The sequence below is a fragment of the Salvelinus fontinalis genome, chromosome 7, assembly GCF_029448725.1.
Source record: "Salvelinus fontinalis isolate EN_2023a chromosome 7, ASM2944872v1, whole genome shotgun sequence".
In the NCBI taxonomy this organism is placed as follows: Eukaryota; Metazoa; Chordata; class Actinopteri; order Salmoniformes; family Salmonidae; genus Salvelinus; species Salvelinus fontinalis.
The window spans coordinates 50,344,804-50,488,982 of NC_074671.1; the positions used below are offsets into that span (position 1 = coordinate 50,344,804).

Sequence of the window (144,179 nt, forward strand, 5' to 3'; positions counted from 1 at the left end):
CCATGGACGTCCGGTGCCAGTCAGAGGTCAGTGCTGGGGCTGGTTACAGTAAATGGAAAGAGAGGGGGCTCATAGGTAGGTGTCAGTAAGAGCTGGGAGAGGTGACATTAACTGGAGAGAGAGAGAGAGAAGATAGACAGGGAGAAAGAGAGGGAGGGAGGGGTTGCCCAGACTGTTTTCACACTCTTGGTTTGACCACCACGTGACAGAAAGAGAAGGAAAACAGTTATGAGCTGAACATAACAGTATGCCAGTGGAAGAGAGGACAGTAGCAGGTGACCCAACTGTGGTTTGTGACTACTATGAATTCCCCTTGCAGCCAATTCAGTTTGTCATACTGTTCCTGTTTTTTGTCATTCTGTCTGTTACTGATTTAGTAACAGAATGACGTGTTTGAATCACTTAATAAATCATAAACCAAATTGATGTCAGTAAAACACTACAGCTAATTGATAGGTATACCTTTAAATGTTAATTCTGTGAGCTTTCATTCTCCTCCGTCCTCATCAGGGAGAGAAATGATCAAATATCTTAAAGATATGTGGGGTTTTTGGTAACAGAATGACAAGACACTAGGCAATATTTCTTAAACAAGACTAATAATTTCTGCAAAACTAATTATGAATGTTGATATTACTTGGCAGGGGCCTTTACTTCAACAGTATTGTGTTGTGATGCATTTCTAATAGCTTAAGACCTTCTGATAGATGTTTTCTAAAACCCCCTGTTCATCTGTTTGACTAGAAACCAAAGCCTTTGCTTATTCCAATTTTTTTTGGAAGGAGATTAGTTTAAAAGCGTAGATGCGCCTTCATTTCTCAAAATATAGACTATGAGTTTCATTTGACACCAAATTTGATGTGCTCATGGGGCTTTTTACATGGAAGTGCCCTATACTGTCTGGAACAAACCATGGCGCTTTCAAAAATCCCCAGAAATGAATTCATGCTGTATCTTGCAGCATAACGCCAGAAGCTTGTCTTCCAACACATTTCTGTGAAGGTGTTTATTTGACATTCTAAACTGGATGGTTCGAGCCCCGAATGCAGATTGGCTGAATGCTCCATCTTGCATAAGAACAGCCCTTAGCCGTGGTATATTGGCATTCATTGGCTATATACAACACCTCCTCTGGCCTTATTAGGTAACACACCACATGGCGAGACAAGGTGTTCTTTACCTGCATGTGACTTTCTCACCAAATCCCCAAATTGCCGCTACGCACTTGCGTAGATCTGAGAGAATAGGAAAATAATAAGCAATTGTGACAATTTCACCCATTATTAGAGAGCAAAGAGGAGCTATTATCTTATTGACAGCTGTACCTATCCAGGGTTAGGCGGTAGGGGCTATGGGTTGATTTAGGATTGGGTGTTTTAACAAAGGGCTGCAATTGACACATATACACACACAAAGGGAGGGATACCCAATTCCCAACACCAGGTGTTCACAGGTGTCCAGTAATTAAGATGTCAGGACTGTTAAAGGTGGCTGAACAGACATGCCTGGGACCAGTCTGTAGTCGATTGTCAGCTGGTATCTGGGGCTACTGAACCAGAGTGCCAGGCCAGGTGTCCTGGGACTGGTGGTGTTGAGGTAGCCTGGAGAAGGGCTATCAGACAGGGCTGCAAGGCTCCATCACCTTGCCTCTCACATGTCTGTCTCTCTGAACACACACCAGACCCTGACACTCCTCAATCCTAAACCCAAATCATTCCACAATGGCAATTTGTGGTCATATGGACACTGAATTGATTAAGACGTGCGAGTCAATCTGCATATTGTAGTTTATCATGTCCGAAACATAAAATAACAGTCAAATTATGAAAAGATGAGTCAATATAGTCCAATGTGTGTATGATTCTTTGTGCTGTATGATGTAGCCAAGTTGACTTTTGAGAGACAATATTGATTCAAATAAAAGCTCGTGTTGATCCTCTCACCACTCATCAATAGGTGTGCAGTGGGATCAGTTCACCGCAGGAATTATGGCTGTGCACTGTTACAAAATATTGAGAAATATTCCAATTAGACATTAAGAATACAATATCACTGGCGTTTTCAGTTCGATGGGAACCTATATTTTTGTTGTAGCTGAAATAGGCACACATTGTTTTGAACATATTATTATGATGTAGGCAACTTTGTAATTCACGCTATATTTCGGATAGAAGCCAGTGACAATGTTTTAACCATTCCGCATGCCCCCTTTTCCATGGCACAGTTTGAAACCCATTGTGATCTCTATATAAGCGTCCCTCTCATCACAACCCTCTGTTTGAAATACCCATGGCATCGTTGATTGCTCTGTCTGATACAAATATGGTCAAATGCCTTACCTGAGCTAATCAAACGCTCTTAATTCCGGCGAACATCGACATTTCTTCAGGTTCAGATCCGAAATGCAAAGACTAAACGGAATGCATGCTTTCGCGCCATCTTCAAATAAAGAAGCAAGTTGCAATCGAACGTTATTCAGTGCTCCTCGACAAGGCACACTGTAGGATGTGTAATGTGGCGTTGTGGTTCTTTCAATTGATGTATAAAAGAGCCGTCCTTCCTCGATAATTGTTTTGGGGGGGTGAGAGGGTAGGGGGGGGGTAAGAGAGTAGGGTGGGCGGGGCATAAGTGAATGTACTGTGTGCCAGGCCGAGCAGTTTACTTGGCATGATGTGGATTTGAACTGCTAATTAAGTCATGATGTGGAATTGAGCTGCTAATTAAGGAAACAAAATATCGAAACAAAGTTGCTATTTTACTTCTGTGTAGACTATATTTACACCATGCCTAGTTTATCTAATCTTGCAGACAGATCAGAATCACAGTCTAAAGCTTCCACATCAAATACAGCCCTACCCAATACAGCCTGCCACCATAGCAAATAATAGCAAATATGTTGGTCTACTCTTCTATCTGAGTCAGATAACATAATGTCATTTGTATAGAGATGTGTATAGGGATAGGGGCGATTCTTTGATGCATTGCACACCATAATTGTCACGAGATCATATCCTTGGCAGGCAAATTCTCTACAGTGACACTAGTCATTTGCAGCATACACACTGAGTCTGTTGCTCTAACTGTCAGCTAATCATGTTCAATTGCCTTGCACAGCCTCAGCTCTCCATGGAAAAGCAACACAGAGTAGCGCAGATGTACGACATGAGATACTAAAAAGAAACACCCCAGGATTTCTACAATACTGCAGTGCATAAGTGTAGGCTACAGAAAAATCAGAATCGACCCTGGGTTTATACTGCCCCTATTAGCGGTGCTTGCTGAAATCAAGAACAACTAGCCCACTAAAATGAAAACAAAATGTCTTCTTATTAACCGCCTTATGCTGGAACTTGTAGTGCCAAAACCGTAAAAGCTACCGACTTTAAAACGTGCAAGCTGACTGTCTTCAGGTTGCTTGAAAAAATATTTTGATACTGTTATACTTTTCATACTACAACCATGTAGGTATTAATCCCAATGCATTTCAAGGAACGTAGACTTGAAAGAAAAATATTTTTTTTAAATCAGGTATTCAACTGTTTAAGATACAAACACCAAGCCAACTTTAAAATGTACAGACTGACTCAGCGTAGATGGCTTGTCAATAGAGATTTGATACTGTTTATTATTTTTCAACTGTAGCCATTTAAAATGTGCATTAAGGCTCCATAAACTACAATGGGTCGTTCCTGGATTCACCACTGCTCTTGAATTGTTTAAACAACAAATACGGAACCAATGTTAAAATGTGCAGGCTGACTTTTGCTTGTCAAAAGATTGCTGAACATATTTATACTTTTGAACTAAAAGCCTATCACATTTGCATACAAGATCCATGGGCTATAATAGTCGATTTTAGCATTTCCCACTGAACTTAACCATTTGAGCTACAAACACCAAACCAAATTTGAAATGTGCAGACTTTCTCATCTTAGATTGCTTCAAAACAGTAGTTTGCTCCTATTTTTACTTTTAAAACCATAAAGCTTTCTGTACCCCCATTTATTTAAATGGTGTAATGCAGACTCAAACATTCTACATTGAAATCACTGGTACAGAACGTTCAAAAATATAAGCATAACATGCAACAATGTCAATGATTTTACTGAATTAAAGTTCATATAAGGAAATTAGTCAATTGAAATAAATAAATTAAGCCCTAATCTATGGATTTCACATGACCTGGGAGGGGCTTTATTACAGACATAAATAATCCTCAATTTCATCAGCTGTCCTGGTGCCTTGTCTCAGACGATTCCACAGGCAAAGAAGCTGTATGTGGAGGTCCTGGGCTGGCATGGTTACACGTGGTCTACGGTTGTGACGCCGGTTGGACAGACTGCCAAATTTTCTAAAACAATGTGGGAGGTGGCTTATGGTAGAGAAATGAATATTACATTCTCTGGCAACAGCTCTGATGGACATTCCTCCAGTCAGCATGCCAATTGCACACTCCCTCAAAACTTGAGACATCTGTGGCATTGTGTTGTGACAAAACTGCTCATTTTAGAGTGGCCTTTTATTGTCCCCAGCACAAATCAAATCAAACGTTATTAGTCACATGCACCAAATACAGCAGGTGTAGACCTTACAGTGAAATGCTTAATTACGAGCCGCTAAACAACAATGGAGTTTTAAAAAATACGGCTAAGAATAAGAAAAAAAGTATCAAGTAATTAAAGAGCAGCAATAAGATAACAATAGCGAGACTATATACAGGGGGGTACCGGTACAGAGTCAATGTGCGGGGGCACTGGTTAGTTGAGGTAATATGTACATGTAGGTAGTGACTATTCAAGTGACCATGCATAGATGATAACAACATAGAGAAGCAGCGGTGTAAAGGGGGGGGAAATGCAAATAGTCTGGGTAGCCATTTGATTAGATGTTCAGGAGTCTTATGGTTTGTGGGTAGAAGATGTTTAGTAGCCACTTGGACCTAGACTTGGCGCTCCGGTACCGCTTGCCGTGCGGTAGCAGAGAGAATAGTCTATGACTAGGGTGGTTGGAGTCTTTGACAATTTTTAGGGCCTTCCTCCGACACTGCCTGGTATAGAGGTCCTGGATGGCAGGGAGCTTGGCTGCAGTGATGTACTGGGCCGTTCGCACTACCCTCTGTAGTGCCTTGTGGTCGGAGGCCGAGCAGTTGCCATACCAGGCAGTGATACATCCAGGCAAGATGCTCTCGATGGTGTAGCTGTAGACCCTTTTGAGGATCTGAGGACCTATGCCAAATCTTTTCAGTCTCCTGGGGGTGAATATGTTTTGTCATGCCCTCTTCACGACTGTCTTGGTGTGGTTGGACCATGGTAGTTTGTTGGTGATGTGGACACCAAGGAACTTGATGCTCTCAACCTGCTCCACTGCAGCCCCGTCGATGAGAATGGAGGTGTGCTCGGTCCTATTTTTCCTGTAGTCCACAATCATCTCTTTTGTCTTGATCACGTTGAGGGAGAGGTTGTTGTCCTGGCACCACATGGCCAGGTCTCTGACCTCCTCCCTGTAAGATGTCTCGTCGTTGTCGGTGATCAGGCCTACCACTGTTGTGTCATCGGCAAACTTAATGATGGTGTTGGAGTCGTGCCTGGCTGTCCAGTCATGAGTGAACAGGGAGTACAGGAGGGGACTGAGCACGTACCCCTGAGGGGCCACTGTGTTGAGGATCAGTGTGGCGGAGTGTTGTTATCCTACCCTTACCACCTGGGGGTGGCCTGTCAGGAAGTCCAGGATCCAGTTGCAGAGTGAGGTGTTTAGTCCCAGGGTCCTTAGCTTATTGATGATCTTTGAGGGCGCTATGGTGAGCTGCGTTCAATGAATAGCATTCTCACATAGGGGTTCCTTTTGTCCAGGTGGGAAAGGGCAATGTGGAGTGCAATAGAGATTGCATCATCTGTGGATCTGTTGGGGCAGTATGCAAATTGGAGTGGGTCCAGGGTTTCTGGGATAATGGTGTTGATGTGAGCCATGACCAGCCTTTCAAAGCACTTCATGGCTACAGACGTGAGTGCTACGGGTTGGTAGTCATTTAGGCAGGTTACCTTAGTGTTCTTGGGCACATGCGTTCAGCTTAAAACATGTTGGTATTACAGACTCAAACAGGGAGAGGTTGAAAATGTCAGTGAAGGCACTTGCCAGTTGGTCAGCGCATGCTCACAGTACACGTCCTGGTAATCCATCTATCCCTGCAGCCTTGTGAATGTTGACCTGTTTAAAGGTCTTACTCACATCGGGTGCAGAGAGCGTTCCGGAACAGCTGGTGCTCTCCTGCATGTTTCAGTGTTATTTGCCTCAAAGTGAGCATAGAAGTAGTTTAGCTCATCTGGTAGGCTCATGTCACTGTGCAGCTCTCAGCTGTGCTTCCCTTTGTAGTCTGTAATGGTTTGCAAGCCCTGCCACATCCGACGAGCGCCAGAGCCGGTGTAGTACGATTCGATCTTAGTCCTGTATTGTCGTTTTGATGGTTCATCGGAGGGCATAGCGTAATTTCTTAGAAGGTTCCGGGTTAGAGTCCTGCTCCTTGAAAGCTGTAGCTCTAGCCTTTAGCTCAGTGTGGATGTTGCCTGTAATCCATGGCTTCTGGTTGGGGTATGTACGTACGGTCACTGTGGGGACGATGTCATCGATGCACTTATTGATGAAGCCAATGACTGATGTGGTGTACTCCTCAATGCCATCGGAGGTAGGTGCTAGCAAAACAGTCCTGTAGTTGAGCATCTGCTTCATCTGACCACCTTTTATTGATCTAGTCACTGATGCTTCCTGCTTTAATTTTTGCTTGTAAGCAGGAATCAGGAGGATAGAATTATGGTCAGATTTGCCAAATGGAGGGCGAGGGAGCACTTTGTATGCATCTCTGTGTGTGGAGTAACCAGAGTTTTTTGTTCTCTGGTTGCACATTAAACATGCTGATATAAATTTGGTAAAACGGATTTAAGTTTCTCTGCATTAAAGTCCCCGGCTACTAGGAGCACCGCCTCTGGGTGAGCGTTTTCTTGTTTGCTTATGGTGGAGTACAGCTCATTCAATGCTGTCTTTGTGCCAGCTCCTGATTGTGGTGGTATGTAAACAGCTACAAAAAATACAGATTAAAACTCTCTAGGTATATAGTGTGGTCTACAGCTTATCATGAGATACTCTACCTCAGGCGAGCAATAGCTCAAGACTTCCTTAGATATCATGCACCAGCTGTTATTTACAAAAATACATAGTCCGCCGCTCCTTGTCTTACCAGACGCCGCTGTTCTATCCTGCCGGTGCAGCGTATAACCAGTATGTCGATAGTGTCGTCGTTCAGCCACGACTCCGTGAAGCATAAGATATTACAGTTTTGAATTATTGTCCAAAGATTGCACGTTTGCTAGCAGAATGGAAGGAAGTGGGGGTTTATTCGATCGCCTACGCATTCTCAGAAGGCAGCCCCCCCTCCGGCCCCTTTTTCTCCGCCTCCTCTTCACGCAAATCGCGGGGATCTGGGCCTGTTCCCGAGAAACCTGTATATCGTTTGCGCCGGGCTCGTCAGACTATGGGGAAAAATGATTCTGCCAGTTCGTGATGAGTAATCGCAGTCCTGATGTCCAGAAGTTATTTTCGGTCATAAGAGACGGCAGTGGCAACATTATGTACAAAATAGAAGTTACAAACAACACAAATAAACAGACAAACAAAAACACGATCGGTTGGGGGCACGTAAAACGTCTGCTTTCTTCTCCGGCGCCATTTGTGTGCACCTGTGTAATGATCATGCTGTTTAATCAGCTTCTTGATATGCCACACCTGTCAGGTGGATGGATTATCTTGGAAAAGAAGAAATGCTCACTAACAGGGATGGATGTAAACAAAATTTGAGCGAAAATAGCTTTTTGTGCGTATGGAACATTTCTGGGATCTTTTATTTCAGCTCATGAAACATATAACGAACACTTTACATGTTGCGTTTATTTATTGGTTCAGTATACTTTTCTACTTGCCTTTGCCAAAACACACTCTCCTGCTGCCGGTAATCCGCAGTTGAATTCAAAGGCTGTTTACAACCCTCCCAAAACAGCCTTCTATCAAGTGCTTAGCAGTGGGGCAGGCAGATGAAAACCAGTTTTAACCGGTAGACTGTCAGTCAGTCTCTAACTCAAATCCCTTCCTCTCTACCCAGCCCTGTGGGTCATGGGTTCATAAGAAGCTGCTGAGCTCTGTATAAAAATGAGACGAGGGGAAGACTTTGTGGGATAGGGATGGTGTAATATGCTTTCTGCCCCATCAGTCAAAATAACAGCACTGACAACCTGTTATTTCCCTTGGTTTATGGTTCTGGATCAGCATGTGAACAGGTGTTATGTACTATTATTTCCACTCTATGCTGTATGGTTGGATTCAGAAGAATATGATCTAATATCTGTACATGCCAGACTTCCTAACAATGTTTTGGGTTGACATAACTAGCTGTTGCTGTCTCAGAGGAGCTAGGGGACATTTCATGTGCTAATACAGTCCCCAGACAGAACCCCAATGCTTTCTTTAGTTCAAACCCCTATGTGCCAAATCAAATCTAATCAAAATGTATTTGTCACTTGCGCCGAATACAACAGATACCGTGAAATGCTTACTTACAAGGCCTTAATCAACAATGCAGTTCAAGAAATAGAGTTAAGAAAATATTTACTAAATAAACTAAAGTAAAAACAAAAATAAAAAATAATAAAAAGTAACAATAAAATAACCGGTACCGCGTTCATGTGCGGGGGCACAGGTTATGTGCGGGGGCACAGGTTATGTGCGGGGGCACAGGTTATGGTTATGTGCGGGGGCACAGGTTATGTACGAGGGCACAGGTTATGGTTATGTGCGGGGGCACAGGTTATGTACGGGGGCACAGGTTATGTACGGGGGCACAGGTTATGTACGGGGGCACAGGTTATGTACGGGGCACAGGTTATGTGCGGGGGCACAGGTTATGTGCGGGGCCCAGGTTATGTGCGGGGGCACAGGTTATGTGCGGGGGCACAGGTTATGTGCAGGGGCACAGGTTATGGTTATGTGCGGGGGCACAGGTTATGTACGAGGGCACAGGTTATGTGCGGGGGCACAGGTTATGTGCGGGGGCACAGGTTATGTGCGGGGCACAGGTTATGTACGGGGGCACAGGTTATGTGCGGGGGCACAGGTTATTTTCGGGTGCACAGGTTATGTGCGGGGGCACAGGTTATGTGCGGGGGCACAGGTTATGGTTATGTGCGGGGGCACAGGTTATGTACGGGGGCACAGGTTATGTGCGGAGCCACAGGTTATGTGCGGGGGCACAGGTAGTCGAGGTAATTTGTACATGTAGGTAGGGGTAAAGTGACTATGCACAGATAATAAACAGTGAGTAGCAGCAGTGTAAAAACAAAGGGGCTTCACCTGAACTTTAAATAGTCCTGGTGGCCATTTGATTAATTGTTCAGCAGTCTTATGGCTTGGGGGTAGAAGCTGTTAAGGATTCTTTTGGTCCTAGACTTGGCGCTCCGGTACTGCTTGCTGTGCGGTAGCAGAGAGAATAGTCTATGACTTGGGTGACTGGAGTCTTTCACAATTTCTTGGGCCCTTCCACACAGGCCCAGTGCCAGCCAGAACTAGGTTGTTTCCACGACAACTTTGGTAATGAGTGGGTGTGTGTGTCCACTGGCCCTATGTGCTGATTTCCTTGCCTGGAATTTGAATGAGATTGCTGTACAGTAATCAGCAATACTCTTACCCTCAAGGCTGGGCGCTAGGCGCTCTACTGCTCCTCTCCTCTGAAATATCACATTTGGTTTCATCCGCTAAGAAGCCAATACTAACCCTTATGGAGAAACCACATGAAGTTCACACTTTTTCATGTGATCTTATGTGAAGTTAATGTGATAACATGTGACAACGTGTAAAGCAACGTGAGAACACGACACTACACGTGAAAACATGATCGCATGGGTAGTGTTCCAAAAACACGTTTTCTAATAATATAATAGATGCCATTTTACATATGGGCGGCCCCACACTGGCAGTGCAAGCACCATGCTCTACCAACTGAGCCATACAGGACCTAATTAAGTTTAATGTGAAATCATGTGATTTTCCACATGTGAAATCGTGTGGTTTTTCTGTAAAGAAAGTGTCCTTTTCAGAGACGTCACACTGTATATATGAATGGAATCTTAATTAGATATCATGTGTTTAATGTTAAACAGTGATACAACGTTCGTTGGTAGCACATGATTGTATTTCTGAGTGCGTGTGTGCATGATTGGCGGGGTCATTACAAATCCTGTATTAGATAAATGGCATCATGTTTTTTCAAAGTTTGTGTGCATGAAAGAAATAACGTCAAGACAACATTGCGTCTACCCGTTTAGCCCCAGCGGGGACATCAACATGCATTCCGTTTTAGAGATGTGTGTTCATGAAGCTGTCATTGTTTGGATTGACCAGATAGCATGCCTACTACGGTATATCCTCCTTCCCCTTGAACAAGCCTCATGAATGCGGTAATAGCGGGATTGTTTTTGGCAGACTTAAAACGTGTCTCATGAATATGAGGAGTTGGAGAAGGATGCATTTATATTGAATGAAGCTTGAGGAGAATAACATGTAAGCCTACAGTTCCAGATGATACGGCCTGATATGGAGTCCCACTTCCCCAGTGGTTATTAAATAGCTATGGAGGTGGTATTCTGTTGAGCAACAATGATATAAATGAAAGCTTCAGATATTGGTATCGTTGTGTTATGAATGTGTCTTGGTTGAATTACAATTTTCTAGCCTAGGCATCACATAGCAGCCATCTAATGCATCCGTAGGCTCAAATAAACAGAATGGCCACAGCATCTCCGTGAGGTAGGCCATTGTGGTGGGTGTTGCAGCAGGCAGCCAAGGAGATTGCGTTTTCTGCCAAGGTGATTTCATTTTATTTTTGTAGAGTGGGGAATAAATATGCACTTACGTTCTTCGAATAATATTTACAAAATTAAAACCAGACATTTCCTAAAAAAAATATGTGCGCTTGCAAGTCTTGAAGTATTTATGGTTGCAGTGGTGTAAAATACTTACAGTTGAAGTCGGAAGTTTACATACACTTAGGTTGGAGTCATTAAAACTCGTTTTTCAAACACTCCACAAATTTCTTGTTAACAAACTATAGTTTTGGCAAGTCGGTTAGGACATCTACTTTGTGCATGGCATAATTATTGGTTACAGACTTTGTGCATGGCCAACAATTGGTTACAGACAGATTATTTCTGTCTGTAACTTATAATTCACTGTATCACAATTCCAGTGGGTCAGACGTTTACATACACTAAGTTTACTGTGCCTTTAAACAGCTTGGGAAATTCCAGAAAATTATTTCATGGCTTCAGAAGCTTCTGATAGGCTAATTGACATCATTTGAGTCAATTGGAGGTGTACCTGTGGATGTATTTCAAGGCCTACCTTCAAACTTAGTGCCTCTTTGCTTGACATCAGTGGAAATCAAAAGAAATCAGCCAAGACCTCAGAAAAAAATTGTAGACCTCCACAAGTCTGGTTCATCCTTTGGAGCAATTTCCAAACGCCTGAAGGTACCACGTTCATCTGTACAAACAATAGTACGCAAGTATAAACACCATGGGTCCACGCAGCCGTCATACCACTCAGGAAGGAGATGCGTTCTGTCTCCTATAGATGAACGTACTTTGGTGCGAAAAGTGCAAATCAATCCCAGAACAACAACAAAGGCCTTTGTGAAGATGCTAGAGGAAACCGGTAGAAAGGTATCTATATCCACAGTAAAAGGACCTGAAAGGCCGCTCAGAAAGGAAGAAGCCACTGCTCCAAAACTGCCATAAAAAAGCCAGACTACGGTTTGCAACTGCACATGGGGACAAAGATCATACTTTTTGGAGAAATGTCCTCTGGTCTGATGAAACAAAAATAGAACTGTTTGGCCATTATGACCATTGTTATGTTTGGAGGAAAAAGGGGGAGGCTTGCAAGCCAAAGAACACCATTCCAACCGTGAAGCACAGGGGTGGCAGCATCATGTTGTGGGGGTGCTTTGCTGCAGGAGGGACTGGTGCACTTCACAAAATAGATGGCATCATGAGGGAAGGAAAATGATGTGGATATATTGAAGCAACATCTCAAGACATCAGTCAGGAAGTTAATGCTTGGTCGCAAATGGGACTTCCAAATGGACAATGACCCCAGGCATACTTTCAAAGTTGTGGCAAAATGGTTAAAGGACAACAAAGTCAAGGTATTGGAGTGGCCATCACAAAGCCTTGACCTCAACCCTATAGAAAATTTGTGGGCAAAACTGAAAAAGTGTGTGTGAGCAAGGAGGCCTACAAACCTGACTCAGTTACACCAGCTCTGTCAGGAGTAATGGGCCAAAATTCATCCAACTTATTGTTGGAAGCTTGTGGAAGGCTACCCGAAGCGTTTGACCCAATTTAAACAATTTAAAGGCAATGCTACCAAATACTAATTGAGTGTATGCAAACTTCTGACCCACTGGGAATGTGATGAAAGAAATAAAAGCTGAAATAAATAATTCTCTCTACTATTATTCTGACATTTCACATTCTTAAAATAAAGTGGTGATCCTAACTGACCAAAGACAGGACATTTTTACTAGGATTAAAGGTCAAGAATTGTGAAAAACTGAGTTTAAATGTATTTGGTATATGTAAACTTCCAACTTAAACTGTAAGTAAAAAATTCTTTAAAGTACTACTTAAGTAGTTTTTTGGGGTATCTGTACTTTACTTTTTATATTTTTGACAACTTTTACTTTTACTGTTATTAGAAAATAATGTACTTTTTACTGAATACATTTTCTCTGACACCCAAAAGTACTCGTTACATTTTGAATGCTTAGCAGGACAGGAAAATTATCAAATTCATGCACTTATCCAGAGAAAATCCCTAGTCATCCCTACTGCCTCTGATCTGGCAGACTCAATAAACACAAATCCTGAATTTTGTCTGAGTGTTGAACTGTGCCCCTGGCTATCCATAAATTTAAAAAACAAGAACATCGTGTTGTCTGGTTTGCTTAAAATAAGACATTTTTAATGACTTATACTTTTACTTTTGATACTTAAGTACATTTAAAACCAAATGCTTTTGGTAGTATTTTACTGGGTGACTTTCAGTTTTACTTGAGTCATTTTCTTTTAAGGTATCTTTACTTTTACTCAAGTATGAATATCAGGTACTTTTTCCACCACTGTAAGGTTGTTAAATAGTTGTGGTAGTGGTAGTGACAGCAGTAGTAACGGTAGTACTAGTAATGGTAGTAATAGGGTTGTCAAAGGCTATGGGTTAGTTAAAGTGAGTTATTTTGGGGTTTGTAAGTGTGGAGTTATTATAGTAGGATATAGTGCGCTAGTATTGTAGGCTAGAGTATTATAGTAGGATATAGTGCACTAGTATAGTAGACTAGATTATTGTAGTAGGATATAGTGGGCTAGTATAGTAGGCTAGATTATTATAGTAGGATATAGTCTGCTAGTATAGTAGGCTAGATTGTTATAGTAGGATATAGGTGGCTAGTATAGTAGACAAGAGTATAATAGTAGGATATAGTGGGCTAGTATAGTAGGCTAGATTATTATAGTAGGATATAGTGGGCTAGTATAGTAGACTAGATTATTATAGTGGGATATAGTGGGCTAGTATAGTAGGCTAGATTATTATAGTAGGATATAGTGGGCTAGTATAGTAGGCTAGAGTATTATAGTAGGATATAGTGGGCTAGTATAGTAGGCTAGATTATTATAGTGGGATATAGTGGGCTAGTATAGTAGGCTAGAGTATCACAGTAGGATATAGTGGGCTAGTATAGTAGGCTAGATTATTATAGTAGGATATAGTGGGCTAGTATAGTAGGCTAGAGTATCACAGTAGGATATAGTGGGCTAGTATAGTAGGCTAGAGTATTATGGTAGGATATAGTGCGCTAGTATTGTAGGCTAGTGTATTATAGTAGGATATAGTGGGCTAGTATAGTAGGCTAGAGTATTACAGTAGGATATAGTGGGCTAGTATAGTAGACTAGATTATTATAGTGTCACGACTTCCAATAAAGTCGATTCCTCTCCTTGTTCGGGCGGCGTTCGGCGGTCGGCGTCACCGGTCTTCTAGCCATCGTCGATCCACTTTTAATTTTCCATTTGTTTTGTCTTGTTTTCCTACACACCTGGTTCTCATTTCCCTCATTAAGTGTTGTGTATTTAACCCTCTGTTCCCCCCATGTCTTTGTGTGGAATTGTTTGTTGTAAGTGCTTGTGCACATGTTTACTGGTGCGCGTCAGGTTTTGTACCCATGTTGGTTATTTCTTTATTCCGTTGGTTTTGAAATTAAACTGCTCTGGCTATTACCTAGTTCTGTTCTCCTGCGTCTGACTTCACTGCCACCAGTTACGCACCCCTTACATATAGTAGGATATAGTGGGATAGTATAGTAGGCTAGATTATTATAGTAGGATATAGTGGGCTAGTATAGTAGGCTAGAGTATTATAGTAGGATATAGTGGGCTAGTATTATAGGATCATAAACCGTAGGATGTGTTTTTAAACTCTCAAAATGGTTTAGTTTAGTGGTCACATGACCAGTTTTACAGCTCCAGGCAAGAACACCATCTAGACCAGGTATGGAGGTTGCTGGTCACATGACCAGTTTCACAGCTCCAGGCAAGAACACCATCTAGGCCAGGTATGGAGATCGCATTACCTAGGAAATACAAATGCAAGGAGAAAGACACTATGGGGTGAAATGGTTCCTCTTGCATCCTCATGAGGATCAGTTGAATGAGAAATGCCTCATTACAATATGTCTCATCTAAATTTCAGAGCAGGGAATTTCAATGTGGGATTTGAAAGGATGAGTGAGTTTTGTTGAGGTAAGAGAGAAAAAATATGCTATTCACGTTGTAACTAAGCACAGTCTGCACACTTGTGTTCGCCAAGCAGCTTGCAGGCGAGGAGAGAGCAGCCGCCCAGTTCACAAAATATAGAACTTGGAAATGAGATGACTGGCTCAGAGACAGTTCAGTCAGGATCACTTTGACACGCTACGTTCAAGATACAAGATGGCGCTGTACTGTATGGCTGCCGTCTTGAGAGCTCCGACGCATATTTGCTACTTTATTATTGCCATGCATCAAGGCTCAGACAAACTAAACCGCTTCTATCCTCTGGCCATAAGACTGTTAAATGGTTAACAACTACTGCTCTCTCTCTCTCCCACAGACTATCCACACTGACACTATGCCTATCCACAGGTATCTACCCAATCTGACACAACCTACGCTGCTGCAAAAATCATTACTCCAATTATTAGATTTATTACTCAATTACACTGCTGTCTATTGATTAATGATTGCATTTACCATTAGCATTTATCTATTGATCCTGCTATTGGTAACTATTATCTCTCTTTACTATATTATCTTTGCCTGCTCTAACCACTAGGTAGCCTAGTGGTTAGAGAATTGGCCTGGTAGCCCAGTGGTTAGAGCGTAACCGAAAGGTTGCAAGATCGAATCCCCAAGCTGACAAGATAGAAATCTGCTGTTCTGCCCCTGAACAAGGCAGTTAACCCACTAGGCCGTCATTGAAAATAAGAATTTGTTCTTAACTGACTTGCCTAGTTAAATAAATAAATAACCATTATATACCGAGTGTACAAAACATTAAGAACACCTGCTCTTTCCCTGACTGTAACGGTAGTCCTCCTCCTCTTCATCCGAGGAGGAGTAGTGATTCGACCAAGGCGCAGCGGGTTGTGAATACATAATTTAATAAAGACACAACAAAACAATGAAGACAGAAAACGACCTATACTTGAATAAACTACAAAATAACAAAACCGAAATGAATAGACAGACCTGAACAATACGAACTTACAAATAACACGAAGAACGCATGAACAGGGAAAAATAGACTACACAAAAGAACGATGAACAAAACAAACCGAACAGTCCCGTATGGTGCGACAAACACTGCCACAGGAGACAACCACCCACAACGAACACTGTGAAACAACCTACCTAAATATGACTCTCAATTAGAGGAACGCCAAACACCTGCCTCTAATTGAGAGCCATACCAGGCAACCCTTAAACCAACATAGAAACAGACAACATAGAATGCCCACCCAAACTCACGTCCTGACCAACTAACACATACAACAAACTAACAGAAATAGGTCAGGAACGTGACACTGACATAGACTGACCAGTTTAATCCAGGTGAAAGCTATGATCCCTTATTGATGTCACTTTTATTTATTTGTATGCTGCTGCTACTTGCTGTTTGTCTTTGCATAGCCACTTTACCCCTACATACAGTTGAAGTCGGAAGTTTACATACACCTAAGCCAAATACATTTAAACTCAGTTTTTCACAATTCCTGACATTTATTCCCAGTAGAAATTCCCTGTCTTAGGTCAGTTAGGATCACCACTTTATTTTAAGAATGTGAAATGTCAGAATAATAGTAGAGAGAATGATTGGATATAAGGCAGGAACCAGGCCCCTATTTCTGTATTTTCCATCTTTCTATCTCCCCCTCTCTCAGATGTGGTTTTATGAATGATCTCAGTTATCTCAGAGGCACAGAGGAAACATCCACAGCTGTTGTTTGGCTTCCCTTGTCTATCTCAGCCATGCTGTTTCTGTTTTCGCCTACACCTTGAAATTACCGTCAGGATCTAGATGGATTGTTTTTATGTGGAGAGGATCTGGGTATACAGTACATGTACATATTACCTCAATTATTTTGACTAACCTGTACCCCCGCACATTGAGTCGGTACCCACCCCCTCTTTATAGCCTCGCTATTTTTTCACTTTTTTATTGTTTATTTTATATTTTGAGTAAATACTTTTTTTACTCTTATTTTTCTTAACTGCATTGCTGGTTAAGGGCTTGTAAGTAAGCCCTTAAGTAAGTAAGTTTATTCGGTGCATACAATTTGACTTGTTCAATCCATTTCAAATCAGTGTAGATGGAGGGAAAGAGACAGGTTAAAGAATGATTTTTAAGCCTTGAGACAATTGAGACATGGATTGCGTGTGTGTTCCTAATGTTTAATATAAGTGTATATTCCTGCTACCAGCCACTTTCCAGCCCTGTTTACATGTACTGTACCAGTCAAAAGTTTGAACACACCTACTCATTCAAGGGTTTCTTTATTTGTACAATTTTCTACATTGTAGAATAATAGTGAAGACATCAAAACTATGAAGTAACACATATGGAATCATGTAGTAACCAAAACAAAGTGTTAAACAAATCAAAATATATTTTTGATTTTACCTACCCTTTGCTTTGATGAAAGCTTTGCACAGTCTTGGCATTATCTTAACCAGCTTCACCTGGAATGCTTTTCCAACAGTATTGAAGGAGTTCCCACTGTCAAGACTCAGGAGAAGACCCAGATGCAGACAGTTTCGAAGTAACAAAAGTTTATTACAAAGACACGGGGCCAGGCAAATGACAGGTCAAGGGCAGACAGAGGTCAGTAATTCAGAGCAGAGTCCGAAAGGTACAGAATGGCAGGCAGGCAGGCAGGCAGGATGGTCAAAACCGGGAAAACAGGAACTACAGAAAGACAGGAGCACAGGAAAAACGCTGGTAGGCTTGATGAAACAAACCAAACTGGCAACAGACAAACAGAGAACACAGGTGTAAATACACTGGGGATAATGGGGAAGATGGGCGACACCAGTAGGTGGGTGGAGACAAGCACAAAGACAGGTGAAACATCAGGGTGTGACAGTACCCCCCCCCAGGGGCAGGAGACAAAGGGCTGTGAGACATAGGTTTAATCCTTGACACATGATAAGTGGGATGGGGCCGGAGGGGCAGATCTCGGATGGACAACCATACTCTATGCCAGAGACGATACCGGGTAGACGGTGTCCGGTGGCGGTCAACTTGTCGCCGATACCTGGAGGTAGTCTTGAGAAGAGCCAACTGGGCTCTCTTCCAGTTACAGCGACAGCGGCGGACAAACATCTGGGCCTTGGGTATGCCGTCCTCTTCTTTATGCTCCGGGAAGAGCGCGGGCTGATAACCCAGGGAACACTCAAAAGGCGAGAGCCCGGTGGCAGAGCAGGGGAGCGTTGCGTGCATATTCAACCCACACAAGTTGCTGGCTCCAGGTGGTGGGGTTGGCGAAAAGGCAGCGAAGAGCCATCTCTAGGTCTTGATTGGCTCGCAAATTGGCTATTTGACCGAGAAGGAGAGTGATGGAGTGCTGCATCAGATGACCTGGCCTCCACAATCACCCGACCACAACCCAATTAAGATGGTTTGGGCTGAGTTGCCCCACAGAGTGAAGGAAAAGCAGCCAACAAGTGCTCACCATATGTGGGGAACTCCTTCCAGACTGTTGGAACAGCATTCCAGGTGAAACTCGTTCAGAGAATGCCAAGATTGTGCAAAGGTTGGCTACTTTGAAGAATCTCAAATATAAATTTTTTTTTGAATTGTTTAACACTTTTGTGGTTAATACATGATTCCATATGTGTTATTTCATGTCTTCGCCATTATTGTACAACGTAGAATAGTAAAAAAAAAAAAGAACAAGTCTTGAATGAATAGGTATGTCCAAACCTTTGACTTATACTGTTAATATAAAATGATATTCATTTCGGTAGATTAATTTATTTCTACTGGATGCCTTTTATGAAGATTCTTGATTGTGTTTTTATTAGTGCTGTCAGAGTTAATCAGTTAACTCGAGTTAACCTTTTATAATTTTTGTGCACATTTTTTCTCACTAATAATTTGCCTTGTCTGAAAGCTCTCAACATGCACTGACAACGTCAAAATACATAATCTATACAGCTAAATACAACAATGCTGTCACGCCCTGACCTTAGAGAGCCTTTTTACTTCTCTATTTGGTTAGGTCCGGGTGTGATTTGGGTGGGCATTCTATGTTTTCTATTTCTTTGTTTTGGCCGAGTGTGGTTCCCAATCAGAGGCAGCTGTCTATCGTTGTCTCTGATTGGAGATCATATATAAGTTGTCATTTTCCGTTTGGGTTTTTGTGGGATCTTGTTTTCTGTATAGTTTCTTTTTTCCTTACAGAACTGTGCGCTTTCGTTTTTTTGTCGTTGTTATTTTGCTTTCGGTGTCATCAATAAAAATACGATGTACGCCTACCACGCTGCACCTTGGTCCGGTCATTCCACAAACGAGAGCCGTTACAAATGCGCTGTCTAAACAAGTTGACATTGAGATTATAGAAAGTATGCTTTATATATTTACCAGATTTTGCTTACTGTTACTTTGGACAGAATCAAGACTTCAATATTCTTGTAAAGCCTGGAGAAATGTAACCACTATCAAATTATAGACAGAGCTATGGAGTCAAGTACTGACCATCCATAAGCATGTTTTGAGGCCATACAGTGTTTGTTTAAATGGACTTGTTTAGAAACATTGGAGTAAAAATAAGCTTATATTTTGGGTTCTGATGGGCTACAGTTGAACTAAGCTCATGAGGCATTGATATGAGTCAATGGGTACATATCATTAATTTATCATTCTTAAAATGGATGTAGAATCTGCGGATTGTCCCTTTATAAATTACAGTTCAATTTGAGCAATTTCTGAACTTGCGATTAATCATGATTAATCTCAGCAAATCCTGAGATTAACTCGATTACATTTGACAGAATTGTTGACAGCACTAGTTTTTATTTTTGTGCGTTTTGCGCTTGAAGAGCAAGTCTAAATGGAAGTGGTCCCACTTTCCCATCGTGTATCATTCAGATATGAAAAACCTTTCCACCCTTCATCATGATTCTGAAGGATGGTAGTCAGATGCATAAGCCTTCTGTTTGGCTGGTGGGCCGAATCCAGAGCCCATTCCTCACTCAGGAGGGTGTACCATGCCAATGTGTCATGTAGTAAGCTGTCATCATCCCTCATCTACCCCCTCCAACTATTTTCATATTTTCATGTAGCTCTGCTCTCTGCCGCATTCTCTCTCCTCTTTCATCTTCTTTAAGAGTCTCTCTCTCTCTCATCGTTGAATAACCTTGCAGCGGCTCAGTTCGAGCCATCCTTCCATCTCCTCTTTGCTTTTGGAGGCAGAAAATTACAGCCTTCAGCTCTCCAGTCTACTCTGCCAATTACCTGTGACCCGTATTCATCTGTCACTCCAGGGCGCCCAGCCGTCCTCCTCCAAATGGGTCAGAACTGAGCTTAGCATGGAGCCCAGTACTCTCCAGCTGTCTCTCACCCACAACAAGGGTTGCGGAAGAGAAGTTTCTCTCTCCATCGCAGTCTGATAGCTCTCTGGGCCCATTAGTTTAGTGGGTGGGAGCTGTGTGCTACTTTTGTGTGTGTGCGTGTGTGTGTGTGCGTGTGTGTGCTAGCCTACTTTTGTACTACTTCTCCAGATTTATTTTAAACCCTGCTACTATGGTAATGGCTTCTCATCTCCCGCTGTCTCTCAGAGAGCCCTTGTAAGTGACATATTGTTGTCTGTCAGCACACAAATTCCAGGAAAAAAAGCTCCTGTGAATAAAAAGGGGGACTATTGTTTCTTTATCCACCTGTCAAATGAAAGAAAGCTGCAGGACTGGCTGGCGACTAATAAATCGGTCCAATGATTAGATCATGTTGACAACAAAGACTCAAATGTGCTGTTTCATCAGGTGGAAACATTTGATTCAGTAAGACACCAGTCTTCTCTCTCAAACACACACCCTCACACACTCTCCACCAACTCAAATGGGGCATGTCATTCGTTCAAACGTATTCGATGCTCAGTCTGCTGACTGAGGTGTGGCTGCTGCTGTATTGTTAGGTGAAGCAATTATGCAGTCATAACGTGCATGAGCGTGTGCACATACATTATATACAAATATCTTTTATGCAAAAACTCACTGCAGAGAACACCAGAAGAAGAATTATCACTGTATTATCACATTGAATTATTGTAATGTTTTTTTTATGTCAATTAATCCCATAAGGGACGGGTTGCCAACTGGCGACTTGTCATTCCTTCATGCATTCATTAATTCGTCCAGAAATGCAATTCACACACACACTCACACACACACACACACATTGCCCTCTATACACAGTACTGTCTGTCTTGCATGCTGCTGACACACAAACATCACAGCAAGTCATGGTTTACTTACTACGCAACACTCAAATTGATGACATCCTCTTTGCTAACAGAAGACACGGATGTCAAACAGAACAACTCCTCCCCTCAAACACGTCAGCCTATCTTCCCAACACACACAGCCTATCTTCCCAACACACACATGGTGACGACAAAGTCTAATCCTTTGTCTTTCCCTTCTGCAGCATAGATTTACAAACTGGAGATCAACAAAGAAAAATTGGCTGCGGATTATTTTTCTTCCCGTTTTAATACGATGTTTATTCCACCGTGCAAACTGTACAGTGCAGTACGCACGGATATGCAGGGACAGATTGCAGTCAGTCCCTGTCTCTGTGACAAGACAGGAAGTGGCAGCTGGTGGGATTGTTGAAGAGGAGAGGCGGTTCAGTAGGAATGAACTGAGTCAGGCTGTGTGACTGACTGAGCATCTGGAATTAACAGGAAGCATGTAAATCACAGTAGGAGCCGAAAAGTAAACTAGGCTACCCTGAGACGTTAGCTCAGTCACGAACCCTCTGGGTGCACTGATCCTCACAAAATGGACTGTGGCCATATTACTATATCTCAATGGGTTTGTTAACCTACAGTGGATGGGCAGAGCAAAGCAAGTTCTACTTTACAATATCTTACTCTATGCTCTGATAGTCACCTGTATTCTGCCGTAGATAAGAGCTATACAGAGTCTGAATGTACAGAGCAAGCTGGAGGAGGAAGGGTTTAAGGGGACTGGTAAATATGTAGTCTCAGATGTCCCAGACCTCGGAGCATTGTGAGCTAGGCAATGGCCAGAACTTTGGAATATTGAGGGAGGCAACCTGTCCGTCTCTAGAGAGACTAGTAAACACGTGTAAAAGGAGTGAACCGTTGCGCCAATGGAGACACGGTAGGAACTGATTTCCTGCCAAACACCTGCCATCTTGTTTGGAGGACAGAGATATGCATTACTCAATATTGAACCAACGTCTTCTCTGTAGGAGATCAGACTAGCCTGGCAAGCTTATATAGGGAAACAACCTGTTTGTGTCTCCACGTCCTTCTCTTTGTACTTCAGAGCGGTGATGATGGCAGAATGTAAATTGATTGATTACAGTCCGCCTCTTGGTCACAATAAGGATATTTATGAGAGATGTAAGACAAAAGTCACATCAAAAAGCTTTCACGCTGAGTACCCGGGTAGGAATAGACAACTGGCACAAAGAAAAAAGATCCAGATGACATGTGTTTACTCTGGGTAGATGCATTACAGTGTGGTCTGTGTGACAACCATTCCACACGTTTTCCTGTGATTCCTCTGCATGTCCAGGGGGTGAAGATCAACATGAGAATAATAGATCTGATTAGATGGCTTTGATGTGACCTCCAGGAAGTAGAGTGGTTATTCCCAGAATCTCAGGCCGGGAGGAAAGGGGTGAGGGAGGAGATTGGGAGGGGGAGTGGATAAAGGAAAGGGGTTGGTGATAGACTGTAGAGTACTCTGCATGTAACCCTGTCTGTGTTGCAGATTGATATCATAGTTTGGATTCCATGAACAAAAGGAAGTTAGGGTAATTATTATTACTCCTATACAGTGTTGGTGTGTACTACATGTAGTTTAACTAGTAATTGAAGTACATTTTACAAAAGCTTGGTGGTGTTTTAGTAGTTGCTAACTTTTTTCTTGCCATGTAGCGGTGTAGCTAATTAATGGAACAGCGCAACTTTTCTTTGCTAAAATAATATTTTTTAGAAATTATTAAATTGGCAAGAATTTCCTTTCTTTTTCGGCAGCAGACCCGCCTAATTCTCAATTTAAATATATTTTGTGTTTAATAGGCTACGTTACACATTCTGAGTGCAGAGCAATCTGTTTTCTTGCAATTTGTAGTCTATGAAGTTTCAGATTTAGATATTTAAAAAATTCACGAAGAAGTTTTGTATATTCTTCTTAAGGGTAGCTTTGGTGTAGCTTAACTTCTTCCAGTGCGAAGTAATTGGTAGCTTGATAAACTATGTTTTCAGAGCCGGTTCCCCAACACTGTTCCTAGGCTAGAACCTACTAACTGCTTATTATCGGAAACTGACAACAGGCTCCTCCTTCTCCTCCTAGCTCACTAGTGAAGTGAGGAAATGGTGATTGTGTAATAACACAGGGCTGAGGGCCTTCTCAGAGTATGTAAGTGGCCAAGAAGCCCTGCTGTGTCTTCCAACCGGCTGGTGTCAGAGTGCCAGACGGACTGATAGTAGCTGCCAACCTCAAATGAACGCAATATATCGACCGTCAGAGACTGAGATTATAAATGGCTTCTATTGATTTACAGTCTGAGATCACGTCTGTGTGGTTTTGAGAGACAGAAGGGGGAGATGAGAGACAGGAAGAGAGTGAGAGATGCTTCATCTGTGTCTCGGTATTGGAACCGGAGAGATGGAGAAAGCAACTTCTAATGTATCTCTCAGTATTGGGAGGGGGTAGAAGGCGAGAGAGAGAGTGACAGTATCGAGTGACACATAGATCCCTCTATAAACACTTTCTCTCTCTGTCAGCCAGGCCTCGACGGGGGTGTTTGGCACTGAAGGTCAGACACCATGCCAGTAGTATAGCTTCAGACAGAAGAGTAGCCACTCAGAACCACAGAAAAAAATAACTAATTTCTCCCGCAAAAGGATACGTTTCAGTAGTTTCACAGCAAAGTAATTGGGAGATTGTGATTTAATATCTCTGCTCTGTTGAGCTAACAGCTTGAGTTGAGATGAGCTGGTGGATGAACATGAAATAACACAGAAGCGTGACATAGGACAGTCAGAAACACACTCTCCAGAATAGGACTACCATCTTAGATATTGAGAAATACGTATCTAAACGAATGGACTTTATGTTCAAGTGGACCATCTCCCAGCACCACAACCATACCCAGGAAGGATGGTTGTAGCCTATCCACCAAAGTTGGGGTCAATTCCATTCCCTGTCGGATGGAACATGGAACTCTTCAATGAGAGAATAATCTAATTCTGACCGAATTAACTTCAGACTGATAGAGTTGACACTCACTCTGTCGTTCACTTCAAACACACATGGGTAAAGGATTCCATAGGAATTTTGGAGAAAAGAGATGTCCTTTATACACTGCTCAAAAAAATAAAGGGAACACTTAAACAACACAATGTAACTCCGAGTCAATCACACTTCTGTGAAATCAAACTGTCCACTTAGGAAGCAACACTGATTGACATGCTGTTGTGCAAATGGAATAGACAACAGGTGGAAATTATAGGCAATTGGCAAGACACCCCCAATAAAGGAGTGGTTCTGCAGGTGGTGACCACAGACCACTTCTCAGTTCCTATGCTTCCTGGCTGATGTTTCGGTCACTTTTGAATGCTGGCGGTGCTTTCCCTCTAGTGGTAGCATGAGACGGAGTCTACAACCCACACAAGTGGCTCAGGTAGTGCAGCTCATCCAGGATGGCACATCAATGCGAGCTGTGACAAGAAGGTTTGCTGTGTCTGTCAGCGTAGTGTCCAGAGCACGGAGGCGCTACCAGGAGACAGGCCAGTACATCAGGAGACGTGGAGGAGGCCGTAGGAGGGCAACAACCCAGCAGCAGGACCGCTACCTCCGCCTTTGTGCAAGGAGGAGCAGGAGGAGCACTGCCAGAGCCCTGCAAAATGACCTCCAGCAGGCCACAAATGTGCATGTGTCTGCTCAAACGGTCAGAAACAGACTCCATTAGGGTGGTATGAGGGCCCGACGTCCACAGGTGGGGGTTGTGCTTACAGCCCAACACCGTGCAGGACGTTTGGCTTTTGCCAGAGAACACCAAGATTGGCAAATTCGCCACTGGCGCCCTGTGCTCTTCACAGATGAAAGTAGGTTCACACTGAGCACATGTGACAGACGTGACAGAGTCTGGAGACGCCGTGGAGAACGTTCTGCTGCCTGCAACATCCTCCAGCAAGACCGGTTTGGTGGTGGGTCAGTCATGGTGTGGGGTGGCATTTCTTTGTGGGGCCGCACAGCCCTCCATGTGCTCGCCAGAGGTAGCCTGACTGCCATTAAGTACCGAGATGAGATCCTCAGACCCCTTGTGAGACCATATGCTGGTGCGGTTGGCCCTGGGTTCCTCCTAATGCAAGACAATGCTAGACCTCATGTGGCTGGAGTGTGTCAGCAGTTCCTGCAAGAGGAAGGCATTGATGCTATGGACTGGCCCGCCCGTTCCCCAGACCTGAATCCAATTGAGCACATCTGGGACATCATGTCTCGCTCCATCCACCAATGCCACGTTGCACCACAGACTGTCCAGGAGTTGGCGGATGCTTTAGTCCAGGTCTGGGAGGAGATCCCTCAGGAGACCATCCGCCACCTCATCAGGAGCATGCCCAGGCGTTGTTGGGAGGTCATACAGGCACGTGGAGGCCACACACACTACTGAGCCTCATTTTGACTTGTTTTAAGGACATTACATCAAAGTTGGATCAGCCTGTAGTGTGGTTTTCCACTTTGAGTGTGACTCCAAATCCAGACCTCCATGGGTTGATAAACTTGATTTCCATTGATAATTTGTGTGTGATTTTGTTGTCAGCACATTCAAAGGGTACTGAAGATAGGGTACTGAAGATAGACCTATTTGGTAAAGACCAAATCCATATTATGGCAAGAACAGCTCAGATTAGCAAAGATAATCCATCATTACTTTAAGACATGAAGGTTAGTCAATACGGAAAATGTTAAGAAATGTGAAAGTTTCTTCAACTGCAGTCGCAAAAAAACATCAAGCGCTATGATGAAACACCAGAACAGGAATGGAAGACCTAGAGTTACCTCTGCTGCAGAGGATAAGTTCACTACAGTTACCAGCCTCAGAAATTGCAGCCCAAATAAATGCTTCACAGAGTTCAAGTAACAGACACATCTCAACATCAACAGTTCAGAGGAGACTGTGTGAATCAGGCCTTCATTGTCAGATTGCTGCAAATAAACCACTACTTAAGGACACCAATAATCAGAAGAGACTTGCTTTGGCCAAGAAACATGAGCAATGAACATTAGACCGGTGGAAATTTGTGGAACTCCGCATGTGTATTTCCCAACGTAAAGCATGGAGGAGGTGTTATGGTGTGGGAGTGCTTTGCTGGTGACACTGTCTGTGATTTATTTAGAATTCAAGGCGCACTTAACCAGCATGGCTACCACAACATTCTGCAGCGATACGCCATCCCATCGAGTTCGGGCTTAGTGGGACTATCATTTGTTTTTCAACAGGACAATGACCCAACACACCTCCAGGCTGTGTAAGGGGTATTTTGACCAAGAAGGAGAGTGATGGAGTGCTGCATCGGATGACCTGGCCTCCATAATCCCCCGACCTCAACCAAATTGAGATGGTTTGGGATAAGTCGGACCGCAGAGTGAAGGAAAAGCAGCCAACAAGTGCTCAGCATATGTGGGAACTCCTTCAAGGCTGTTGGAAAAGCATTCCAGGTGAAGCTGGTGGAGAGAATGCCAAGAGTTTGCAAAACTGTCATCAAGGCAAAGTGTGGTTATTTTAAGAAATTAAAATATTAAATCTATGTTGATTTGTTTAACCCTTTTTTTGGGGTTACTACATGATTCCATATGTGTTATTTCATCATTTTGATGTCTTCTCTATTATTCTACAATGTAGAAAATAGTACAAATAAAGAAAAACCCTTGAATGAGTAGGTGTTCTAAAATGTTTGACCGGTAGTGTATATACAGTATATAATAATCCAATTAACGAAGACAGCTAGTGTAACTACACATCGTCATGAAAGGCCCACAAAACTGGCGGACGAACAAGGATATGGCACAATCAGATTATTGTACATTTGAATTGCATTCATTTAGCACTCTAAGCCACAGTCCAGGAACAAGTCTAGGACCAAAAGGCTCGTCCACAGCTTCTACCCCCAAGCCATAAAACTGCTGAACAATTAATAAAATCGCCACCGGACAATTTACATTGACACCCACCTACATGTACACTCCCCCCCCCCCAGCAACATGTACAAATTACCTTAACTAACCTGTACCCCTGCACACTGACTCGGTACCGGTGCCCCCTGTATATAGCCTCGTTATTGTTATTCTTATTGTGTTACTTTTTATTATTACTTTTTTATTTTAGGTTAAGGGCTTGTAAGTAAGCACTTCACGGTAAAGTCTACACTTGTTTTATTTCGGCGCATGTGACCAATAAAGTTTGATTTGATTAAAGACGTGAACAACAGCACAGACAGAAACGAGCCTCCGAAGGGAACGGCTTCGAAGTACTGTGGCAAGTGGGAGAAAACAATTACAGTGCTGAAAATAGAATCAAATCAAGTCCAGAATTCAATCTCCACAACACAAACCTCAAGGCGCCTTAAACGTTGGTAACACAATATATTGTGTTCCTATATGAGATAGAAATACACTCTTAGCTCAGCGATTCACTCTCCTGTTTCACATACTGTAGTACTACGACGTGGCTTCATCAGTTTGGAACTGTAATGTGCTTGAACATTAAATATAATGGAAAGCATCCATTTCCTGCTACCTCTCTCCTCACGTCTGCTTCCCCCCCTCTGAATTCAAAGCACTGTGCCTTCCAATTCCCTCACGGGAACTAAATCACTCCATTTCATCTGCAAATTGAGCATTGACCACTTAAAGAGGTGCGAATGATGTACCCGTTTTCTCCAAGCACTGCATATAGATATCGGACAGGCACATTCGTTCCAGCCCCCTCCTCTCCTCTGAGTCTATCTATAGGACTTGGAAGGACGTGGAAGAATCGTCTGATCAAGGTATCGGAAGGGTTAAACAGAGGGAGATTGTCCTCTAGGGTGGTGCTTGGTAATGAGAGAGAGAGAGAGATAAACTAGAGAGAGAGAGAGATAAACTAGAGAGAGAGAGAACAAGAGGGATGGTGGGATACCGTGATTACCCATTACATGGATTATTGCGAGACAGAGAGGAAAACGAGTTGTGTAAAGATTGGGAGGAAGAATCTCACTATGTTGTTAACCCTTTCACTTCATGTTGGTTTCTCAGGCTACTCTATGTGGTGGGATTGAGATACAGATTATATTTCTATACTTCAATAAACCATGCTAGACAATAAACCATGCTAGACAATTGTAGAGCCAAACACAAAATATGCAGATATGGTGTTATCCTGAGTGCAACATCTTTAACATGTTTACTGTGACAATACTTCAATTTGAAAGCTGCATGTTTGTAATATGTCTGAAACCTTGGCAAGCTGAGTTGTTGATTACCCCAGTGAACGGTTACAGGGTCGACCCCAGAGAGGCTGGTTGGGGTCGAGACTAGGAGCTCTGACTGTGGGAACAGATGAGGAGAAGAATGACGTCATCACATGTGCTCTCTCTTCCTGGAGACAGACTTTCCAGTGGGGGACAGGGAATAGCCAGGTTATAGTGTCAGCACTCTCTCTCGCTCTCTCACACACACACACACACACACACACACACACACACACACACACACACACAGAGAGAGGACTGGCTAGTGGCTGAAACACAGGAGCAGTAATTAAAGTTAAAATCTGCCTCTCTGAGATCGACTGTACTCTGCAGTCAGGATGCTCCTGTCCTAGACACGTGTTTGCTCATAATGATAGTTGATTCAGCAGGAACGTGTTTGGCATGGCAGAATGATCATCTGTGTATGGAACACACAGAACTCCTAGTGCCCATCTATTAGGGGTACTTGAGTCATGCAGCATTACCATAATTACACCAAACATCACCCGCTCTCTCTGTTCTGTACATCCTATGTGGTGACTCATACTAGTAGATGCTGAGTGACCAGGCTTCTCCACCAGGACTCAATTGTCTCAAGGGTGCTTCGACCTAACATGTGTTTTGTATGAAAGGCACATTCAGTACATTCATTTGACTATCTGAACATGCACATATTGCTCCATTGTAAATATTTTGGAATCCAAAACACAGAAATGTAAAATTATATTTTACTTGACCTTGTCACACTAACATTGATTTGCACCTTTAGACTACAAAAAAAATGCTGTTTTCAGCTTTTTGTTAACCAATAATGTCACTGGCATAATTCCCTGCCTAAGCTGTAATAGCTGTGTCTGTTGAATTGACATCAGCAGCATTTATCTTTATCCATTGAATTCTTCACAGGGATTCTATCACCAGGGCTTTGTGTATCCTGCCATATAAATCCTGCCCTACTTTTGTGGATCAGATTTAGACAGAGACACTACATGCTGAGTTGCATGAAAGTGCTTTAACTCTTTTCACTACTGACAAAGGCTGTGAGGAATATGGACTCACTCCAAGCATTGGGCCTGCCTTGATCCTCTCCAATGTAACCATTCTTTGATGCGGTCCCTTTTTTCTCTATAAGCCCCGTATAATTCCACACACATTGTGAAAGGCAACATCAGCTGTGGTTGGAGTCTAACATTCTAACTGTTTATGGACATGTTACACTATCAATAGTCTATCCTACTTTCGTGCAACAACACATTTATGTAGCTTTTCAGACTGTTATTGAGATGAAAGCTGATGATGATGATGATGATGATTGTGTCTGTGTGTGTGTGTAATGAGGTGGCTTCAGAATCTCTCTCAAACCCACTGAAAGCTCCACAACCACAGTAGAAGCCACTGGAGAGCACATTAGGCACGCCCCATTAGGCCTGCGGTTTGATCACTAAACACGCTCGTCTCCTAACGCAATCAGGTGATATGACCGCAATGATCTCTCCCCCTTTTAAAAGCCACAGATCCTCGGCTACACCGTGTACCAGTCGACACACAGGGTACTGTAACAGAAACAAGTCAATAAGTAACCTATAATCGGGGGTTTCACCCCAGTGTAATACACGCTGACTGATAATAGTTGAGGGATCGTGAGGCAAGTTAAAACTCAAAATACTTTTTACTGGGAGAAAACAGAAAAAAAAAGTCCAATCTTCTTGTGTGTAGACTACAAATTGACATTGTAGTAGACAGAAAACATCCTTCAGCTATTTTGAAAAATATTGTGGTTCTTCAGGCCTGAAGGTCCTGGCAGAGAGAGGAAGGAAGTGTTTTGTTGAAAGGAGCTGCAGCCACACAGTCAGATAACCACTAACAGGGAGAGGCTAGGGGGGATTACTGGAGACGACAGTGAGTAGGGGCATAATTTGGTTTTCCGGCCATGCAGGGTAACTGCTGGGAGTTCCATGACAAGAAGTAATTGGAGAAACACACACATACACACAGACACAGACACACACATAGAGTTAATGAGAAGTAACTCGAGATCCCTACTGATAGATTAGATGATGGCTCTGTTATTTTAAAAGAGCTAGTTATAGGGTAAGTCTGAGTTCATACCTGTTTTGACATGGTAGTGGCTGGTGGTAATGTTGTAATTTATGACTGGCCAACTAGATCAGACTTCAGGACTAGAGCTTAAAGGCGCCTTGTGGCTTGGACCAATTCTATAACTCAGTTTACAGATTGACTGGTGGTGGTTAGAAAACCTGATCCAGAAGCCTGCAGGCAGGTTTTAATTGCTGTGGTGATGGGTCACACTCAAGACAGTATGGGAGTCAGGCTGTTTGCATGCAATAGTACTTGCATGTTACAACAGAAAGGCATCTTACCTGCCATACACCCTAATCAGAACGCACAACCACTCGTAACATCTCTGGAAAATATGGCAGTGCTTTTTGCTCACTCTGAGACAGGAAGGTACCCACATGAAAGAATACTACAGTTTACTATAGAATATTACAGAACTTACTCTAGAATTCTATAGTAAACTGTAGTATGCTGTAGAATACTATACTACACACTGTATTTATCCCTCAATCATGTGTAGTACTTACTATAGAATGTTGTAACATACTGTATAATACTATAGTAAATACTACTGTATGATCCACAAAAAACACTGTAGCAAATACTACAATAATGTCTCCAAAAACACTACACTTTTTTAACTACAGAAAATACTACAGTATTGAATTTGCATTTTCCCTGCCCATTCCTCTCCCTATATCGCAATTTGTGCATACCGTAAGTGAGAAATCTACATGCCAAGTAAAGACCATATATATTGTGTTCACTACATGTTATAGAAAAGAGCAGAAGCTCTGAACTATCTGTTCAGACTCCAGTCCATCCTTCCTTCTTTCCTACCTACAGGTTATGAAAAATTAGCTATTTTGGCCTCCTGGGTGGCGCAGTGGTCTAGGGCACTGCATCGCAGCGCTAGCTGCGCCACCAGAGTCTCTGGGTTCGCGCCCAGGCTCTGTCGCAGCCGGCCGCGACCGGGAGGTCCGTGGGGCGACGCACAATTGGCCTAGTGTCGTCCGGGTTAGGGAGGGTTTGGCCGGTAGGGATTTCCTTGTCTCATCGCGCTCCAGCGACTCCTGTGGCGGGCCGGGCGCAGTGCGCGCTAACCAAGGGGGCCAGGTGCACGGTGTTTCCTCCGACACATTGGTGCGGCTGGCTTCCGGGTTGGAGGCGCGCTGTGTTAAGAAGCAGTGCGGCTTGGTTGGGTTGTGCTTCGGAGGAAGCGTGGCTTTCGACCTTCGTCTCTCCCGAGCCCGTACGGGAGTTGTAGCGATGAGACAAGATAGTAATTACTAGCGATTGGATACCACAAAAATTGGGGAGAAAAGGGGGTAATATTTTTAAAAATAAATAAAAATGAGCTATTTTGAGATTTCTTGAGTAGGTTTCCTGAAGGAGAAAGCCTCCACTTCTATTTTTTTACCTTTATTTAACTAGGCAAGTTAAAAAGGGAAACCCAGACGCGAACTACCCAGTGACGCGAGCCTACCAGACGAGCTAAATGCCTTTTATGCTCGCTTCGAGGAAAGCATTACTGAAGCATGCACGAGAGCACCAGCTGTTCTGGATTACTGTGTGATAACGCTCTCGGTAGCCGATGTGAACAAAACCTTTAAAACAGGTCAACATTCACAAAGCCGCTGGGCCAGACGGATTACCAGGACGTGTTCTCAAAGCATGCGCGGACCAACTGGCAAGTGTCTTCACTGACATTATCAACCTCTCCCTGACCGAGTCTGTAATACCTACATGTTTCAAGCAGACCACCTGCCTAAAGGATTACCGTCCCGTGGCACTCACGGCGATAGCCATGAAGTGCTTTGAAAGGCTGGTCATAGCTCACAACAGCGTCCTCCCAGACACACTAGCCCCACTCCAATTCACATACCGCCCCAACAGATCTACAGATGATGGAATCTCTATTTAACTCCACACGGTCCTTTCTCACCTGGACAAAAGGAACACCTATGTGAGAATGCGGTTCATTGACTACAGCTCAGCGTTCAACACCATAGTGCTCACGAAGCTCATCACTAAGCTAAGGACTGTGCGACTAAACAACTCCCTCTGCAACTGGATCACCTAAATTAGAGACTGTTTTCTCTGCTACCGCATGGCAAGCGGTACCGGAGCGCCAAGTCTAAGACCAAATGGCTCCTCAACAACTAATACCCCCAAGCCATAAGACTGCTGAACAATTCATCAAATCAATTTACATTGAACCCCCTCCTCCCTTTTGTATACTGCTGCTACTCGCTGTTTGTTTGTTACCTATGCATAGTCACTTCACCCCCACCTACACTTACTCGGTACCGGTGCCCCCTGGATATAGCCTCATTATCGTTGTTGTGTTACTTTTTATTTTAGTCTATTTGGTCAATATTTTCTTCTTCTTGAACTGCACTGTTGGTTAATTAAGAGCTTATATGTAAGCATTTCACGGTAAAGTCTACACTTGTTGTATTCGGCGCATGTGACAAATAAAGTTTGATTTTAAGTCAGTTAAGAACAAATACTCGTTTTCAATGACGGCCTACCCCGGCCTACCCGGACAACGCTGGACAATTGTGCGCCTATGTCAAAGATAATAAAACAAAAACACTATAATACTACAGTAATCTCTGCAAAAACACTTGAATAAATAATACAGTATAGTCCACAAAAACACAACAGTAATTACTATAGTAAATACTACAATTTTCTTTAACTACAGTATTTTTACTATAGTGAACTGTAAATCCTACAGTAAATATTACACTTTAGTACTTTAGTATGCAAAAACACTATAGTGAATAGTATTTATATATTTGTTTTATTTGAGTAGGTGTCTGTAGGTCTACCTCCTATGCTAGGAACCATACCATATAGTGGTATAAATATTTTTTTATATATATTTTTTGTACCTTTATTTATCTAGACAAGTCAGTTAAGAACACATTCTTATTTACAATGACGGCCTACCAAAAGGCAAAAGGCCTCCTGTGGTGATTAGGGCCAGGGATAAAAAATAAATACAATATAAATATAGGACAAAACACACATCACAACAAGAGAGACAACACAACACTACATAAAGAGACAACATAGCAAGGCAGCAACACATGACAACACAGCATGGTAGCAACACACAATGGTAGCAGCACAAAACATGGTACAAATATTATTGGGCACAGACAACAGCACAAAGGGCAAGAAGGTAGAGACAACAATACATCACACAAAGCAGCCACAACTGTCAGTAAAAGTGTCCATGATTGAGTCTTTGAATGAAGAGATTGAGATAAAACTGTCCAGTTTGAGTGTTTGTTGCAGCTCGTTCCAGTTGCTAGCTCAGCGAACTGAAAAGAGGAGCGACCCAGGGATGTAAAAGTAAATGGATGTGTGTATTTTGGGGACCTTTAACAGAATGTGACTGGCAGAACTGGTGTTGTATGTGGAGGATGTGGAGGATGAGGCCTGCAGTATATATCTCAGATAGTGGGGAGTGAGGCCTAAGAGGGTTTTATAAATAAGCATCAACCAGTGGGTCTTGCGGCGGGTATACAGAGATTACCAGTGGGTCTTGCGGCGGGTATACAGAGATGACCAGTTTACAGAGGGGAATAGAGGGCAGTAATGTGTCCTATAACGAGCATTGGTGGCAAATCTGATGGCCGAATGGTAAAGAACATCTAGCTGCTCGAGAGCACCCTTACCTGCCAATCTATAAATTATGTCTCCGTAATCTAGCATGGGTAGGATGGTCATCTGAACCAGGGTTAGGTTTGCAGCTGGGGTGAAAGAGGAGCGATTACGATAGAGGAAACCAAGTCTAGATTTAACTTTAGCCTGCAGCTTTGATATGTGCTGAGAGAAGGACAGTGCACCGTCTAGCCATACTCTCAAGTACTTGTATGAGGTGACTACCTCAAGCTCTAAACCCTCAGAGGTAGTAATAACACCTGTGGGAGGAGGGGCATTCTTCTTTCCAAACCACATGACCTTTGTTTTGGAGGTGTTCAGAACAAGGTTAAGGGTAGAGAAAGCTTGTTGGACACTAAGAAAGCTTTGTTGTAGAGCATTTAACACAAAATCCGGGGAGGGGGCAGCTGAGTATAAGACTGTATTATCTACATATAAATGGATGAGAGAGCTTCCTACTGCCTGAGCTATGTTGTTGATGTAAATTGAGAAGTGTGTGGGGCCTAGGATCAAGCCTTGGGGTACTCCCTTGGTGACAAACAATGGCTGAGACAGCAGATTTTTTGACTTTATACACTCTTTGAGAGAGATAGTTAGCAAACCAGCCCAAAGACCCCTCAGAGACACCAATACACCGTAGCCGGCCCACAAGAATGGAATGGTCTACCGTATCAAAAGCTTTGGCCAAGTCAGTAAAAATAGCAGCACAATATTGCTTAGAATCAAGGGCAATGGTGACATCATTGAGGACCTTTAAGGTTGCAGTGACACATCCATAACCTGAGCGGGAAACCAGATTGCATACCCAAGAGAATACTATAGACATCAAGAAAGCTAGTCAGTTTATTATTGACAAGTTTTTCCAACAAGTTTGATAAACAGGTCATTTCACTGAGCAGCCATTACGAACACAGGCTGTAAAACAGTGATTACTAAGGTCATTAGAGAAAACACCTATCAGAATTATTTTTGAGGATAACGTTGAGGAAAGTAGCCTTTTCTGGGTGTTTGGAGTCATACCTTGTGGGATTTTTAATAATCTGAGAAATATTTAGGGAGTCCCATTGCTTGAGGACTTGGTCAGGTGGTTTAGCATGTCCCATGTTAAGTCACCTAGCAGAACAAATTCAAACTTAGTGTAAGGGGCCAAGAGTGAGCTTAGGGCAGGTAGAGTACAGGCCTGTGCTGATGGAGGATGATACCACCCAGCAACAGTCAACAAAGAGCTATTTGAAAGTGTAATGCTTAAAACCAGCAAATCAAATTGCTTGGGGACAGACTTGGTAGAGATAACCGTGCATGAAGGTGATCCTTGGTAAAGATTGCCACTCCCCCAACCTTTGGAAGATCTGTCTTGCCAAAAAAGGTTATAACCAAAAAGGTTAACATCAGTGTTCAAAACATTCTTCCTTAACCACATCTCAGTAATGACCAACACATCTGGATTGGAGCTGTGAACCCACACTTTCAATTGATCCATTTTAGGTGATAAGCTTCTAGTGTTAATTATATATAGCTTTCCTGGAACTAGGTTAGTGGTAATCAGATGAACGACATCTTGGCTGGTTTCTGAAAGTCATTCGGTGGAAAAATAAATCTGAGCTCAAATTACGTCTTAGGCCAGCCACAGAACCATGGAGCCTTTTCTCCCATCATGCTTAGAAATCGATATTCTTTCTCCTCAGGTTCTTTAGAAAGAGAGTGGCTAACTAGGATAAGGACAGAATCCATTGTGAACACAATACAGAGAGAGGCCTGTACAAGATTACAAATCGGCACTACACTGGAGAAAGGAATAATGGTGTGACAGTCTCAATCATTTTTCCTGTCATGTTCAAAATGTCCTTGTCCTCAAATTACAATTTTTTTCTAAAGTGAAGCTACATTCTGCTTATAAAACACAAACCGTGATTCTCTTCAGTGTCCCTTCGTATGTGAAGAGATAACCGTAGTTTCCGGGAAGCCATTCAGATATGAGTGTTTCATGCCTTATTTACTTAGAGCCAGATGTGCCCTTGCCAGGCATATAGTCTGTCTAGCTCTCCTTCCTGTCTTCAGACTTCTACATCAACAGCCCATGGAGGGAGAGATGCTGCTGCCATTACTCTAGCTTCCCATCCAGCAGCCTGCAGTCTCAGTGGCCCATACCCATAGTAGCCTTTATGTAGCTTGGTCAACCCGGATGAAAAAAACTGCATAGACCAGCCTTCATTTTGTTTTCAATGGTGACCAGTCTTTGCTGTATTTTTGCTGGTGACCAGCATAAATTGGTTACCCACAAAACCAACATCAAGTCACATTATGCTGACTTGCAAAGTGATATCTAATTTCCATTGGAATCCAGCCTGAGTGGAGATATCCAACAATTGGAATGTTATCTTCACCCACAATCTGCATTCAGAATGACTGCCAGTGTAAAATAGATGAATGAGACTAGCTAAGCCATCTAAACTGGAAGAACCAATAAGTGCAATAAGTCCAACTAAAAGATTGGATTAGTTTAGTTAAATGTATTTAATCTTTGTGCAGCATAATATAAATGAATTGATACATGAATCTATTAATGTACATGCAAAAACACAGTTGTTGAAACAAACAATTCTAAAAATCAAACTGCAATAGAGCATGCTGGGAAATATGATAATGATGGGTGTGGTTTTGCAGACCAGCTTGACCAGCTCGACCAGGGATGCACAACTCCAGTCCTCAGGGGGCCGGAGTGGTGTCACACCTTTTCCCCATCCCTAGAAAACACAGCTGATTAAACTAATTTCATTCTAAACTGAAGATCGTGATTAGTTCATTATTGGAATAAGGTGGATTAGTTGGGGCTGGGGCAAAAGTGTGACACCAATCAGGCCCCCGAGCCCTGGAGTTTCACATCCCTGAGCTAGAGCATGCTGGACCAGCATACACACACACACACACACACACAAAAAGGGGTTCTTTGTCAGGGAAAGTAAAGTAAACAACAACAAGTTACTGTTTTGTTACAGCTGAATGAAGGTGTTATTGCTGTAAAATGACAGTATGCTGCTGAATGCTGATTACTAGTCTATACCTCACTTGGGATTTGAACCCAAAACAGCTTGCATACTAATGAACCGAATTTCCTGCTACACCACCAAATCTGTGGCATGACAGAGATTGATCACAGATTTAATGGCAAAAATACATTCATGCACTTTGCTAAAAGTTGCCCTGAATCAATTAAATCATTTTCTGATTATCTGACAACATCAACATAAAAAATAGCTGTGCTCAGGGACATTTGATGCAAAGTGTGGATAGATGCTTTGGGGATTTGAACTTGCAAGCTTTTGGGTGGAAGGACATTAATCTGTTAGCAGTGTCACCGGGTACTTTATTACCAAGAACATACATCCACACAATCTCAAAATTAGCATACGGTTAGGGTACAGTGTTGTTCCCTGGGGTTCAAAAAGGTCAAAGGTACACATACGATAGGAACACATAGGAACTCATGGAACTGGTCTTTTCCTTTTAGGGTACATGTGTGGATAATCTAGTATAAATGGTACATTTTTTCTACCCAATACTTTTGATAAAAGGTACAATCATCTGCTTTGAAATTTACATGGGGGCAATGAACCAGTGGGGCTCGTTATCATATTTGGGGGTGTAATCTAATATATGTGTATTTGTGCCAACCGTCAGTGGAAGTGTTGTACCAGTTTAAGTGGTTGATGGTTATGTTGTCAGAAGTTAAGCACCTCTTTTAACACTGTCAGTTCTGCAATTGTTGTAAAAGCATGACATTTAAGAGCATCCTTTGCATTTCACAGTAACCTAATGGGAGTGTGTTGCCTGGAAATTGCTCTAATGTTGTATTACTACATGGCAACCAGCTGACAGTAAGTTATTGAAAATTAAAACAGGAACTTCTCAGTGACCAACAGCCATGACGTTACTGGAAAATGCACAGTAGACGGTAACTTACCGTCAAATTACAGATAATTTTTAACAGTGTGTGCCTAAAGCACATCTGAAATATCCTAGAAGTATAACTGTAGAACCTGTCATTGGTTCTATCTGGAACCAGAGGGTTCTTCATTACAGGGTTCTGTTTAGAATCCAAAAGGGTTCCCTTACAAGGACAAATGACAGAATGCCTATTGGTTCTAAACTTAATTATTTTTTATCATACCCACAGATCCAGTGGCATAACAGGAAATTCAGGTTGCTAGCAACCGAGAGGTTGTGAATTAAACTCCCAAGTGATGAGAATTTTAATGTGATTGTTCAAAAGACCAATTAGTTGAAAAAATATCAGAATTTGGGCTGCCTGCATAAACAGTGGCTCCCTCTCTCTCCAGAAGAAACAGAGCTAGACCAGTGGCTCCCTCTCTCTCCAGAAGAAACAGAGCTAGACCAGTGGCTCCCTCTCTCTCCAGAAGAAACAGAGTTGGACCAGTGGCTCCCTCTCTCTCCAGAAGAAACAGAGCTGGACCAGTGGCTCCCTCTCTCTCCAGAAGAAACAGAGCTGGACCAGTGGCTCCCTCTCTCTCCAGAAGAAACAGAGTTGGACCAGTGGCTCCCTCTCTCTCAAGAAGAAACAGAGCTGGACCAGTGGCTCCCTCTCTCTCCAGAAGAAACAGAGCTGGACCAGTGGCTCCCTCTCTCTCCAGAAGAAACGGAGCTAGACCAGTGGCTCCCTCTCTCTCCAGAAGAAACAGAGTTGGACCAGTGGCTCCCTCTCTCTCCAGAAGAAACAGAGCTGGACCAGTGGCTCCCTCTCTCTCCAGAAGAAACAGAGATAGACCAGTGGCTCCCTCTCTCTCCAGAAGAAACGGAGCTAGACCAGTGGCACCCTCTCTCTCCAGAAGAAACAGAGATAGACCAGTGGCTCCCTCTCTCTCCAGAAGAAACAGAGATAGACCAGTGGCTCCCTCTCTCTCCAGAAGAAACGGAGCTAGACCAGTGGCTCCCTCTCTCTCCAGAAGAAACGGAGCTAGACCAGTGGCTCCCTCTCTCCAGAAGAAACGGAGCTAGACCAGTGGCTCCCTCTCTCTCCAGAAGAAACAGAGTTGGACCAGTGGCTCCCTCTCTCTCCAGAAGAAACAGAGTTGGACCAGTGGCTCCCTCTCTCTCCAGAAGAAACGGAGCTGGACCAGTTGCTCCCTCTCTCTCCAGAAGAAACAGAGATAGACCAGTGGCTCCCTCTCTCTCCAGAAGAAGCAGAGCTGGACCAGTGGCTCCCTCTCTCTCCAGAAGAAGCAGAGCTAGACCAGTGGCTCCCTCTCTCTCCAGAAGAAACCGAGCTGGACCAGTGGCTCCCTCTCTCTCCAGAAGAAACCGAGCTAGACCAGTGGCTCCCTCTCTCTCCAGAAGAAGCAGAGCTAGACCAGTGGCTCCCTCTCTCTCCAGAAGAAGCAGAGCTAGACCAGTGGCTCCCTCTCTCTCCAGAAGAAACGGAGCTGGACCAGTGGCATCCCGGGGGATGTACCCGCCATTCCACTCAACTCGGGAGAACCCTCCGCCAACAGAGAGCTGTCAGACAGGAGGTGCTAATTCACTTTGGTTGCGTACCAAAAGTCACCCTATTCCTTACACAGTGCACTACCTTTGATTAGGGGCTATAGGGCTCTGATCAAAAGTAGCGCACTATGTAAGGAGTGGGTTGCCATTTGGAACTTACCTCTCTGCCTCTGTCAATGGCAGCTCTTCAAAGGCAGTGTTAACACACTTTCCCAAACCTCTTGCTTTCATTAATGCTGTCCTCTTGTCTCCACTGACACAGTCCGACAGCTGGGTAAGCAAAGTTAGTTTAATAAAGAAGTGCTTTGTGTCAGGACGTACACTCTGGAATGGCTTGGGGGCCTAGGGAAATACTTACTCCATTATAAGTACATTAGAAGAATCATGAAGTAAGTTTTCCATACACAAAGGGATGTGTGTGTGACTGTTGTGTGAAGAAGTGTACTAGCAGTGGTGTAAAGTACTTAAGTAAAAATACTTTAAAGGACTATTAAAGTTGTTTTTTGGGGGTATCTGTACTTAACTTTATTTAAATTATTGACTACTTCACTTCACTCCATCCCTAAAGAAAATTATGTAATTTTTACTCCATACATTTTCCCTGACACACAAAAAGACTTGTTACATTTTGAATGCTTAGCAGGACAGGAAAGGGTCCAATTCACGCACTTATCAAGAAAAAAACATCACTTGTCATTCCTACTGCCTCTGATCTGGCAGACTCACTAAACAACACATGTTCGTATGTAAATGATGTCTGAGTGTTGGTGTGCCCCTGGCTAAACAAGAAAAAAGTGCAGTCTGGTTTTCTTAATATAAGGAATTTGAAATAATTTATACTTTTACTTTTGTACTTATGTATTTTTAAGCAATTACATTTACTTTTGATACTTTAGTATATTTAAAACCAAATACTTTTAGATTTTTACTCAAGTAGTATTTTACTATGTGACTTTCACTTTTACTTGAGTCATTTTCTATGAAGGTATCTTTACTTTTACTCAAGTATGACAATTGGGCAATTTTTCTACCACTGTTTTTGGCTTATCACCAAAAACACTCAAACTTTTACAGATGCACAATCGAGAGCATCCTGTCGGGCTGTATCACCGCCTAGTATGGCAACTGCTCCGCCCACAACCGTAAGGCTCTCCAGAGGGTAGTGAGGTCTGCACAACGCATCACTGGGGGCAAACTACCTGCCCTCCAAGACACCTACACCACCCGATGTCACAGGAAGGCCAAAAAGATCATCAAGGATGACAACAACCCGAGCCACTGCCTGTTCACCCCGCTATCATCCAGAAGGCGAGGTCAGTACAGGTGCATCAAAGCTGGGACCGAGAGACTGAAAAACAGCTTCTATCTCAGACAGTTAAACAGCCATCACTAACATTGAGTGGCCAGCGGCCAACATACAGACTCAATCTCTAGCCACTTTAATAATTGGATGTAATAAATGTATCACTAGTCACTTAAACAATGCCACTTTATATAATGTACTCTATACCACCTACTGCATCTTGCCTATGCCGTTCGGCCATCGCTCATCCATATATTCATATGTACATATTCTTAATCATTCCTTTACACTTGTGTGTATAAGGTAGTTGTTGTGAAATTGTTAGATTACTTGTTAGATATTACTGCACGGTCGGGAACTAGAAGCACAAGCATTACGCTACACTCACATTAAAATCTGCTAACCATGTGACCGATAAAATTGGATTTGATTTGTGTACTAGTTTCATATCCACACTGTATGCGCTGTCTTCTAGCACTGCCATGTCTTCTACCATTGCGGCCCCAAGTGGCAAGGAGAAGTCGTGCCACGAGTTACAGAGCGCGCGAGAGAGAGCGATAATAAACTTTTGTTTATTGTCTACTTCACTTGCTTTGGCAATGTTAACATATGTTTCACATGCCAATAAAGACATTGAATTGAGAGAGAGAGAGATTGAAGGTTGGGAAGGAATACGTTTTGAGGGGGATCATGATGGCACAGGGCAACTTAACGCTGGAATCAGTAATGGTAAAACTGCTACGTCAGTTCGCGATATTACAACAAAGACATTACTTCAAACAGCGAACACTCCCCCCCCCCCCCCCTCGGAAATCATTGCACATAATTACATGCGCGTTAGAACAGTAAAGTAGCCTATGTATTGCGATTTTTTTTATTACCATGATGCTATTCGGCTCCGTCTTATAAACTAAACAAAAACAATATTACATGTGCAGAGGCGAACAGTGTTTATATTCCCTTCACACCCTAGTTGAGGACTCCAGCCAATAGGACAGGCTTTGGATAGATGGGATGCCGCTAATGTCAGAAGTGACAAGTTAAGAGAAGTTACAGATCTAGTAAAAAATTCTCCCTGACGAACTCAAACATGCAACTTTTGACATCACTTTGCCATTAGCTGCATCATTTCTAGACATAAGGATAGAACAGCTATTTCCATGTTAAAATGTTATGGGATGTATTTTCTCCGTTGTTTTTGATGGTAGACCACTCTGGTAGACCTACATTACAATCAAATAGCCACAGCAGCCTACTTGACCGCTGTTAAAACTATAACTTAAAATGGATACAGCCTCAGTGTTCACAGGAAACGCAGAATTTTCACAACGTTCACGTTTGCACTAAACAGACCGGAAATTTGCTCAGTCCCCCCCCCCCCCCCCCCAAATGGAGGGAACAATGGCTACACTTCATGTGTGCAACTCAGAAATCAAGCGTTGCTTTCAGTGATCCATGAGAGAAGACAAATATTCTCTAAAATGGCAGCGTAGCCTATACATTGTTGAATTACTTAATGGAGCAAAAATGTATTTTATTTAACAACGGAGCATTTTCTCAATTCAAACGTTTTACCTGCAGCTAGCGTTGGGAGTTTAGAAGACACTGGTTGCTTCCAAGTTGAGAATGAAGAAAGTATCGCCATGTAAATGTTGGTGAAAATCTGCTGCTTGCGGCTAAATAGCACCATGTTGTCAATGGCTAATGATGAGAGCCGTTTTATTCCATCAGCTAATGCCCTTTACTCGAAGGTGAGTTCTTCCATAAGCACACAGCCAAGACAATGCAGGAGTGGTTTCGGGACAATTCTCAATGTCCTTGAGTGACCCAGCCAGAGCCCGGACTTGAACCAGATCGAATATCTCTGGAGAGACCTGAAAAAACCTGTGCAGCGATGCTCCCCATTCAAACTGACAGAGCTTGAGAGGATCTTCAAAGAATGGGGGAAACTCCCCAAATACAGGTGCCAAGCTTGTAGCATCATACCCAAGAAGACTCGAGGCTGTAATCGCTGCCAAAGCTGCTTCAATAAAGTACTGAGTAAAGGGTCTGAATACTTATGTAAGTGTGAAATCTGTTTTTTTTATTTTTAATACATTTGCCAAAAAATCTAAAATCTGTTTTTTTGCTTTGTCATTATGGGATATTGTGTAGATTGAGGAGAATGAAAAAAACGATTTAATCAATTTTAGAATAAGGCTATAACGTAACAAAATGTGAAAAAAGTACAAGGGGTCTGTATAGTTTCCGAATACACTGTATGCACATGGAACAATATGTTATTTGGTGATTTGCGTATACTTCGTATTTAGAAACATAAATCATGCCCCCCCCCCCCTTTCGGTTTATTTGGTTAAAACCCAAGCATAGCTTCCCCTCCGCTGAGTGAAGTCTGTTTTCTTTTTGTCCTGCCCAATGTAATCAAGTAGGCTAGTCAAGACCTCCGATAAAGTGTTTGGGTCATGAGACCGCTGGGAAATCAATCTTACGTCACCAAAGCTTTATTAAAATACCTAATTTCAGAGGAGCAAAACAGTGAGCTGGAATTCCCATTTTAGCTATGTATTGTAGACAGGCCTACATTATTTTAGCCATGCTTTGGACCTGCATAAAAACCCCTTCATGATCTATTCCATGCCCATCATGAAATTAGAGATGTGAACCTCGTGTTTAGAAGGTATTTTCCTTCAACAATTTTTTGTTTTCCGTTTAATATTTTTAAAGCCCAAGCCCTCCTCCGTAGGCTACCCTTACCATAGGCCTACTATAACGAGGGCTGGTTCAACAGCAACATGCGTCACGTCTTATTTATGCTGCCGACTTGAAAAACATCACATTTCTTCATGTATTTATTGTTGAAAAAAAAAGATTTATTTAAACCAAAGTCAACAAAAAGACAAGCAAACTTATTAGAATGATTAAACTTCTGGAGAAGTGTGAATGCGATCTGTAATGGATGGTTCCAATTTGTACAGTACTAGTCAAAGGTTTGGACACCTACTTGTTAGCAGTTGATGTTATTCTTCAGTAACACAGACCCCACAGCAAATCAGGGGGAGGGAGAAAAATAGGTTTATTCAAAGAGAACAAATCATGGTTGTTATGCTGAGAAGTAGATGATCATTCTTCCCTGTCCTCAGTGACTCTCCACAGAACAAAGGGACAGGATGTCATGTATAACCCTCAACCCTAGTCTGTGGTTGACCAATTAGAATTCCTTGCAGTAAAATTGGGCCAATGGCCAAATAACAAGTATCCTGTTTCAGGGTCAATGTATAGACAATTCAGACCAATGAGATCTTGCCACATGTAGCTATGAGTCCAGGACTGAAACCTCTACACAGATTCTAACCAGATGTTGAACTGAAAAACAACTATTTTCATTGATGGTTAATTCCCTATTGACCTCTAGTCCTCTGCATCGGGTATTATCTTAAAATAGTCTTACATACTCATTCAAGGTTTTTTTTATTTATTTTTTTATTACTATTTTCTACATTGTAGAATAATTGTGAAGACATGAAAACTATGAAATAACACATATGGAATCATGTAGTAACCAAAAAAGTGTTAAACAAATCAAAGTAGGCACCCTTTGCTTTGATGACTGCTTTGCACACTCTTGGCATTCTCTCAACCAGGAGTGATTTCCAACAGTCTTGGAGTTCATTGCTTGCTGTTTGGGGTTTTATGCTGGGTTTCTGTACAGCACTTTGAGATATCAGCTGATGTAAGAAGAGCTATATAAATACATTTGATTTGAATTTGATTTACCTCATGAAGCTGGTTGAGAGAATGCCAAGATTGTGCAAAGCTGACAAGGCAAAGGGTGGGTACTTTGAAGAAACTCATATTTTATATTTATTTTGATCTGTTTAACACTTTTTTGGTTACTACATGATTCCATATGTGTTATTTCATAGTTTTGATGTCGTCACTATTATTCTACAATATAGAAAATAGTTAAAATAAAGCAAAACCCTGGGATGAGTAGGTGTGTCCAAACTTTTGACTGCTACTGTGTATAAAACATTATATTTGGAAAAAGTAAAACGGTGAATGGACAATCTCCCTTTATATTATTATATTTATACTTTGTTCAGCTACTGCAAAAAGTTTGTATGTACGTAAAACTCTCCATAGTCAGCTTTGTTTTAATATTATATGCCCACGGGAAGCAATTATGGTGCCTGTAAAGTGTATTTACACATAGCCTATTTAAAACAATTTGTTTTTCGTTTCGAATTATTCGCTCTCATTAGACCCATAGAACGTTTTACAAAATTACATCTATCACACATCTAGAGCATGTATTATGCAGAGTTTACTTTCCTTTCTTTGTCCAAACCCTGACTTTTAAGTTTCCATCTTCAGGTGCAGGTTAGTGTTTTTTCCATCATGAATCTTATTCTGGAGGCAGCTCTGCAGAGTGGTCACTAGCTGGCACAGTCACAAAGTCATAAAAATCTGATTTTAAAGCTAACTTTACATTTCTGTTTTCATACATTTTTACAATATAGCCAATTTTGACTTTGCAGCTGGCCCATCTAGAGGAAATTGCTCAGTTCTGCATCAAGGACAATACTCATCCAAATAAACGTCAACCGAAGATCTCTCCCAAATTTTTTTCTTCCTGTTTTAGCCCAGTTCTCTTTCCTTGTGGACTTTATTCATATGTTTCAGCAGCTGAGCCTTACGACTGAATCATAGCCTGAGCAGCAGTCAGTTCGTGCATGGTTAGGTTCCCCTTGACACTAAAGCTTTTCCCACAGCTAAATGGTTTCTCTGTTGTGTGAATCAGTATGAGTCCGTTTGTGCACGTTCAGATGCCCCTTCTGACAGAAGCTTTTCCCACAGTCACCACAACTAAAGGGTTTCTCTCCTGTGTGAGTAAATTTATGTTTCTTTAGGGAGTCCTTCAAATTAAAACTTTTCCCACAGTCATCACAGCTAAATGGTTTCTCTCCTGTGTGAGTCAGTTTATGCATGTTTAGGGGCTGCTTGCGATTGAAGCTCTTCCCACAGTCACCACAGCTAAATGGTTTCTCTCCTGTGTGAGTCAGTTTATGCATGGTTAGGTGTCCCTTCTGTTTGAAACTCTTCCCACAGTCACTACAGCTAAATGGCTTCTCCCCTGTGTGAGTCCGAACATGTTCGGTTAGGTTCCTCTTGAGACTGAAACTTTTCCCACAGTCACCACAACTAAATGATTTCTCCCCTGTGTGAGTCAATATATGTTGGGTTAGATTCCCCTTGCGATTAAAGCTCTTCCCACAGTCACCACAGCTAAATCGTTTCTCTCCTGTGTGAATCATGTGCTTGGACAGATCTCCTTCTAGTTTGAAGGTCTTTCCAAAATAGGGGAAGGTGCTGGTTTTCCCATCGTGACACAGTCTGACATGGGCCTTCAGTTTACAGGTAGATATGTAGAAATGTTTGCAGAATTGGCATTTACTGGGCTTCTTGGCGAGAGTCACATGCATCTGCAGGTCAGCTTTTAGAGCAAATGTTTCACCACAGTCACAGCAGCGGAGAGTTTTTATAGCTGTGTTGCTGGGTTTGGATCTGTGTTTCTTAAATGGTGGGTTGTGACTCAATGGTGGGCTGGGATCTAATGTTGGGCTGCTGTCGCGTCCTATTGGGTCACTGCTTTCGGCTGTGCTGTGGCTGGATGCATTGTTTTGATTATTTGGAGGGTCACAGGGAATGTTGAGAGCTTTTAGCTGAGTCACAGTGCCAAAAGGTGTGAGATTCACTTGTTTCGGGTCACACTCTCTGTTCTCCAAAGTCTGGATTTGAGGAGGAGTCAAGGGGTCCACCTGATCACATTTACTTGTCATACAGGCAGGAGTGAAAATTGTGTTTTTGGTATCAAAGAGCTCTTGAAGCTGTTCTTCCTCCTGACTGATTTGCTCCTCTTCCTCTTTAATCTGTGTGGCTTCAGTGTTCCCCTGTCCCAGACTGAAGCTCCACTCCTGCTCACAATGCTGATGCTCAGGGAGAACCTCCTCTTCAGAGACAGCGAGAGAGAGCTGCAAGGAATCTGGAGGGAATGAGAGGGGGGGGGGGGGGGCTAAGGTTATCCAGTCTTTAGACATCAGGGTTATAGTGAATTTGAATTGAAAGGAGCAATCTGCAGATCCAACAATAACAAAGCGGGTACCCCGCCACTGTTTTGGTAAAGGGCTGAGGCTTGCTAAATGGAACCGCTCTCAAATTCATAGACAGAGTTATGGGTGTAAGGACTGACAAGTTATGATATCAAAATGACCGTTTTAAACATGTTGAGGCTATAAAGTGGTTGTTTACAATTACATTGTTTAGAAACACTGTAAAAAAACAAGCCTATATTTGGGGTTCTGTTGGGTTACAAGACATCCATAAATTATATTCAAGAATCCATGGGTATATTATTCATTTTAAAAGGTAAAAAAATGTATGTACCAATCGCAGATTGACCCTTTAAGTCAGTAAATTCAAAAAGTAAACTGAAATTTCAATTCAAATGATGGAAAATCTAGAATCGTTTTCCAATTATTTTTCAATAAACTAAAGAGAAAAAGCGATTTAATTTAAAAAGTTTGTCAATGTTTTTTTTTGTTTTTTTTATAAATTCAAATCACTTCCAGGTTTTCGTGACAGTCGGTTTTTCTCCATGCTGGTAAACCACCCCCTCTAGAGGTAAACATGTTAAATGATTAAATAGTTACTGTTATGCATGCCTTTTATAAACTGCTATGTTTAACACTATTTTTTTTTCTTTATATATTTATAGCCTGTAGCACCAGTTTCCACCTCTTTCAAAAACCCCTGCAGCTTCCTCTAGAGGTATTGATGTAGAAGAGTTAAATGCTTTTCATGAAACATGCTCTGCCTAATAGGGCTGTTTTTTTCATGGCAAAAAAACCCCCAAAAAAACGAAGCAGACAAAATACTTTGGTCCTTTAACAACCTGCTGTATGTAAAATATTGTGTGCTATAGCTTGGAAAATACATAAATGGGAATATGGATGAAAATATAATGATGTGTTTGTTTCTAACATGTTGTTACATTAGGTCAGTTTTCCTGAAGAAGTTTTAAAGCCGCTCTGTGTTTTGGTTCTTTGCCACGACACTAACGAGAAAAGAAAATTGTCACGCCACCTATAGCACCACCCTCAGGTACTTCATAATCTTCTCTCGGTTGTATCAACTACTATTGTTGTTGTAATACCTCTATGTTCATCAATTTGATTTTGTTTTTCAAATACAAGTAGCTGAAAACACTATCTGCTGTGCCCGCTGCGGGAGCGTGATCCACCTGCAAGCTCCCCTCAGGAGCGTGATCCACCTGCAAGCTTCCCTCAGGAGCGTGATCCACCTGCAAGCTCCCCTCAGGAGCGTGATCCACCTGCAAGCTCCCCTCAGGAGCGTGATCCACCTGCAAGCTCCCCTCAGGAGCGTGATCCACCTGCAAGCTTCCCTCAGGAGCGTGATCCACCTGCAAGCTCCCCTCAGGAGCGTGATCCACCTGCAAGCTTCCCTCAGGAGCGTGATCCACCTGCAAGCTTCCCTCAGGAGCGTGATCCACCTGCAAGCTCCCCTCAGGAGCGTGATCCACCTGCAAGCTCCCCTCAGGAGCGTGATCCACCTGCAAGCTCCCCTCAGGAGCGTGATCCACCTGCAAGCTCCCCTCAGGAGCGTGATCCACCTGCAAGCTCCCCTCAGGAGCGTGATCCACCTGCAAGCTCCCCTCAGGAGCGTGAGTCGGAAGTGCCATGTGTGTGCTCTGACTTCTGCCAGCACTGGACCCACTCCTGCTGTGTGCAGTGGGACGCAGAGGGGGTGGTGGAGCTGGACTTTTAATGCGATATGTGTGACAATATAGGGATGGAGGTCGAGATTTAGTTGTTGTTTTGTTTGCTTTTATGTATGTATTTATGAATCTAATATCTATATATCTATAGATTTATTCAACCCATGTCGTGTTTTTCCTTCACTGAGATTCCAAGTGAATCACTGCAACACCAACACTGTGTTTTACTGTTCATGTCAGTGCACACCACTGACATTAATGTTTTATTTCATGTCTGTTATTCATATTCCTATATATTTTAGCATTAAACTAGTGTCTACTTTGTCAAAACATAAGAGAAATCGGTAAATAAGTAAATAATTATTTGGTTCCAACACTGAACAAGATGTTGGTGAGGTCAGTCAGTCAGTCAACAGGAGAGCGCAGCAGGTCAGTAAATGTTTTTAAACCAAAAAGCTAACCAACTAGCCAGTTATCTATTAAACGCTTAAGAGAAGAGAGCTAAACTCTGCAAAAAAAAGAAATGTCCCTTTTTCAGGACCCTGTCTTTTAAAGATAAATTCTAAAAATCCAAATAACTTCACAGATCTTCATTGTAAAAAGGTTTAAACACTGTTTCCCATGCTTGTCAATGAACCATAAACAATTAATGAACATGCACCTGTGGAACGGTCGTTAAGACACTAACAGCTTGCAGACGGTAGGCAATTAAGGTCACAGTTATGAAAACTTGAGACCTTTCTACTGACTCTGGAAACCACCAAAAGAAAGATCCCCAGGCTCCCTGTGTGAACGTGCCTTAGGAATGCTGCAAGAAGGCATGAGGACTGCAGATGTGGCCAGGGCAATAAATGTCAATGTCCGTACTATGAGATGCCTAAGACAGCGCTACAGGGAGACAGGACGGACAGATAATCGTCCTCGCAGTGGCAGACCACAGGTAACAACACCTGCACAGGGTCGGTACATCCGTACATCACACCTGTGGGACAGGTACAGGATGGCAACAACTGCTCGAGTTACATCAGGAACGCACAATCCCTCCATCAGTGCTCAGACTGTTCCCAATAGGCTGAGAGAGGCTGGACTGAGGGCTTGTAGGCCTGTTGTAAGGCAGGTCCTCACCAGACATCACCGGCAACAACGTCGCCTATGGGCACAAACCCACCGTCGCTGGACCAGACAGGACTGGCAAAAAGTGCTCTTCACTGACGAGTCGCGGTTTTGTCTCACCAGGGGTGATGGTCAGATTTGCGTTTTTCGTCGAAGGTTTGAGCGTTACACCGAGGCCTGTGCTCTGGAGCGGGATCGTTTTGGAGGTGGAGGGTCCATCATGGTCTGGGGTGGTGTGTCACAGCATCATCGGACTGAGCTTGTTGTCATTGCAGGCAATGTCAACGCTGTGCGTTACAGGGAAGACATCCTCCTCCCTCAAGTGGTGCCCTTCCTGCAGGCTCATCCTGACATGACCCTCCAGCATGACAATGCCACCAGCCATACTGCTCGTTCTGTGCGTGATTTTCTGCAAGACAGGAATGTTAGTGTTCTGCCATGGCCAGCGAAGAGCCCGGATCTCAATCCCATTGAGCACGTCTGGGCCTGTTGGATCAGGGTGCGAGGGCTAGGGCCTTTCCCCCCAGAAATGTCCAGGTAATTGCAGGTGCCTTGGTGGGAGAGTGAGGTAACATCTCACAGCAAGAACTGGCAAATCTGGTGCAGTCCATGAGGAGATGATGCACTGCAGTACTTAATGCAGCTGGTGGCCACACCAGATACAGACTGTTACTTTAGATTTTAACCGCCCCTTTGTTCAGGGACACATTTCTGTTAGTCACATGTTTGTGGAACTTGTTCAGCTTACATCTCAGTTGTTGAATCTTATGTTCATACAAATATTTACACATGTTAAGTTTGCTGAAAATAAACGCAGTTGACAGTGAGAGGGCGTTTCTTTTTTTGCTGAGTTTAAGTCTATGTTTTAACACAATTAAATTTATATAAGGTGGCCACTAACTGGGGACCAAATGCCGATTACATTTTAATTTTGCTAAACCACTTATCAAAATACACGATAATAGTAACTAGTATTTCCAAAGAAATGTCAAACATGCAAAATGCTAACGTTAACCAGTTAGCGGACATGTTTACGACACCAATAATCACAAAACATTGACGTCTTCATAACACTGTTGAAAATAATATATTTCTAAAACATTGTAGAATGAGGCGATCATACATGGTTGTGTTGTACATACGAACCTATCCGCAGCAGTCTCCGTAGACGATCATTTTCCTCTTGGTACTCAGCTACCGTTTTCTCAACTGCCCCAAAAATTTCGACAGCAGCAGCCATTACACGCTCATTTAAAAACTCACGCAGCAACTGTAGTTGAGACATTTTCAATCGATTGATAGTTGACGATTCAACGAATATGGCTTTGTCCACGTAAAAATTATGTTGAATAAAAAAAACGAAATCCGCTCCAAAGATGATACACTGAATCAGCGCTACAAGCGACTTGTCAGCAACAATAAAATAAGTATTTCCGGGTCACGGAAGTTCGGAAATGTCAATTTGCATTACATTTGGGTTTTAAAACATGTTCCAAGGTCAAATAAATGTCCCCAATGCAATACACTGTATTCATGAAATACATATTGGTTTATAGAGAAAAAACTATTCTAGGTGCCAAAGTAAAAGTGTGGGTGGGATTACTCACTAGGGACTGTAGAATCTATATATGGTGTTATTTCATGGGGGACTGAAGTCTAATTTACTTGATTTATTCCTGTTTGGGCCTCAACAGTGCATCTCCAACATAGATTTTTGAATTGAATTTATTTGGGGTAACAGACATATACAACAAAATGTACAAAGTGGACCCAGAGGATGTCACTCAATAGTATTAATTAAAATGCTTGTTTCCAAAGTGGTCCTCATTTGAACAAGATTTTGATATTTATTATATTCACCATTAGGAACATATCATGTTTTATGGAAGTAATAAATATACCGCTTATAATGTATAATAGGTCTAGCTACATACATACAAATAATACATTTATTTTTCTTCCTTTAGGAACCTAAATGTCACTTTTGCTTCATTGCCAGCAATACTAAATATATCACATCATTACTTAATGAGATCCATGTGTTAGTAAAGCTATAAAGCTTGTATACTTTATTGTGCATATGTTCCATCATTTTTGCCTGTATTATTCATTTTACACAGTTTACAGGACATCTTATTTTGAAGGATTAAAAAATGTGACCTGTAAGTGCCTTGAAACTCTTGTTGCATTCAAATGAATGTCAAACAACCATAGAGATAGATAGAGGACTCATCTTTATCTGCGCCGTTATGCCATCTGTGACAGCATGGGCAGTGCCATAGAGGCTACAACCCATAGGAATACCCACTCAGTTGAGTACTTTGACTACTTTAAAATGGCAGAAGCATGGCGGAAGCCCTCAATGGCGCTGCCCACGCTTAAACGGCCTTCTGGCCGCCTCTGAGAATAGTATTGAAGTATACACTGACTCTGTGACTAGGTTAATCAGCAAGTGCATAGAGGATGTTGTTCCCACTGTGACAATTAGAACTTATCCAAACCAAAAACTGTGGGTAGGTGGTAGCATTCGAGCAAAACTGAAAGCGAGAACCACCGCATTTAACCATGGCAAGGTGACTGGGAACATGGACATATACTGTACAAACAGACTATCTCTGACTTACGTAAGGAAATCAAAGAGGGAAAGCGACAGTAAAGGGACATGGTGAAGTTGCAATTAAACTGCTCAAACATGATATACACTATATTTCCACAAAAGTATGTGGACACCCCTTCAAATGAGTGGATTCGGCTATTTCAGCAACACCTGTTGCTGACAGGTGTATAAAATCGAGCAATCTCCATAGACAAACATTGTCAGTAGAATGGCCTTACTGAAGAGCTCAGTGACTTTCAACTTGGCACAATAATAGGATGCCACCTTTCCAACAAGTCCGTTCATCAAATTTCTGCCCTGCTAGAGCTGCCTCGGTCAACAGCGTGACAATTCCCCGGTGCACAAAGCAAGGACCATACAGAAATAGTTTGTCAAGATCGGTGTGGAAGAACTTCAGTGGCCTGCACAGAACTCTGACCTCAACTTCATCGAACATCTTTGGGATGAATTGGAACGCCAACTGCGAACCAAGCCTAACATCAGTGTCTGACCTCACTAATGCTCTTGTGGCTGAACAGAAGCAAGTCCCAGCTGCAATGTTCGAACATATAGTAGAAAGCTTTCCCAGAATAAGGGGGACATAATCCATATTAATGCCCATAATTTTAGAATTAGATGTTCGATGAGCAGGTGTCCACATACTTTTGGTCACGTAGTGTATGTGGCAGGGACTCCAGACAAATATGGATCATAAACATAAAGCCAACCACGTCGCGGACAGACGCATTGGTCCCAGATTACCTAAACATCTTCTTTGTCCACTTTCGAGGAAAACATTGAGCCTCCGAACGCCGGCACCCTCCGCTCACGAGGACTGCGTGCTCTTGTTCTCTGTAGCCGACGCGAGTAAGTTATTTAAGTGTGTTAACCCTTGCAAGGCTGCCGGCCCAGACGGCATCCCAAATCGCGTACTCAGAACATGTGCAGACCAGGTGGCTGGATGTTTACGAACATATTAAATCTCTAATATCCCAGTCTGTTGTCCCCACTTGCGTCAAGACGTCCACCATTGTTCCTGTACCCAAGAGAGCGAAGGTAACCGAACTACATGACTATCGCTCCGTAGCACTCACTTATGTCTTCATGAAGAGCTTTGAGAGGCTAGTTAAGGATCATATCACCGCCACCTTACCCAACAACCTTGACCCACTACAAATCGTATAGCGCCCCAACAGATCTACGGATGACGTTATTGCACTGCACACTGCCCTATCCCACCTGGACAAGAGAAATACCTATGTAAGAATACTTACAGTACCAGTCAAAAGTTTGAACACACCTACTCATTCAAGGGTTTTTCTATATTTTTACTATTTTCTACATTGTAGAATAACAGTAAAGACATCAAAAATATGAAATAACACATATGGAATAATGTGGTATCCAACAAAGTGTTAAACAAATCAAAATATATTTTATATTTGAGATTCTTCAAAGTAGCCACCCTTTGCCTTGATGACAGCTTTGCACACTCTTGGAATTCTCTCAACCAGCTTCACCTGGAATGCTTTTCCAACAGTCTTGAAGGAGTTCCCACATATGCTGTGCACTTGTTTGCTGCTTTTCCTTCACTCTGCAATCCAACTCATCCCAAACCATCTCAATTGCGTTGAGGTCGGGTGATTGTGGAGGCCATGTCATCTGGCCTCCACAATCTACAGATGCACCATTGAGAGTATCCTATATCCTGTCGGCTTGTCTCACCACCTGGTACAGCAATTGCACCGTCTGCAACCGCATGGCTCTCCAGAGGGTGGTGCTGTCAAACTCACACTGCCTGCCTTCCAAGACATCGACAGCACCCTGTGTCAGGGGAAGGCCAAGACGATCATAAAGTACCTCAGCCACTTGTTCCTCCCGCTACCATCTAGAAGGAGGAGACAGTACAGCTTCAATCTCCTTGTAAAAAGAAAAAGATCCGAGTTGTGGTGGTAAAGGACTGTATCTTAATGTAACCGTTGCTGGTTTGAGTTGGGGCTATGGTGGTGGTTGCCATTAAAACAAAGAGGAGGATTGCAGTTGAATGGTCTGGTGCCGTTTTATTATTGCAGTTTGAATCATGAAAGGATATTGCAGGATGAATGATGAATGGATATTAGGATGGTTAACTAGGAAAACAAGGAAAGATCCACAGGAATCCCACAGGATTTTGGGCCTCTGAAGGAATTGTGCAGGTTTATGCTTCTACAGGATTTCTGCATTTTGCTTTGCACATGATCTTGAGACTAATACAACCTCACATAGTTTGTCTGAGGTTAAGACTACTCCAGTGCTAGATCCTTTATTCAAGTTGATAGCATGATAAACACAAAAAAAAACTATGATTTTCTCAATGCTAAACAATGATTCTACAAAGTTTAGGAATAACTCCCACAGTATGAGAATACCCCAAATACAACGTTAAGCGCAACGGGGTTCTCTGGGTAATGCGCCTTCTAGTCTCCACGCCGTAGGTGGCGCTTTCTAGCTTGCCGTCTATCTAAATCTGACCGGATGAGCTCGCAAGGAAAGACACCGTTATCAATGATGAAGGAATATTGATGACAATAAGCCAGCTATTCTTACAAATATGACTATTTCTTGAACAAGCTAGCAAAAAAATAACCTTTGTTGGACGTTTTTAATCTTAATAGTAGTAGTTGTCACTGGTTTCACAAAAGCAAAGGGTTTAAAATGTCGGAAATGCGTGTTTTGCATCAACGGATAAGCTCTGTCATCATGGACATATTAGCCTCCGCTGCGGTTACAGAGATTTGTAAGTTAGTAGAAGATTGTTGTGGAGCATTACGTGCAGAAGTCTCTCAAAGCAAGGAACAAATCAAAATACTACAGAAACAACTCAGCCTGGCTGAGTCGAGTTACAGGTCGGTGAGTTGCAACGAAGGTCAGACGCCTGTCAGCAGCGGCTCACCGATAAATAACAATATTTCGGGAAATTCCCCCGCGGCCAATGAAGATGATGCGGACGACACTCACGATGACGAAGGTTGGCTATCAATTTGTAACGGGCTGTTGTCAGCCTTTGCGCTAACGTTAATCATTGTAAACCAAGTAATGGTCAAGTTGATCTCTTTCTCGTAGCGCTGTACTCATACTCCTAATAGAGAGCAATATTAATGGCAGTGGTGTAAAGTACTTAAGACATTTTATACGTTTTGAGAAAATCTACATCAGCTAATGTAACCTTTTGTGAATTTTGAAGCATTCATTTGATCAACTCAAGCACAAAGAATTCAAAGGTAATGTACACTGGCGGATATTATCTCATAGATCAAAATGTATAATATCTCCTAAAGACAAAATCCCACTCCACCCACACGCACGTAGATCAAGGTAGTTAATGCTATCTTTGGCGTAGCTATCATAACGATGGGCGAGTAGTTGTTTTTGAAGGGTGTACCTGAAGTAACTATTCACCCTGACATCCGACAGCGAAAAGATGGCAGAAGCGAACGCTGATGTGGAGCGTGAATATAATGGCGGGGGACTCAAGGAGAATTGGAATATTGTCCAAAAGAATAGAAAACGGACCAAAGTTGCAAACAGTGATGAGAATGTCCTTTATCTTGTAGGAGTATGTTTTGTTAATGAGGAGCAGCTGATTGGATTACCAATTTTTGACGAATCCATTTGATATAACCAAACTGGCGGAGAGAGTGCTGGGTAAAGTGAAGGCTGTGAGGATCACGAGAGGCAGGCTTGTTTAGGTTTTTTGTTCTTCTGAAGACAAGAAGGAGAGTGTGTTGCGTCTCACCCGATTTTTTTTAGAAGTTTTATGTGCCCAGGGTGGGTCCTGTTCCGAAGAGACACCGAAGGGGGTAATATGTGGCGGTTCGTGGGGAGTCGATGTTGCGCAGATTAAAAATATTCCTGGAGTGAGTGATGCTCGTCGGATGAATCGTGTGGTGAATGAAGAAAAAGTGACGAGTATCCTCCATTTAAAAAAAATAATAATAATGTTATATGGCGTCTCTCCCTACTCAAGTGCAGTTGGGATATATAAACTACACTCCGGGCGTTTGTTCCAAGACCAATGCAGTGTGATCATTGTAAAGCTTTTGAACATGTTTCAAGTGTTTTGCAGAAGGGAAAAGCTGAGATGTTCAAGTTGTGGAAAAGTTCGCATGATGTGTTTTAAAAGTGATGAAAATGGGACATGCTGCAATTGTGGTGGGAACCATGAATTCCCAACACGGGTGAAAGAGAATGAGGTGGCCACAGGGCTGTCCTGAGCGTTTCATATACAGCGACTGTTAAAAAGGGTTGAGGGTTCGAAATGCGCTCCTGAAGAGTCCATAGTGTTGGATAGACCTTCACTGAAGGCTGCGGTGGTTTCCGTTCAACAGCAAGAAAGACCTAGATATGTCAAAGTTTAAGAACGTGGCCTTTGTAGCTACAGTGATTAATGGCACTGCCGAGGTGGAGAGGAAGTCCAGGAAAATAGATATCATTGTGGATGCGGCGGAACGGTCCCTGGGACTGATAGACTTCTCGGCGAAGGAGTTGCATGGAGTATTGTCACAAGCCATTACCACCCTCTCAGGTGATAGAGCCTGAGAAGGGAGATATGGAGATATTTGAGTTTTGGTTTTGTCAATGTGGTGTTTTGTTTTATTGTGGGTGGATTAAGTTAGTTTTCCCTGTCATGTATGGGTTTTATTTTGACCTTGGTTTTTTCAACCCTGTCCAGTTGGTGGCGGTAATACACCTTTTTGGGTTGTAGTCTGCCATAAAACCCACAGAAGAAGGAGATCATCATTTTCTTCAAGGTTGTTAACCTCAGACCTTATTTTTGGCATTTATCCCAAAACCCCTTTCTTTCCCCATTAATTTCCCCCTCAGGAATGGCTGAACAAACCAGACTTAAATAATTTCCATCTTAAAGGCCTTCAAGCTGGCGAGCTCTATTATCCTATTATCCCCACTGACAAATCAAGAAGTTTGAAATTTGTATTTTCTGTCAGCTTGCTAGGCTAGCAGTATTTCAATCTTCTTGATTTGTCAGTGGGGATAATGGGATTTCCGTTACGTTTTCCGAGCCATATCCCACGCCGGCTCCACGCTGTCCTGATCGTGGCATAGCACCATTCCGACGAGAGAGAAAGGTAGTAATGAACGTCTAGTCTAGTTGGATTTTTATGACTTGCAAGCTGCCACTGGGGCGCTAGCGCTATGACTGAAGTGAGCAACATTAACAATGAGTAAAGATGGTGAAATTGGATGTTCGGCCTTCCAATGAAAAGTCCTGTCTTGAAACTGATGGATAAAAATAATGGAATCATAATGCAAAAAAAAATTGAATGTCATTACATAGTTTTAACTAAATACAATAATTAATTTATTTGACTATAAACAGAAATCTGTTATCCTTTTACGGGGGCAGCCCGACACCGGTACACTTATGACAACATCCAGCTCAAAGTGCAGGGTGCGAAATTCAAAATCTTTTTTTTTTTTTTATATTTAACTTTCACACATTAACAAGTCCAAGACACCAGATGAAAGGTGCACATCTTGTGAATCAAGCCAACATGTCCGATTTTTAAAATGTTTTACAGGTTAGACAAAATATGTAAATCTATTAGCTAACCACGTTAGCAAAAGACACAACTTTTCTAACTCCATCAGTTTCTTACTCCATCAGGTGCTATCACAAATTCGACCAAATAAAGATATAAATAGCCACTAACCAAGAAACAAATTCATCAGATGACAGTCTGATAACATATTTATTGTATAGCATATGTTTTGTTAGAAAAATTTGCATATTTCATGTATAAACCATAGTTTACATTTCAGCTACAATCCGAAATTGCACCAAAAGCAGCCATAATATTTACAGACACCAACGTCAAATAGCTAATTACTCATCATAAAACATTTCTGAAAAATACATAGTCTGCAGCAATTGAAAGACAGGCATCTTGTGATTCCAAACAATATTTCCGATTTATTAAATTTTTTACAGCGGAAACAAAATGTATCGCTTTATTAGCGTAGCTACAATAGACAGACACAATTGGGCGCCCACGGCCAGTTCACATGCACGACAGATATATGAAATAACATCATAAAATGGGTCTTACTTTTGCTGATCTTTCATCAGAATGTTGAAGAAGGTGTCCTCTGTCCAGATGAGTCGTTGTTTCGATTCAGAATGGCAAATTTCCCTCTTCAATTAGCATTGGCACTAGCCGAGTGGCATAAATTTCTCCAACGTAAACACAGTCAGAGGACGGAACACGGCAAAACTCCCGAATAAAGTTTCAATAATCTGATTAAACTATATTGAAAAAACATACATTACGATGATATGGTCACATGTATCAAAAAAAAATCGAGCCGGAGACGTTAGCCGTTCGTTACCAAGGCAAAACAGAAGTCAATCCCACTTCCTTCAGAGTACCGGAAGTGGACGGTCACGTCAAAGAAATAGTTTTTTTTCCACCACAGAACAAGATGAGCACAAAAATTTCTTCTCTGACATCCTCTTTACACCAATAGGAAGGCGTATAGAGTGTCAGCAGACTCCTAAGTGTCAAGACCATGTATAGGCATCAAGTTGAAAAAAGCATCGATTTCTGACATTTCACTTTCTGGTCAGGAAAAGTGCTGCAGAAGGACTTCTGTTTCACTCAGAGAAATAATTCCAACTCTTTTAGAAACTAGAAAGTGTTTTCTATCCAAAAAGAATAATAATATTCATATTGTACGAGCAAGATTTGAGTAGGAGGCCGTTTGAAATGGGCACGATTTCACTGGCTACTCAACACTTTGCCTTGCAGCCATAAGAAGATTTATTCTCACTCCGGATGTATTTAATTGAATAATGCTGCCTGCAGCATACAGTTGCATACCCACTGTGGCAGCCGGTTGTGGGCCTTGTGCACTACAGACCATCAAGTGCAGACCGCTGTAAATCAGCAGCAACCTACCTTCCGCTAGCCTGACTACTCATCCACATCGTTTCGGCCAAACGCAAAGCCCACTAACATTTCCCCTCCACGATGAGTCTGGATCATAAAGAATGATTGTGGCCAAAAGGCTCTATTAGCATGGGTAACACTTTTTGAGGGCTTCCGTCATTTTAATGTAGTCAACTGAGTGGGATTTTCAACTTCGGGGGCCGATCGCTCCTGGTGACAGTTTCAGACTGAATGTATGGATCTGTCCATAGAGCAGTGGAATTAAATTCAGGATGAGTCGTCAGGCAAACCTCTCTCCTGATATTTGACTGGAAATGTCTGTGGTTTGATCGGGGATTTGGGCTTTGTCCGCTCTAGGATTCTAACTATACGATCAATACTGTAGGTCTCATATAGCGAGAGAAATTATGAAAGAATTTGCGTCACAAATCCAGTCGATATTAATAATTTTACATCTGAATAGAGCAAATGATCCGCTCCTCGTTCTAGCATCTCTTCATCTTTTCTCTTAACATGTATGGATCCAGAACTTAATCGAGCAGCTGATCAGCGTTTTTTTAAATGGACCATTCGTGGTGTTTAGACCAGAATTGAGCTATGCCTTTTCCATTATAATCAGTCGAGTCAGATTGTTGCTGCTGGTAAAATGATTGCCCATTAATACACACTTCAACAACTGTTTTGGTCAATCGACAACAGTACATATAAGTGCAAAATCCTGAACTATCCGATGGGCTATCTTTAAAAAAATAAGTCATGGGCTATCCTATCCTAGACCCTGTTATGTCAGATAGGTGCTTATGTGCTATCTAATCAGTGTGTGGCTGCGCTAACAGTGCTACTATTTACACGTTGATTGGAATTAACTTCCGAAAAAGCTGAATAGTCCACCATAAATGACATAAAATTCAACTTCTACTTTTTCTGTCGCTTGTCTGTAGGCTTGGTTCTTATGCAGGGAGGATTAAATAAATACAAATCGAATGGAATGTACAGTACCAGTCAAAAGTTTGGACACACCTACTCATTTAAGGGTTTTTCTTTATTTTAAACTATTTTCTACATTGTAGAATAATAGTGAAGACATCAAAACTATGAAATAACACATGGAGTCATGTAGTAACCCCCAAAAAGTGTTAAACAAATCAAAATGTAGTTTATATTTTGAGATTCTTCAAAGTAGCCACCCTTTGTCTTGATGACAGCTTTGCACACCCTTGGCATGGCATTCAGGTCATCTGATGCAGCACTCCATCACTCTTCTTCTTGGTAAGATATCCTTTACACAGCCCGGAGGTGTGGGATGGCCTATCGCTGCTGAATGCTGTGGTAGCCATGCTGGTTAAGTGTGCCTTGAATTGTAAATAAATCACTGACCGTGTCACCAGCAAAGCACCCCCACACCGCTTCTTCCATACTTCACAGTGGCTACCACACATGCCGAGATCATCCGTTCACCTACTTTGCGTCTCACAAAGACATGGCGGTTGGAACCGAAAATCTTACATTTGGACTCATCAGACTAAAGGACAGATTTCCACCGGTCTAATGTCCATTGCTCATGTTTCATGGCCCAAGCAAGTCTCTTCTTCATATTGGTGTCCTTTAGGAGTGGTTTCTTTACAGCAATTTGACCATGAAGCCCTGATTCACGCAGTCTCCTCTGAACAGTTGATGTTGAGATGTGTCAGTTACTTAAACTCTGAAGCATTTATTTGGGCTGCAATTTCTGAGGCTGGTAACTGCAGCAGAGTTAACTCTGAGTCTTCTTTTCCTGTGGCAGTCCTCATGAGAGCCAGTCTCATCATAGCGCTTGACGTTTGCACTTGAAGTCTGCACTTGAAGACACTTTTAAACTTCTTGAAATGTTCTGTATTGAGTGACCTGCATGTCTTGAAGTAATGATGGGCTATCATTTGTCTTTGCTTATTTGAGCTGTTCTTCCCATAATATGGACTTGGTCTTTTACCAAATAGGGCTATCTTCTGTATACCTGCTCTACCTTGTCACAACACTGATTGGCTCAAACACATTAAGGAGGAAAGAAATTCCACAAATTAACTTTTAACAAGGCACACCTGTTAATTGAAATGCATTCCAGGTGACTACCTCATGTGTAACACTGTTTTGGTTACTACATGATTCCATATGTGTTATTTCATAGTTTTGATGTCTTCACTATTATTCTGCAATGTAGAAAATAGTAAACGATTCAGGAAAACCCTGAAATGAGTAGGCGTGTCCAAACTTTTGACTGGTACTGTATAATTGAACAGAATTTCCAAACACGGGTCTGTTGTAGACCGATGCAGTTCCTCAGCGAGGAAGGTTCCTCTCTCTCTGCTTATCTCATGTCAAAATAAAAGTCCCCCACAAGTTCTTGCTTTTTTTGTGCAGGTATGACGCAGGTAAAGGACTTTTGTTTTTACATGAGGTCAGTGAAGAGGAAGTGGGTCTACAACAGACTCATGCTTGGAATGTCTGTTTAATTTATGTTCTATTAGATGCATAAGTACCAAGCCTACAGACAATCGGCGGAGTAAGTTTAAATAGATTATTATTATTTTTTTTTACTTCTGTCCTCCGGCAGACCTCTTTGTGATTTTTTTCAAGCTAATTCCTAGGGTTGCTAGTGTGTAAATACTAGCGTTGCTAAAACCAGCTAATCAGCATTTCAGTTCTAACTCAACCTTTCTCCTTCCCTACAGATTTTCAGCAGTTCATTGTCTCTGAAGTGGAGTTTCCCCCCGAGCAGCAGGAGTGGAGCCCCAGTCTGGGGAAAGATGACAGGAACCCCATACAGATTAAAGAGGAACAGGAGGAATTCAGTATCATCCAGGAGAAGGAAGACTCTGTATTCACCCTTGCCTGGGTGAAAAGTGACTATGATCAGTACCCAACTCAGTCCTCACAAATCCAAAGTGAAAAAGACAGAATGGACTCGACTGAACATATCAAAAGAGAACCTAAGGAAGATGATTCCTCAGAGACAACCAGTGACTCTCATCCCCAGTGCAAATTGAAGAAGACATGGACAGAAAAAGGACAAAGCTCGAATGGTAGAAAATCCATGGATCTGAAATCACCAGTGCAAAGGAGTCACACAGAAGTGCAACCATTTTGCTGTAGTGATTGTGGGGAACGTTTCACTCAGATGGGAAAACTGGATGCTCATAGGAAGGTCCACACAGGAGAGAAACCGCATAGCTGTGGTGAATGTGGCAAATGTTTTACTCAAGTTGGGTACCTGAACTATCACAGAAAGACGCACACAGGGGAGAAACCTCATCGCTGTCATGATTGTGGCAAATGTTTCTTTCGAGTTGGTGATCTGACGCTTCATATGAGGATTCACACAGGGGAAAAACCGCTTTGCTGCCAGGTCTGTGGCAAATGTTTTGCTCGTCCTAGTAATCTGAGGTCTCACATTAGGATTCACACAGAGAAATCTTATAGCTGTCATTATTGTGGCAAATATTTTCGTCATAAAGGTAATCTGACAGCGCATATGAGGATTCACACGAGGAAAATCACATCATTGTCCCTATAGTAGCAGATCTTTCACCACTGGCGATAATCAGTGATTTAAAGTATATTGCAGTCAGGATTGTTGTAAATGTTTCACTAATTGTTAGAATATGAGGAGACCGAAGGGAGGAACCACATGCTACCATGACTGGCAAATATTTCATAATCTTAGGTCTTCTGAGAGCTCTTTTGTTTGAGACATGGTTCACATCAGGGAATGCTTCATGTGAATAGCAAATTCACATTTTGGGATTGTTTTTTTTATATTGCAGGGCAGCTCTTACCAACATCTCCAATCTCGTCTCATTGATTGAACACCAGGTTAGCTGAGTCCTGACTCCAATTAGCTTTTGGAGAAGTCATTAGCCTAGGGGTTCACCTACTTTTCCCAACCTATACCGTGTATGTTTAGAATAATGTATTCAATATAGACAAGAAAAATATAATTTGTTATTAGTTTAAGCACACTGTGTTTGTCTATTGTTGTGACTTAGAGGAAGATCAGATCACATTTATTTTGACCAATTTATGTGGAAATCCAGGTAATTCCAAAGGGTTTACATACTTTTTCTTGCAACTGTATTCCTCTGGCAGATACACACCCCTTTTAAACTATTCAGGGTCAAAGATAGATCCAACCCTTGGCTTTCATCTTAGCTCATTCAGATTAGAAGTCAGGCCTCGGCCAATTCAAGGAAAACTGACTCTGGCAATTTTTCAGACAATTGAGAAACAGATGTACTATTTTTGATTAAGAAAGCTAAATCGAGCTATTTTTTATGCTCTGCTGGTGATTCTTCAAAATTTGGGAAAACAGTCAATGTGCTGAAGTGTACAAATTCCTCCTCTTCCATGCCTAAGCAAGTTCTGTCTGACTCTGGCATTATAACTGAGAAGAATGGCATTATAACTGAGAAGAATGGCATTATAACTGAGAAGAATGGCATTATAACTGAGAAGAATGGCATTATAACTGAGAAGAATGGCATCATAACTGAGAAGTATGGCATCATAACTGAGAAGTATGGCATCATAACTGAGAAGAATGGCATCATAACTGAGAAGAATGGCATCATAACTGAGAAGAATGGCATCATAACTGAGAAGAATGTGATAAATGATGCTTTTAATCCCACGGGGGGACCAGGGTTTAATTCCCACGGGGGGACCAGGATGAATATGTATGAACTTTCCAATTTGTAAGTCGCTCTGGATAAGAGCGTCTGCTAAATGTAAAATGTATGTAAAATGTTAATCATTATTTCATCCCGGCAGGCTTTTTATTTGAGAAAAACTGGTTTAATTGACCATGGTCAGTCAATCAACTGCTTTTCCCTCTGCCAGCCTCTAGCTGACACGACGGTTAACCTGTCAACTTCTAATGAATCTTTTGTTTTCATTTCAACAATTTACTATCTGTGACGTGCTCGATGCCTTTTCTTAAGATTGGTGTTAAAAAAAATCCCCTGTGGCTGATATTCCTGATACATGTTTGCCACAGCTCACTGCCTCCCTGATTTCTGTATTATTAACACATATTTTTAACCTGACGATTATATATCTGGTACTACCCCTAAAGTTTGGAAGGCGGCCCATGTACTCCCCCTTCACAAAGTGGTGACCCTTGTGACCTAAATACTTATTGGCCTATTTCTAAACTTTCTTGCCTTGCTAAAATATTAGAATCCTTGATTTAATTCTGTACATCAGAATTAATCAGTCTGGTTTTAGACCAGGTCAAAGCACTATCTCTGCTCCATCCCTAGTTATACATGATGTGGTTAGCTGTATAGATGAAAGGCAACATCGTGCTGCCCTCTTCATTAACCTGTCAAAGGCTTTCAATACTGTTAATCACTCACTGCTAATTCAGAGGCTTTCAATTGGCCTAGACCGGGCTGCATGTAACTGGTTTAAAAATTACTTGACAGATATAACTCAATGTATATCTCCTGATGTTAAATCAGGTTTTCTGGATATTAGGAAAGGTGTTCTTCGGGTCTATTCTGGGTCCTGTACTTTTTACATTAACAATATCACCTTATCTGTAATATATTGTAACCTGCACTTGTATGCCAATGATACTGTTGTGTATGTTATTGCCCCCACGGTTGACCAGGCTCTATCTGAACTTCAGTCTGCCTTCATTGTATTACAGAAAAACTTTATTGACCTAAAATTAGTACTGAAAACTAAGTATTATGTTGTTCTCTAGAGCGCATAAAAATAAGTCTGATGTTAAGCATGTGTACTTTGGATGGTCACTTTTTACCCACTATTGAGTACTTTCTTCCTTTGAAGTCATGATAAAACATTTTATGGAAAAGTTATGGAATGATTTCTTGAAAAGAGTGGGAACCCTGTTTTAAAAAACTAAACAAATATAACATAATTACGTCAAGCGATCCATGTGTTTTATAACTAGTATAATATAATTTTTGCCTTGATTATTAATTTTACAGTTTCATGTAACATTACTCTTACTTTGAAGGATTAAAAAAAACTTGCCCCGGAAGTTCTTCATTACTGTTGGCTTCACTGGGGGACGGAACACAACACGCGCTAGCTAGCCATTGGCATTATATGAAAAAATGTCTAAATTGGAGTTGTTGAGAGTGATTTTTAACCAACGATGTACAGGCGCTGCAGATGAGATATTCAGAGCCGTTGCAAAAACGATATCAGAGTACCAGGACAACGTTAATCTATCGAAAGAGGACAACGGTCGTCTACAGGGGCTGCTTGATGTCATCCTGAAACCTGAGATAAAGTTGTATAGAGCAGGTTTGTTACTTTCTCAGTATTCATTTTATAAACATTTGCAATGTTGAGGATTTAATTAAATGCAGCAGGAAGCTAGCCTAAGTAACGTGGCTAGAAAACCTTTGATGTGCCTACAGCTAGCAAACTCGGCAGCCATGTTGAGTTGCAGTTACACATGAACAGGGGTCACTAGTTGCCGCAAAGTCAATCGTCTCTATTGTAAAAATTTATGAAAACAAACATTTGTTTTTTGGTATTAAAGGTTAGGTATAAGGTTAGCATTGTGTTAGGTTTAAAATCAGATTTTAAGAATACAACTTGTAGAAAAGGCGGGGTTTATGACAGATACAGACCGTGGAGCATGTATTGCTACAGTGTGGGCAGAATCAGGGAAAGGGAGAGGCTGAAATCTCGAATGAGGGAGAAGGGGATACAGGAAATTAGTTTAACGCGTATATTGAGTAGAACGTCATTAGATAAAGTCTCAAATATTTATTTTTTAAGAGCAACTAAGCTGGCAGATAGGTTTTAGTTTATCCAGTGCAGTAGATGGCGGTAATGCACCATGACGTTGGATGCCAACTGGCGATAAACCACACCAAATAAGAAGTTTATTACTTGGGTTGTGGTAACTAACTAGTGGCGCGATTCTGGTTGGGGGCATCTTCATTACGCCGATTCTGTTGCAAAACAGTTATTAAACAAAAGCGAATGAAACGGAGAGGGACCTACCAGAATTAGTTTGCTTCCGCTTGGTTTTTAAAAATGGTGAACGGTTTCCGTAATGAAAACGCCCCATATAAATTGTATGAGGAGATGCTTGTCTTCTCCCTAACAATTGGATTTGATGTCCACAGAGCAGAACAGCGGGCTGTCAAGCTCCTGCCTGTTCCTCTCTTTGGATTGGTCGATATATCTCGTTATTTTAATACTTTTTGGAATATTTGACGAGGGGGTTTGAAGTCAACGGACTGTATTCAATGGAGAATGAGATGCTATGCTATCCTCATGAATATGCATTGAAGTCTCGACTTTCAACAGGGACAACTCCGATATAAAACGTTTTTTCCTCAAATTTACCAGGATGTCTGTGCATCATATTTATATCAGTAGCACCATAATTTGGGAGGACTGGGCTCCTAGTAATGGAATAAATTGAAAATTATCAAGATATGTGTTTGATATCATTCTATTTACTTCATTCCAGCCATTATTATTAGCCGTCCTCCCCTCACCAGCCTCCTGTGGTACACTTGTAACAACCTAAGTGTTACGAAAACTTCTATTAGATCAAAAAAGCCTAATTTATCAAAATGGCAATACATTTTTATATTGACTAAATTCAAATCTCATTGCCCCCCATGCAAAAACTCCTCACTTGCGTAATAATTAATGACCTGCTTAATGTGGACAGATTTGGGGTGGAGTAAACCCTCTCGCTTCGCCTCTTCCCCTCTGCCATGACTCCACTAGCAGCCTGCCTCTGCATCATTTCTAGCCTGAACAGCCGCTAGTAATGGCTGTTTCTGTCTTTTGACGTTCCCGCTATCGTTTGAACAGACATTGTACATTGGCTAGCACACTAATTTCCCTGCTACCGGTGAGTACATTAAACATCCTCTATTCAGGCTGCAAAAGGTGCCAGTTTCCTCCTTACTATCTTAAATGGATAGAGGCAAAAATCGGGCAGAATATGCCTACTGTCTTAACAAAGCACTTTTCCAGTTAATAGCCAAATCAACTGTAATCAACACAATTATTTGATTTAAGGCTGTCCCTGACAAAAAAAATCTTGGTTGACCCTAAAGTATTCTGTTTTTTTTGACAAGTCTATAGCTCAACATTTTTAAAAGTATATTGTTCTATATATAGACACACCCCATGTGTTTTAATAAAATCAACTACACTGCTCAAAAAAATAAAGGGAACACTTAAACAACACAATGTAACTCCAAGTCAATCACACTTCTGTGAAATCAAACTGTCCACTTAGGAAGCAACACTGATTGACAATAAATTTCACATGCTGTTGTGCAAATGGAATAGACAAAAGGTGGAAATTATAGGCAATTAGCAAGACACCCCCAATAAAGGAGTGATTCTGCAGGTGGTGACCACATACCACTTCTCAGTTCCTATGCTTCCTGGCTGATGTTTTGGTCACTTTTGAATGCTGGCGGTGCTTTCACTCTAGTGGTAGCATGAGACGGAGTCTACAAACCACACAAGTGGCTCAGGTAGTGCAGCTCATCCAGGATGGCACATCAATGCGAGCTGTGGCAAGAAGGTTTGCTGTGTCTGTCAGCGTAGTGTCCAGAGCATAGAGGCGCTACCAGGAGACAGGCCAGTACATCAGGAGACGTGGAGGAGGCCGTAGGAGGGCAACAACCCAGCAGCAGGACCGCTACCTCCGCCTTAGTGCAAGGAGGTTGCACACTAACGCATTCTCTCAACCAGCTTCATCTAGAATGCTTTTCCAACAGTCTTGAAGGAGTTTCCACATATGCCGAGCACTTTTCCTTCACTCTGCGGTCTGACTCATCCCAAACCATCTCAATTTGGTTGAGGTCAGGGGATTGTGGAGGCAAGGACATCTGATGCAGCAGTCCATCACTCTCCTTCTTGGTCAAATAGCCATTACACAACCTGGAGGTGTGTTGGGTCATTGTCTTGTTGAAAAACAAATGATAGTCCCACTAAGCCCAAACCAGATGGGATGGCGTATCGCTGCAGAATGCTGTGGTAGCCATGCTGGTTAAGTGTGAATTCTAAATAAATCACAGACAGTGTCACCAGCAATGCACTCCCACACCACAACACCTCCTCCTCCATGCTTAACAGTGGGAAATACACATGCGGAGATCATCTGTTCACCCACACCGCGTCTCACAAAGACACAGCAGTTGAAACCAAAAATCTCCAATTTGGACTCCAGACCAAAGGACAAATTTCCAACGGTTTAATGTCCATTGCTCATGTTTCTTGGCCCAAGCAAGTCTCTTCTTTTTGATGTCTTTTAGTAGTGGTTTCTTTGCAGCAATTTGACCATGAAAGCCTGATTCACACAGTCTCCTCTGAACAGTTGATGTTGAGAGGTGTCTGTTACTTGAACTCTGTGAAGCATTTGTTTGGGCTGCAATTTCTGAGTCTGGTAACTCTAATGAACTTATCCTCTGCAGCAGAGGTAACTCTGGGTCTTCCATTCCTGTGGCGGTCCTCATGTTCTATAACTTTTGACCGGTAGTGTATGTAATGGGGAATTGGTATACACTAACAATCAAAAGCAAACTATTCACACAACTAAGTTATGAAACAATGACTGTGCCCAAATTGGCGGCAGAGGGTGCATTCTGGTCTGGGCGCATGTTCAATCTGACGTATGCATTGGCCATGTGGCATGTACGTTGATATGGCCTCAGCAGAAGTCAGGGCATTCATACTTCTTGCACTTCCCAGAGCAGTGCAGAGATGTCAAGGAAGTGAGTTTGTGTTTCTACAGAATGTACCGCCCCCACCTACTGTCAACCAATCATGTCAATGTGGAGCTATACAGCACCCTCCGCATTGTTACAAAATTTGGGAGGCGCATGGCGATGCGGTACAGAGATTGATTTCCCCTCTACATGCCTCTGTGTCACACCCTCCATATGGAGCCTCCGACCACATTTTAGAATCAAACTTAAATCGGCTTTTAGTCTAGGCGCAAATATATATTTGTTACTGCTCGACTAAAGCAATCTCGGTCGACCAACAGCCTAGCGACCAAACAATCGACCAGTCGATTAATTGGGGTCAGCCCTAATTTGATTTGACATTGCACAGTTGCTTATCACTTCCATATATGTTTTTCTATGTGTGGCTGAAGTTTGCCAACATTCGTAGTGGCTGTTTAAAGACTCCCCTGGCCCATAGACTACTTTCAAGGTGATGAACCAACTAATATTACATTGTGGAAGGCTGAACTTACAGTTCAACAGGAACCCCATTGTTTTATATCAGAATTGATCTACACTGTCAGTTGATGATGATGATGCGCTGCCTGACATAATAAGATGCAAAGACCCCTATCTCATCAGCTTATGAATTCTAACTCATCTTTTCTCCTTCCCTTCAGACTTTGAGCAGTTCATTGTCTCTGAAGTGGAGTTTCCCCCTGAGCAGCAGCACTTTAAACAAGAGTGGAGCCCCGATTTGGGGCAAGATGACTTGAACCCCATACAGATTAAAGAGGAACAGGAGGAATGCAGGATCATCCAGGAGGAGGAAGACTCTGTATTCACTCCTGCCTGGGTGAAAAGTGACTATGATCAGTACTCAACTCAGTCCTCACAAACCCAAAGTGAAGAGTACAAAGACAGAACAAAATTTAAGGAAGTGGATTCTTCAAAACCAACCAGTGGCTCTCGGCCCCAGCCCGAATCAAGGAGGACACAGACAGAAAAGGGAAAAAGCTTTATCAGCTCCAAGGGTAGAAAATCAATGGATCTGAAATCACCAGTGCAAAGGAGGCGTCACACAGAAGATAAATCATTTTGCTGTAGTGATTGTGGTGAACGTTTCACTCAGATGGGAAGACTGAATTCTCATAGGATCATGATACACTCCAGAGGTAATAAGTTTCGCTGTGATGAATGTGGCAAATGTTTTGCTCAGTGGGGATATCTGGATTCTCATATGAGGATTCACACAAGGGTGAATTGTGGCAAAGTATTCACTCGGTCTGAACGCTTCGAACCCTCCTTGACCACTTTGAAGGATCGCACAGGAGAGAAACTTTATTGCTGTGTTGAATGTGGCAAATATTTTTCTAACACTGGGTCCCTGAATTATCATAGGAGGTCACACACAGAGAAGAAATCGCATCGCTGCCATGATTGTGGCAAATGTTTTTATAAATTTATGGATCTGAATATTCACAGGAGGATTCACACAGGGGAGAAACCGTATCGCTGCCAGTTCTGTGGAAAATGTTATAATCAGCAGACTTCTCTAAGTTATCACATGAGGAATCACACAGAGACATCTTGTAACTGTCATTATTGTGGCAAATATATTCGTCATAAAGGTAATCTGACAGCGCATATGAGGATTCACACGAGGAAAATCAGATAATTGTTGTTATAGTAGCAGATCTTTTAAACACTGGCGGTCACAAGTGCATATGAGGATAATCAGATGAGCAATAAACTATTTTGCTGTCAGGATTGTTGTAAATGGTTCACTCATTACAATCTGAATCGTCTGGGGAGACGAAGGGGAGGAACCACATTAATACCATAACTGACAAATCTTTCACAACTGCCTTTCATATGAGACATTCACACAGGGGAGGAATCTTCCAAGTTTTCTGTAGAAAATGCTTCAGTGCCAGAAGTGCATTGAATAGTCATCAGAGAACACACAGCGAAGAACAACCTTCAAAGCCTAAAGGGTCACCTGAGGACACACTTGATTGACCTTTACTCTGGTAGCCCTGAAGTCTGATCTCTATTCAAATCAAATTTGATTGGTCACATACACATATTTAGCAGCTGTTCTTGCGGTTGTAGCAAAATGCTTGTGTTCCTAGCTCCAACAGTGCAGTAGTATCTAACAATTCAAAAAAATGCCTTGGGGGTGTGGAAGAAACAAAAGATCCAATTCGGGAAAGTTGTATTACTGTTCGTAATCCTGGTGAGTTACCGCCACTCTATCTAAAAGTACTTTCAGGCTGTATGTAATAACACACACACACAAATTCTGCAAAGTTGCTTAGCTAGAAGCAAAGCTGCCATGTCTGTCGACACCATCTATGCATAACTATTAAAGGCCATAATCATTTTCCATTCTGTATTGGCTGTAACTTTCATTAAGTGTGAAACTGTATTTTTCCACTGAGATCAGAACTTGTATGGTTAATTGTGTAGCCCGTCTCTTCCAGAAACCATTTTTGTGTGCTTCATTGTTCAATATCACCCATCGTCTATAATGATGCATGTATGTCTCATTCAGAATTCATATTCTTGTCACTCAGAAGAATTTGCCTTTGAGCCATTTGCCATTTTAGCAGTTGTATCTTGAAGAGGTTGCTGACTTTGCAGAGCGATCTCCCAGTAGGCCTCTACTGTTTGCAACATTAAATACTTTTTCTGAACTTGATGACCGCCACCTGACTTGTCTGTTTTCACATTGGAGCCTTCAAGGCCATGATACACTTGGAATTTGTTGAGGTAATGTTGCTACTGTATCATGAGCTTAAGAGTACACATGGAGAGAAACATGACTGTGTCCTGTGTGGGGGAAGGCCATCACAGAAGATTGAGGCATATTTTGTCATTTCCACCTGTTGAGTGGAGACACGCCACAGTAATTAATTAACTGATTAGTTGCATGAGATAATCAGCAAGTTAAAAAAAAGCTATAAAATCACATTAAAATAAGCAAGTTTATAAAAGTAAACAACATAAGTACAGACTAACCATTTGAAGTGAACTAGACAGGAAATAAAACCTACAACCACAGTAAAGCTTGTGTGAACTTGAATGTGTATATGGATTGTGTGGGGGGGGTTCTGCACTTCTAACAGCATGGTCACCCATGAAGCGGAGCCTGGTATGAGGGATGTTGGGGAGGCCAATGCCAGGGGAGCAGACTCGGGTGGCTGAGTTTTGAAGTCTGTCCCGTGTTTTGACAGGGAGTCCGTAGAAAATGTCGTCGCAGTAGCAGGGGCGAAAATCTGACATCAACCTTGGAGGGGACAATTACATGACATTTTCTCAGGAGCAATTCCTGAGGGGGACACCAAAAGTAGTGCTGTAACACAGCCTACGTTGTAATATGTTAAATGTATATTGAGGAACCATAATTACTACTACTGGATAATTGATAGGTACAGTAGTTAACTGAAGGGTTGTCCCAACTTGTTTAAATCATTATAATACTACTACTAATAATAGTTATAGCAGTGTTCCTTATCAGTCCAGTATGTATGCAGGTATTCGTACTTACAACCAGCAATATCAAGAAAGGCCAGAAGGCGGCAATGGTACTGTACACTGTATGGGAGCAGTTTTCATAAATACAATGAACATGGTGTGATCTCATCGTAAAGAATCTCCATCACAAAGTTGGTCTCCATATTGAATTGACCTTTTAATTTGACTTTGTGATACATTTATATAGTCATTAAATATGTGCACCTGGCCTGAGTCTACTACAATATCTTTACAAGAACAAAAAGCTTAAAATAAGTACAGTTCTAAAAGCAAAATAACTACTTCAATGAAAAACCCAAATAAATCAAAAAAAATATCCTTCAGTCAGTGTCTCAACTCTTCAAACAGCAGCTATGGACAAGTATGTCACACAAAGTATGCAATTTTAAATAAAATAAATAATTTGTAAGTGTACTGTCATGTACTAAAAACTACTAAACAAAAGAACAAATATCAATTACACCAGGGGTTCTCAAACAGGGGTCCATGGACTAATTGCAAGGTGTCCGTGAAATAAAAAAAAGTGTAATGAACGTATTCAGTACCACAAGGTTTCCAGTAAGTTTACATATAATATAGAGGGGGTGGAGGTCCCTGAGGACCGCTCAAAACCTTGCCTGCCTTGCCTCAAAATATGCAGGGGTTCCAGTACCCAAAAAAGGTTGAGAACCACTGCTATACACATTACTGAACAAAAGAACCGAACATGTGTTTGCGGGTTTCAATGGATCCAACAAATTGCTGGCAGATATTTTCCCTCTTGAGACTGTCCAGCCTGTCTTTATGTACATTACAGACAACTACGCCGTTCAGTCTCTCTTGGCCCATGCTAGCCCGTAGCCAAGTCTTTAACCTGCGGAGCGCACTGAAACTCCTCTCAGCCTCACATGAAGACACTGGCACCACAAACAAAATTCTGATTAGCACCTCAACTTGGTCAAACAACCCCCGCACCTCCACTGGAAGCCTCCTGAGGACCTCTGCCTCTCAACTGCTGCTACAGGGGTATTTGTTGTGAAAGAGAGGGATCTGCACTGAAAGAGAATCTATGTTCAGCTCAGCACAACACATCAGTTGCTACTTTCGCAATGCCCTCGCCTGTTGTCTCCGACACCCTGTATAGCCCAATAAACTCCTTGTGAGGGACAAGGTCATGGTCAACATAACGCAGACAGACACTCTCCTGTTCAGCACCAGAGACATCTTGAGTACCATCAACAATTAATGAAAATTGTACAATCGGAAGAGACCTAATCTCAGCTGCAATGCCTCAAATGACTGTATTGGCCATGATGTTCAGAATTTCATTCTGTGCTTTGGGGCCTGTGTACATTGTGGTACGCTCTGTTAACCACTTCAGTAAAATGGGATCATCCTCTTCTGCCCCGAGTTTCAAAAGCTGGTATAAATTTCCACTGTCATCCGTGTGGCCTCAAGGCTTGTCCCTGTCTTACTACATGCCGCACCGAACTAACAATTTTCATCAAGCAATGCCTTGCGTCCTCCTGCTGTTTACCCCACGCGCTGGATAACTGGACACTGATTGGATTTAGCTGGTGTGCTGTTACAGTTACAAAGTGGAGGTGGGTTTGGCAGTTTTGATGTGCTGTGAATTTTTCAATGGCTTTTCTCCAGTTCCTAAATCCTGCACTAATGAAGGCAGCATCTGCTCTTTGGCCAAAAGATGGCTGGCTTGAAAACCCTTGGCTACAGTGAAAACACAACACTCCTTTTATTGATGGATTATAATGTAGCCAGGGGAAATCGCAAAACCATCTCTCTTGAACCGTCAACACTCTGTTGGCAAAAGTTTGCGGTTCTATAAATTGTGGGTGTGGCTGATATGGTTTTGTGCCATCACTGAGGTAACTGGACGATGCTGTGCCACTGTCCCCTATACTGGTGCTGCTGGCAACAAGGGTGACACCTGGTCCTGCCGTGGCTGTGACACTGTCCTCTGAAGTCTCTCTCCTTGGCTCTTTCCCTTTCACCACCCTCACTGACTCGCAGTCTGTCTCCTAGAAAATAAATAAGGTGTCTGCTGTACTCCTAACTACCGGTACCCAAAACTACACAATTAATCACAACAGCAATACCATTGCCTTTAACAAATCTTAGTTTAGTCACCAGTTTAAGTTGAGTGGGGGTATCCATGGCATTTTCCAATTATGTCCCTATTTTACAAATAAAAAAAAATTGAGAACCTTTCATAATGTTGCCAAACAAACACTCAACAAACTTACCTGAGACTCCCTGTCTCTGCCAGTCTGTCCCTGCATATCTGTCCCCAGCTCTGCTGTCTGTGTGCCATCTGTTGCCTGCTCTGCCTAATGACATCACTGTGAAACATTTCCATTAGCATTTCACTTCTTTCTTATGAACATTTTATCAACTCGTCTTTGAGATATTAGGCTACTAGAGTTCTTACTTTGCGTTTTGGTGTACTGAAAAATACTCTGATGTCCGTCTTTTTACTTTTTTCTGAAATGTTTCTACCTGGCTGGCCGGTCTAGCTGCACACACACACATTTACACAACACATGCTGCAACCTTTTGTAATTTTAACATAGTTTGTTTCATATTGGCTGGCTTCCAACAATTGCTGAATTTGCAAAGCTAGCGAGCACCAATTCCGTTTCTGTGGTGTTTGCTATAATCTTTGCTACCTGGTTAAATAAAGGTGGGAAAAAAAGATAATACACTAGCGACAATTTAGCTTTTTGCAACGAGACCATTAAATATATTTAAGACAATGGTATAAGAGAGTGTAGTTCTGTTCAGTTTGGACTTCAGTTTATCGCTAACCTTATCACAGGGACTTTGAAGCACTACAGCTGCATGCTAATCTTGGAATAAACTGACGATAGCAAATATTCCATCTTTGACGACGCCACATAAATGGAATTGGTACTAGCTGGCTTGATCGTTAATGTTCGCTTTAGTTTGCGCGTTAGCTCTGCAAATTCAGCTAGTGTGTGAACCCTGCAACATTAAAAAAATATATACATTCATATGGCGCGATTGACTGGATTACCTCACGTCAGTTACGTACATTGAGTGCCTTTCGGACCGTAGATACGAACCCTCTATTACCTTGCAAGCTAAAGAACTGGCAGTGGATCAAACCATTGTGAGGCAAAAGGCGGGGGGGTCGCAATCTTGTGAAACTTAAAAACGCGCTATTAAGTGTCTATAATCAGCACAAGTGCTTTCATTGCGTATTATTAATATTGTTGAAATTACATAGTTATGTTTACAGTGATATATTGGGGGGGACAAGTCATATTTTTCCCAGGATGGGGGGGTCGTGTCCCCCCCGTCCCCCCTGGGATTTCCGCCTATGAAGTCAGGAGTTCCCAAACCTTTTCACTCAGGCCCCTCTTCCAGGATTGGGAAACATACCCATACCATGATGCGGCCACCACCATCCTTGAAAATAAGGAGGCAGTTACTCAGTAATAGGTTTTGTTAGATTTTCCACAAACGTAAGGCTTTGCATTTAGTCCAAAAAGTTGATTCCTTTGTCGTGTTTTCTTGCAGTATAACTTTAGTGCCTTTTTGCATACAGGATGCACATTTTTAAATATATATTTGTATTCTTCTTTTCCCTGTCATTTAGGTCATTATTGTGGAATAACTATAATTTTTTTGATCCATCCTCATTTGTCTCCCATCACAGCCATTGAACTCTGTAGTTGTTTTAAAACCACTAATTGCCTCATGGTGACATCCCTGAGTAGTTTCTTTCCTGTCCTGCAGCTCAGTTCAGAAGTACGAGTGTATCTTTGTTGCGTCTGGGTGGTTTAATACACCATCCACAGCATAATTATTAACTTGACCAAGCTTAAAGAGATATTCAATGTCTAATGTGTTAATGTTACCCATCTACCAATCACTGCCCTTTATGAGGCTTTATGAGCTCCCTGGTCTTTGTCGTTGAGTACCTTACAGATGTTATATGTATGGGGGACAGAGGAAGGGGTAGTCATTCAAAAATCATGTCAATCCCTATTATTTCACACAGAATGAGTCCATGTAACTTAAATATGTGATTTGTTGAACCAAATTTGATCCCTGAGCTAATTTAGGCTTGCCTAAATAAAAGAGGTGAATACTTATGCAATTACATTATTTTAGTTATTTAATTTGTAAACATTTGTAGAATCTTCTTTTCACTTTGACATTATGGACTATGTTGTGTGGATCAATGACAAAAAAAAAATCACAATTAAATCAACAAAATGTGAAAAGAATCCAAGGGGGGTGAATACTTATGATACTTAGTGTATATTACTGTAAAACCAGGGTCCAGTCTACTGACTATAGTCCCTAAAATACTAAAGGGTTGAGGCTCCTGCACCAGAGAGAAGCCGAGTAAAGTCCCAGGTCAGTTCTTCTCTATGGGCTTTCATCAAGCAGGAGCATCACTGTCTATTATGTACCTTTTTTCCTGATCAATTAGAGTTTAGGGATTCCCTTTAGTGAGACTTCACATTTGTATGAAACAAATGCATTAAACCACATGTCATCTATAAAATACTAAAGGCACGAAAACAAACATATATTTATATGGTATCTATAACTCCCTGTCATAGTGATTTGCTGGTGGCAAAATAATGATATTGTTCTCTGATTACGTGTATTGTTTGTGCTTTTCCAGATGAGGGAGTACAGGCTGAGGCTGTTGAAGAGGTGGCTGCAGAACCTAAAGCTAAAGTTATATTGACAATTCACTGTGAATGATGTAAAGTCAAAACTATCACCGTTACTGCTTCTACTATTACTTGTTCTACTATTGCTGATGTGGTACGTGCTGCAATACATGGCCACATAATGAAAGACAAGTGTAATTTGGATCGGTCAACAGGTAGGGGAAAAAAACACCAAAGACTAAATAAACATTCATATTTTACATTATGAGATCAAACGTTGTACTTCAGCAAGGTCATACTCCTGCCAATGTCAACGCCTTGGTATTAAGATGTCAACAAATGTTTATATTTGATCGTTGTCTTCACAGCACCACGCAGGCTCTGCCCTGACGGATGGTTCAGCTCCCAGTCCAAGTGTTTCATGTTTGTGAACACTCCTCTGTCTTGCTGACTAAACTCAACTCCATGGTGATGGAAGTTTCTGATGAACTCCATCAACTACATTGATTCTCCCAAGGTCAAAACTTAAAAAAAAAATGTGTAGCAGGAAGATCGGAATGCTGTGAACCAAGAGGTTGTGAGTTCAAATTCTAGGTGAGGACATAATTATAATTACTGTATAAATGAACATCCACAATGTAATCATGTGTGTCAAATGTGTGAGTTGAAAACATTGTATGTTAAAAGCACTGTGTGTGTGGGTGTCCCTAACCTTGCCAATTAGGGCCTTGATTGGCTCGGCCACAGTAACAATGGGTGGTGTGTAAATACATGTTTTTTTTTGAGGGGACAACATTTCTTTGGAACCATCAGGTGGCAACCAACATGGCAACCATGTTCTGTGTGATGTTGATGGAATATTCTCCTAACCCTCAGAAAACTGGATACGTGAATGCTCTTGCAACGTTCCCAGGAAACGTGTCTAGAACATTACTATTGAATATTCTGAGAACATGGTAACCACATTCTGGGTAAGTTCTGTTTGAATGGTCTCTTGGAAACAGTCCTTGCACGTCACTGGAACATTCTATGAAAACGTTAAGGGAATGCACTCTAAAGTTGTGGGAACGTTTGTTAGCTGGGTATTTCCTTGTTGAGATTCAATTGGCACATGCATTTGCTCTGAGTTGCCATCTTAGAGCAACAGCAATGAGCAAACAGTTGGTTGTATTTGACTACCGTTTATTGAAAAAGTATAGATTTCAGGAAACGAAGAAGTACAGAGGACAAACATGGGTACAAGGCAAGTGTTTCATAATTTACATTTTTTTTTTTAAAGTATTGACCTCAGGCTAATCGACGTAGTCGGATCTGAATTCCACAAAGCCTGGTCTCTGCTCAACTCCGTTGTTGGAGTTCATCAGAAACTTCATTCACCATGGAGTTGAGTTTAGTCATCTATACAGTCGTATGAAAAAGTTTGGGCACCCCTGACAATTTCCAAGATTTCCATTTATAAATAATTAAGTGTTTGGATCAGCAATTTCATTTTGATCTATCAAATAACTGATGGACACGGTAATATTTCAGTAGTGAAATTAGGTTTATTGGATTAACAGAAAATGTGCAATATGCATCAAAACAAAATTAGATAGGTGCATAAATTTGGGCACCCCAATAGAAAAATCACATCAATATTTAGTAGAGCCTCCTTTTGCTAAAATAACAGCCTCTAGACACTTCCCATAGCCTCTAATGAGTGTCTGGATTCTGGATGAAGGTATTTTGGACCATTCCTCCTTACAAAACATCTCCAGTTAGGTTTGATGGTTGCCGAGCATGGACAGCCCGCTCCACAGATTCTCAATGATATTCAGGTCTGGGGATTGGGATGGCCATTCCAGAACATTGTACGTGTTCCTCTGCATAAATGCCCAGGTAGATTGAGCAGTGTTGTGGGTCGTTGTCTTGTTGAAATATCCAGCGCCGGCGTAACTTCAACTTTGTGAATGATTCTTCAACATTATTCCAAAGAATCTGCTGATAGAGTGGAATCCATGTGACCCTCAACTTTAACAAGATTACCAGTACCGGCACTTGCCACACAGCATGATGGAACCCCCACCAAATTTTACTGTGGGTAGCAAGTGTTTTTCTTGGAACGCTGTGTTCTTTTGCCACCATGCATAACGTCCCTTGTTATGACCAAATAACTCAATCTTTGTTTCATCAGTTCACAGCACCTTATTCCAAAATGAAGCTGGCTTGTCCAAATGTGCTTTTGCATACCTCAAGCGACTCTGTTTGGGGCGTGTGTGCAGAAAAGGCTTCTTCCGCATCACTCTCCCATACAGCTTCTCCTTGTGCAAAGTGCGCTGAATTGTTGAACGATGCACAGTGACACCATCTGCAGCAAGATGATGTTGTAGGTCTTTGGAGGTGGTCTGTGGGCTGTTTTTGACCGTTCTCACCATCCTTCGCCTTTGCCTCCAAATATTTTACTTGGCCTGCCACTTCTGGCCTTAACAAGAACTGTGCCTGTGGTCTTCCATTTCCTCACTATGTTCCTCACAGTGGACACTGACAGCTTAAATCTCTGCGATAGCTTTTTGTAGCCTTCCTCTAAACCATAATGTTGAACAATCTTTGTTTTCAGGTCATTTGAGAGTTGTTTTGAGGCCCCCATGTTGCCACTCTTCAGAGGAGAGTCAAAGAGAACAACAACTTGCAATTGGCCACCTTAAATACCCTTTCTCGTGATTGGATGCACTTGTCTATGAAGTTCAAGGCTTAATGAGCTCACCAAACCAATTGTGTGTTCCAATTATTCAGTGCTAAGTAGTTACAGGTATTCAAATCAACAGAATGACAAGGGTGCCCACATTTTTGCATAGCCTATTTTTCACATCTGATTTAATTTCATACAACTTAATATTGCTACATTAAAAATATTTGTCTGGACAATACCCCAGTACTGTAACGGTAGTCCTCTTCCTCTTCATCCGAAGAGGAGGAGCATGGATTGAACCAAAACGCAGCTTCTGAAGTTGACATATTTATTTAAAGAAAAGACGAAAACACGAACTACACTATAAACTAACAAAACAACAAACGGAGTAGACAGACCTGGACGACGAACTTACATTAAACACGAAGAACGCATGAACAGGAAAATGCCTACATAAAACAAACAAACAAACAAACAAAACCGAAACAGTCCCATGTGGCGTAACATAACACATACACTGACACAGGAGACAACCACCCACAAACAAACAGTGTGAAAACACCTACCTTAATATGACTCTCAATCAGAGGAAATGAAAAACACCTGCCTCTAATTGAGAGCCATATTAGGTACCCATAACCAACATAGAAACAGAAAACATAGACTGCCCACCCAAACTCACATCCTGACCAACTAACACATACAAAACTAACAGAAAACAGGTCAGGAACGTGACAAGTACTCAGCTTTTATTAGAAAATGAATGGCATGCCACTGTGATCATTTTCTGTGACGACAGAGTAAATTATTATGCAGCCTCAGAGGGGTGCCCAAACTTTTTCATACGACTGTATAATGCACTTCCCAATTGAATTAGTGTCTGATCGCTTGACATAATTTGCTATGATATTAATAAATTCGTGGACTTTCAAAATGTCTGTTTGTTTTTGTTGTTGGTATTTACTGAAATATGCACTGAGGGTGCTCAACCTTTTTTTCATGTGCAGGCCTAGTGTGTGTGTGTGTGTGTGTGTGCACACGTGTCTCATCTCCCCCCTCTCCTTTCAGTAAAACTGCAACGAACTGTACTCCAGCCTGGCCTTCTCTGGCTCCTCGTCTGAATATTGTTACCTGCAACAGATAACAAGAACAGCCAACAGAGCCACCGCCTGGATCGCTGGATTCGACCTCGAGGTGGGAGAAAGGGTCCCCTGACAACGTGGCGTGAGCAGAACGTTTTTGGTCCAGAGTTTTTCACTCAGGTCACATGCAAAAATAGTTCAGATATTTTACTCATGCAGCTAGGCACGATATCAGATCTGTTAGTGGTAAGCGACAGTAGTGCAGCTGTAAGTAGCCTAGTGGTTAAGAACGGACAGTTAAGAGCGTTTGGCCAGTAACAGCAACTGAAAGGTAGCTGGTTCGAAACCCCGAGCTGACTAAGTGAAAAATATGCCATTGTGCATTTGAGCAAGGCACTTAACCCTAATTGCTCCTGTAAGTCATCTTCTAAATGACAAAAAAAGAAGTGGGTCGACCGTTCAGGAATTTACTACCACAGCTGGTACAGCCAGAGCACTGCAACTACTTCATTTATGTAACCTTTATTTATGTTACCTGAAAATGAATGGCAGGCAGCCTGGTCCCAGAACTGTATGACAGATTAAAATATGGCAGATAAAATTACTAAGATGACACATTTTTGTTTTTCCTTTTGTAGTGGTCCAGGGCTGGAGGAACCTCGCATGTGGCACACAATACCCATTGTGCATGTTAGACCATAAAATGCTTCACAATGTTGACTATCTGGTTAGCAACACACAATTCAGTGCATGAAGATTTCTAACGGCTTTGAACATTTGCATTATTTTACTGTATAATACTTTAAATAAGTGTTCACCAACAGGTTAAATATGTTGTAATTTCTAATAAAAATCGATTTCTATATACTTAAACTGTTATTATTGTTTTCAAGTAAAACATTGTTTTTAACTGTGTGTGTATGTATATATATATACATATATATAAACATTGTACGGGCTAGTACTTTCAGGAAGATAACAGTATTGTTTACGATCATCTATGGAACAATATGACAACAAAAAACATTGGATATGGTGCTTTTGGTTGACAGCATAAAATGGGATGAGAAAAGATTTGAGATGAAAACAGAAAGTCTGTAGAATCCTCCATTTATTTATTGAGCCTCAATTTACCTGTTTACTGAGACCTGTCTTTGGTTCGGTTAAGGCTCTGTTAAATACAGTAAAGGGTGTGGACTGGATATAGGGGTGTGTTTAGAGGAGACATTTTGCATGGCATGTTTTTACAGCCTTATTTGGATAAGAGGGTTTGGTGTGATGGTGTACAAAAAAAAAAGACTGACCATATTCTATATCTATGGTAAAAACAATAAGCATATGTACTAGAAATGAACAATATGAATAAAGTTTCTCTCAAGATCTTGAGACTAATACAACCTCATAGTTTGTCTGAGGTTAAGATTACTCCAGTGCTAAATCCTGTATTCAAGTTGATAACCAACAACCATAATAAAAACCATGATTTACTAAATTATTAAACAATAATTCTGCAAACCATAGGGATAATTCCTACTGTCAGAGAATACACCAAATCCAATTAGTGCTCAAAGATTTGACTTGGAGTAATGCGCCTTCTAGTCTCCACGCGGTAGGTGGCGCTTTCTAGCTTTATGTCTCGCTAAAATCTGACCGGATGCGCTCGCAAGAACACAGTTACCAAAGATGGCGAAACATTGATAACAAAAAGCAATATATTCTTTACAAATAGTATTATTTCGTGATTAAGCTGCTGGAAAAAACGTTTAGAATCTATATAGATTAAGCAATTGTGCCCGGTTAGAAAAAAACGAGGGTTTACAATGACGGAGATGAGTGTTTTACATCAACGGTTAAGCTCCGTCATGGACATTCTAGCCTCCGCTGCCGTGACAGAGATTTGCAAATTAGTAGAGGATTGCTGTGGAGCGTTAAGTGTAGAAGTCTTTCAAGGCAAAGAGCAAATCAAAATGCTAGAGAAGCAACTCAGCCTGACTGAGTCGAGGTATAGGTCGATGAGTGGCATAGAAGGGCAGACGCTTGTTACCTGTGGTTCATCGAGAACCAACAGTCCTTCGGGCAATTCCCCCGCGGCTGATGCTGAAGACGAAGGTGGGATATCGATTTGTAACTGTCTTCAGGGTTGCTAGGTTATACAACGGGTGTGTATAATCCTGAATGCTGATTGGTTAAAACCGCATTCCAGCCGGTGTCTATTTAAGCAATAAGACCAGAGGGCTTCGGCTAAGGGCTGTTCCTCGACGCAACACGGAGTGCCTGGATATAGCCCTTAGCCGTGGTATATTGGGCATATACCACAAACCCCTGAGGTGCCTTATTGCTATTATAAACTGGTTACCAACGTAATTAGAGCAGTAACAATACATGTTGTCATACCTATGGTATACTGTCTGATATATCATTGCTGTCAGCCAATCAGCATTCAGGGCTCGAACCACCCAGTTTATAATCCACATGTTGCCACGGGCTAAATCTATGATGTTAAAATGCCTATTTACTCTGTTCCATCTCACTGCGCAATCCACTGTCTCATCAGCCCATCCAGGCAATTTCTAAACTTGATATCCTCTATAAAAAGCATCTAGACATTATCTCACATTTTTTTTAGACTAACATTTAGTTTTGAACAGCGGAGATTTGTATATACCTTGCTGTCTGTCTCCGACATTTGCAAAATTGTTTCAATATTCAAATTCGATCTCCTGCTGTTCCATAGTAATGAACGTGTCGGGATGAGACAGAGAAGCAGGCAGTGTTTCTCAGCCAGTCGAAATCATGAATCAGCTGGCATCATTTTTTCAGGATATATACAAAAAATATATAAATTGAAAAAATATTAAACGAAACAAGGGCAGCTAGTTTGCAGTCTTTCCAGCTTCAGTTTGAAGTGATTGTGTTTGCTGTGTTGTTGGCTAGCTTCTCTGAACAACTGTCTTGACAAGTGAGCATATTTTCTATGTGAGGCGAAATTGCGCCTCATTAGCTAATTATGATGGATGTATCCAAATAAATGTCACAAGAAAAGAGCTTAAACAAATGCAAATGCGGCTACTTTATTGTTCATCTGGCTGCACTTTTTGACGTGACTGTAAATTAGCCTTAGTTGGTTAGCTAGCAAGTAAGGGATAAGAACATATGGCAATGGAACATTTAGAACAAACAACTGGGTCATGTCCATAGATACAGAACAAAAAGACTGATCGACTGGTTCGTGTCTCTAGCAACCGAACCGATAGAACGAACGACCACCCGGCTTGGGTAGCAACCCTAGATCTGTGTCGGGACTATATCTTGTGGAAAGATTAAATAGTATGAATAAATTCATAAAAGTAACGTTTTAATGAAAATATGTCAATCATTATTTGAATATGTTGGTAACCCGTTGTATAAATGCCTTCAAAGCCGGTGTTTGGAGGATATATTGGCACGGTTTGCAACGCTCGTGCCAATATATCCTCCAAACCAGGGGCGAAAATCTGAGATCAACCTTGGAGGGGACAATTACATTAAATTTTCTCAAGAGCAATTCCTGAGGGGGACACCAAAAGTAGTGCTGTAACACATAGCATACGTTGTTAAATGTATATTGAGGAACCATAATTCCTACAACTGGATAATTGATAGGTACAGTAGTTAACTGAAGGGTTTTCCCAACTTGTTCAAATGTTTAAATCATTATAATTCTACTACTAATAATAGTTATAGCAGTGCTCCTTACCAGTCCAGTATGTATGCAGGTATTCGTACTTACAACCAGCAATATCAAGAAAGGTCAGTAGGTGACAATGGTACTGTACACTGTATGGGTGTAGTTTTCATAAATACAATGAACATGGTGTGATCACATCTAAAAGAATCTCCATTGAGAACCATCACAAAGTTGGTCTCCGTATTGAATTGACCTTTTAATTGGACTTTTTCTGATACATTTATATAGTCATTAAATATGTCCACCTGGCCTGAGTCTACAATATCTTTGCAAGAACAAAAAGCTTAAAATAAGTAGTTCTAAAAGCAAAATAACTACTTCAATGAAAAACCCAAATAAATCAAACAAAATATCCTTCAGTGTCTCAACTCAGCCAGTGTCTCAACTCAGCCAGTGTCTCAACTCAGTCAGTGTCTCAACTCTTCAAACTGCAGCTATGGACAAGTATGTCGCACAAAGTAGGCCATTTTAAATAAAATAACATGAAATAAATCATTTGTAAGTGTCCTGAAAACTACTAAACAAAAGAACAAATATCAATTATACCAGGGGTTCTCAAACAGGGGTCCATGGACTAATTGCAAGGGGTCCGTGAAATAAAAAAGTGTAATGAATGTAGTCAGTACCACAAGGTTTCCAGTAAGTTTACATATAATATAGAGGGGGTGGAGGTCCCTGAGGACTGCTCAAAACCTCGCCTGCCTTGCCTCAAAATATGCAGGGGTTCCAGTACCCCAAAAAGGTTGAGAACCACTGCTATACACACTACTGAACAAAAGAACCGAGCATATGTTTGCGGGTTTCCTCAACAACACATCAGTTGGCACTTTCGCAATGCCCTTGCCTGTTGTCTCCGACACCCTGTATAGCCCAATAAACTCCTTGTGAGGGACATGGTCATGGTCAACATAACGCAGACAGACACTCTCCTGTTCAGCACCAGAGACATCTTGAGTACCATCAACAATCAATGAAAATTGTACAATCGGAAGAGACCTAATCTCAGCTGCAATGCCTCGAATGACTATTGGCCATGATGTTCAGAATTTCATTCTGTGCTTTGGGGCCTGTGTACATTGTGGTACGCTCTGTTAACCACTTCAGTAAAATGGGATCATCCTCTTCTGCCCTAAGTTTCAAAATCTGGTATAAATTCCCACTGTCATCCGTGTGGCCTCTAAAGGCTTGTCCCTGTCTTACTACATGCCGCACCGAACTAACAATTTTCATCAAGCAATGCCTTGCGTCATCCAGCTGTTTAACCCACGCGCTGGACATAACTGGACACTGATTGGATTTAGCTGGTGTGCTGTTACAATTACAAAGTGGCGGTGGGTTTGGCAATTTTGATGTGCTGTGAATTTTTCAATGCCTTTTCTCCAGTTCCTAAATCCTGCACTAATGAAGGCAGCATCAGCTCTTTGGCCAAAAGATGGCTGGCTTGAAAACCCTTGGCTACAGTGAAAACACAACACTCCTTTTATTGATGGATTATAATGTAGCCAGGGGAAATCGCGAAACCATCTCTCTTGAAACGTCAACACTCTGTTGGCAAGAGTTTGCGGTTCTATAAATTGTGGGTGTGGCTGATATGGTTTTGTGCCATCACTGTGGTAACTGGACAATGCTGTGCCACTGTCCCCTATACTGGTGCTGCTGGCAACAAGGGTGACACTTGGTCCTGCCGTGGCTGTGACACTGTCCTCTGAAGTCTCTCTTCCTGGCTCTTTCCCTTTCACCCCCCTAACTGACTCAGCCGGTCTCCTAGAAAATAAATAAGGTGTTTGCCGTACTCCTAACTACCGGTACCCAAAACTACACAATTAATCACAACAGCAATACCATTGCCGTAAACAAATCTTAGTTTAGTCACCAGTTTAAGTTGAGAGTGGGGGTATCCATGGCATTTTCCAATTATGTCCCTATTTTACAAGTCAAAAAAATTGAGAACCTTTCATAATGTTGCCAAACAAAGACTCAACAAACTTACCTGAGACTCCCTGTCTCTGCCAGTCTGTCCCTGCATATCTGTCCCCAGCTCTGCTGTCTGTGTGCCATCTGTTGCCTGCTCTGCCTAATGACATCACTGTGAAACATTTCTATTAGCATTTCACTTCTTTCTTATGAACATTTTATCAACTAGTCTTTGAGATATTAGGATACTAGAGTTCTTACTATGCGTTTTGGTGTACTGACAAATACTCTGATGTCCGTCTTCTTACTTTTTTCTGCCATTTTTCTACCTGGCTGGCTGGCTGGCCTAGCTGCACACACACACATTTACACAACACATGCTGCAACCTTTTGTAATTTAAATAGTTTGTTTCATATTGGCTGGCTTCCAACAATAGCTGAATTTGTAAAGCTAGCGAGCACCAATTCCGTTTCTGTGTGTTTGCTATTATCTTTGCTACCTGGTTAAATAAAGGTGAAATAAAATAAAATAAAAAAAGTTCACTAGCGACAATTTATCTTTTGCAACGAGACCATTATATATATTTAAGACAATGGTAGAAGAGAGTGTAGTTCTGTTCTGTTCAGTTTGGACTTCAGTTTATTGCTAACCTTATCACAGGGACGTCGAAGCACTACAGCTGCATGCTGATCTTGAAATAAACTGACGATAGCAAAGATTCCATCTTTGACGACGCCACATAAATTGAATAGGTACTAGCTAGCTTGATAGTTAATGTTTGCTTTAGTTTGCGCGCTAGCTCTGCAAATTCAACTAGTGTGTGAACCCTGCCAACATAAAAATAAATAAATAACATTGCTATGGACCTGCTATGGATTGACTGGATTAACCTCACGTCAGTTACGTACATGTCCCTTTCGGACAGTAGATACGAACCCTTTATTACCTTGCCAGCTAAAGAACTGGCAGTGGATCAAACCATTGTGAGGCAAAGGGCGGGGGGGGGTCGCAATCTTTTGAAATTTAAATGCGCTATTAAGTGTCTATAATCAGCACAAGTGCTTTCATTGCGTATTATTAATATTATTGAAATTACATAGTTATGTTTACAGTGATATATTGGGGGGGACAAATCATATTTTTCCCAAGATGGGGGGGTCGTGTCCCCCCCGTCCCCCCTGGGATTTCCGCCTATGCTCCAAACACTGGCTTTGAGGGCATTATCACGTAAATGACTACTGAAAACTGGCTTCAGCAGCAAGAGAGGAGTTGCCACCTTTATCCAATAGGTGTCTCCATAATGACGATCTAAATCTAATTTCTTTACCTTGTTCTCTGCATTTTGCCCTTTGTTATTGGTTCATGATAGTGAATGGTTCAAATGTATGTTGTTTTTTCAGAACATTCTTGTAAAATGGTATTAATACAAGGCACATTGCTCTAAAATAATTGTATTTTCAATTAGAGTATAGAAATCCAAAAGCTCCAACAGTTTGCTTTTTGTCTTTTCATAAAAAAATGTTAATTCATGTGTGGCTGCAGACTTCCATCCCTCTGAACAGTCAGTAATGTTAATAGGTTCCTCTCTGTCCTCACCTCGGCTCCACTGTACACAGTTCTCTCTCTCCTCTGACTTTCTGGCCAATGTTAGCTAGGTTGTGACATACAGGGCTCGAGACTGACTTTTTTCTTCACCGTCCCAGAATTGTCCAGAAGTGCAATTTAAATCGTCCCAAACTGATTATTTTTTCATATGCCGACATGGGGCTACTCTAGGACCAAGGTCGTTCACAATGATTTAATTGGCTGCCATGACATTACTTTCATTAATCTGATGACTGTTATTTATCAAATCAACTAACTATGTTTAATTGTTACCCGATTTTAAATGATTCATGTAACAATTAACTCATTGGGATTTGGGGCACTATGAGAGCGGTTGTTTAAAGACTTACCATCTCCTGAATGAAACTCTAAAGGTCTTTACCTATCACATCCATAAAACAGTCAACGTATTAATCATAACCTGATATCATTTCACAATTCTGAACAGTTGTAACCTCCCTCATCTGCAAAAAACCCAGCCTTACTTATGATTCAGTACTGCACAAATTGGTTTAATTATGTATTTACTAACTAACTGGTAACACAGGATAAACATACACACTTAATACATTAAAATAGGTCCCTAGCGGACTGACCCAATATGGCGGCTTGTTACAAAGGAGATTGGGAGGGCGAGAGAGAGGGACAGAGACATAATACTTTGGTACATTTAGAAACTACTCTCACAGTTATCATATACTTTGCACATGAACCGCCACCTGTTTGGAGTAATAAATCGTGAATGTATTTACGTGTAAATGTCTTGGTTTTTCGTGGATTTCTGTCGGAACCAGGCCTTCTTGGAAAGGGTGTTGGGCATTTGTGCGGCACTCTTGTCCGGCTCTGATTGTCCAAAAGGAGTCCCCACCTGTCTCTTCTACTGTTATTCTTCCAATCGCTCTGGAAGATGATTCTTTGAAGATAGGCTAGCCAGCCGTGTCGATGGTTCCCATGGTGGTGAAGAGAGTAGCGTATTATGGTGATTTGAGAAGAGTAGTAGAATGGTCCCACATAAGTTAACTTTTCCAGATACTTTACTTAGGACAGCTAATCAGCCATACCAGTGATTGTCCGGGAGGTGAGGTTATTGTCTCTGCCTCGTGTTGAGATTTCAGAGTTCGAACCACTTTGGAGGTGAGCTGCAGCTAAACTCCTCTCTGGTCTGATATGTTAATTCTTAACCCCTCATTTTATACAGTTCTTCAAAAGGGGCAGTTCATGAGCCTGACACCCTCTCTGACCTCACTCAAGGGGCGGTGACTACTCACTTGTACAAAGTTATAGAAACAATTTCCTCTTTATAGTTTCTATGATCACATCCCTCTCTTAAAAACCTCTTAAGGATCCGCCCCTGTTTTTCAATTTTTTTCTTAAAATGACATACCCAAATCTAACTGCCTGTAGCTCAGGACCTGACTGAAGCAAGGATATGCATATACCTGATACCATTGAAAAGGAAACACTTTGAAGTTTGTAAATGTGAAATTTATGTAGGAGAATAACACATTAGATCTGGTAAAAGATAATAAAAAGAAAAAAACATCTTTTTATTTTTTTTATCATATTTGAAATGCAAGATAAAGGGTACAATGTATTATTCCAGTTTAGGCGCAATTTAGATTTTGACCACTAGATGGCAGCAGTGTATGTGAAAAGTTTGACTGATTTAATGAACCATTGCATTTCTGTTAAAAATGTTGTATCAAGTATGCTCAAATGTGCCTAATTGGTTTATTGATACATTTTCAAGTCCATAACTGTGCACTCGCCTCAAACAATAGCATGGTATTCTTTCACTGTAATACCTACTGTAAATTGGACAGTGCTGTTAGATTAACAAGAATTTAAGATTTCTGCCCATATCAGATACGTCTATGTCCTGGTAAATTTTCTTGTTACTTACAACCTCATGCTAATCACATTAGCGCACGTTAGCTCAACCGTCTTGCGGGGAAGACACCGATCTAGTAGAGGTTAACAAAAACAGTTATCATTTTTTTATTTCATACACAATGTGGAGGATGGATACTTCGTACTGTAGTGTATATACTTTTCAAGTTATAGTATTTCTTTTAACATTTTTAATGACATCATAAAATAACAACCAACATGACATTATTTTTTAGATCGCTTCTGACCCTTCCCCACGTTCTATGTTAGACATTTTGTTCCAGTATTCACTTTAGAACGAGTTATGGATGCATCGATATGACATTTTTGGCCGAAACAGATATCCAATATTTTTCTTGCAAAAAAAAACAGATACCGATACTTAACATTTTAGCGGCCTTTTAAGCATTCTAGTACAGTTAAATAGTTGAAACACACACACACTGACCAAAAAGTTATTTTGTTGGCATTTAAGTATGTCCCCATTACCAGTAAAACATAATCAAAACCTATTTCACTGTCACTGTGTCCATTTCCATTTTGTCCAGCTGTGTCTGTAACATTTCACGTAAACCCTGTTTTTTGTCTGCATCGAAGTATGGGTCCTTGTACCTAGCATCAAGCATGGTGGCGACACAGTAAAGAGGCTCACAGAGAATGCCACCGAATCGCTTGTTCATAGCCTCTTGTAGAGTACTTTTGCAAGTTTTAACCCCTTGGTCTGTGTCGGCAGTTTTGTTGAGTAGGAGTTTTTTTATTTCACCTTTTATTTAACCTGGTAAGCTAGTTGAGAACAAGTTCTCATTTACAACTGCGACCTGGCCAAGATAAAGCAAAGCAGTACGACACAAACAACAACACAGAGTTACACATGGAATAAACAAGCGTACAGTCAATAACACAATAGAAAAGAGAAAAAAAGAGTCTATATACAGTGTGTGCAAATGGCGTGAGGAGGTAAGGCAATAAATAGGCCATAGTAGCGAAGTAATTACAATTTAACAAATTAACACTGGAGTGATAGATGAGCAGATGGGGATGTGCAAGTAGAAATACTGGTGTGCAGAAAAGTAAATAAAAACAGTATGGGAATGAGGTAGGTAGATTGGGTGAGCTATTTACAGATGGGCTATGTACAGCTGCAGCAATCGGTTAGCTGCTCAGATAGCTGATGTTTAAAGTTAGTGAGGGAAATATAAGTCTCCAGCTTCAGCTATTTTTGCAATTCGTTCCAGTCATTGGCAGCAGGGAACTGGAAGGAAAGGCGGCCAAAGGAGGTGTTGGCTTTGGCGATGACCAGTGAGATATACCTGCTGGAGCGCGTGCTACGGGTGGGTGTTGTTATCGTGACCAGTGAGCTAAGGCGGAGATTTACCTAGCATAGACTTATAGATTACCTGGAGCCAGTGGGTCTGGTGACAAATATGTAGCGAGGGCCAGCCGACTAGAGCATACAGGTCGCAGTGGTGGGTGGTATAAGGGGCTTTGGTGACAAAACGGATGGCACTGTGATAGACTGCATCCAGTTTGCTGAGTAGAGTATTGGAAGCTATTTTGTAAATGACATCGTCGAGGATCGGTAGGATAGTCAGTTTTACGAGGGAATGTTTGGCGGCGTGAGTGAAGGAGGCTTTGTTTGCGAAATAGGAAGCCAATTCTAGATTTATTTTTGGATTGGAGATGTTTAATATGAGTCTGGAAGGAGTTTACAGTAGAGGTCGACCGATTATGATTTTTTTTAACGCCGATACCGATTATTGGAGGACCCAAAAACCCGATACCGATTAATCGGCCGATTTAAAAAATAAATATATTAATATATATTTTTTTAATTGTTTTTTTTATTTTTGCTTATTTTTAATTTTTTACTTTTTTAAATTTGTAATAATGACAATTACAACACTACTGAATGAACACTTATTTTAACTTTTAATCAATAAAATCTATTTAGCCTCAAATAAATAATGAAACATGTTCAATTTGGTTTAAATAATGCAAAAACAAAGTGTTGGAGAAGAAAGTAAAAGTGCACTATGTGCCATGTAAGAAAGCTAACGTTTAAGTTCCTTGCTCAGAACATGAGAACAGGTGGTTCCTTTTAACATGAGTCTTCAATATTCCCAGGTAAGAAGTTTTAGGTTATTATTGGACTATTTCTCTCTATACCATTTGTATTTCATATACCTTTGACTATTGGATGTTCTTATAGGCACTTTTGTATTGCCAGTGCAACAGTATAGCTTCCGTCCCTCTCCTCGCCCCTACCTGGGCTCGAACCAGGAACACATCAACAGCCACCCTCGAAGCATCGTTACCCATCACTCCACAAAAGCCGCGGCCCTTGCAGAGCAAGGGGAACAACTACTTCAAGGTCTCAGAGCGAGTGACGTCACCGATTGAAACGCTATTAGCGCGCACCCCGCTAACTAGCTAGCCATTTCACATCGGTTACACCAGCCTAATCTCGGGAGTTGATAGGCTTGAAGTCATAAACGGCTCAATGCTTGAAGCACAGGGAAGAGCTGCTGGCAAACGCATGAAAGTGCTGTTTGAATGAATGCTTACGAGCCTGCTGCTGCTTACTACTGCTCAGTCAGACTGCTCTATCAAATATCAAATCATAGACTTAACTATAACATACATAAATGCAAGCCTTATGTCATTAATATGGTCAAATCCGGAAACTATCGTTTCGAAAACAAGACGTTTATTCTTTCAGTGAAATACGGAACCGTTCCGTATTTTATTTAACGGGTGGCATCCATAAGTCTAAATATTCCTGTTACATTGCACAACCTTCAATGTTATGTCATAATTACGTAAAATTCTGGCAAATTAGTTCGCAACGAGCCAGGCGGCCCAAACTGTTGCATATATCCTGACTCTGCATGCAATTAACGAAATAGAAGTGACACAATTTCCCTAGTTTAATATTGCCTGCTAACCTGGATTTCTTTTAACTAAATATGCAGGTTTAAAAAAAATATACCTCTGTGTATTGATTTTAAGAAAGGCATTGATGTTTATGGTTAGGTACATTCGTGCAACGATTGTGCTATTTCCGCAAATGCGCTTTTGTTAAATCATCCCCTGTTTGGCGAAGTTGGTCTTCACACAGTTCGCAACGAGCCAAGCGGCCCAAACTGCTGAATATAGCCTGACTCTGTTGCACAGAACGCAAGAGAAGTGACACAATTTCCCTAGTTAAAAGAAAATCATGTTAGCAGGCAATATTAACTAAATATGCAGGTTTAAAAATATATACTTGTGTATTGATTTTAAGAAAGGCGTTGATGTTTATGGTTAGGTACACATTGGTGCAACGACAGTGCTTTTTTCGTGAATGCTCTTGTTAAATAACCGTTTGGCGAAGTAGGCTATGATTCAATGATAAATTAACAGGCAGTCGCATCGATTATATGCAACACAGGACAAGCTAGATAAACTAGTAATATCATCAACCATGTGTAGTTAACTAGTGATTATGTTAAGATTGTTTTTTATAAGATACATTTAATGCTAGCTAGCACCTTATCTTGGCTCCTTGCTGCACTCGCATAACAGGTAGTCAGCCTGCCACGCAGTCTCCTCGTGGAGTGCAATGTAATCGGCCATGATCGGTGTTCAAAAATGCAGATTACCGATTGTTATGAAAAGTTGAAATCGGCCTTAATTAATCGGCCATTCTGATTAATCGGTCGACCTCTAGTTTACAGTCTAGCCAGACACCTAGGTATTTGTAGTGGTCCACATATTCTAAGTCAGAGCCGTCCAGAGTAGTGATGCTAGTTGGGTGGGCGGGTGCGGGCAGCGAACGGTTGAAAAGCATGCATTTGGTTTTACTAGCGTTTTAAGAGCAGTTGGAGGCCACGGAAGGAGTGCTGTATGGCATTGAAGCTTGTTTGGAGGTTAGTTAAAACGGTGTCCAAAGAAGGGCCAGATGTATACAGAATGGTGTCGTCTGCGTAGAGGTGGATCAGGGAATCACCCGCAGCAAGAGCGACATCTTTGATATATACTGTGAAAATAGTCGGCCATAGAATTGAACCCTGTGGTACCCCCATAGAGACTGCCAGAGCTACTCAATACCATGACAGAGGGTATCACGTCTGCTGCAGCCGCAGTTGATGAGCTTATTTCTCGAGTCAGTTGTTCGAAATGGAGCTAGGAGTGTGTTCATGTTTCCAAGTTTCAAACGCCATTGAAATGGCAGCAGTGGTATGACTACCAGCACATTCTTGTGCATGCAATACGACTTTCCTCAGTACAAAATCCTTGTCAACCCACTGTGCTGTCAGACTCTGCATGCTCATGGAGCTGACACCGCTGGTCCAAACGCCAGTCGTGAAGCTAATAACAGTGACGCCAATAGCAAGTAGCTCATGGATGTGCGTTTCAACAATACTGTGCAACTCCGGTATGGCAACATCTGAAAAATAGCGCCTACTTGGTAGTGTGTACCGGGGCTCGAGGTGCTAGACCATTCGGTGAAAGCAAACAAAATTAACTAGCTCTAAATCTGTCCTTCAAAGTTCCATAGCTCCCTCCCCAGGCTCCGGGGCCGCCTCCGGGGCCTGAGAGGGTGGTACTGCTCATGCTAGTACCTCATGTAAATCCTTTGGCGAAAAACTCCTTCAGTCAGACATCGCTTCATGGTTCCCACCACATTTGCAACACTTCACATTCTCTACACTTCTACAACACATTAGATGATCTCCTCCACAACATGGACATCTCAGCTTTTCCCTTCTGCATACACATTCCGCATGTTCAAAAGCTTTAGGGGCTACACTGCATCACTCTTGGCACAAATACTCTGACATGATAATACACATATCCCAACTTCACCTAGTTAGGGAGGGACTCTCCTTTAAAAAAAACAAAAGAACACTCCTCACTCTCTCTCCATTAACCACTCAATTTAGCCGACGTGGGTCAACCACTCCAGGGATATTCTTATTTTCTTTGAAGTCAACTCCCCATGAAACGCCCGACATTACCCCCTTAATCTGAGTTTTCACATTGACGGGTGCCCTGCTCCCAAGAGCTACAAAATACAAGTTTTTCAAATCAGATGAGCCACAACACGCGCTCTTTCTGCTCCGCGGAAGTACAAGAAATCAAACTAGCCTACTTCTCGTGATCCTCACAGCTTTAACTTTACCTAATACTTTTCCCACCAGTTGAAATATCACAAACGGAATCCTCAAGTTTGGCATTTGGGCCATCTGCTCCTCTTCTACAAACTGTACTCCTACCATGTAAGAGGACACATTATCAGAACTCAACATAACTTTGCTCCTTTTTCCATTCTCTACACTCCATTCTTCCACTATTCCACCGCCATTAGATTGAAGATCCAAGTTTGCACCTGCTTCCGCCGTCCTCGCTTCAGTCACGCAAGATCCCTCGTTCATTAGCAGCACCTGGCTCTCTAGGTACGGCTATAACTGGTTATTGTCAGCATTTGAACTAATCATAGAGCGGATTCGATTATTCTGAGCCGTGGGGTACCGGCTCGTGGCGTGTGAACCATTTCACCCATTGCAAAGCACGCTTACCCGGGCCAGATGAATCAAATCCCCTCACTAGTCACGAAATGGTCAAGTCAGGGGTCGCGTTCCCCTGCTCATGCATCAATCAATGGCTGCGTGCCACGTCAATAACGGTGTCCTGACTGACAGATTTCTACAACATATGTGGTTAGCTGATACTGTAAAATACCTATCTAGGCATTGTAAGATCTGGCAGGCCTCTCACTCACACACAGCACTGTATTCCTAATTATCCCAACTGACAAATTAAGAAGATTGAAATACTGCTAGTTTAAAAAAAATATTTTGTCAGTAGGCTAGCTAATGCTATAGCAGGTCGAAATGAATGGGTTGATTTAGCATTAGCTAACCTAGCATTCTGACGAGAAGCTCACTTTCATTAAAAACTAGCAGTATTTCAATCTTCTCGATTTGTCATTTGGGTTGGAACTGGTTGATGGAACAGAACCGAAAAATAAAACTTTTTCAAGGAAAAGAACCGGGAATGAAAGTGATGTATACGGTTCCGGAACTGAACCATTATTTTAAACCGGGCATGTTTTTCTAGGAACACAAAAAACGCAACAAGACGCCTATGCAAAGCCCTTACACTGTCACTCAAACTTCTTCCATTGTCTGCCTGCAAGCTGAAAATCTTTGCCTCCCCCTCTCCCCTCCGAAGCATAGGCTACTGTAGGCCAGGGTTTCCCACACTCAGTCCTTCTCCACCCTCTCGCTCTCTTGTCGCATCTCGCGCAATACCCTCGTCTGTCCATCGCGGTAACTAGCTTGCCAGCTCCATAGAAACCTGCTCTATCCGCACTGTTGGGGAAGTAATTTACAGGTTAAAAAGGGAACAATATGAACGGTCATTTTTTGGTTTGAACCGGTTCAGAACTTTATTTTGCTGGGAGAAACAGTGGGACGGAACGAAAAAATAGTAGTTCTGTTCAGAACAAAACGATTGGAGAATAATTCCGGTTCCAACCCCTGGTTAGGATAATTAGGAGTACGTTTTCCGAGCCATATCTCACGTCGGTTGTCCTGATCGTGGCATAGCACTGTTCTGACTAGAGAGAGAAGTAGTGAACGTCTAGGATTCTTATGGCAAGCAAGCTCCATCTGGTCCGCCACACTAGGACTGTGAAATGAGCAACATTAACAATGGGTAACAATAGTGGAATCAAATGTTCGCCTCCAAATTAAAAGACCTGTATTGAAAACAATTAATTAAATGTCCTGAACAAAGTTGGAATGTCATTAAATTAATTTGTCTTTTGTTGAAATGATGTATTTGACAACAGAAAAAATCTGTTAATCTCACTCTGGATGTATTTGACTGCATGATGGCATAGGGGCATACACTGTACTAGTGCCTCCTCTGTCATACAGTTGCAGGCCTGTATGAGCTGCTGCGGTTGCAGGCCCGTATGAGCTGCTGCGGTTGCAGGCCCGTATGAGCTGCTGCGGTTGCAGGCCCGTAGGAGCTGCTGCGGTTGCAGGCCCGTAGGAGCTGCTGCGGTTGCAGGCCCGTATGAGCTGCTGCGGTTGCAGGCCCGTATGAGCTGCTGCGGTTGCAGGCCCGTATGAGCTGCTGCGGTTGCAGGCCCGTATGAGCTGCTGCGGTTGCAGGCCCGTATGAGCTGCTGCGGTTGCAGGCCCGTATGAGCTGCTGCGGTTGCAGGCCCGTATGAGCTGCTGCGGTTGCAGGCCCGTATGAGCTGCTGCGGTTGCAGGCCCGTATGAGCTGCTGCGGTTGCAGGCCCGTATGAGCTGCTGCGGTTGCAGGCCCGTATGTGCTGCTGTCCTTCAACTGCAGACCACTGATGGCAAGCTACCTCCCTATAGCCTGAATACTAGTAATGGGGAACAAAAATTGATATAATTACACATGGGTATATTAGTTTTGATAGATATTGTATAGTTTTGACACTTGCAATATTGTTGCGCCAGTTGGCTGTACCTGCACCTGTATTTTTCCTTCATAGCTTGTTCTCCATCTTTTTAAGTAGGGAGCCAATTTGTTTTCAGCACTTTTATTTCCCTGACTGATCCAAACTTGTTTTCTCATGGCTGTCTCTTGTTCCTCTGCAGCAGACATATGGTGAGCAATATGTTTCGACCGTAATAGTCACAGTATTGAATCGCAATACATATAGAATCGTGAAAATCAAATGACGTATCGTATAGGCACCTAAGTATCGTGATCGTATCGTGAGTTCCCTGGAAATTCCCAGCTCTACTGACTACCCAGCCACATTGTTTCGGCCAAACGCCACACCCACTAGTATTTCTTCTCCACGATGAGTAGGGATTTGCTTTGGTCCCAGAAACCGATGGGTTGGGCCAGATGGGGCCTACTTGAATCACGAATCACAACATTGGCTTTGACTCTCTGATTGGTTAGAGACGATCCAGTCACTGACGCATGTGTTTTGTGCAACGCCCCCTCATTGTAACATTAGCACTAACAAATTCTAGGATGTCAGTTTCAGATAGAATGTGTGGAGCTGTCGATAAAGCAGTGGAATTAAATTCAGGTTTGAGACGTCAGGCAAACCTCTCTCCTGATAGGATTCTAACTCTACAATCAATAGGGCAGGTTTCATATTTCGAGAGAAATTTAGAAATCATTTGCAGTCAATATTAATTTTTAATGCGAATAGAATAAACAATATCAAATCCATGTTTATTAAGTACAACCTCTGTAGACATTCTCTCGTGGACAGACTACGTAAACATAAATGGTACAGTAGATGTGTCTTCGTACTATCGCCACTGATAGCTAACGAGCAGCAATATATCCGGTGCTTGGATTTTTCCTCACTGTTTTTTTTTTAGACAAATCACGATTTCACAGGTCGATAGCGTCTTTAGAATTTCGGGAGGGGACTTTCTGCCCGTATCTTGCAAAGAGAGAGGTTGGAGCTCCTCGTTCTTGTTCCACTCCTCGTTCTAGTATCTCTTCTCTTAACACGTATGGACCTAGAACTTAATTGAGCAGCTGACCAATTACGCAAGACTTGAGTTCTGGGTTAACAGAGATTACTGAAGACAAAGTTGCTCGCAGTACTACCCTTGTGTTTTTTTATGGACCATTAGTGTTGTTTAGACCAGTAATGAGCTTTACCCCCTCCATTATAATCATTAGTCAGATTGCGGTTGTTGGTAAAAAATTATTGACTATTATATACGCAAACTGTTTGGGCCAATCAACAACAGCACAGATGAGTGCGAAATCTTGAACATAGGCTGTCTTAGACCCCATTTATCTTATGTCAGATCATCAGTACCTAGCTCATCAGCTTCTAACTTCTAACTCATCTTTTCTCCTTCCCTTCAGATTTCCAGCAGTTCATTGTCTCTGAAGAGGAGTTTCCCCCTGAGCAGCAGCATTATAAGCAGGAGTGGAGCCCCAGTCTGGGGAAATATAATTGGAACCCCATAGAGATTAAAGAGGAAGAGGAGGAATTCAGTGTCATCCAGGAGGAAGAAGATTCTGTATTCACTCCTGCCTGGGTGAAAAGTGACTATGATCAGTACCCAACTCAGTCCTCACAAACCCAAAGTGAAGAATACAAAGACAGAATGGCCTCAACAGAACAGATCAAAACAGAACCTAAGCAAGATGATTCCTCAGAGACAACCAGTGACTCTCATCCCCAGTGCAAATTAAAGAAGACATGGACAGAAAAAGGACAAAGCTCGAATGGTAGAAAATCCATGGATCTGAAATCACCAGTAGAAAGGAGACACACAGAAGAGAAATCATTTTGCTGTAGTGATTGTGGTGAATGTTTTTCTCAGATGGGAACACTGGATTCTCATATGAGGACCCACACACGGGATAAATCGTATCACTGTCAGGATTGTGACAAAGTATTCACTCGGATTGACTGCTTCAAATTGCACAGGAAGGCCCACACAGGAGAGAAACCGCACCGCTGTGGTGAATGTGGCAAATGTTTTTCTCAAGTTGGGTATCTGAACTATCACATAAAGACTCACACAGGGGAGAAACCTCATCGCTGTCATGATTGTGGCAAATGTTTCTTTCGAGTTGGTGAGCTGACACTTCATAAGAGGATTCACACAGGCGAGAAACCACATCGCTGCCAGGTCTGTGGCAAATGTTTTGCTCGTCCTAGTAATCTGAGTTCTCACATTAGGATTCACACAGGGGAGAAATCTTATAGCTGTCATTACTGTGGCAAATATTTTCGTCATAAAGGTAATCTGACAACACATATGAGGATTCACACGAGGAAAATCACATCATTGTCGCTATAGTAGCAGATCTTTCAGCACTGGCGGTAGTCACATGAGTTCATGAGGATAATCACATGAACGATAAACTATATTGCTGTCAGGATTGTTGTAAATATGAAACTAATTGTTTGAATCTGAATTGACTGGGGAGACGGAGAGGAAGCGACCACATTACTGCCATGACTAGAAAATATTTAATGACTGCCTTTGTTTGACATTGTGTATGAGCCATTCACACGGGAGGAATCTTACAAGCGTCTGTCAAATGCTTAAGTGCCAAAAGTGTGTTGAATTGTCATCAGAATAGACACTGAAAATAAACTATTTAGGTCAAGTCATGATTGCTTCAAAACAAAGCAATGCTTAAGCGGATACATGGACATCAGTCAGACGATTGAGTCACATTTTGTAACTTCCACCTGTGAGTGGAGATACGGTTCTTGGGTGAATAATATACTCTTGTCTTTTGCTTTTTGTAATACTACAAATAGTTACTATTGTTCATAGTTTTATACTTGATTACATTGTATAGTCATCTTTAACTTTCCATGTGAACCCTGCACAATATCTGTCAAATAATTAATCCAACGATAGTGATACGATTATTTTGATCTGATAAAGCCTACGTTGATGCAAGCTGTAATCGAGTCCAGCTCAACCGGTCACTTGAACTGGTCCAATTGAATCCATTAGAAACCATTAGATTCCAGTTCAGCCCACGAGACACCAGTAACCATTCTATACCTGAACTAACTGGAATTTCCCCTAGGGAATTGATGCATTGTTTATGTACGCATGTATGATACCTACTTAAGTGTGTTATTGTGTGTTTTGCCCCCTATATAGTACTGTCTTCCTTGTATGTCATGATAAAACATTTTATGGAAAAGTTATAGAATGATTTCTTGAAAAGAGTGGGAGCCCTGTTAAAAAGACCAAAAATTACTTACATGCTGACCAGACCGGATACGTCGCGTGCGCGAGCGTCGTAAAATAAATGTAGAAATCCATGTTATTCAATTATTGCACCCACACTGCTTGCACGCGCCAACGAGCGTCTGCGATGCCAAGGGCTAAAATAGAAGTCGTTCCTATTTCTGACGCAGATCGCGCTGAAAGTCATCTCCTCATTGGTTTATAGAAGCAGGTACCCATGTGCCATCTCCTCATTGGTTATACCCACGTGGGTGACTGAAAGACGAACTTTGTTGCCATGGTAATACAATGAAAGTTTAGATGCGATCACCATATAAGTTCAAAGGTGAAAAAGCCTGGAAGGAGGAGAGATGACTAGAAACTATTCGGTTGGCCGTTTTATGTGTGGATTAATTGTCGGTGTAGAAGTCATTGTGCATTTCAGGTAAAATAACAACTCAATGTTTATATCCCAGGACAAATTAGCTAGCAACAGCAAGCTAGCTAAATAGGACAAATTAACATTAGCTAGCAAGTGCAAGCTAGCTAGCTAAATTGCCATACATGTTTAATGCTTTTTGACCTGTCCCCAAATTAATGTCATTGGTTCAGAGTTTGTTTTGATATTTTAACCTGCGTGTCGTGATCGCGTTTGGTGTGGGGGGGGCAAAATAAATGTATGTAAGTTAGCGCACGATTGCTCACGAGCGCAGCCGGTTTGGGTTCCGTGTTAGAGGTCCATGTGTTTTATGACTAGTATAAGATATGTTGATAATACAATATTTTAGCCTTTATTATTAATTTTACAGTTTCACTTGACATGACTAACTTTGAAATAATTACACTTGACCTGGAAGCGCTTCATTACTCTTGTTGGCTTCACAGGTGACAACATGAGCTAGCTATAGGCGTTATCTGAAAAATGTCTAAATTGGAGTTGAGAGTGATTTTTAACCAACGATGTTGATTTATGCCTAGGATTTCTTTTATGTCTAGGCTACATCTAGCAAGCTTACGCTGGGTCACTAGCAACCTGCCTCTGCATCATTTATAGCCTGAACAGCCGCTAGTGGTCGCTGCAAGGTTATTTTAGTTTTGTGATTTAATATTAGTTTTTTATTTTGATTAGAAATTCAGTTTAGTTAGAGTTCGTTTTTAGACTCGATTTGCTAGTTTTTTTTTAATTTTTAGTTTTGATAGAAATTTTTATTTTGTTTTTATATTTAGTTTGTGTTAGGGACAGAAAGTAGCCTATGTGTGGGAGGCTAGGAGACATTTGTTGTTGGCCCATAGTTTGTTTTCTTAGGATGTCACTTCTTGCCACTGGGTGCTGTACTACATAAGGTGATGGGCCTGGACCATAGACATCTCTGTGTCACGATGGCATCTGTGAGAGAATGGGCAGTGCCTTTGAGGCCATCTCATCTTAAAAAGTCTATTTTCTTCTTCACGAGTCAAATTCCTAGGCTCCTGATGACCCGGCTGTCAGGACTCCAACCGGGTCGTCAGGTCATGCCAAAAAGGTCAACAGGAGGGAACAGACAATGAATTGGGAAGTCCCGGCGAGTTGACAAAAGCAAAATGGCGGAAGTCCTCAATGGCACTGCCCGTGCTAACACAGGCTTTTGGCCAGTAGAGACAAGTATTCCGACCCTTTACTCAGTACTTTGTTGAAGCACCTTTGGCAGCAATAACAGCCTCGAGTCTTCTTGGGTATGAAGCTACAAGCTTGGCACACCTGTATTTGGGGAGTTTCTCCCATTCTTCTCTGCACAGCCTCTCAAGCTCTGTCAGGTTGGATGGGGAGCGTTGCTGCACAGCTATTTTCAGGTCTCCAGAGTAGAGGTCGACCGATTTATGATTTTTCGATACCGATTATTGGAGGACAAAAAAAGCCGATACCGATTAATCGGCAATTTATTTAAAAGAAATAATAATAATTATATATATATATCATACACACACACACACATTTTTGTAATAATGACAATTGCAACAATACTGAATGAACAATGAACACTTATTTTAACTTAATATAATACATAAATACGCACACAGCTCTGAAGTGACAATGATACTGAAGAGTCTGCTTAGGAGACAAATATTCTCGACTGTTTGAATAAAAATAGAGTTTAAGTTACCTGTGATGAATGTTGAAAACAAAAACTTTAATTTCTATATGCAGGAAATCCTTTTTTAATAATGGGCATGGTAAGAATTGACAACCAAAGTGCGAGTCATAATTCCCATGACACCTAGCAAAATCTGAAAAGCGGTTCCTTCATTTATTCCATAGGATATTTTTAGATTCACTTAAAATAAGGTCTGTGTTTCGTGTAGGCTTACATCACCGTGCCAATTTTATAACTGTGTAGATATCTATAGGACAAGGTAACTCTGATCAATATTGGCTAAATATAAGCGAAGATAAAAAAAATAGAGTGGATTTATGAAAATATGTTGACAAACGTTACCTTATCCTAGTGAGATTTACACGGGTATCAAAACGTCGAGGCGGTTTAAGCCTGCACGAAACACAGACCTTATTTGAAGTAGATCAAGACATTCTCTATGGAAGACATGAACGGTAAAATAACAATAACCCTTCCAAATTCAGCCGCAAGTTATTACAGGAATTATAACGCGTTGACTATTTCTCTCTAAACCATATACCTTTGACTAATCCGGAAACTATCACCTCGAAAACAAAACGTTTATTCCGTTCCGTATTTTATCTAACGGGTGGCATCCATGAGACATTGCACAACCTTCAATGTTGTCATAATTATGTAAAATTCTGGCAAATTAGTTCGCAAAGAGCCAGGCGGCCCAAACTGTTGCATATACCCTGACTCTGCGTGCAATGAACGCAAGAGAAATGACACAATTTCACCTGGTTAATATTGCCTGCTAACCTGGATTTCTTTTAGCTAAATATGCAGGTTTAAAAATATATACTTGTGTATTGATTTTAAGAAAGGCATTGATGTTTATGGTTAAGTAAACATTGGAGCAATGACAGTCATTGATTGATTGTTTTTTATAAGATAAGTTTAATGCTAGCCAGCAACTTACCTTAGCTTACTGCATTCGCTAACAGGCAGGCTCCTCGTGGAGTGCAATGTAATCAAGTGTTAGAGCATTGGACTAGTTAACTGTAAGGTTGCAAGATTGGATCCCCCGAGCTGACAAGGTTAAAAATCTGTCGTTCTGCCTCGTTCCTAGGCCATAATTGAAAATAAGAATGTGTTCTTAACTGACTTGCCTAGTTAAATAAAGATTAAATAAAGGTGTAAAAAATTAATAAATACAAATAAAATAAATAAATAAAAAATGGCAAATCGGCGCCACAAAATACCGATTTCCGATTGTTTAGAAAACTTGAAATCGGCCCCGATTTAATCGGTCGACCTCTACTCCAGAGATGTTGGATCGGGTTCAAGTCTGGACTCTGGCTGGGCCACTCAAGGACATTCAGAGACTTGTCCCGAAGCCACTCATGTGTTGTCTTGGCTGTGTGCTTAGAGTCTTTGTCCTGTTGGAAGGTGAACCTTCGACCCAGTTTGAGGTCCTGAGCGCTCTGGAGCAGGTTTTCATCAAGGATCTCTGTACATTGCTCCGCTCATCTTTGCCTCGATCCTGACTAGTCTCCCAGTCCGTGCCGCTGAAAAACATCCTCACAACATGATGCTCCCACCACCATGCTTCACCGTAGGGATGATGCCAGGTTTCCTGCAGACGTGATGCTTGGCATTCAGGCCAAAGAGTTCCATCTTGTTTTCATCAGACCAGGGAATCTTGTATCTCATGGTCTGAAAGTCCTTTGGGTGCCTTTTGGCAAACTCCAAACGGGCTGTCATTGCCTTTTACTGAGAGGTTACTTCCATCTGGCCACTCTACCATAAAGGCCTGATTGCCCGAGTGATGCAGAGATGGTTGTCCTTCTGGAAGGTTCTTCCATTTTCAGCGGAAGTCTGGAGCTCTGTCAGAGTGACCATCGGGTTCTTGGTCGCCTCCCTGACCAAGGCCCTTCTTCCCCGATTGCTCCGTTTATGGCCAAGCCCCCAGCTCTAAGAAGAGTCTTGGTACTTCCAAACTTCTTCAATTTTTAAGAAATATGGAGGCCACCGTGCTCTTGGGGACTTTCAACGCTGCAGCCATTTTTTGGTACCCTTCCTCAAATTTGTTCCTCGACACAATCCTGCCTCGGAGCTATATGGACAATTCCGTCAACCTCATGGCTTGGTTTTTGCTCTGACATGCACTGTCAACTGTGGGACTTTATATGGACAGGTGTGTGCCTTTCCAAATCATGTCCAATCAATTGAAATTACCACAGGTGAAACATCTCAGGGATGATCAATGGAAACAGGATGCAGCTGAGTTCAATTTCGAGTCTCATAGCAAAGGGTCTGAATACTTATGTAAAAAAGGTATTTCTGTTTTATTTTTAATACATTTGCAAAAATGTCTCATCTAAAAACCTGTTTTTGCTTTGTCATTATGGGGTATTGTGTGTAGATTGACGAGGGGGGTAAACTATTTAATACATTTTAGAATAAGGCTGTAATGTATCAAAAAAGTCAAGGAGCCTGAAGACTTTCCCGAATGCACTATCACTGACTAACCCCTTCAAATAGGGTTAATAAAAATAAAACAACACTTCTTCACAAATCTAACAGTTCACAGCCAGCCTGTGTGCGTGTGTGTGTTCACCCAAACATGATTTTCTGGTTGATCAAATCAAAGTTTATTGGTCTATACACAGATTTGCAGATGTTATCGCAGGTTCAGCGAAATGCTTGTGTTTTCAGCTCCAGTAATACATAATCCAGTTATGCATAATCCAGTAGGAATTAAGAAATATCAGAACGAGCAATGTCAGAGACTGGACTATAAATATAATGTATATACACTGAGTATACAAAACATTAATAACACAACATTTCTAAATATATAATACCACTTTGACATTATGGGGTGTTGTATGTAGGCCAGTGAACAAAAACAAAACTCGCAATTCTATCAATTTTAAATCCAGGTTGTAACAACAAAATGTGGGGGGAAAAGTCAAGGGGTGTGAATATTTTCTGAAGGTAAATCCATATACTTTTCCAAATACTTTTCTTTCTGCAGGTGAATCCAGGTGAAAGCTATGATCCCTTATTGACGTCACATGTTAAATCCACTTCAAATCAGTGTCGATGAAGGGGAGGAGACAGGTTAAAGAAGGATTTTTAAGCCTTGAGACAATTGACACATGGATTGTGTGTGTGTGTGTGCCATTTGGAGGGTGAATGGGCAAGACAAAAGATGTAAGTGCCTTTGAATGGAGTATGGCATTAGGAGCCAGGCATACCGGTTTGAGTTGGTCTCCTTGTAGACTAAGATATGTGTGGTAATGACTGATTAAATAAATTGCCTATCGTGTTACCTCTTTCGCCTTTTCTTAATTCTATTTTACTTTTAGATGTGTGTATTGTGAATTGTTAGATACTACTGCACTGGTGTAGCTAGGAACACAAGCATTTCGCTACACCTGCAATAACATCTGCTAAATATGTGTATGTGACCAATAAAATGTAATATTATTATTCCAGCCTTTTACCGTTCTCATTGTTGGAGTGGACACGTTGTTTGCAGCACGCACAAACTATGGTACACTTGTGAGAAACACGTTTTGTTTTGTTTTGTCAATTTAGTCATTGTCTTTTGTTTGGTGCGCTCCTGTCAATGTTGAGTAGGGACGCGCACCTGATTTACACATTAAAGTAGGCCTATATGCTATCTGGCCTGCGCACACATGTAGGCATACAAATGTGCCCAATTGGAGATCTGATAGTATTTATGATTGGCTTAATGTGTAACAGTATAACTTTAAACCGTACCCTCGCCCCGACACGGGTGCGAACCAGGGACCCTCTGCACACATCAACAACGGTCGCCCACGAAGCACGGTCGTTACCCATCGCTCCACAAAGGCCGCGGCCCTTGCAGGGCAAGGGGCTACCCTACTTACAGTCTCAGAGCAAGTGACGTAACTGGTTGAAATGCTACTAGCGCGTACCCGCTAACTAGCTAGCCATTTCACATCCGTTACAAATGCACCACCACTAATGAGCTGTGGCGCTTCTCAAAGTAATGTTTTCTTCACCTAAAACAGCAAGGAAACAAAGCCTGTTTTTACACCAATTGAAAATAACAATTCCTCAATGTATTTAAAAAATATATTTCCAGCTCTCTCCCTTTTGATAACCACAGCGTGAAAGTGAAAAGTGTCATTCTCTGATCCAGTGGAAACGTCATAAAATAGGCCTACCTGATTACTTCTTGTTCCTTGCGCAAATAACCTACAGCTTGGTCTGCATGGGAAACTTGGGGCGCAGAATATTTTGTACAATGTTGCAAGGAGCTTCAGGCTGGACCCAAGCCAGCAGGAGCGACAGGAGAATAGTTGGGTCAGGTTAAGGGTGTTTTCTTCTGGTTATCTTGGTCTTTGGCTCCCTCTTGAGTCATTAGTGTCTTATTTAATCAAACAGTGAGCTTAAAGCATCAGACAAACTCAATGCATATATTGTTGATTCTATTAAAACACAGGTTGTGTCTATATATGGAAAAATACATTTTAAAATGTTGAATAATTGCTTTTGTCAGGGACAGCCCTACTTAGGTCAATCATTTTCCCCATTGTAACTGAATGCCTCTGCTTGTCTGCCTACTTTATATAGCAAGTCACAACCATTTTTTGTGAACTGGGTGGTGTACCAAATAAACTGTCCACTGAGTGTATATCACATGTATCTATAGATTAAAATCTGATCTGCAAGATACAGCTTCCACTAACACCACAGGGGAGACGGACACCAGAGGATACCGAAGATGATGCCACAGATCGTATCTGCCCCAGGCCGGCAGGAAATGCTTAAAAAAGAAAGAAAAAAAAAGCAGTCCAGGTTGCTTTTCATGTTCTCCTGCTTTTCTGCATCAAAGTGGACAGCTCTAGGGGATAGTCATTGTTACACCAGACAAAGAAATCACATCATGGATTCCCAGCTGTCCCACAATTTGGTAATGGTACTCATGATTAGGTTTGAAAGCATATGTATCACCAGCTTTTTGACAGAGGTAATGACAACCTGTAAATCTTTTAGTCTGGGCACTTCATCTTGGGCTCTCCAGAGGTCCAGGGTATTAGCCTGGCCACAAAAGAGCAGTAACCTGTGGAGCTAGCATAGAACGAGAACGGTATGTTAAAGTCAGTTGGTTGTTAACGTTAGCATAACAGCTAGCTACAGCTGATGTTGTACACAATACAGTATGCCCTTGCTTTTTAATTTATTGTGAGACACCCTGCAGCGCAGGAACATTGCTGCTCCATTTAATTCCCCTTTGCCTCAATTGTCAGCTGGTGTTTTTTTTAAATTCTATCTCTCTCTTACTGGGATCGGTAACGTTAGGCTTTTGACTCTTAGCCCTCATTTTATTTAATTCAGACAAAGCCTTTCCATCGTTAACATATAACCGTGTAACCAGCGGTTATGGATGAAGTCTTATAAAAATGTGTGGAACAACTGTGTAACCAGCGGTTATGGATGAAGTCTTATAAAAATGTGTGGAACAACTGACTGAAGACGAAACGGCCGGTCATTCGTGTGTTTGAGTCCGTTTCTGAACGTGTTGAAACAAGCAAGGTCTTGTAGAATACGAGTCTTTGGTTGCCTAGGCAACGCCCCCCTCCCTGCAGCAGCACACATAGAAATATAATTAATAGAATGGGCTTGGAATCTAACCCTGTCAATTTGACTGGTAAACTCATGGGTACACTCACAATGGCTGACTGGTATTGTGATGCAATAATTTCCACGGTAATGTAGAATGTTCATTCAAATGATAACTGATGTGGCTCAAGTGTGCCGTCCTCACTAAAGCCTTGCTCCCATTGATATTTTTTTTTTTTTTAGCTATACAGCTTAAACTCTTCCACTAAATGTTTTTTTTTTTTCCGTTATTTTACCAGGTAAATTGACTGAGAACACGTTCTCATTTGCAGCAACGACCTGGGGAATAGTTACAGGGGAGAGGAAGGGGATGAATGAGCCAATTGTAAACTGGGGATTATTAGGTGACCATGATGGTTTGAGGGCCAGATTGGGAATTTAGCCAGGACACCGAGGTTAACACCCCTACTCTTACGATAAGTGCCATGGGATCTTTAATGACCTCAGAGAATCAGGACACCCGTTTAACGTCCCATCCGAAAGACGGCACCCTACACAGGGCAGTGTCCCCAATCACTGCCCTGGGGCATTGGGATATATATATATTTTTTTAGACCAGAGGAAAGAGTGCCTCCTACTGGCCCTCCAACACCACTTCCAGCAGCATCTGGTCTCCCATCCAGGGACTGACCAGGACCAACCCTGCTTAGCTTCAGAAGCAAGCCAGCAGTGGTATGCAGGGTGGTATGCTGGTATAAATGTTCCATATTCCAGTCTGGACGTGTCTTAAATTCATTTTAAAGACATGCGCCAGCATGTAGTAAGTATTTTTTAAACCACACCCTTTTGACTGTGTAAATATTTACTTCATACATGCATAATCTGATCATAATTATTATTATTTTTACCTCAACAAAATCCATAGTTTGAAAGCGGCTGTTTTTCTGGAAGCTGTGCTGCGCAACTTTCCCCCACGTGGGGCAGCCCCTAGCAATTTGAGTTCTCGCCAATGAGCTGCAATCCCTCACCATTTGAGTGACAGCTAACAAGATGCACACACAGCAGAGTGAGAAAGAGCAATGGTGTGGTGCACATATATGACATAGTATGGAATTTGAGACCACTTGGCTCATGAGCATTACTTTCAAAACTACTGGCTAAGAAGTGTTTGACTAATTGGGTCTTATGTGAAAATATGGTCATACCAAGTGTCATTTAGCTATTTGATTTGTAATTTTAAAACCCTTTAAGTATAAAAAAAAAAAAGTCTACTTTTTGGGGGGGATGAAACATTGCATTTGGCCTTACTTCTATTAGCCCATAGAAAAGGCATTGAATAACAGATTCATACATGGAAAAACAGTCAACAAAATAAATCAAAAGGAAGTTTGTTTTGAAATTTCTGTCCTATATCAGAGAAGTATCCAGATTTTTTTTTTTGGGGGGGGGGGACATATTTAACCCCTGTTTTTAGGAACTAAACTACTTCCATAAAAGAAAATTAACTGGTCCCGGGCTACTTTCAGACGAGGCTTGTGGGCGCCCTAGAGTGATTGGTCATCCAAAATTCCATGACCATCACAGCCCTATCGAATACTAATGTCCGTTACTTACATATTCCGATAGTGTACAATTATTTTTATTTTATTAGGTAGCGTTAGCTAGCACTAGTCGGCTGTGCCTGTACCAAACTGGAGTTTTCTCCAAATCAAATGTTATTAGTCACATACACGTGTTTATCAAATCAAATCAAAATTTATTAGTCACATACACATGGTTAGCAGATGTTAATGCGAGTGTAGCGAAATGCTTGTGCTTCTGGTTCCGACAATGCAGTAATAACAACAAGTAATCTAACCTAACAATTCCGCAACTACTAATATGTACATAAAGATATATGAATGAGTGATGGTACAGACGGCATAGGCAAGGTGCAGTAGATGGTATAGAGTACGGTATATACCTATGAGATGAGTACTGTAGGGTATGTAAACATAAAGTGGCATAGTTTAAAGTGGCTAGTGGTACATGTATTACATAAAGATGGAAAGATGCAGTAGATGATATAGAGTACAGTATATACATATACATAAGAGATGTGTAATGTAGGGTATGTAAACATTATATTAGGTGGCATTGTTTAAAGTGGCTGGTGGTACATTTTTACATAATTTCCATCAATTCCCATTTTTTAAGGTGGCTGGAGCTGAGTCAGTTTGTTAGCAGATAGCAGTTAGCAGATGTTATTGCGGGTGTAGCGAAATGCTTGTGCTTCTAGCTCCGACAGTGCCATAATATCTAAACAGTTTCACAACATATACCCAAAATGCACGTCAATCAAAGGAATGGATTAGCTTTTTCTCCATCATTTTAAATATTGAGGTAACATGCAATTTTATTTCCATGGCTGACAAATCTAAATTTGCAGGAGACACAGTATATTGAGCAATATGTTTGTAACATCGAATCACAATAGATATAGAATCGTGAGAATCACAATACATATCGTATCGTGAGATACTTTACAATTCCAAGCCCTAATGCCTACTCTACTAGCAAGCTCCACTAAGCCACTAGTGGTCGCTGTTTACCAGTCTGAGGGTCCCACTATCATTTGGAAGGATATTGTACAATGGCTAGCACACTAATTTCCCTGCTACCGGTGAGTACATTAAACATCCTCCATTCAGGCTGCAAAAGGCACCAGTGTCCTCCTTACTAACTTAAATGGATAGAGGCAAAAAACTAAAACGGGCAGAATTTGCCTACTGTCTTAATAAAACACAATTTTCCACGACAATAGCACAGTTCAAAGTTCATGGCCAAATCTTCCAAAATCAACAATTATTTGATTTGGCATTGCACAGTTGCCTCTATCACTTCCATTAATGTTTTTAGCTAGTCGTGGTATACGTTTGCAGACTACTTTCAAGGTGAGGAACCAACTTGCATTACGCTGTAAAAGGCTGAACTTATCCTGCAACAGACCCAATTGTCTTACGTCAGATTGCACAAAAATCTACACTGTCAGTTGAGAAATGAGCACCGCGTGACAATCGTTTCTGCATTGTCTTATCAGCTTTTCAGTTCAAATTCATCCTTTCTCCTTCCCTTCAGATTTCCAGCAGTTCATTGTCTCTGAAGAGGAGTTTCCCCCTGAGCAGCAGCACTGTAAGCAGGAGTGGAGCCCTAGTCTGGGGCAAGATGACTGGAACCCCATACAGATTAAAGAGGAACAGGAGGAATTCTGTATCATCCAGGAGGAGGAAGCCTCTGTATTCACTCCTGCTTGGGTGAACTCAGTCCTCACAAAAGACAGAATTGCCTGTACTGAACAGATCAAAACAGAATCTAAGGAAGTGGGTTTCACAGAGAAAACCAGTGACTCTCAGCCCCTGCACAAATCGAAGAGGACGCGGATGCAGACAAAAAAAAGGAAAACGTTTCATCAGCTCCAAGGGCAAAAATTCGATGGATCTGAAATCACAAGTGCAAAAGAGGAGTCACAGAGAAGATACAGCTCATCACTGTCAGTGATTGCCAATCTTAGCAAAACATTTGCCACAATCTAAATTTGCACATGAGGAATCACACAAAGGACAAACCATTTTTCTGTAGTGATTGGTGAACGTTTAACTCAGATGGGAAAACTGAATTCTCATAGGCTCATGATACACTCGGGGACAAAACCGTATCGCTGTAATTGTGGCAAATGTTGTCCTCAGTGGGTATATCTGGATTCTCATATAAGGACCCACACGGGAGAAATCATATCACTGTCAGGATTGTGACAAATGTTTTGCTCGTGCATGTAAGTGTCATAAGAAGATTCACACAGGAGAGAAACTCATTCACTGTCAAGACTGTGGCAAAGTATTCACTTGGCTAGATGTTTCTAATTGCATAGGAAGACACAGGAGAGAAACAGCATCACTGTGGTGAATGTGGCAAGTGTTTTTCTGAAGTTCGGTATCTGACTTATCACATGGGATACAATTTTTAGATGTAATGATTGTGGCATTTGTTTTCATTTTGGCACTGGGCTGAAAATTCATGAGGATTCACATAGGGGAGAAATCATATTCCTGCCAGGTCTGTGGAAAATGTTTTGCTCATAGTGGTAGTCGGAGTTCTCACATTAGGATTCAAAAAGGGGTGAAGCCTCATTTCTGTCATTATTGTGGCAAATAATTTCTGCATGACCATTATCTGACTACGCATATGAGGGAAATCATATTGTTGCTTCAGTAGCAGATCTTTGAGCACTGGCAGTCACGAGAGTGCATATGAGGATAATCAGATGAGCGATACACCATTTTGCTGTCAGGATTGTTGTAAATGTTTCACGAATTGTTCCAATCTGAACAATCTGGCTAACATCAACACCTTCATCCCAGAAACCCTGGACCCACTCCAATTTGCATACCGCCCCAACAGATCCACAGATGATGCAATCTCTATTGCACTCCACACTGCCCTTTCCCACCTGGACAAAATGAACCCCTATGTTAGAATGCTATTCATTGACTACAGCTCAGCGTTCAACACCATAGTGCCCACAAAGCTCATCAATAAGCTTGGACTAAACACCTCGCTCTGCAACTGGATCCTGGACTTCCTGACGGGCCACCCTCAGGTGGTAAGGGTAGGTAACAACACATCCGCCCCTCAGCAGCGCGTGCTCAGTAACTCTTTACACCACTACTACTCTGTCATCTATGCATAGTCACTATAACTCTACCTACATGTACATACTACCTCAACTAACCGGTGCCCCCGCACATTGACTCTGTATCGGCACCCCCCTGTATAGTCTCGCTATTGTTATTTTACTGCTGCTCTTTAATTACTTGTTACATTTCTCTTATTCTTAGCCGTATTTTTTTGGAAACTGCATTGTTGGTTAGGGGCTCTTAAGTAAGCATTTCACTGTAAGGTCTGCGCATGTGACTAATAACATTTGATCTGGCATATGAGACCGAGGGGAGAAACCACATTCGACCGTGACTGTTGCACATCTTTCACAATTGTCTGTTATATTTGACATTGCATATGGAAATTCACAGGATAAATCTTACACGCGTCTGTCATGCTTTAGTGCCAGAAGTACATTGAATAGTCAAAGAACACCCACAGAGAGAGAAAAAAAATGTATACGTCAAATGATTGCAACAAAGCAAAGCCTAAGGGGACACGTGGAAAGAATGCACAGAAACATGACTGTGTTGTGTGTGGGGGCGGGGGGGGGGGGGGCGGCATCAAAGACTGAGGCATTTTGTGAGTGGTGACGACAGTTCTCGGGCGATTAAGATATGACTGGGTGTTTAAGACTACCAATATTGTTTAACTTGCAATGTGAACACCGCCAGAATCACTGCACAAGTGGGCTCTTATCAAAGCTTGGTGGTGGAGGGATAACCTACATTTCTTAAATCTGTCCTGTATCAACACGTTCACATCTTCCCCCCCCCCCCCATTTTAGCTGTGGTTCATTCTGATTTAGAACCCCAAAAAAAGAAGTATTATTTGAAAGTGTGCTTCTTTTCATAAGGAATATTGAAGAGGGATTCGAAATTAAGCCCAACCTAAACTGTTAGCCATGTAAGGCAAACACACAATTGTAGAGAAAGCTTCTCTGTATTGATTGTGGCTCACTAGAAACCCCCATTTGAAGAGTATTGAGATGCACCCGTTGTCGGCAAGGAATCCACTTTAGAATACTGAGCAGTTTCATGATGTAAGTAATACACAGTCAATAAGGAAAATGTATCGGGTTATTAAATATTACTGTCGTAGGAGCAATTTTTTGGGGGGCGAAAGAGTTATTAACACGATACTCAATTGATAGGCAATTTATTTAATCAGTCATTACCACACATATCTTAGTCTACAAGGAGAGTCATGTTTCCTTCAACGTCAGTGCATTTCACAGGTCAGCAAGACAAACGAGTAATATTCCAAACAACAAAGTCAACTTGTATAACACCATTCAGGGGTCTGCGCATCCAACATATCTTTCTTCAAAACAGGAAAGAATGCCACAAATACCTCAAAACAACCAATATTTACATACTATTGCATCATTCATAGCGGTGACGGGGGGAAACAAACAGGGCTAGATTACAGAACTGGCACGCAGGGCATGTGCCCCGGCATTGCTTCCCCTTGGAGGTCGGGGCCCCCCAGAAAGCATCATGTGTAGAATTGCCTCAATATAGCTTTAAAACAGCAAATTGTTCTCAGGCCCATGCCAAAATGAGTAGAATAGCAGTATGAAACTGCTATAAATTAGCTGACTTCCAAATGCGGTAATCCGGCCCTGGGGGTGGGGGGGTATGCTATACTCTTGGACTGGAAGAAGCACACAGGAAGAGTGATTAAGGCACCATGACGTGGAGAGAGTAGCTTATCAATGCAGAGTTCAAGTCAAATCCCATGCGTCAAGCAGGTCTTCTCTTTGCATTCTGCCTATCAAAAAAGGGTTGGGAGAACCTTTCCAGGCTGATATTGACTGCATTGGTGTTGAGACTCAACTAGTGCTGTGTATTTTATACATTGGGGGGGGGGGGGGCAAAAAATGTGATAACTGTAGCTTTTGAAAAGAAACACCACGAGGGAGCAATCTCATTCAAAACCAACTAATAAGGTGACGATATTAAGTTATATTCTGCTCTTAAAATCAGAACAGACAGATATCCAGGAGATTAACATTCATTTTGAACCAGAAAAATAAGTAAAACATTTGTTTGCATAAGAAAACAAATTGTGGAATTCAGACATAGTAACCAGAGTATAATAATACTTGTAGTACACAAAAAGACATTGCTCATCATGCGGTCCATTTTCCAAAATACCTCAAGGAAGGTGGACTATATCCCTTTGGGACTGCGAAAGGAATGATTGTTACTTTATCATACATCACATATCAACAAATGCATTCACTTTGGGGGGCCTAAATCGTTAAAATACTATCTGTATCATGCCAAGCCTTGTCAATCATTTTGAAACATGGAATCATCCAAATGGAGAGGTCTGTGCAAAACCAAAGGAGTAATGTCATGAATTACCTACAGTATGAATTCAGGAACATTGTCCCCATTATAAACTTGTTCATTGTAGTGACAGGTTGTGTGTGTGTGTGTCTTATCCAAGCTGTGACATAACATGTGCAGGGTCATGTTCATTAGGCCAGGTTGTGTGTGTGTGTGTGTGTGTGTGTGTGTGTGTGTGTGTGTGTGTGTGTGTGTGTGTGTGTGTCTTATCCAAGCTGTGACATAACATGTGCAGGGTCATGTTCATTAGGCACCAAACGGAAGAAAAGTCAAAACAGGGAGGGACTGTATGTACTTATCCAATAACTAATTTACCGTTGTAAGGCGTTTTAAAACATTCTGTCGCATGCCCTAATGAACATGACCCAGGCCTTGCCAATCATATCCCAAAATATGGCTATCCAGTTCACACCGTCGAACGTCAAGCGTGTACTTTGAAAGATGCACTTCCATGCTCGGTCTCGTGTGCGACATCACTGTAAAAAAAAAAAAAAAAAAAAAATCCCTCTGCTGAATCGTGATTCTTGAACACTTTAAAAACAACCCAAACGAGCGTCGTCATACGATTGTGAACGCGGCGTAAATGGAGTACCTTTTATCTGCTCAAGGAGATATGTCCTCATTCAGAATGGATTATACAAAAAATGATCATCTGTACAAAAGCCTGTACCTACTACCTTGAGGTTTGAGTTGTACATCGAGTGGGAGATGAAACTATATAGCTTTTCATCACGTTATAGGGCTTTCCCCAATACTTTTGCATCCGTATGCATGTAAGTGGAGGTCGCGCTTTACCTCGACCGTTTACGAAATAACCCCACACACACAAACCAAAAGAGAGCGTCAGTCTCGTGGCTACACCCGTTCTCGATGATAGATCTCACTGACCGGTAGGACTAAGTTTTCAGAGTGGGTGTTTTCCACAGTGGTTTGTGATACATCCAGCCTTCGCCCTAGCACAGAGAGAAGGAGAGAATAGAAAACATGACATAAAATAAAAAGTACAAGCTAAGATTTCCTGCTACGCAATTGTCATTTGAACCTGTAAATGTCTGACAGAAGAGAATCCATTATAAAATCCATTGATTCCTGAATATAAACTGTAAATACCTCATTAGATATCATGTGTCCATTATCCTTGCATTCTTCTAGCAAAACTGGGTGTCAAAATGCCTGACCGCTTAACGAAACAGAACGTTTCCTGAAGAAAATGTGTGTGCCTGCTTCAGCTGTCTGTCCAGAGATTCCCCAGGTCTTACTGAAGCAAGCGCGCTAAATATGAACAGGTTTGTCAAGACGATGTTCTACGTACCTCGCTCTCAAAATATCTGGTCCTCCATGGGGTTTCGGTCTCTGTGCGGTGTCTCTCCTCGGTCCTCTGTCTCTCCTCCAGGATCCTCTTGTACTCCGTGGCCTTTTCAATGTCCTTCTGACGCAGCGTCTCAGTCACATGCTGCCACAGGCGCCTAAAAACAGAGTGATCTATTTACATCATGACTATTAAATGGGACAAGGCACAATCAACAGAGGAGACATAATTAACTAAACATCTTATTTTTCATCTACAGTCCTTATCTATGCCACAACCTCACCTGAAAGCGGCGGAAACAAATCTGAGCATATTAATGCCAATATGAATGAACTTTTTGGTCTAACCTTGATTCAGTTGGTCCTTGTTTGTCGTTGGGGCGCACGCGCTTCTTGGTGACGGGCAGCTTGGTGACGTCCACCATGCGCGTGTCGCCGTTCTGGTAGCTGAACTCGAGCACGCCGTTCCACTCGCCCTGAACACGGCACACCACGGCGCTGGTGGCGTTGTGCTTTACCTCCGCCGTCACCCTGCGTGAGGCGCCACGAGAGCAGGAGGACACATGGTCAACGTTATCAACCAATCACAGCCTCTCCGCGCAAACTATGCAAAACAATTTGAGGTCACTTCAAGCCAAAGAGTTGTGGCTTTTGTCAATTATTCAAACACTTGTTTATTAACTCAATTTAAATTAATATTTCTTTAGCCAGGATAATCCACTCCTCAGTCGCTGTTTTCCAGGGAGTTCTAGGATCCAAAAAATGTAACAGTTTAAATCTAAAAAACACAGTAACATAACATAGAACTAACTATATGAAGCTGTAACGGCACAGGGACCAAAAGCCAATGTAACAATTTAATGAAAGCATTAGAAATTCTTCTGCAGGTGTGTGTGTGCGCGCTCTGTGAGGGGCACCCACTTGTGCAGCTTGCCTCCGTAGAAGGGCTTGGTCTGGAAGGTGATGACTGCGGAGTATCCCGACTTGGTGCAGTTCACGTTAACCTTTCCCCCCAGTTCCACCCAGGGCACGGTAAGGATGGAGCGGGCGTAGGCACAGGGCAGCGTGAACGTGTACTCCTCATCATGCTCCAGCAGGTACAGACAGCCTACACATACAGATTACAGTAAGGTTTATACCTTATATCCTGTTTGCATTACAGATCACTTTTAGCCAGAGGTTTGAAGTCAAAAGACTCAACAATAATTACTTCCTGTATGGAAGAAATGTCCACTCTCCCTTTGACATTGGTCTGAAGGAAGTAGGCCTAATCCCTTACTGAGTCTCTCCATTTCAAACCCAGTGCATTAAATCGATACTCCGTCTCTGGCCGGCCTTACCTTCCCCGATCATGGACACCCCGATGGACATGCCCATGAACTTGCTCTTGGTCCACACGTGGGTGTTGACACACATCCGCCTCTCGGGGCACTCGGCGTAGAAGCCCGACACGGGCGGGTGATGGGACACCTGCTCAGCCACGAAGCGCAACTGGTAACTACCGGCCTCCCCCTCGGTGGTGGGGCTTCCCTGGGGAGGAGAGGGGGGCGAGGGGGCATCCTTGGCAGGTTCCCCTGACCTGGGCACTCTCCAGGAGCAGTGGAAGCTCTCGCCGATGATGGGGTTATAGGGCTTCTTGGCGATGGCGCCCTTGCGGCCCTCATGGAAGGAGGTGAGGTAGTACTCGACGAAGCGCACCATGCGCTCCTCGGGCCCTTGGCCGTCTGTGATGGATACGAACAGGTCCGGGTGGGACATGAAGTCAGCGTACATCTCTAGTAAGGAGCGCTTCTCCAGGATGAAGGTGGGCAGCACCACCTGAGGAGACAGAACTATTTATAACCTTTAATAAAGCGGGTTGGGTTATTGACAATTGTTCAATAATCTAGTGTGTGATCTATAATGACAGGTAGCTATGAGGTAAAGATTTTAAAAAAGCTTCCATTGGAATTTGAGAACACATTCTCTTTTTATGTCTTGACTAACTACCATCCGACACCCAACAGGCTTTGAGCCTACACTAGCTGCTGCGAACCATGAGAAACTGAATTTCACTGAAGTAGAGCTGTGACGATAATCGAAAATTATCGACGCCGACCATACAGATCGCTTATCGCAGGCCTTTTGTAGCCTTAATTAGAGAAATGTGAAGTCTGAAATGAAATGCGTTCGCTAATCTGTGTGATGTTAATGGGACAACTTATGGCTAAAACCATCAAAAAAGTCATTTTAGTTTAAAAGATAACGCAAATAAAAACTGCCGCACATTAACTTTAAAACGTATCGTTCTACTTATTGTTATCGCATCAATTCAAGCAATTAATCGCAATATGGATTTTAGTCCATATCGCCCAGCTCTACTATGAAGTCACCAAGAAAAGTGAAACAACAAACAGAGACATTTCTTAACTGCCTTTACATTAGCCAATCAGAGGACGGGAAACAAGACACCACTATGGTCTGTCTAGCTGGGCCTTGGTCCAGCCCGATGCATGTTTCAGGCGGTGTCCAGGCCACGGCCAGGGGGGGGGGGGGGGGGGGGGCAGCGGTGTGAGCATTGTGGAACTCGACCTACCCGCGTGAGGTCCATGCCCAGCTTGAGCTGCGAGAGCAGGTGTAGGATGACACTGCGTTCCTCCTCCACCGCCCCCAGTTCCTCCTCCTTTTCCGTGAACGCGTCCTCCACCTCGTCCTCCCCATCAATCTCCTCCTGGCAGGGGATACAACAATATTTACGTTGAGAACAACAAAAGTTGTGGCTTGCATCTTGAGAAACAGTCAAACTGAAGTACCTACAACAAAAAGCCATGATTGAAAATAAAAGGCCTTTATTTAGTTATATTTACCATCGTCCTCACCTGACCATGGACACATTGATAGACAAATTGATCATTGGAAACAGTGCTATACATTTAATTACTAAATAAAAATTACTGAAGTCAAATTGTCCTATCCAAAGAGATACGCCTATCACTTTTCAAATACTTTCTTTTCACATCGCCCTTTCTAGCACAGCTCCAGTAACTATGCTAGATGCGTAACCAGGCCACTCCTACTCAGAGCTTGATACATACAGCCTCAGGTCAGTACAGTTTGGCTCGATAGTGGGAAAAGCCTTTTTGGGTCTAGTAATGTTCTGTGTCCTTACCCCTGAGAAACTGCAGGGCTCCGTGGCACTGAGCTCCAGGAGGCTCCCCTCCAGCGGCCCTCCCTCGGTGCTGAAGCTGTCCAAGGGCCCGCCATTCTTCAGGATGTCCGGCAGCTTGGGCTCCAGCCACTCGATGGTGGGCCCTGTAACACCCGACACAGCGGCGGCCGCCACGACCTTTAGCTCAGAGGTACTCATGCTAGCCTACGCTACAAGGCCCCTTGAGGCTACCAGACCAAAACAACAAGGTTGTAGCCAGCGACCATTCAAGAAAGACCCAGGCTGGCGTATTACCTGACAGTTCCCTAGGACCACAGGATGAGACATTAACTCGATCCCCGGTACACAGGGAGTATCGAGATACATTTTATGCCCCGCCAACAGGAAACCGCCTGATTGGTGGGTAAGTGTTTGGGTGGGAGGAGAGGCCCATTCAAATTAGCACAGCCCACACAATCCTTGACAACTTTTCCTGATTGGCTGGTCCCCGGGTTCCGTCCTGTTCGTGGGCCTAATGAAATATGGATGCCAGGTAACAAGATCTCTTACGATCTCCTTCATCAAACTGGGAACTTGTGACAGCTTTTCACCGTTTCCCCTATTCCACAATGTCTGTTTGGCTCTGTCAAAAGAAATGGCTGAGATCGTAGTAGCCATACACTTCTGCTAAGTCTCTTGGCTGTCAGTATGGTGCGGTGTGATCAAAAAGGAAGAAAGGTGGTTAATTGGGAGAGCTGTTTTTACTCAGTTACCCAATGTGCGATCTGGTTACCAGCCTAGACAGCCGGTAAGAATAAGTACCGCTCCCTCATCAATTATGGAAAATAATTCCACTGTCGGCTTTCGGGTAAAACATCTGGACTGGGAGGGTCTACATGTGCAATTCCATGATTTGTGAGGTAGAATTGTGCAAGCACACGATGGGTGTCTAGTACATGTCACATACAACTAAACATGACTAAAACCCTTCTTGGAAACAAACCACCTTCAAGACTTCCATGGCTAACTTTGAGAAATGAGTCAAGGAAAAGGTAACTTAAACAGTTTCTACCTTGCTCTCTTCAGTGGTAAATGAACCATCTAGAAGGCAAATCGGAGAAAGCCGGGCAATAAAGATCTACCCACTGAAAAAACTAACAGTGCGTGTACACAGATCCCTTTCTTTTCATTGGAGTTCATCCATAAATGAACACTCATTACTGTCACCAGTAGTGACCTACTCCCCCTCCCTTCCAGGCCCCCAGCGGTCACCCTCACCTCCCAGGGAGCTCCTCTGGCGGGCCACCTGCTGCAGCTGCAGGATGTGCAGGCAATCGTTGAGGCAGTTCATGGTGGCCATGGAGGTGGCCTTGAGCATCAGCAGGTCCTGGTCTAGCGGGGAGAGGGGGCCCGCGGCTGGGGGCAGGCCCTCGATGGTCTGGATCAGGTCTCGGTGCTGGCCCTGGGCCTGGGTCATCATCTGGGAGTAAAGAAGAGCGGAAGGAACCGGAGTAGTAAGTTGATACCGATGTACAAATGTGCTTACTGTATCCATCATTAGATTAAAACAAGAAGTCCCTGTAACCTAGTCCTAGATGAACAATCTTCATAAAATGACACTAAACAAAAAAAGATGGGGAAAAAGACTAAGAAGAGAATACCTCTATGACAAAATACATTTCAAATAAGGCAGAAGATATTCTTCTCTCTACCACCGGCTATTCCTGTTGAGACGCGCAGTTATAACAACAAAAAAACCTGATGGAAAATACAAAACACTAAGAAGAAGAACAAAAAGAACCTTTAAGCTACGCTAAACCCCACTTCTATTTTGGTACCTGAGGTAAAAGCTACCATCCCTATCCCCAGCCTACCTCTCTGGCGTCAAGCAGATGGTCGGGCAGCAGGGACCTCTTGGAGGAGTACAGCGAGGAGCCCTTGTGGAGCTGAGTCATGCTGAAGAAGGAGGCAGCGTTCTGGTTCTGGAGCTGGCTAGGCCTGCGCTGGGACAGGGGCGAGCTGGCGCTCCCCTGAGACGCCATGGAGTAGCTGCGAGACTTGGGCGGAGGGTTACTCTGGACAAAGACAAGATGGTCAACAAATTTGTCATACAGTGAATCTCATCTGCGATAGGATCTTTAGATAAAGTATATTTTGATCATTGGAGCTTGTGGAAATTAAGTAAAGTTGCCCCTTAGACTCAGATATTGTGTCAGTTTAGTATTTCCCTCACTAATGGTTACAGCATAGAGATCGAGGCCTCATCTTTGTATCTGTGCCAGTATATAGTGTGTGTGTGACAGCATGGGCAGCGACATTGAGGCTTAGGCCATTGTCGTCTTTGTTATTTGCTGATTGCTCCCAACTTATAAGAATACCCACCAGTTGACTACTTTAAAAATGGTGGAAGCACTCAATGGAAATGTCTATGTTAAAACGAGTTATACATCTCTATTAGTTACAGCTAGGATTGTGGTAGGGGAAAAGGATCCTAGATCTGTACCTCGGGGAATCTTAACCTATGGAGCCATCTTGTTTGTGACTATTTGTGTGACCTTATGGTGTCATGTCAGTGTGCTCTGGAAATGTTGATTGTCTTCAACTCAAGTGCTCAAGATGCGAGACGAATTAAGGCCAATAACGTGAAGTGTACTGAATCGAGTCGTTATGGCTACGCCACAATTTACCCAAGAATAGAGTTTGCATCATGCTTGTGGTTTGTCACATTCTGTCTTATCATCAGTATTTCAATAGAAAATGTACATATGTTAGGAAGTAAAACCAACTGAGTAATAGACTGACTGACTTCAGCCGAGAACGTAAGATCAAAGTTGTTTTTTAAGGAAGTGTCACATCCCCCCCACCCGCCCCTCATTTGTCTGCTATGATGCAGCCAGGGGTGTCTTTGGTGTGTTACAACACTATACTCAAAGTCTACCATCTAGGATGGTCTTGGCTCATAACTAAGCTAAATTAATAGTAGCTAGAGTTCCCCATCAATGTGTTCTCATTATCAAGCACAAACACTACTACACCTAATCTATAAACAAGACATCCGCTCTCCACTTCTGGTATGAAGCTCATGTTACAGGCAACCATGGACACGATCAATGGAATTGCGTAACAAAACGAGAGTGTCTGGTTCAAGGGAAAACATTGCTGTGAGTGAGAAAGAGCTTGTGATGGGGAGTGCGTATGCATGCAACTGTGTGTGTGTATGCATGCAACTGTGTGTGTGTATGTGTGTATGCATGCAACTGTGTGTGTATGTGTGTATGCATGCAACTGTGTGTGTATGTGTGTATGCATGCAACTGTGTGTGTGCGCCTGTGAAAGTGGGTGCGTGTCAGACGAAAAGCCCTTGCCTTTACCTTCCCCATGGCCTCAGTGTGGTGCTGCGTGCAGATCTGCAGCCGGCTCACCCAGTGCTGTCTCTCTTTGGCGTCCGTGGCTGGGAGACAACACCACAAGGTCACATTCATTAGTGCACACCGTTGCAAAATGTTTTGCAACTGAAAATTCGAACGAGTTTCCTATTGGGTATGTTCAGTTAGTGCATCCCTGTTTCAGTCGGTTTTCTTTAGTTTGGTGCCTGAACAGAGTTAACTCATTACAGTGCAGCAGAGTGAATCTCTCCGCATGGATCAATAACGACAACGTTATCCCTCGCCGACCAAGGATAATGAGAAAACCGCCATTATCGCATATTGATTTGGATATGTTTTACATGCTTTCTCCCCTTCCTGAAGTCTTGGTACAATAGTCTGACAGTGACTAGATGTGTATATTGCCTGTCCAACTACTGACTGACGCATTGAGGATATAATAAGATTGTGTTGAAATGCAAGCCATACATGTCCAGTAGTAGACTACTCAAACAGCATGACACTCTTGTATGAGTTGCTGTTGCTGTTTTGATTGGTGAGGAGTGTGAGAGACAGATAGTGTGTGCGTTTCACCTCGGAGCTTGTATTGTTCCCCACTGATGGCATTAACCGTGAAGGTGTGGGAGTCCTCGTCGCTGGGGGATATGACCGCCCCTGCCAAGGGGAGTGTCCCGCGAGGTTTCTGGGGCCTGGACTGCTCATTGACAAAGTACTCCAACAACCCTGCCTCGTTGTTGAGGACAAAGAACCTGCATGAAGAGCAGAACTTTAAATCAATCAAAACGTTTGAGTAATTCAGCAGACGCTCTTATACAGAGCGATTTACAGGACGTATAGAAGAAAATAAGGTTGGGTGCCTTGCGAGGGCATAGACAGATTTTTCATCTTGTCGGCTCAGGGATTCGAACCAGTGACCTTTTGGTTACTGGCCCAATGCCATTGAGCTCAAGATGCTTGTTGGAATCAATTAAATTCAATGTTGATTTGATTAAATTGTAAATACTTTAACCAAATGTACATAGCACTGTTTAATCAATGTTCTTCAACCTGGGCTGCCCACTCACCTATATTGCCATCCTGTTACCAGGTTGGTGTATTTCATCAGGTAACCGTCAATATTTTCCATGTGGTCACTGAATAGAGCAGAGATTGAGAAAATGATTGACAGTTAACAAACACGCTAGTTATGCTACAATAACAGCAATGGGTTGGCAAAGTTCAACTCCAGATGAACCTCTGATTCAACTCTGACTAGCCCGTTAACTAATAACTAAGTCAGTAAGCTCAGCTAGAAAAGCTAGAAACCATAGCTGGCTAAACAGCTAACATTTGACCAAGGGCTTGCTAGTTAACCTTACCAACTGAAGATGTGTGTTGCACTGCCTATTAACCAAACAAATAACTGCAGCTAACTAGGTTTGCACGATTAACTAGCTAGGCTAATTATCTGGCTAACCAGACAGAGAGCATACCTGTACTGCCAGCTTTTAGAACTCCCTCTCCCAGAACTACCAGGCGTCCCTTTCTGGGGAAAGACATCCAGTTTCCCTTCACTGTCTGATATTCGTATTGCCGTGGCGGTTTCTCCTTGCATAGTCATAGCCAACGTTATAGCTAGCTAACAAGCTACAAACCTTGCCAGAAACGTTAGCTAGCTTGACAGCTAGTCACACAGCAATCTCTAATCTGATTTGCTAACTTGAAGGCCTTGCTCAGATGGATTTATTCGGTTTTATGCCTTTACAAAACACATCGTTTTTCATGAACGATAGCTATCTAAACGACTGATTAAGTAATCCATCACAATATATTCTTATAAAAACAGTGACGTGCTAGCTAGCTAGGTCGTGAGCTTGGGGTTTACATGATCCAAATCGCTGCTAACAGGCTTCACGATGACGCGTCACGGAACTGGAGTCATGTGATTCAATTCCATGAAAGGACTTCCGCATTTGCAAAACAATAGGGACATTTGTGGCATTCAAAGTTTGTCAAAATAGGTTGCAGTTGTAGAAATAGAACACGTCTTCAAATATATCCTGCACATACCCCATCGAGCTACCGCCGGCATATATTTCAGTCGTGTTGCATGACAAACTGAGAATTTTGTATCTCCCCCGAGCTCGGCAAATCGAGAAAATTATAGGACTTTCTCCATGGATACATGTCTCTCCATACTTGTCATGACAGGTTCGTCGTGGTGGCACACCCAGAATAACCCTACTATTATCTAACCTGTACAAACCTTTCCCTTCTTTTATATACAGGGTCAAAGGGCGGTGTGCTAATAAAAATGATGTGCTGCCCACACGACTAGGGCGTGTAAGGAAGTTATGGACATCGTTATAAACACGGCATTTTACTGATCCCTTAACACTGTTCAAGGAATCGTGGCTGCTACTCTACCTTAAAAATGCCTGCTAAGAAAGTGTGCATCGTTGGATCTGGAAACTGGTATATTCATGGGTTTTCTCTATTTGCATGTGCCTGCATTCGACAGAATTGTATCATGAGTTCCACTCATTGATTCATAATGTAGCCAACTAAGTGCTGATATTTGGCTAAATTGACAACTTGCATGTAGTTTCATAGAAGATCGAACATAGAAGTTTGATTTACATTCATTGAATGTAGGCTTGGGGATATGCAAGCCATTCCGTGTACTGTTATAATCTGGTTATGGTACCCCCAAGATATATTTAGCATGTTGTTCATTTTGCGACTGGGATTTTGAAAATATGAATGGTGTTATTCCATTGCCCTCCAATCTAATCCGTTTTCATCATCTCCTAGGGGCTCTGCGATAGCCAAAATCGTTGGTCACAATGCAAAGGGATCCAACAGGTTTGACCCCATTGTTAACATGTGGGTGTTTGAAGAGATGATCGATGGCAAAAAGTTAACAGAAATCATCAACACAGAGCATGAGAACGTCAAATACCTACCGGGTCACAAGCTTCCCAAAAATGTGGTTAGTATTGTGTTTTGTTTAATATTAGATTTTTGTCTCAAGATTACAAATCATTGAGTTGGGCAATACAGCTGGAGTTAACGTTATCTCCGGACATGCTTTGCGGTTGTGTAAAAGGATACACACAGATAAGATGAGTGAAGTTTGACCTATACAGAGATGATAAAATATCCGTCTGGGGTTGTTCACAAGAACCCAAGGCATTCTGCCTTATCCCTAGGATTCTCAGCTTTAAGCACTGTTTACCGGTGGGCCCGTGTAAAACTACAATCCCATCTTTGTTTTAAAGTTCAGACACGTCAATGATCATCGCATGCAATGCAGTTTTTGAAACATGGAATTATCTTTCATATCAGTGAGAAATAATCTTTCATATAAAAAAAAAATACACTTACTGTATCGGTTTGCACTGAGCCATAGGGCTGTGTGTATGCATAGTATGGGATCAATATCATGCCAACTGTGTTCCTCCAGACGACAAAACTACACTTCCTTTCCAGTTACGCTTACACACAGGTGTTCGAGCACGCTAGATATCTAATTAGCACAGGTGGTCTTCTCTGCCTTCCATTAGTCTTCCTTAATAAAGCGCTGTAACATGGCCATATGGGAACACAAACCCTAACCTTATAAAATAGTGCTGGGGTAAGAAATCTAGACAGTTACATATCAGGATATTATTTTTGACAATATATCATGTAGTTTTGACAATATCGCAATATGATTTTTTTGTTAGTTGTCCAGTATTGTTCCTTAGCTTGTTTTCCTAGCTTGTTCTCCATCTTTTTAAGTAGGGAGCCAATTTGTTTTCAGCACTTTTATTTCCCTGACCGATCCAAACTCGTTTTCTCATGTTCTTGCTTGTCCCTCTGCAGCTACGGTGAACAGTTTGGAACATCGAATCGCAATAAAATCACAGTATCGAATCGCAATACATAGAATTGTGAGAATCGCAATACATATCGTATTGGCACCTAAATATTGTGATAATATGGTATTGTGAGGTCCCTGGAAATTCCCAGACATACTATAAAAGGTGTGTAGTAATTTAGACTTAAGTTTTTTGGAAATTATTTCTTGCTGCTATGAAAGATACTTTCCTTATATTTCCAAAACCGTACCGCAAGTGATGTATGTTAACGTTCAGAACGAGCATCGGGGCTCTAAACAAAACTCCCCCGGGCAAAATATACCTTCATGAATAGATGCTTAAGGTAGTTGGAATTCTATGAACGACCTACCAGTCTGACATGCCTTGCTTTCCACTATGCCAAGACTTAATGTGGGTGTTATTGTATCCAGCCGCCCCTTATGTCAATTCCTTAAACGACCCTGTAACAAAATAACATCCCATAACATATTGTAATCACAGGAGGTTGGTGGCACCTTGATTGGGGAGGACGGGATCACGGTAATGGCTGGAGAGGAAAAAAATGGATTGGTATCAAACCCATGGTCTCTACGTGTTTGATGCCATTCCATTCGCGCCGTTCCAGCCATTATTATGAACCGTCCTCCCCTCAGCAGCCTCCACTGCGTAATTTAGATTCACGATAAATGCTACTACACAGTAACATCCATCATGAACAGTACAATGTATCATGCTATCTTTTCCCGCTCCAATTTACCAGGTTGCTGTTCCAGAAATCACAGAAGCGGTGAAAGGGGCCAGCATACTGATCTTTGTCATTCCACATCAGTTCATTGGGAGGCTATGTGATCAGATGAAACCTCATCTTACACAGGGAACCATTGGGATATCCCTCATCAAAGTAATGTCATTTAGCTCTTTTTCACACCAGCTCTCACTTAGAAAAACCATTGCTAAAATCTATAAAATGTATAAGTCTGACTTTACTCTGGCTTCATATCGGGCTTCTTATCACTCAGGGAAAGTCTCAGCTGTATGAATTTATCATCATGGCTATGATTTTACACTCATTATGTAACAGCAGCCTAGTCTAAAAAAATGCAGCCACCCAAATGCTGGTAACTAGGGTATATGTTACAAAATGAGTGATTTTGAAGGCAGCCTAAGATCTCTTTTCTGCCCTGGTCCTTATTCAGGGCATCGATGAAGGCCCCGAGGGCTTGAAGCTCATCTCTGACATCATCCGTGAGAAACTGGAAATCGAGGTTAGCGTCCTGATGGGGGCCAACATTGCCAACGAAGTGGCTGATGAGAAGTTCTGTGAGACCACAATTGGTAAAATATTTTTCCATAATATTATCTAGAATAGTGCTGTAATGTTTCGTGTCCTCCTCGGCTTGCGTTGCAACTTCCGCGGATGCAGTTACGTGTACCTTGACTTTCTATCACTACCTAAACAGGAGCTAAGAACGAAGCAAACGGACATATCTTTAAAGAGCTGCTGCAGACTCCCAACTTCAGGATCACCGTGGTGCAAGAGAGTGACACCGTAGAACTCTGTGGGGCTCTCAAGGTACAATTTACATTTCAACTCAAAGAGAACAACTTCCGCTCCATCTAGCTACGTCGTGAACGTAACTTACACAGGAGGCCTATGCTTCGCTGCACTGCACCTCTGTTTTATTCGCTCACATTGTCAAATATATATTTTTTTACAAATCATGAATCATAATGTTGATAGAAATAGAGTAGAAAACTGCAGATAACACTCATGGTTCCTTCCCCACTCTCTCCTTCCCAGAATATTGTAGCGGTGGGTGCTGGGTTCTGTGACGGTCTGGGCTTTGGGGACAACACCAAGGCTGCGGTGATCCGACTGGGGCTGATGGAGATGATCGCCTTCACCAAGCTGTTCTGTAAGGGCCAGGTTTCCTCCGTGACCTTCCTGGAGAGCTGTGGGGTCGCCGACCTGATCACCACCTGCTACGGGGGGCGCAACCGCAAGGTGGCCGAGGCCTTCGCCAAGACGTCCAAGGTGACATATCTAGACAAATACGATTCAAGGATGTGACTGCTGTGACCAGTGCAACTTTGAACTGTTTTGTCAGGTTGATAACGGTTAAGATATTAATATCCATCACTTCAAGAAACTTGTGTGTGTGTGTGCTTTAAGTAACTATGTTGCATACCTTTCCAGTCTATTGAAGAGCTAGAGGCTGAGATGCTCAATGGCCAGAAGCTCCAAGGCCCACAAACCTCCGCTGAGGTGTTCAAAATTCTCAAGAAGAGAGACCTGATCAGCAAGTGAGTACAAATCTTTCACCTTAAAGTGAGACTCAGCGATATGACTTTGCTTGCTCTCACACAGTCACACAGAGTATCTGCGTATGTGCACTGTTCCTGCTTCACGCTACTACAACATGATGGCTATGGGTTCAAAATAGTGAAGAAGTTTAGCCTCATGCTTCAATGCTCTTGTGGAAATTGTGGCCCGATTTTTTTTTTTTTTATTTTATTTTTTTAGTTTACTTCGCGCATCGCTGAGCCTACCTTCAATACATTTAATGACTTGCAAATGTTCCTCCAATATTCCTCTACTCATTCACCACATACATTTTCATCAAATTAGCTGCAAATAAGAACTGAAGCTCTCCTCGACAAATGTATGAGTGCTGCTAATGGAACCACCTCTTGCTGCATTGAGATTTAGTGCAATGTTTTGTCTTGTAGGTTTCCGTTGTTTGCCTCTGTGTACCAGATCTGCTTTGAGGGAAAAGCTGTGCAGGAGTTTATCACATGTCTGCAGAGCCACCCTGAACATATGTGATCACTCTGGAACCTGCAGCCACGGAACCTGCAGCTCCTCCAATGGTGTAGAGTGAAGTTGCCCCTAGATGCTGATCTTGTCAGTTTTGCATTCCCCTATGGTTAGGTTGGGATTGGAGAGGGGAAGCTGATCCTAGATCTGTACCTATAGGGCAACTTCACCCCCGGAGCCACTTCCAGTAGCACCATCATACCATCAGAGGGCAGCAGTGCTGCATAAATGTTTATTCATAACACTGTAACTACCTAAAAATGTAACTGTAACCACTAAATATTCCTTATCATTTGATACTAAGTCTGAAGAACCACTACTTAACGTACTTTGTCGCATGTTCATATGTTTTTATGTTTTGATTGTGTATCAGCTTATCACCTAAACTAACTACACTTAACAATGTAGTCATCTTTGTTGGTTACAAAAATGTTTTCTATTCATTTAACAATTTTACAATTTGTGGAACAATTATTCTCAAAATAATAATTTTGAGTGAAAAACAAATGTATTGTGACTCTTTTGTTTCACTTCATCTTGTCACATGGGGGCACACTTACTCTAGCTGCATTGGGGCGGGAGGTAGCCTAGTGGTTAGCGCGTTGGACCAGTAACCAAAAGGTTGCTAGATAGAATCCCCGAGGTGACAAGGTAAAAATCTGTCATTCTGCCCCTAAACCCACTGTTAGGCCGTCATTGTAAATAAGAATTTGTTCTTAACTGACTTGCCTAGTTAAATAAATAAAAAAAGAAATTGATGTCACTTGCCCTTTTTAACTTTGAAATCCTTTCAGAGGATAACAGTGAACAATACAGTTTGAAATAGTTAAGATGAGGGAGGAATAACAAAGATACGTTTATTTGATTGTCTAATGTTGTCCGTGCAGATGTTTTGAAAGAAAATGAAAGACCATATTTATTTTAATTAGTTCCCCTGATGAAAGAAGGATTGCTTATGTTTAACTGATTTAAATCAGCTTTTCATAACAATTACATTTATCTAGTTCTTGCCTTCACTTCAAAGATGGCCTACTTATCCTAGAGAACATAGACGTAAATGTTATACAGATATTCCACAAACCCTATTCCCTGGAGTCTTCTGTGACACAACCATATCAGACCCAGGATTAAAGAACAATCGTGGCCCTTGTCTCTCCATCTCTTCTGGCTGTATCACAGTGAGAAGAACAGAGGCTTAGTGGGATAGCGAGTAATCAGCTAGGCCTTTGACTGTCCCATCAGATCAGAGGGACCTTGATGCGTCCATCCATCCCTCCACGCTTCCACCTTGTCCGTAGCCACGACCGTGTCCAGCCATGGTTCACTCTTTCCTGGGTAACCCGACAAGGAGGAGGCCTCTCTTCTGGTTGACAGCTCCACAGACGGGTTGCCCCATATCCCACACATCCCTGTACATCAAAGGGCCCAACGGAAGGCAGGGAGCCACGGAGATGGCAAAGGCCCAGGTTGAGGCACCCTGTCCGCCCCTGTTTCCCGTGGGACATAGGTCCTCTCCTGGGGCCCCGTGTGGGGTCTTCCAGAAGGTTAGGCTCCCCTTCACCTCCAGCTGAAGTGTCATCAGTGTTTTGATGTGAGACAGTGAGAGCCTTGTGCAGGTTGGGACCCTGATCCTCTGTCACAAAGAGAAGAGGTGCACCTTCAGTCCTGGGCTTGAAAGAGCAGCTTAATCACCATGGTAACTGCACTGAGGCCAACTAGTCCCTACACAACACTGTCCCATTGTGAGAGAGAGTGAGTCTTGGACTTAGGAGGTCGAAAGTGAGCAAAACTAGAGTGTGAGGTCTGGATACTTCATGGTTGAGATATCACTGAGTCTGCATGCTGCTGACAAATACATCTACTTATCCAATTATAGCAGTACAAGTTGACAGTGCGACTGACTGGGGTTCAAACCTGGCTTTGCTGGGTGACACGAGACTGTGTTAGCCCGCTTAGCTAAGGCCTAGGCATTAGTTTGAGGTACTAACGCAAGTTGTCAAGTCTCAGGCAACGGTTCCTCATTTAACCAGTGTGGTTCTGAACCACCTCTGTTACAGCACCAACAAATCAAGGCTGTCATTACATGAGGATTAACTCAACGTTTTGCAATATTGAGTTTCAACAAACAGTGTTCGCTGTGATTTACTGCGTGTAATGAGGTGGGGTGAGTTTTTCACTGTTGGTTGATCACACCTGTGTCTCACATGGATGGTTCTGTCAGTGTTCCTCCTCCAAACGTTTCCCCAGGCCTTGCAGGCTCTATATGTGCCACCCCTGGCCCCAACCACCTGGCTCTCACAACCTTATATTTATAACAGTCGTATAATTCTAGTTCTGCGTGAAAGCCCACACAGACTACAATATCTTGCTCGGTAAGCTATATAACCTGTGTTCAAATGTATTTTCTTTCAAATATTTGATTATTTCACTGGTACTTCATCGAACACAGTGCGATGGAAGCAAAGGAGTAGTGCAAACCTGTACCCTATTTGTAGAATGTATGCACGCATGACTAAGTCACTTTGGATAAAAGCGTCTGCTAAATGGCATATATTGTTATATTATAAACTGGGTGGTTAGAGCCCTGAATGCTGATTGTCTGACAGCCGTGGTATATCAGACCGTATACCACGGGCATGACAAAACATTTATTTTTACTGCTCTAATTACATTGATAACCAGTTTGTAATAGCAATAAGGCACCCCGGGGGTTTGTGGTATATGGCCAATATACCACGGCTAAGGGCTGTGCCATGCGTCGTGCCTAAGAACAGCCCTTAGCCGTGGTATATTGGCCATATACCACACCCCCTCATGCCTTATTGCTTAATTATAGTATTACTGTACCTGGCATTTCAGTTTGATTGGGCCTAAGTATTTGAAAGAAAACTAACACTAGTGGAATCCAGGTCTGCTATACCCAGTTTGTCTGTTTTTCAGAATATGATCAGTGATGCTGAATGTCAAAGGGTGGGGGAGAGGGGGAAGCAACGGCCCGTCCTACATCCTCTCTGTACACACACAGCTAATTACAGGGCCTGATCTCCTCAGCTGTCACTGACACAGTCTCTTTACATGTCAATGCCAGCCGAATGGGCCCTCATCATCAGCGCTCCCTCCCTGTCCCAGGGCCCTCATAGGAAAATAAAACAGACAAAAAATGCCTTGTCCTCGCCCCAGCTGCCAGTCTCACAGGGCGAACATGGCATAATGGCGCAGGGAGCTGAGGTTCAGTCGCAGGGCACACACACACACACACACACACACACACACACACACACACACACACACACACACACACACACACACACACACACACACACACACACACACACACACACACACACACACACACACACACACACACACACACACACACACCTCCCTCCACCCTGCCCTACCCTTCATCTGCACCCACCCTTGCCTACCCCATGCACATTCACAGGGGCATAAGGTAGTCTTTCTGGGGGCATCTCATCACACCACGCCTCACAACGGCCCTCCTTTGTGTTGGCCTAGCACTCTGAGGAAATGAAAAAGTACAAGGAGTGGGTGTGTATTTGTGGCGGGAACTGGTCCGTTTGTTTGACGGCCATTTGCCATTTGTGGAAGGAGAGGTAGGGCCTTGGCTAGGAGCCCGGCTGTGGTGCGGTGGTGTTGGCTGCGTACAAACCATCGAGGGTGAACACAAGCACATTTGTTTAGGCCTCCTCCCCCCTCACCTCAGGCAGCCTTGGGAGGAACAGTTGACAATTCCTAACCACACTAGCCTGGACTGGATACCCATCCACACGCTGGGGATAGACAAGGCCGGCTGGGGACAGGAAGAAGGGAAGCTTACCTGAAGACTGGACAAAAGAGGCAATATCATTTTGTTTTAAGTATGTTGACTTTTACTGTTGATTTGTTGATTTTGATGCAGTTTGAAAACAAATGCATGACTTATCACTCCAAATGACAGTGGACTGTCTCTAAAAACATCAGGGAGGGCAGAGTTGTATAGCTTGGTAATGTTTTTATTCCACATTTTGTGCCTTGGTTCACCGGCATCTCTGTTCATCTCCTGAGAAGCAAGAGTTGCTAGAATCAGTGAGCTTAACATTTCAAGATGTGGACAATTTATTTATCTACGGATTCCCTTTGTAGCTCATGAATGTTGATTGCCATATAAAGGGCCTCTCTTCAAGCTGCTGATGTGAAAAGGGACATTTCTTTATTCCCAGTGGGACTGCAAATAACATGGCTTGGACATTCCAACATGGCATTGTAGCATGGGGCGATGCATGAATCCACTTAGTGTTCCTCTGCGTAAAAACATTTCAGTAGACACAGAATCTATGTCCCAAATGGAACCCTTTCCCCTGTATTGCAGTACTTTTAACCAGAGGCTTGTATATTTCTATATTTATTTATTTTTAGATCTGTTCTTGTCTATTCATTTTCTGTAGTATGTCATGTTTTGTGAGTAGAGTAGCTTCTGCTTTCGCAACAGCTAATGGGGATTAAAATAAAACCCCTGGTCAAAAGCAGTGCACTATAAAGGGAATATGGTGCCATTTGGGATGCACTCAGAGACTGCCTCGACACTGAGCACGTTTCAGCAGACAGACTGCATCTACACTCCCCAGTCATCTCACTACACTGGGAGCTACAATGTCTCAGATAGAACCATGCTTCAGTTCCAGCTAACATTTTTGGTTGGATTTGTATTGGATAGTAGATTTCCCTTCATCGTTACATTCTCCTTTTATGATGTTTTATGATGTGATCAAAACAGTTTTACCTTTACATGTATAGGGACACACAATAGCATTGAGTTTGCTTGTTTTAATATTTGTTCTAAGAAGAAACAAAACACATATGCTTTTACCATTAACCAGATGCCTGGATAATTAAAAGTCATATTTATCTCAGTGTTGGTATGGAAGCTGTAGGACTGACTGCTTTATGAGCAAGCAGATTTAACTCCCAGATGCAGCTGGGAATTCCAAAGGGTAGTGTTCTGGTTAACTATGGGAATTCTCTAACAATATCTTTCACAGAGACTTGGCCAACTCTTCATCTTTATGAATTCCAGACATTGGATTGTATATGATTGTATCAAGATATAGATTTGCCATTCCATTCCATCACGTAATACGTTATGGCAGAAAGGAGAATGGAAATATCTTTCAAACATGAATCTGTCTGAGAGTGTTTGAGAAGAGCTTTGCTTGTTTCAGTATGGTGCACAATAGTATGCATTTGCTGCAGAGTAAAATGTTGTCGACTATAGCTCACCCCATGGACTAGCTCCAACCTCTTGCTAATCATCAGTGCAAAGAAAACCGGAAGGAGGAATGTCTGGTGAAAGCTGGTCCGCCCTGAAAATAATGAAAAGTAGATATTTCATCATCACGACAATGATGACATGTAACGATGAGGGTATTTACATTTACATTACATTTAAGTCATTTAGCAGACGCTCTTATCCAGAGCGACTTACAAATTGGTGCATTCACCTAATGACATCCAGTGGAACAGCCACTTTACAATAGTGCATCTAAATCTTTTAGGGGGGGGGGGGGGGGCAGAAGGATTGCTTTATCCTAGGTATTCCTTGAAGAGGTGGGGTTTCAGGTGTCTCCGGAAGGTGGTGATTGACTCCGCTGTCCTGGCGTCGTGAGGGAGTTTGTTCCACCATTGGGGTGCCAGAGCAGCGAACAGTTTTGACTGGGCTGAGCGGGAACTGTACTTCCTCAGTGGTAGGGAGGCGAGCAGGCCAGAGGTGGATGAACGCAGTGCCCTTGTTTGGGTGTAGGGCCTGATCAGAGCCTGAAGGTACTGAGGTGCCGTTCCCCTCACAGCTCCGTAGGCAAGCACCATGGTCTTGTAGCGGATGCGAGCTTCAACTGGAAGCCAGTGGAGAGAGCGGAGGAGCGGGGTGACGTGAGAGAACTTGGGAAGGTTGAACACCAGACGGGCTGCGGCGTTCTGGATGAGTTGTAGGGGTTTAATGGCACAGGCAGGGAGCCCAGCCAACAGCGAGTTGCAGTAATCCAGATGGGAGATGACAAGTGCCTGGATTAGGACCTGCGCCGCTTCCTGTGTGAGGCAGGGTCGTACTCTGCGGATGTTGTAGAGCATGAACCTACAGGCTAAATGTATGGGTATCTGACCATAGAAGTCCAACATTGCTCCTCCCCAGTGTCCCAAACTGGTTATTAAATAAATGAAATGGTATTTGTCACACGCTTCGTAAACAACAGGTGTAGACTAACAATAAGCCCTTCTGAACAATGCAGAGAGAAAAATAATAACAACGAATAAATACATAATGAATAACGATAATTGGCTATATACACGGGGGACCAGTACTGAGTCAATGTCCAGGGGTACGAGGTAACTGAATTAAATATGTACATATAGGTAGGGATAAAGTGACTAGGCAATATGATAGATAACTAACAGTAGAGTCAAAAGAGTAAGTGCAAAAAGGGTCAATGCAGATAGTCCGGGTAGGTATTTGGTCAACTATTTAGTAGTCTTGGAGGTAGAAGCGGTTCAGGGTCCTGTTGGTTCCAGATTTGGTTCATCTGTACCGCTTGCCGTGCAGTAGCTGAGAGAACAGTTTATGACTTTAGATACTGTATGTGAGGCATTGCTCTCTTACTGGAAAGTGCAAGGTGAAAATCACTTAGGGCTATAAGCCAGATATACGTGTTCTATCCTATTTAAAACCTTGTTAGAAAGCAATTACAGTCAAAGTACTGCTAAGTACATTTTCAAAACAATGGGCGATAGCTCAACATTCAGTTGCTAATAACTATGAATCCATAAATAAGTAAAACTGCAATGGCACACTTAACGTTGAGTATTTGCCTCATCTTCTTTTGAAAGTCTCTCTCTACTAGAACCTGCATTCCACGTTTTATAGGTTTAGAATGTTCTGGATTTGAAACTGCTGACATTACTCTCTACAATCGTCTCTGTAGTCTTTGCAATAGGCTTTTTTATGGCTCACAGGCCTCTACCTATCTTAGCCAATATGACTCAAAGCAGACCAGATATGAAAGACCTTTTGAGAAACATTTTGTTTGTAACATTGTTCACCACATAACACTGGTGTATAATTATGTTGTGAAGAGATATTATTATTTGTCAATGTTTTGTAGTTCCAAAATATGGTGAATCAGTGGATTTCAATTTTAATAGTAATTGATGATCTACCTAGCAACTACTTTTCTCTGTTCTGATTGGTTAGATGTTGAGAACAGGAAGTACTTGAAGTGACATTTCTGCGAATGTAGTCCGTTCATGAGTAAAAGAGAAATCAAACGAGTAAAGAGTAAAAGAGTAATCTGTCTCCATCCAGTGTTGTCAACATAGAGAGTCATCAATCCACCTTATGAAGAACCCTCAAACTACATTAGTACAGCCAAAGAGCATTAATGGTAAGTCTGGCAGTGGCAACCTATTGTCAAGTAGTACAGGCATAACAAAAATAGAGTGACTTTGATATAATATTTTATTACCACTTTTTTCATGGTATCCAATTGGTAGTTACAGTCTTGTCTCATCGCTGCAGCTCCCGAACGGACTTGGGAGAGGCGAAGGTCAAGAGCCATGCATCGTCTGAAACACAACCCATTCAGGCACCGGCTGTGACAGAGCCTGGACCCGAACGCAGAATCTCTAGTGGCACAGCTAGCACTGCGATGCAGTTCTTTAGACCACTGCTCCACTCCGGAGGCCCGACTTTGATATAATTGAAAGAAAACACAGGCTATTTGTCATAAAATGTATCCTGTCATTGGCTCCTTCCCTTCATCCACACTGAATGGAAAAAACTACAGGGCCACGTTCAGCAGGACACAATAAAAATGTACAACAAACATGCCTCTGGCACGTAGAACAAGGAATCATGGGAGCTCTATTCATGGTATTTCTATGTGCAATGTTCCACAATGTTTGCTTGCTGAACATGGCCCAGGTAAAAAATTATAGGGTGGGATCTCGTCATTAGGCTGGTTTTCACATGGGGCAAAACGTTCCGTTCAGTTTTGCAACTGTTTGGAGTAATGATTACACCCCTGGTCAGTTCTTTCAGATCACTGCATATAAATGAGAAGAGGTCAGAAGAGGAATGATCTTTAAAGCTTTCTTCCTCTTCAGTAGAGGGAGGAACTCTTACATCCCTCTACTCCTTGGCAATCGTTTCCTCAGTCGCCCTCAAAGGGTCTGACCCTTAACCCCCAACAGTTTAAGGTCTTCCCTCCAATGTATGGGTTCTAGCCATGGGCCAAGCCATATATTTTGTGCATGATTACCTTGTCAGTAGCCTCTCAGGTCGTGCAGCCAGCCACAGTGAAGTGTTAGACGTCACGAGGAGAGAGATACTCTTTCCAGGTTGAAACTGACAAATGTCAATACATTTGATTGCACAAAAATGCTATATTTTTTATGAGACAGACTGCCACATGTATCCAATGAATTAGATTAGATTGAGTAGAATAGATTGAATTTGCATGTTCAAATGTCAGTTCGAAGATAATGGAGTGCGTCTTCACACGTGGTTTGTGTACTAGCATTTGAGCCAATTGATTAATACTGTTATTCTGATTAGATTTATCCAAGAAGGCTTATCATAGCCAACTAATGTTTTTAACATCATGTATCATTTGAGGCTTTCCAAATTAAATTCTCAAGGAGTCGACTACACCTCTTCTCACCAGCTGTAGACTACACTTATGTAGTCGCCTTATGATATAAGACCCATTGTATAAAGGGGCAATCTGGGATACAAACAACAACAAAGCACCACGCCAATTTTGGGGGTAAACAACCCAGCCTCGCTTTGACAGGCAATGTCACGGGTCTCCTAGACGTCTCTCGCCAAACAGCACAGCAATGCAATGAGCTACGAGAGGAGGAATGCGAAAACAGTGTGGAGTCTTTTGACAAAATGCATTTGTGGCCATAAGGAATGCAACAGAGGCATTTAGAGAGGCTGAATCGGTGCATTTGTGATCGCCGACTGCGATGACAAACAGTGGGTGACGTGACCGGTCTGATGGTTTCTGTCAGTGTGCCCCTTGTCTACTTTACTCTGGGTCTGTGGTGAGGAATGCTTAAAGTGTTAAGAAGCAGAAATTCTGTGGGGAGCCCCAATGAAAAGCAGACCGGGGTCCTTATTTGGAAATACTTTAGTCTTAAGAGTAGGAGGGCTGATCCAGGATCCCCTCCTTGTCAAAATTTAAACAAATAAATGTTGATCCAAAAGGCAAAACTGATCCGAGATCAGCACGCACTCCTACTCTGAGACACTTAATGAATATGGCTCAAGGGCTTCTATCTAAAGAGTAGGAGTGCTAATCTAGGATCTGTTTTGTCTTTTGGATCATATTGATTACTGTTATATGGACAGGAAGGATCCTGATCCTAGATCAGCACTCCTACTTTTAGACACTTGAGACATACAGCCTTTGGGCCCATATTCAGAAATCTGTTTCCAAGACGGCGTAGCAGTCGGACGTGTGTTTGTCTTGTCTTGTCCCGTCTTGTCCCGCGTAAATAGTCCTCGTATTTTTTGTATACATTTCGTATATATTTTAATTTCACTTTCCATCTTGGAACTGAATATACATTCCCGCAACCCGCCTCACCCAATGTGGTACGGATCTGCTATTTTTTTATACTTTAGAACCGTAACCCCAATCAGAAGCTAGCCAGATAACTAGCTACTAGCTAGTAGTCAGTTAGCCACTGCTGCGGTCTTCACCCTTAACTCGGACACCAGCCAGCTTCAGCTCGGGCCAATACCTGCCAGTCTGCAGGCGCGATATCAACCCAGAGAATATAGGACTGTTTTTTCTCTACCACATCACCGGATTCCTGACGCAAGCTCTGGACAATTACACTGGATCATCGTCGCTAGCTAGCTGCAACCAAGTGTCTACTACTGGCTAATACCTCTGTCCCGAAACAAGCACCAGTTAGCCTTGAGCTAGCCTCGAGCTAGGCCCATCTGCCGGCTAGCCGAAGAGGCCTACCAGCGAATTCTTGGGCTACAATACCTCTTTTGCCAATTGGACTGGACCCTTTATTGCCGACACGGAGCCCCGCCGATCCATCACGACTGGTCTGCCGACGTAATTGTCCGAGGTGGTTTCAACAGGCTTTTCCATTGCGACGTTTCTGAATACCCATCTGCTAATTATTAGCTGTCTTATCGGCTGCTATCTAAATAAACATACCGGACAATTTTTTTAATTTTTTAAATTTTTTCCTGGGTCACTATATCTATTTTGCCAATTGGATCGATCCCCTCTACCACACGGAACCCCACTAATCTACCGACGGAAACGAACGAGGTGACAAAAAAAACAAAAACAAAAAAAACCAGACCTCCATCCTATGTTATCTTGCTACCGATAGCCAGCTACCCGGCCAGCTGTCTGGATCGCCGTGACCCCAACCAACCTCTACTCACTGGACCCTTATGATCACTCGATTAAGCATGCCTCTCCTTAATGTAAATATGCCTTGTCCATTACTGTTCTGGTTAGTGTTTATTGGCTTATTTCACTGTAGAGCCTCTAGCCCTGCTCACTGTATATCCAACCTCTCAGTTCCACCACCCACATATGCGATGACGTCACCTGGTTTCAATGATGTTTCTAGAGACTATATCTCTCTCATCATCACCCATTACCTCGGTTTACCTCCACTGTATTCACATCCTACCATACCTTTGTCTGTACATTATTCCTTGAAGCTATTTTATCGCCCCCAGAAACGTCCTTTTACTCTCTGTTCTAGACGTTCTAAACGACCAATTCTCATAGCTTTTAGCCGTACCCTTATCCTACTCCTCCTCTGTTCCTCTGGTGATGTAGAGGTGAATCCAGGCCCTGCAGTACCTAGCTCCACTCCTATTCCCCAGGCGCTCTCTTTTGATGACTTCTGTAACCGTAATAGCCTTGGTTTCATGCATGTTAACATTAGAAGCCTCCTCCCTAAGTTTGTTTTGTTCACTGCTTTAGCACACTCTGCCAACCCAGATGTTTTAGCCGTGTCTGAATCCTGGCTTAGGAAGACCACCAAAAATTCTGACATTTTCATCCCTAACTACAAGATTTTCAGACAAGATAGAACGGCCAAAGGGGGCGGTGTTGCAATCTACTGCAAGGATTGCCTGCAGAGTTCTGTTTTACTATCCAGGTCTGTTCCGAAACAATTTGAACTCCTACTTTTAAAAATCCACCTCTCTAAAAACAAGTCTCTCACTGTTGCCGCCTGCTATAGACCACCCTCTGCCCCCAGCTGTGCTCTGGACACCATATGTGAACTGATTGCCCCCCATCTATCTTCAGAGCTTGTGCTGCTAGGCGACCTAAATTGGAACATGCTTAACACCCCAGCCATCCTACAATCTAAGCTTGATGCCCTCAATCTCACACAAATTATCAATGAACCTACCAGGTATCACCCCAATTCCGTAAACACGGGTACCCTCATAGACATCATCCTAACCAACTTGCCCTCCAAATACACCTCTGCTGTTTTCAACCAAGATCTCAGCGATCACTGCCTCATTGCCTGTATCCGTAATGGGTCAGCGATCAAACGACCTCCACTCATCACTGTCAAACGCTCCCTGAAACACTTCAGCGAGCAGGCCTTTCTAATCGACCTGGCCGAGGTATCCTGGAAGGATATTGATCTCATCCCGTCAGTAGAGGATGCCTGGATATTTTTTAAAAATGCCTTCCTCACCATCTTGAATAAGCATGCCCCATTCAAGAAATTTAGAACCAGGAACAGATATAGCCACTGGTTCTCTCCTGACCTGACTGCCCTTAACCAACAGAAAAACATCCTATGGCGTTCTGCATTAGCATCGAACAGCCCCCGTGATATGCAACTTTTCAGGGAAGCTAGAAACCAGTATACACAGGCAGTTAGAAAAGCCAAGGCTAGCTTTTTCAAGCAGAAATTTGCTTCCTGCAACACAAACTCAAAAAAGTTCTGGGACACTATAAAGTCCATGGAGAATAAGAACACCTCCTCCCAGCTTCCAACTGCACTGAAGATAGGAAATACTGTCACCACCGACAAATCCATTATAATTGAGAATTTCAATAAGCATTTTTCTACGGCTGGCCATGCTTTCCACCTGGCTACCCCTACCCCGGTCAACAGCACTGCCCTCCCCTCTGCTACTCGCCCAAGCCTTCCCCATTTCTCTTTCTCCCAAATACAGTCAGCTGATGTTCTGAAAGAGCTGCAAAACCTGGACCCTTACAAATCAGCCGGGCTAGATAATCTGGACCCTTTCTTTCTAAAACTATCTGCTGAAATTGTTGCCGCCCCTATTACCAGCCTTTTCAACCTCTCTTTCGTGTCGTCTGAGATTCCCAAAGATTGGAAAGCAGCTGCGGTTATCCCCCTCTTCAAAGGGGGAGACACTCTAGACCCAAACTGCTACAGACCTATATCTATCCTACCCTGCCTTTCTAAGGTCTTCGAAAGCCAAGTCAACAAACAGATTACCGACCATCTCGAATCCCACCATACCTTCTCCGCTATGCAATCTGGTTTCAGAGCTGGTCATGGGTGCACCTCAGCCACGCTCAAGGTCATAAACGATATCTTAACCGCTATCGATAGGAAACAGTACTGTGCAGCCATATTCATTGACCTGGCCAAGGCTTTTGACTCTGTCAATCACCACATCCTCATCGGCAGACTCGACAGCCTTGGTTTCTCTAATGATTGCCTCGCCTGGTTCACCAACTACTTCTCTGATCGAGTTCAGTGTGTCAAATCGGAGGGTCTGTTGTCCGGACCTCTGGCAGTCTCTATGGGGGTGCCACAGGGTTCAATTCTTGGACCGACTCTCTTCTCTGTATACATCAATGATGTCGCTCTTGCTGCTGGTGAGTCTCTGATCCACCTCTACGCAGACGACACTATTCTGTATACTTCTGGCCCTTCTCTTGACACTGTGTTAACAACCCTCCAGGCGAGCTTCAATGCCATACAACTCTCCTTCCGTGGCCTCCAATTGCTCTTAAATACAAGTAAAACTAAATGCATGCTCTTCAACCGATCGCTGCCTGCACCTGCCCGCCTGTCCAGCATCACTACTCTGGACGGCTCTGACTTAGAATATGTGGACAACTACAAATACCTAGGTGTCTGGTTAGACTGTAAACTCTCCTTCCAGACTCACACCAAGCATCTCCAATCCAAAGTTAAATCTAGAATCGGCTTCCTATTCCGCAACAAAGCATCCTTCACTCATGCTGCCAAACATACCCTTGTAAAACTGACCATCCTACCAATCCTCAACTTTGGTGATGTCATTTACAAAATAGCCTCCAAAACCCTACTCAATAAATTGGATGCAGTCTATCACAGTGCCATCCGTTTTGTCACCAAAGCCCCATATACTACCCACCACTGCGACCTGTACGCTCTTGTTGGCTGGCCCTCGCTTCACACTCGTCGCCAAACCCACTGGCTCCAGGTCATCTACAAGACCCTGCTAGGTAAAGTCCCCCCTTATCTCAGCTCGCTGGTCACCATAGCAACGCCCACCCGTAGCACGCGCTCCAGCAGGTATATCTCTCTGGTCACCCCCAAAACCAATTCTTCCTTTGGCCGCCTCTCCTTCCAGTTCTCTGCTGCCAATGACTGGAACGAACTACAAAAATCTCTGAAACTGGAAACACTTATCTCCCTCACTAGCTTTAAGCACCAGCTGTCAGAGCAGCTCATATATTACTGCACCTGTACATAGCCCATCTATAATTTAGCCCAAACAACTACCTCTTTACCTACTGTATTTATTTATTTTGCTCCTTTGCACCCCATTATTTCTATCTCTACTTTGCACCTTCTTCCACTGCAAACCAACCATTCCAGTGTTATTTTTTACTTGCTATATTGTATTTACTTCGCCACCATGGCCTTTTTATATTTTTATTTATTTATATATATATTTTGTTTGC

The 144,179-nt window shown here is 42.3% G+C and overlaps 7 protein-coding genes across 8 annotated transcripts in view; 4 read left to right on the top strand and 3 right to left on the bottom strand.

Moving 5' to 3' along the window:
* The window catches only part of LOC129859623 (beta-galactoside alpha-2,6-sialyltransferase 2-like), a 24,776-nt gene extending 22,189 nt beyond the window's left edge, over positions 1-2,587 (bottom strand). The window contains exon 1 of the mRNA XM_055929656.1: positions 2,340-2,587. The gene's annotated coding sequence lies outside the window, so the exon portion shown is untranslated. The remainder of the gene's footprint in view (positions 1-2,339) is intronic.
* A 41,219-nt stretch (positions 2,588-43,806) lies between these two features.
* On the bottom strand, positions 43,807-51,272 carry LOC129859626 (gastrula zinc finger protein XlCGF46.1-like). The gene is made up of 2 exons (XM_055929659.1): positions 51,013-51,272; positions 43,807-47,001 (listed from the first exon to the last, which is right to left on the bottom strand). Exons 1-2 carry the CDS (start codon positions 51,149-51,151, stop codon positions 45,731-45,733), a joined length of 1,410 nt encoding a protein of 469 aa, XP_055785634.1. The 5' UTR covers positions 51,152-51,272; the 3' UTR covers positions 43,807-45,730.
* A 3,707-nt stretch (positions 51,273-54,979) lies between these two features.
* Positions 54,980-65,263, top strand: LOC129859628 (zinc finger and SCAN domain-containing protein 21-like). The gene is made up of 2 exons (XM_055929661.1): positions 54,980-55,469; positions 62,118-65,263. The coding sequence occupies exons 1-2, from the start codon at positions 55,157-55,159 to the stop codon at positions 62,957-62,959; spliced, it is 1,155 nt and encodes a 384-aa protein (XP_055785636.1). The 5' UTR covers positions 54,980-55,156; the 3' UTR covers positions 62,960-65,263.
* A 139-nt stretch (positions 65,264-65,402) lies between these two features.
* LOC129859627 (oocyte zinc finger protein XlCOF8.4-like) lies at positions 65,403-81,943 on the top strand. Of its 2 annotated transcripts, XR_008760193.1 has the most exons (4): positions 65,403-65,721; positions 69,815-71,373; positions 77,335-81,188; positions 81,715-81,943. XR_008760193.1 is itself a non-coding variant. In XM_055929660.1 (2 exons), exons 1-2 carry the CDS (start codon positions 65,529-65,531, stop codon positions 70,810-70,812), a joined length of 1,191 nt encoding a protein of 396 aa, XP_055785635.1. In that variant the 5' UTR covers positions 65,403-65,528; the 3' UTR covers positions 70,813-71,838. The 2 variants fall into 2 exon arrangements, 1 of the variants encoding a protein (XP_055785635.1); XM_055929660.1 differs by lacking the exons at positions 77,335-81,188; positions 81,715-81,943 and having other exon boundaries at positions 69,815-71,838.
* Positions 81,944-82,706: 763 nt separating this feature from the next.
* LOC129859629 (zinc finger protein OZF-like) lies at positions 82,707-106,364 on the top strand. The gene is made up of 2 exons (XM_055929662.1): positions 82,707-83,185; positions 99,091-106,364. The coding sequence occupies exons 1-2, from the start codon at positions 82,897-82,899 to the stop codon at positions 100,035-100,037; spliced, it is 1,236 nt and encodes a 411-aa protein (XP_055785637.1). The 5' UTR covers positions 82,707-82,896; the 3' UTR covers positions 100,038-106,364.
* An 8,122-nt stretch (positions 106,365-114,486) lies between these two features.
* On the bottom strand, positions 114,487-125,419 carry LOC129859630 (oxysterol-binding protein-related protein 11-like). Its single transcript, XM_055929663.1, has 13 exons — positions 124,995-125,419; positions 124,587-124,655; positions 124,096-124,271; positions 123,508-123,587; positions 122,011-122,211; positions 121,415-121,616; positions 120,158-120,300; positions 119,585-119,719; positions 118,350-118,827; positions 117,931-118,117; positions 117,358-117,540; positions 117,014-117,167; positions 114,487-116,654 (listed from the first exon to the last, which is right to left on the bottom strand). The coding sequence occupies exons 1-13, from the start codon at positions 125,120-125,122 to the stop codon at positions 116,598-116,600; spliced, it is 2,193 nt and encodes a 730-aa protein (XP_055785638.1). The 5' UTR covers positions 125,123-125,419; the 3' UTR covers positions 114,487-116,597.
* Positions 125,420-125,486: 67 nt separating this feature from the next.
* Positions 125,487-130,689, top strand: LOC129859631 (glycerol-3-phosphate dehydrogenase [NAD(+)], cytoplasmic-like). Its single transcript, XM_055929664.1, has 9 exons — positions 125,487-125,712; positions 125,790-125,976; positions 126,316-126,493; positions 128,125-128,265; positions 128,561-128,699; positions 128,825-128,937; positions 129,166-129,399; positions 129,562-129,668; positions 130,095-130,689. The coding sequence occupies exons 2-9, from the start codon at positions 125,936-125,938 to the stop codon at positions 130,189-130,191; spliced, it is 1,050 nt and encodes a 349-aa protein (XP_055785639.1). The 5' UTR covers positions 125,487-125,712; positions 125,790-125,935; the 3' UTR covers positions 130,192-130,689.
* Positions 130,690-144,179: the final 13,490 nt, after the last annotated feature.

Coding starts and splice junctions, on each gene's coding strand:
- LOC129859631 (XM_055929664.1), top strand. CDS start 125,936: ATGCCTGCTAAGAAAGTGTGCATCGTTGGATCTGGAAACTG. Junction 129,400..129,561: donor CCTTCGCCAAGACGTCCAAG/GTGACATATCTA, acceptor ATACCTTTCCAG/TCTATTGAAGAGCTAGAGGC. Junction 129,669..130,094: donor AAGAGAGACCTGATCAGCAA/GTGAGTACAAAT, acceptor TTTGTCTTGTAG/GTTTCCGTTGTTTGCCTCTG.
- LOC129859626 (XM_055929659.1), bottom strand. CDS start 51,151: ATGTCTCAACTACAGTTGCTGCGTGAGTTTTTAAATGAGCGTGTAATG. Junction 47,002..51,012: donor ACGGAGACTGCTGCGGATAG/GTTCGTATGTAC, acceptor CATTCCCTCCAG/ATTCCTTGCAGCTCTCTCTC.
- LOC129859629 (XM_055929662.1), top strand. CDS start 82,897: ATGACGGAGATGAGTGTTTTACATCAACGGTTAAGCTCCGTCATGGAC. Junction 83,186..99,090: donor GGCTGATGCTGAAGACGAAG/GTGGGATATCGA, acceptor CCTTCCCTTCAG/ATTTCCAGCAGTTCATTGTC.
- LOC129859628 (XM_055929661.1), top strand. CDS start 55,157: ATGTCGGAAATGCGTGTTTTGCATCAACGGATAAGCTCTGTCATCATG. Junction 55,470..62,117: donor CGACACTCACGATGACGAAG/GTTGGCTATCAA, acceptor CCTTCCCTACAG/ATTTTCAGCAGTTCATTGTC.
- LOC129859630 (XM_055929663.1), bottom strand. CDS start 125,122: ATGACTATGCAAGGAGAAACCGCCACGGCAATACGAATATCAGACAGT. Junction 119,720..120,157: donor AGCCCTGCAGTTTCTCAGGG/GTAAGGACACAG, acceptor ATCCCCTGCCAG/GAGGAGATTGATGGGGAGGA. Junction 117,541..117,930: donor TACGGAGGCAAGCTGCACAA/GTGGGTGCCCCT, acceptor CGCCTCACGCAG/GGTGACGGCGGAGGTAAAGC.
- LOC129859627 (XM_055929660.1), top strand. CDS start 65,529: ATGTCTAAATTGGAGTTGTTGAGAGTGATTTTTAACCAACGATGTACA. Junction 65,722..69,814: donor GATAAAGTTGTATAGAGCAG/GTTTGTTACTTT, acceptor CCTTCCCTTCAG/ACTTTGAGCAGTTCATTGTC.